At 40.3% G+C, this 144179-nt stretch overlaps 1 protein-coding gene across 2 annotated transcripts; it reads right to left on the bottom strand.

Annotated features, from left to right (window-relative positions):
• Window positions 1-40490: 40490 nt before the first annotated feature.
• RERG (RAS like estrogen regulated growth inhibitor) lies at window positions 40491-143785 on the bottom strand. 2 transcript variants are annotated; one of them, XM_065742539.1, is made up of 5 exons: window positions 143710-143785; window positions 142531-142704; window positions 61247-61303; window positions 44539-44612; window positions 40491-42770 (listed from the first exon to the last, which is right to left on the bottom strand). In XM_065742539.1, the coding sequence occupies exons 2-5, from the start codon at window positions 142589-142591 to the stop codon at window positions 42363-42365; spliced, it is 600 nt and encodes a 199-aa protein (XP_065598611.1). In that variant the 5' UTR covers window positions 142592-142704; window positions 143710-143785; the 3' UTR covers window positions 40491-42362. The 2 variants fall into 2 exon arrangements, with proteins under 2 accessions (XP_065598611.1, XP_065598610.1); XM_065742538.1 differs by lacking the exon at window positions 143710-143785 and adding an exon at window positions 143279-143368.
• Between the last annotated feature and the right edge of the window lie 394 nt (window positions 143786-144179).

Raw genomic sequence — 144179 nt, 5'->3', positions numbered from 1 at the left:
TCTAGCACATTTTACCTTTAGTCAGAAGCAATCTTCTCTGACTTTCAAACTAAAACTAAAGCAATTTCCTCGGGAAAAAGGCACCAGACATTCAGGTTGCTGATCACACACTTCCAGCAGCTGACACTTAGTATGCAAAGTAATTCTCACAGTAACTACTCATGAGAAACTCCTTCCTGTCACAAAACTCCTTAGCAGAATATTAGCACCATGCTGACCTGCTGCAAAATGAGTGCTCACTAATAACTAACTAACTTTTTCAGGCACAGCAGCAAGAAGCTATGTATAAAATAATGGCCTACACAAATTATTGCAAGACCAAATTTAAATGACTGAAAAAAATTTCCTCTTCAAAGACAATTTGAATTAAATCAAGAAAAAGAGGAGGAAAAAAGGAGGGAAACATCATATCTAGGTGTACTTTAGTTTTCTCCTCTTAATAGCTTTAGAAGACTTGTTATCACTTTGACATTACTGACTACTTGAGAGAGAGAACAATAAGAACAAGCATCAGCCTCACTAGCTCTTTATTTTGATAGTTTTGAAACAGGCTATTTCTGACGATCTCACTGGAAAATGATAAACAATTCTAAAGAATGCTTACACAAAAACAAGTCTTGTTCATATATTCTACTTGTTTAGACTGTCAAGATGTAGAAGCTTATTTTTAAACCTCTCCAAAAGGTTGTTTGTAGGATCTACTAAATATCACAGCCATTTTCTGATTTAAGTAGTTTGCAATATTGAGGAGGAGGAAAGAATACCTGAGATTCGTAATTAAAAAAACACACCTGTTTTATTTGAATTATTCATAACAAATGATGATAGATGTGTGAGACATTTCTTATAACATAAGCCTTAGATGAGTTTGTATAAGTGAAGGATGAACTAGCTTAATATTCCTACGTAGGTGCATGATCACCTGCCAAAGTACCATCCTTACTTGATTCCTTAGTTGGGCTCCACGTGGGAGTTTGGGTTCCAGGTTGGTTGGTAATAGAAGAGTCAGCAAGCTTGCTCCTTCTTGGACTTAAGAGTTTGTAAGATACTTTATTATTCATCTTTAGGAATCTTGATTCTTTTCCAAGTACATAAGGGAAGGGAAATTCCACAGAGCTGAAAAGTGAGGTGAAGCTGTGGTGGAGGGCTGCAGGAATCTCTAATTGGCTCTTTTGTATGTACCATGCTGGGTTCTTTGAGTCAAATCTGAGGTAGTTTATGGCTCTGTTTGCTCGTGCATCCAGATTTTATATTGTTTGCACAGCTTAAAATGTGAAATGAGTGTTCTTTTCTTGTAAAATAGTAAGAATTCAAATAAGTTTTGCATAACTTCATATTTGCCCTTTTGTTACGTGTAAAGAGAAGATGAGAATTATATTTTACTGTTTGGCAGGCTGATTTTGGCCACCTTCAATAGCTCTGACATATGCATAGTAAAATATCACAAATCATAGTTACTATATCCAACTCTACTTATTATGTGATGTTTTGCTTATTTAAGATATCACAGTTGTGTGATGAGTTGAACTTAAGACTCCAGAAGTGTCTGGGTCTTCACAGAGGAATATACATTTACAGACTGAGTAACGTTTTATGTTTGAGTCAACTAAATGGAGAACTGCCAGAGAAAGCCATGCAAATTTTTGCGTCTTCACCTGTTTAAAAAGAAATGTTTCTGCTTAGAGAAACACTTCTCTTTAAATGAATTGAGTGCTGTTCTTTCTTGCATACAAAAATAAATAAATCAAAAGCTGAGCAGTTTGAGTAATTTCTCTTGAGATTTTGTGGGAATTAAGGAAATTGAGAAAAAAATAAGAAAAAAGGCCTTCTTTTATTCTGGCAATGGTAACCAAAGCAGTTGGCATTTAGTTCTGTGGGAAGCTAGTGCACGTGCTGAAGGATGGCTTGTGCATAAGGAACAATGTAACCCCCAATGCACTCTGAGTAATACATCTGAATTGTGAACTCTGTTATGCATATTTGTAGAGCTGAGTAATAAGGCAATGCTAAGCAATCCCTTGAAAACTATGTGCACTCGGTCTGAAGGGTTTTATCTGGAAGGAATTATACTTCTGGTTTCAGGCTCCCCTTGAGATAGAACAGGTAGCTGGCTACTTGTTTGTCAGACTTGACCAGAAACAATATGCACTGATGAGTTGCAGTAGGGTTCCTTGATGTGGACTCAGGTTTCTAGTAGAGCAACAGTAGAGAGTTATCTCTCTAGTAGAGAGTTCTTCTTCCAACAACTGTAGTGTCAGGTCTGCAGCTCCTATTTTATTTAATTTTAAGGGTGTTGGCATCATCACCATCACTAATTCTCTCTCTCTCTTCAGAGCGCAGATGGCTGGTTATATTTCTTCAGAAAATTATGACAAAGGAGGAGCTTGATGGTTTTTGCTCTTGAAAAGAGAAGCTGTTATACTATTTCAGTCTGCTTAATCACTAGTAGTTTTATTTTCTGTAACTATAATAATGTGGAAATTAGTGTTAATGTTTATCCTAGAGTGGATTTAATATTAATAATAGACCTCATTCTTGTAGTTTGATTCCACTGAGGAAGGCATTCCAAAGGCCAAACCTTAGATGTTTTCCTGTCATTTTATTTGAGGCAATCAATAAAGTGTTTCAAATATTTTCCCTCAACATCGTTCCCAATAAAATCTAATTTTGATTTCCGATGCTGCAGAATGACTTGCATTTAAACAGTGTTTTTCACTGAAGTCTTAAGAGCCTGTTTATAGATAGAGTGAGGTCATGACTTTCATTATACTCCTATGTGGTTAGAAAATATTGCTTGTTCTTTTCTATAGATGGAGAAAGTTGGCAAAGGTCAGAAAAGTGGTAAAGAGCTGAGACGGTCCCTGCTTAGTCATCTGGCTGTCTAGCAGAATGTGCTGTCCAGAATTAAGTATGAAGAATTCCCACAGATCAGAATTAAATGTTTTAGATTCTTTGAAACAATAGCACACTAGTTATTTATTAAAAGAAACTACGTAGGGTTGGTTTTAGTGTGTGTGTTTTCTTACTAGATTTTTGAGAAGGTTAGGGTTATTTGTTGGTTTTTGTGGGTTTTTTTTTTTCATGTTCCTTTTCCCTTCCCTTCCCTTTCCTGTGCTGTCTTGGATTTTGAAAATGAAGAAAAATTAGTTCTACATAAGAACTAGAGAGATGATTTCTCTTTTGTGTTCTTGGTAGTAGACATGAGAAAAATAATTGAATTTCTGTTTTGCCTGAGTGATTCTCTTGGAGTTCTGATGCTGTTATTTTGTGTTAATTATACAGTGAAACAAGAAACTACAGTGCAGCCCTCCTGTGTACCAAGTGAGTTTTCTAACCACAGGGTGAAAGCCATTCTCATTCTCTCCTTTATGTCAACAAATATTGAAAAAAAAAAATGTATTGAAGTGAAAAGCCTTAACAGAAAGTAATGAATCCTCCTTTTTTTGAGGGGTGAAAAGAACAATTTTAATTTTTCACTATTCCTGAAACTAGTTGGAGCAGAGCTCACTTTCTTTTTGTATGCTCTGCAAAGATCAATGGGGTACCAGGCATGTGGGTGGAAGAAAGCTTGTTCTACATCAGCTGATGTGCCTTTGACTTGTGGATACGTACTAAGCAGTCAAAGTGCTTTTGGAAGGGCACAGAGCTCTCAGGTTAGACAACTTGATGCTGAGGAAATGGTCTGTAGAGATGTAAGTTACAGTAGTTACTTTTTGTGGGAATGGGTAGACACAGTTATAAAGTGGCTTTCCTGAGGTTCAGTTAGTAAACTGACCGCAATTAATAGCAATATCAGAAAGAGGAGCCAAGAGAACATTAGCATCTTTCAAAGACTGTACTACACTGAAAAATGAAGCCTTTCCTTGCAGTGTCTAAATGCATTTATAGTCAAAACACGCAAATAAATGCTCAGTTTGAGGTTTTCACAGTGGATATCCATCTCTTTCGCTTCCCACTACTGCTGCCCCTATGGATCTGTGCACGAAGCTTCCTGCTGTACGCCCCGCTGTGTCACAAGGTGGCAGTGCGCAGCAGCTTTGCGTGGGGCAGGTGCAAATCCAACCCCCGGTGGTGGCTGAAGGACATTTTTGTGTGCGACTTCTGAGTGCCTTTTCAGGTGCTAAGCTTCCTTCAGAGTTGGTCTGAATTGAAAAGATTCACAACTGCTTGAAGATATGTTTTCTTGAAAGTATTCTTATGCAAGTCTATTAAAAAAATGCAGTAGGCAATATTTTTCAGATATATTGAGAATAGAAAACAAACCCCAAAATTCAGCAGTAATTGTATTGAAAAATAGGGCCAATAACACCTAGGAGTAGGCAAAGAAGTCCCTGGATCAATTTACTGCATCAGATTTAGCAACTCAACGCCACTTCTCTGGGACTGCATCATGGGCTGACATTAAAATGAGGAGATTTAACATCAGTGGATTCAGGCAGCTGAAAACTAAAAGAGAAAAGGAGAACTTTAAGGAAGTCTTGTACATGAATTGCTCCAAGAGAATGGAGATCTCTAGATGATGAGACAAAAGAATCTCTGGAGCAAACAACAGAAATAGCAGTTATTTGGATTTCTGTGTGCAAGGTAACAGAATGTTGGAAAATCCCTGCCCTTGCTTAGAAGCAGGAGAGACAGAAGCAGCTTTGCCCTTTGCTGCATACCTTGCTCTGTCACAAGCATTCAAAACAACAGAATGAAAAAAAAAAATGATTCAAGCTCACTAAAATTAAGATTGATGGCTTTGGTTAGGTACTATTATGTGAGCCCCTTGATGACTGGCAATATCACCAACTGATTTCCTTAAAGCTCAAAGGTGACATCCTCTAACAGCATGTTTGCATTCAAACTTTTGACTCCTTTTTGACTCCTTTTTCTGTTTGCCACAGCTGGCAACACAAATGACTGACAGCGAATAGCAGGGGAGGAAAGAGCAGATGCAGCATACTGCAGGAGCAGGCTCCCAGAGATGCTTTCTCTCCATTGAAACCAGTGCCAACAGGTCCCACCAGTTACCCTAACTACCTGCTCTGTTTCCTCTCTGTCACAGAAGATGCACGGCAGAGTCTGACTGTAGTCTGGCCAGTATTGTTGTAAATGATACTGCCATTTTGCTAATTTGTGACATTTATGATGATGAAGAGTTACACTCTTGGGCACATATTGACATTTAATTAGCAAAATTAATGTGTTGGCAAGATCTAAATACCAATTTATTAGGGTAGTATATAGATAGTTTGTCATGTAATGCGTGTTCCACTGTGGATTAATAATAATGCTTCAAAAATGGGGGAGCTGCCATATGGCCAGCAACCGTAGCGTAGAAGAATAACGATGGTTAATGTTTTCAGTCAAGAATGTGTTAGAGTATCCTTAAATGGGTAACACACAGATCACTGCTATCTTTGTATGGATTTCCCTTCACACATTCCTCTACTTAATGTTATTTTGGATGGTGGATCCAAAATCCAAAGGCTTTAGAATGGCTCAGCTCTAGCAAAATAAACCTATTTAGGAGTGTTACAAAAAGTTTGGCAAATCACTGTGTCTATTTGCTTTACACACAGTTGAGCTCATCAGTTCAACATCTGTCCAAGCTATTTTCACTAAATAAGGGCAAAATTCTCCACTCTGTTCAGCACTGTGTTTAGTGCATGTCCTGACATCAGTGGAAGCCCTCTGCGTGTTGCAGCCATAGACTGTGAAACTAGTATTTCTCTGACTGAACTTGAGACTTCCTCAGTAAGGAAAAAGTGTCATCTACTAGGGACAGCCTAGATGTTGACTTGTGTTGCACAACATAGCCATGCAGTGAGGTACTCAAGCTGGCATTATTAAGAGGGACAGGGAAGCAGAAAACTGTGACAGAGCGAAAGTGGGATGGTTTATAGGCTAAATGTCTACTACAGATTCTACTAGTCTCCACCAAAAACCCTATTTTGTGGATGCTTCAACTAGTGTTGTAGAGCAGAAAATAATTCCTTTCAAGTAAGCACCCAGAAATCTTGCTTGTCTAAACTACAGTTGCATCTGCAGAATTGGTATGAAGATCTTCAGAGGATGTACTTTTCATTAGATTTCAGATATTTCCCTTTTCTAGTCAAGCTGGAAAGATGAGGAAGTCCTTCTCTTGTTCCTGGTCCACAGCCAAGAAATAGAAGATGCACATGAAAACTGCAGGTATGCATGGAAGGATAATGAAGTTCCTGTTAACAAATTCAAAGGTATCGTAGTGGAGTTAATGAAAGGGATGAGACAATCAACTGATCAGTTGTGAATTTATCTTCTTAGGTTCACCCATTCTTAAGACCTCGCTAAATCTTAAAGTTTATAATCGTTTTGGTAGTAGATGGCTGCTGCTTCTAGTTGCAGTGTCAGCTGCACCAGTAAGCAAAATACAGACTACAAACAGGCACTAGGGCTTAGGACAGTCTGAGTATATTAATACTATCTGGAAGGAATCTAGCCAACCTAAAATTATTGACATATTTTATAGAAGCCATTCAGTCTATGAAAGAGATCTGTAACCAACGATCTTAACACAGAAAGTTAATTTTATGTCTATATGTTATGTGAAGCTACCTAGGGAGCTTCAGATGAAAGAGGGTTTTGGCACACAACTAATCCTATGTGTGAGAATTGAGCAAGTGAGCTCAACTTGATGTAAGTTGGCAGCTCGAATTTCTGAATTATTTGTAGACATTGAAGGACACTGTATTTATTTGCATCTGGGCAACTAATGCTAAGAATGGTAATAACATTTTCTGGTTTTGATAATATTTTGTCAGTATATAGGACTTACCTGTTGTCCACTTAATTTCCCTGTGTCTGGTGATTTTGCTTGGGAAAGGCTTTCCCCAAAAGAAAGGGAAGAGCCTTCCTCTTTCTCACTACAACTGAAAGAACAGCATCTTTGTTCTTCCTAAGGTTGTGTGATCTTCTGTGGTTTCATCAGGCACAACATCCACTAGCATCTTTGACATAAAAGGCATTCTTATATTCTCTTAGTCTTTAGTAAATATTGTTTGACTTGAGAAATCTGTTTAACAGGCAATAGCTGGCATAGAAAACAGTAAAGAGCAGCAAGAGTATTTCCTTTATAAATGTTTGTAAAGTAAATCCATTCTCCTGACAGCTCATGAAAAGCTTATTTTTTCTCTCAGAGTCAGGGACTCAGCTGAACGAAGAGTTGTTTGTGTTCATCAGTCAAATGATTCTGTTGGATCCAAAGGTGTTACAAATAGTAACATGTCCACTCCTAACCTTTCCCCATGCCTCCTTTAATCAGCAGCTCTGTTTGAAGAAGGAAATGTGCCGAATGGTATAAATTTTAGTAATAAATTTTCTCCTGCTAGTTGTCATCAGAAGATTTAGCAAAACTGAAATCAGATGCAAGATAATGAAAACATACTGCTGTACGCTTTTACTTTGGGCAAGAAATGTTTTATTATATACTTGGCAAAACAAATTAAAATAAGTGGCTGTCTGTATCTTTTTGCCGTTATAAATTTCAGAATCTGAAGCCACTGTATGAGTGCAAAAGATTTGCAAAGAGAGTCTTTTGCAACCGAAACCATGAAGATTAACTGGATATTAGTTTAAAGTCAAGTGACATTGATTAGTAACTCCAGCTTCTGGAGTGAATTGAAATGGGAGCAAGAACGTTTGATTGCTATTCTTCCAGCATTACAGGTGCAGGGATGCATTTTTCAGTCCTGTCAAGAAACAAGTCCCTTAATAAGGTCAGGGAGTTTGTTTTAAAGATTTTTTGGGCCAGGAAGCTGAATTCAATTGATTCATACCCAATCAGAATCTGGTTATTTAAAGAAAAAAATTCAGCTGAACTATGCCAAGACTAAGTTTTCCTTTGCTCTGTATAACTTAGTTTACTGCTTTGAGCAGCATTTTACAACGCTTGGTTTTGCCTCTAAAGGTTCTCACCCTTCTTCTGGATGGAAGAGAATGTGTGTACTGTGTCCATTAAGGCTCCAAAATCTAATTCCTCAGTAGTACAATTGCCATGCAAACAATGCTGTTGATGCTACATAATGCTAGCCAGAGTGACTCCCAGGTGGCCCCTTCCAAAGTTTTTGACACTGTATTTGCAACAACTCCTAAAATTCTTTGCTATATCATGCTTGTCAGAAGAGTGCAACTACTAACAGTAAAATTTACTGTTAATTATTACAAGTTAGACTTTGAATCTGGGATGTGTCTGGTTTCTGTCAGTTTTTCTGAGATACTGAGCATCCTGCAAAAGCTCCTACTGCCTTCCAAAATCTGGTTATTCATGAAGAGTTAAAAACTGAAAGCCATCTCTAGGGTTGGAGTTAGACCTGAGAGCTGCCCTGAATTGGCTCAGTTCCTCCCAAGGAAGGGAAAGTGCAGGTATAACTTGCAAACCAGTCTGCAGGCACCACGTTCTCCATGCTGTTAGCAATGCATGTTGCATAGAGATTAATGCAGCAGTAAGAATAACATTTGTGGGTCTTGAGTTGTGAGCCAAGAGCTCTGCTTCCCAGAAATGCTATGTAATCACTACAGGGATGAAACAAATCAGATTATTTCACTGGCATGGATTGGCATACCCACAGCATATACTGTTGTTGTATTCCTTTCTGTAGAAGAAAGTCAGCCCCAGCTATTTGTGGTCTTTGGAAGGGGCAAGGGGAATTAGATATTATATGTTGTTTTGTATTGTTTTTCTTTTAAGGCCAAAAGTGGCCATTATAATAATTTAATCAGATTGTCTGCATAGCTCAAGCCAGAGAATCCAGCCACTAATCACAACATCAAACTCAGCTTCTGGTTGAGTTATGTTACAGAAAGACATCCAGAAAGAATGCTCTGCTTTTGGGAATGGTATATGGGAATCTGGAGTCGTGAGGACAGCATGTGTTAGAGAGGAATAGACTCAAGGAGTAGTTTAAACTACTTTAAAAAATAATAATAAAAAATCTGAACTTTGAAATGCAATTAGATGTGGATAGCCAAGTGATTGTTTTGAAGATGAGCTGAAGTGCTGCATTTATAAATGAAATATGATTTCTGAGAGCTGTGGATCTAGGGAAATTTGTGTTACGAAGGTAAAGGGAATGTGTGCCTATGTGACTCATTGAATGAGCATGTGCTGCATGCCATGGTGGGAACAGCAATAGTTCTACTATTCTACCTATTTTTTTTAATCTATTTGTCTATTTCTATTTATACGTAAACATGTAGCTAGGTAACTCCTACCTGCTTTGCTCTCTCCCCAAAATTGACTCGTATTGCTGTAGCTTTAGGAACAATACTATAGTAATTCAAGAGGATGAAATGTGAGAAAGAATTTAGTGTTCAACATGTTACATATAGATGCTTCTAAGACTGCTATTTTCACCTTTGGAAAAAGACAGAGGCTTTCATGTTTTGTGAAGTACTGAAAAAATCAGATGAGAGAGACAACAGAGTATTAGTGACACAGTTTGGGCAAATCAGTATATTTGTTGATGTCTTGTGTAGAAATTTTGCTGTTTTCTCTATGTTTGTAGCATCTGCATCTATTTTCGCTTAATGGTCTTAGGGCTGGTTGTGGTTGAGCATCCTTGCATTTCTGAGAGAGTTTTGATTTGCGACAACCTCCAGGGAACTCCACCTAGTAGGAACATAGTATTTACATCAGCATGCACTTTTTTAGGGGTGCTATTGTTCTCTGGAAAGTCAGTGACATTCTTGCCCTGGTCTGTTTTTGAAGCATGAGTGAACACTTATGTTTGTAGCTGCTTAGTTAAAGAAATCACTGCTGATAGCAGTGGTAAAGGTCTGCACCCGGAAAGAATACTTTTCTCACCCTAGCTGTGCAAATCTAGCAGCTCTGAAATGACTACTTTGCAGAAGTCCTTCCTTCCTTCCTTCTGCTCTCTATAAAAGAGTATGAGTAAGTGTGCACCATAAAATTGAATTATTCACAGGGTTACTACTGTGTCATGCTTTGGATACTGGAAAGGAAAAATCCAACTTTTTTTTTTGTCGTTGTTTGTTTAATATATTGCTTTGGTTTTTACTCTCCAAATGGAGTTTTTAATATATTCTTGTAAAACGACTTACATATGGTTTTATAACATTTAACTCCAAGTATGAGAGATTCTTATTTCATTGGGATGGCTGCTGCAGCTGCACTCACCTTTCCTGCTCTGGCATGGAGATTAATTTTTTAGTGCCAGTTCAGCTTGTTACTTGAAGCCATTCTACAAAATTGATTATTCTGCTAATATACTAAGCATATAAGATTTAAATATCCTGGGTGGTTTAGTACATTGATTCGTCTTTTTTCCCTGCAGCAGTTATTGTCTCCTGGAAATTGTTGATAGTATAACTTGGGCTGTATTGAAAGAAAATCAAATTGAATTTATTTATATGATTTCTGGTACACAAATAGGCAGTGAAATATCGGCACACAATCGATTTGAAATTCAACAAAGGCCACTGTGGCGGTCCTGGTGGACAACAGGATAACCATGAGCCAGCAATTTGCTCCTGTGGCCAGTAAGGCCTATGATATCTTGAGGTGAATTAAAAAGAACGTGGCAAGCAGATTGAGGGAGAGGTTTGGAGATGAGTTGATGTAGTCAGAAAAGAACAATGTCATCCTGGCTTGTTCAAAAAATAATGTAGCCAGTAGGAATGTAGCAGAGAGGTGATCATCCTGCTGTACTCAGCACCAGTGAGGCTGCACCTTGAGTACTGTGTTCAGTTTTAGGCCTCTCACTACTGGAAAGATTCTGAGGCCCTGGAGCATGTCCAGGGAAAGGCAATGAAGGGATCTGGAGCACATGTCTTATGGAGAGTGGCTGAGGGAACTGGGATTGTTCAGTTTGGTGAAGAGGAGGTTCGGGGAAGACCTTATTGCCCTCTAAAACTACCTGAAAGTTTGTAGCAAGGTGGGGGGTCAATCTCTTCTTCCACAGAACTAGCTGCAGGATGACAGGGAATGGCCTGTCACCAGGGGAGGTTCAGTTTGGAAAGATTTCTTCTCCAAAAGAGTGTTCAGCTGTTAAGAAGGGGCTACGCAGGTAGGTGTTTGAGTCACCATCCCCAGAAATGTTCAAGAAACATTTAGATGTGGATATGGTTTGGTGGGGAAATGGTGGTGGCAGGTGTGCAGTTTAGCTGGATGACCTTGGAGGTCTTTTCTAAACTTGATGATTCTATGATTCTTTTCAGCACTGGTGAGGCTTCACCTGGACTGCTGGGTCCACTGCAGCACTCCCCAGTACAAGAGAGACCTGGAGTGAGTGCAAGTGAAGGGCTGCCAAAATGATTAAGCAATTGGAGCATCTTTAATATGAGGAGAGGCAGAGGGAAGCTGGGCGTGTTCAGACTGGAGAAGAAAAGACTGTAGGGGTCTGGGATCTAATCAATGTGTTCAAGTATCTGAAGGGTGAGTGTTGAAAAGATGTGGCCAGATTCTTCTCAGCAGTGCCCAGCAACAGGACAAGAGGCTACAGGCACAAACTGCAACACAGGAAGTTCTATCTGAATGTGAAGAGAATTTTTTCTTTTATGTTGAGAGTGACTGAGCCCTGGAACAGGTTCCCCAGGATCTGGAGTCTCCTTCCCTGGAGATATTCAGAAGCTGTCTAGATGCAATCCTGGATAATGTCCTCTAGGGTACCTGCTTGAGCGGGGAGGTTAGACTAGATCTTGAGAGGTCCCTTCCAACCTCAGTGATTCTGTGATACGGGTATGTGCATACAATGAGTGTAGACAGGATTATTGTCCTGGCCCTACAGTACTCCTTGCTTACTCACTCTCTTCATGGTCTTCTTTTGGAGATTGTCCCACTTAGCTCTGCTGTGGATAACTCTGTGGTACAGTGGATTCACCCTACACAGGGTTGAGTGCAAGTCAGAAAGTGCCTGTTTGTCTTCACTCAGTCCATGATCGTACCATATTTAGCAATTTATTTATAGCCACTCTCCTAAGAATTGACCCTGGACAAGTATTAAGATGGAGCTAAATTCCCTGCTGATTGCTACAGCTTCCCTAAAGAAACTAACACACAAAGCAACAGTGATACAATTGCATTAAAAAAATAAAAATAGCAGTTCTTTCTCCATAAAAACAAAAAAGGTAAAAATGCCTATAAAAATCTGGCTTGTGACGTCTCCTGTAAAAGTAAGAAGTATTTGGTCTTGTGGCATACTATAAAAAATGTCTTGAACTATTAAGAAATTGAACTGACCCAGTTACTTTTTCCCTGTTTTTGGTTGATGGGTTAAGTAACAAGTTATAACAAAATTCAGTTTACGAGTGAATAGTCCTGTAGAACAGTGTTAAATTTAAAATGTAATCCTACTGCAAGACTTTGATATTAATATGCTTCTTGTAATCCTAAAGTCATGTTAATTTATACTTTTTCAATTTTCAGGTGCTGTTTTCTCTAAAGGGACCTATGGAAAGTGAATACCTGACAGTCACAAAGACCTTTGCTTAGAATTGGGTTTCTTACTGATTTGATTCTCAGCAAGAACCATTTCTTACTTTTCAACTTTACTGTTGTCACCATGTGAACAACTTAAGAAAAGTGTATGCTTAGCTTCTAAGCTTCATTAGAAGGGCAGGCAATGGAGTATACTTAAATATTTGGCATAAATATTTTTGTCAGGTTGGAAAGCAAGCTTAGGTAGGATACTAGCTAAATTGTGGTTGATTAGCCCCAGGTTCTAGCCAAAATGTAGGTTGTGAACTATGTCTGGGGCCAATATAGGGTATGTGAACACTGCTTAGAGATCGAGGCACCGAGATTGAGACAGTGATCTGTAATTCTTGGATCCAGCAAATGGGACCTTCTAGCTCACTATCTAATGCAGCCCCTCATGGAGTGAGGGATTTGGGAATCTCTGTTGGTGGGCTTTAGGGTTTTCATGAGTTCTTTGTATTTGTGGACTGGATTTGGGTATGCCCTGCTTTGTAATCTTTTTGCACACATACAGGCAGCCTGGCTTGTGCATTCAAATCGGTAAACTGAGGCAAAAGCCCTACAAGCTTTCTCCCTGAAGTGTTTATGTGGGAGGTTTGCTTGTTTAAAGTGTGCTGGTTTGGAACATCAGAGAGCAAAAAGGAGTTCGTGAATACCATGCAAATGATGTCATACAATAGTGACTAGTAACCTGATGATTCACTGCAAATGGATTGGTAGTTCTAGTGTTTGTCTATTTTCTCTTCCAGCAGAGCCGAGAAAAGGTTTATTGTAGGAGTCTGAGAATTGCTCACATCTAACTTAGTTTTGGGATCGTGTCTGCTTTTCCAAGAATGTGGTGTAGCACTGGAGGAGGAAATCAGGCATTCCACCCCCCAAAAGCTGTTCAGATTTCTGTTACTGCCTTCTTGTACTTACGGCCCATTCATTCAGCATGTTATTTTTCCCCGTGATAACAGACAGAATGATTGTTTTTGGCTACAGATTCACTAGGGAAAGAAAAGGTGGGTAATCATCCTGTTTACTGTTCCTTGGCCATATTGCTAACAAAGTATATAAGCTGAGCTAAAGATTTTTTTCTGCTCCTCATATCGGAGAAGATGGGGTTATGCATAGACTTCTGAAGTTTCTCCCAGTGGCAAACTCCCCATGTAGTTCCACTTCTCCCTAGTCCTGCACTTTCCTGGTTACCAGAAAGTACCAGAGATGAAGCAGTGATTCCAACGCAGTGGCAGTTTCCCGCCCTCACTTTTCTCCCTGTTCACATCCCATTACTTTAGATGGTGATATCTGCCTTAATCAGCAGACATGGGGGGGAAGCTTTTGGAAACCAGAAATTCCTTGAGAGTAGCAGAGCAGGATGAGGGAATTAAAATGAGGTTAAGCTCTCTCCAGTGCTACACGTACTGATGACATTACCTCTGGCAGCCCTGTAGTACAGCCTGTGCATCCAGTATGAGCTGTTGTGATGGATGAATCTCTTCTGTATTCCAGTGAGCACTGAACATTACTGACACAAGTGAAGCTGGATACTAGGGCTTTAAGAAAAATAGTTATCAGGGCTTGATTTTTTCCCTCTCATGCCTTGCTTCACTGTTATGTTCACAAGGCCTTAAGTTTCCCTCCGTGTAGGGAGGTTGCTGTTCTGGGAAGACTGAGCAGAAAGTCATGTTGCCTCATGTGTTGCTGTTGCTTTCAGGTACCAATCTTAGCTGCAACTGGTCAGCACCTTTGGGCCTTCACATTCTTCTTTCCAGGCCCTTTTCTTCTTTCTCTTTTCTTCTTTCCAGGCCTTTTTCTTCTTGATTTTGCCAATCTAAATAGCATATGTGGAGAATCATGAGCTGTGATCATCTTTCCAATTGGTGGTTCTATCTCATGTCTCTTCCTTAATTGATGGACGTGCCATGTTTGTTCATTCTGGGTGTTATCAAAATTTACAACCGGTCAGTGTCCATTGCAACAAGCAAGTAGCAGTCTTCTGATGGAGAGTTCAATAGTTCAGTGTTGAACATTCACCCATCTACCCACTCACATAAACCTACCTATCTACTGCCTCTTAGCATTCACAATTTAAACTTAAAAAAAACCAAACAAACATATAACAGTTATTCTCTTTGTCTTGTATCCAGCATTATCACCTCACAAATGCAGTAAGAGTAGGTGAAAAGTTAGTGAAGATGAGCAGGGAGAAGGATGAGGAAATAACAGATTCTTCATTAACATTGCTGTATTTGGTGAATGAGTACTGAATCAAGTTGTGCAAGAACTGCAGAGAGATATCTTCGTTCCGTACCATGACTGATAAGTCCTACCTAACATCTGTGTATTTTAGAGAGATGCTAGTAAGTGTAAAGAATTCAAATAGGCAACAGTTTTCATGTAGTATCTGTTCCCTGGAGCTGATTTTCTCTTGTCAGCTTTCTGCCCTTTGGATTTCACCCATTGCCTCTGCGCTGATTGAATGCTCTAACATTAAATCCAGTTTCCTCTGTGAGTTGAATTTGTTGACTGCAGCCTGTTTTAGGAACACGTATGGTCAGATTGCTTAGGTGTTTTATTTCTGCTGTGGAAAATATAGTGGCATGAGTGAGAATTTGAATCAGAAAATTAACTTAGTTTTCCTTTATTCTTGGTGGGTTGGTGGTTGGTTATTCTGTTTGCAGGAAAAGAACATGCTCCTGAAGTGATATTGATATTTCCATGGTTTAGGTGGGTTCTGGCAGCAACCACTGTTGAAGTAGAAATGCTTCTGAAGGAAGAGGAGAAACCCACAGAATGAACCATATATAGAACCTTAGTAATTGCTGTCGCAAGCCACTGACGTATTTAGTCCCTGAATCTGAAATTATGTAAGTGGTATATTACATGAGGAACAAAGTGTACCCTTATCTCTTAACCATAGTGATGATTTACAGACAAATTGTAGGCTTTCATGTGGTGAAACACAACTTCATTTTTGGCTTTGCCTGGGGACTTAAGTGACTGACTTAAAAGTCACCAAGGTGGCTCAGCAATGTTCACTCTGTCTTAATATCAACTAAATTCTTTATTGCCAGACGTTGTTTGCATAGAGAGGTATTTTATAGTTTTTCTGTCTCTGTTTACTTTGTCAGTCTTTGTAAGACTGGCAGTAATCTTTCAATCTCATTTTAAAGTAAGTTTTTCTGTTCCCTCAGCAAGGGCTTTATCCAGACTATTACTTTGGATGCTCATTCTGGCCTTTGTGTTATTGCAATTAGGCAAGTGATGAAAATGTATGTCTTATTTCTAGCAATTCTGTATGAATTGCATTAAAATCCTTTTTGTGACTTCAGTGTCACTGCAGTAGTAGAGATTCTATGGGGAAATTTATGGAAATGTTCCAGTGTTCTCTGGGCAGATGGGATGGATATATGCATGCAAAAAAATTCCTGTCCCTGTTTAGCACCTGCTGCACCCAAAGGATAAAGCTTTCTTTGCTAGCAATTGGAAGGAATTACTTTATCAACCAGCTTTTTAAATTGCATTTTTCTCCTCATAAACTCTCTTCAGAGAGCATGCAGAGTAAATAATTAGAATTGCTTCTTCATTGCAGGTTCCTTGGAGATCCACTTATAATTAAGATGACACATGGTGAGTTGTGGCATTTAGTGATAAAAGAGGCCATTGATTTTCTACTGACCTGATCGAAACACAGTTCTGGCATGAGCAGAAAACAAAGTCTGAAATTATGTGAGATCAGGCAGAGTTGGAACCAACCATTAGAACTGCAGGAAGCACTGTCTTTAACGCCGAGTGACAGCAATCCCCTGCTCTTTAATGACAGTGAGTGCCCTTGAGATTTTGTGTTTCTAACCCATGTTGAATGCTACAGGTGCTTAAGAATATTGGGAATTCAGAACATAAGGTCCCTCAACATTGAGTGGGAACAAACTGTAATTCCCATGTTTCTTAAACTGTCTGCATCAGTTTCACTGAGCTTTGGATCCGTCTTTCCGAGGCCATTTTGACTCCACTGTTATTCTATCTGATAGCATTACACAACCTGGTCTACCTAGATGTGAATTCTCCTGTGACAAACATTATGTATAGGTCACATAGAAAATAATCAGATTCCCTGACGCTAGCCCACTACCTGGTGCTCCAGAGGTCGTCAAACTGCAAAAATATTAAAGCAGTTTTGGACTGGGAGCTTTATTCCAGAGGTGCAATTATTACCAGATTTTTTTTCCTTATTCCTTTCCTACCTGGAGGAGCAGAGGAGGAGGAGGTGGCGTACTGAAAGCTGTTGTGACAATATAGTTGATGTGATCTTGTATTTCTAACATTGCAACATGCTTGAGATAGACTGAAACAATAGTCTTGTCTATACGGTACATTTAATTTGAGAACATAGATGAAACATTTGGTTTGAAATTTTAAGGAAGAATGGTAGATCTTAAACTTGTTTTAAATGAAGTAGCAGTATTTCCTATCCAAAGAAAAATTTGACATTTTTTCTGATAGATATGCTGATAGTACTGAAAATTGTGATGAGTCTCAGAATAAAATCTGGAAGCCCCTAGCCACCAAGAGACTTATTTTTCTGCTCAAGGCAAGACCCAGGCTCTTTCAGCCTGATGTCACTAATAGCAATCGTTGAGTGCGAGAAGACTTGTGTTATGTATTTTGCAGAAAATGCTGATGACAGTAAAATGATGTGGCAGGTTTGGCTGTGGTGTAAATCTGAATTAAATGCTAATAAATAGGATAGTGCAAGATTTTCATTTTAGTATATTCTTCATTTATTGCATAGTTCGGGTAAGTGAGCAGTGTAAACCCCTCAGTGAAATAACGAGACTTCATCCCAATAGCTGCTGTATTTGAACAGATTCCCAGGATGCACAGGAGTCAGCTTATTTCTGTCCAGGTTTCAGGGGATATCTTCTGGTAGCAGCAAGTTTTATGGGATTAACTCTGCACTTTCAAGCCCATTTTAGGCTAAATAGCTGCTTATCTGAGGCAACTAGTGCTTCATCAAGGACTCTGCAAAGCTGCTCTGGACATTTCTTACTGTCAGTTCAGTCTTCTTGCTGCTAAGTGCCAACAGGCAGTAGCAAAGGCAGCATGAAAGTGTTTTAATTTCTTAAGTGGTCTATTTACTCTTCAGGGACAGAAGTCACCAACCACCAAGCTCTATTGAGATTCTTTAGAATTCATCCTTTGTTCTAGCACAAATTTTCAGATTAGAGAAGACATTCCTTTCTCTCCATTCACTACACCAAGGAGCTATGAATATAGCAGTTTGGGATACTTGGGTCTGAAGCTGTAGTTCAGACTTGATATGAAATGAGTTCTAAACCCCTTACACAGACCTTTTTTTTCCCCTGAAAGTGGTGTTTCTCAGAGCCAGAAGTTAAAGGCAGTTGTTACTTAGGATGCCTTCAGGGTTGTCAGTTTATATCCTTAGCAGCTACTTTTCTCTAATGTTTACTTCTGTTGAATATATCACTGGATGCTACTGCATATATATATCTATATATAGATATATATATATGTATATAAAGTATTCTCAAATAGCTCATATTTAATTTTGCTTGGATGGTTTCCACTTGACTGTGTCACAGAGCTCATTCAGTCAAGGAGGGTTATCTAGGATTCACTTGGAATGCTTTATGGAAATTACTCTTAGGAAGCTTTTCCCCTGGTGAGATAAACATACCAGCTACACTACTTTTGCAAAAACAACCCCTGGTCTAACAGACCTCTTTCTGTCTGCTGGATGAAAACAGTCCTGGGGCTGCAGCTCAAGAGGAAGTGATAAACTGAGGTAGTCATAAAAACACAGGTGGTCCTGATTGGTGCTATGATGTCTGGGAGGGATGTCAGGGTGTGGGGAGGACAGGAGACAGAAAGAAGTTAGGATGGAGAGGAGATGCAGGAGAAAAAGGTTGTGAAGAGGAAGACAACAGCTTTTATAAGTACAGACTGAGGCATGATCTTGCTAAAATTGGCAGTTCATTGTGCAGGAAGCCTGTGTGTGACTGCATTCCCTGCTGAGTGAGGAGACCAGTTTGCACCTGAGCAGTTTCAGAGCACTGAAAGCCTGATATCTGCAGTCAGCTATGAAGCATTAGCTTCACTTGCTTACATCCAAGTTAGTATACGGTTGTGTAATTGTGAAACTGCTGCTGGGTCAGACTGCTATGAATTATGACCAATAATAGCTATTTATTAGCCTTATCTTCTCTGCCAGGATCATTTGTCCCTGCTGCCAGTTCTGCAAAAGCTGAGTGTCCTCAGCAACTTTGTTCAGATTCACAGCCATTTTGTAGAAGAAATATGGTTTTACTTTAACTTCACAGTTCTTTCATTTTAAATGAGGATGTAACCTGAAAACGCAACCACTAGTTTTCCAGTCATGACATCTATGAACACCAGAGTGGTATTGGGTTGATTTAATGTTCCTCGTACCAGTGCCCAGCTCAAATTCTTAAAATCAAGGGTTATATTAAGAAATGAAAAGTTATTTTAGAATATCTGGGAAGATGTAACATTTTAGGACTGATTAAATGGAAAATGCATGGCAAAAGCAGAAAGAGTCGGAGATGGGAAAGCCTGAACAGCTGAGAATACAGGAAATATAGAGGTTCTCATACTTGTGTGCTTATTTACTTATCAATTTGCTTTTAGGAATTGCTTGTCACAGGTTTAGCCTTTATATTAAGATTTCATTTTGAGACCCTGTCCATAGACTGAACTGCTTCAAATCTCCGCTCAAAGAAGAATACAATATACACTCTCCCTTGTACACATGCATCCTTCTGTTCTGTTAATCATTTCAGGATGAGGGGAGAGGGAAGTGGCTAGTTTGTTTTGTGCTTTCATAGGCACTGCACTCCGTGGTTGAAACACTTAGACTCTAACTCCAGCTATACTTCATTAAGGGTAAAGAGGTCAACATTTGGTTTCATGGAAAGATCTCATTCTGTGTTTTGGCTGTTCATTTTTAAATAGTTCCAATCTCACTGAGAAGCACCAAAGTAGTGTACAGTGGTTTAAGGCACCCAGGTGGCTCAAGCCAAAAGTACAACAGAAGTGCCATTGACCCTAGGCTAGGGTTAATATTGAGAGCAGTCATTGTTTTCTTTCTCTTTTGGCTCTGACCCCATTCTCTGTGTTTATTGGAATATGATGTATCGTGCTGCACCCAACCTAATCCATTTCTGGGACAAAAATAACTGTGAAGATGCTGCAGAACATGTCTGAACTGCATATAATTACAGGCTGTCTTGGAAAGAAAATGTTGGATTTCTCCTTAGAGGGAGTCCTCGGTTGTAGGAGTGGAGAAATAAATCTGCTCATGTTCAGGCTGAAATTATAGATGTTATAGGTGTTAGAAAGGAACCTGACTTTTTCATGGTGTGGTGATTAAGACAAAATCTAAGAACAGATGAGAGAACTGAGGTGGCCTTGAAAGGTGTGCCTTCACATGGTGATGTGAAGCAGAGGAAGAGAATGATGTCAAGAAATAGCTTCTAAACAGAAATGGTGGAATAGCTTCCTTGCTTGAGTGATTTAATGACAGAGCTCGCTGCTGCCTGCTTTGTGGAGGCAGAAAATCGGTGTCTGTCTATGGAAGTGAGTCAGGCAGGGATGGCTGATTTGCTCAATATTTCATTAGAATTTGTCCAAAACTAAATAATTGTAGGTTTTATACAGCTTCTACTTCTTCCTATTAACGATGTTATTTCAGAAATGCACAATGTTCAAGGTGCTTGTGGAATAAAGATGACTTTGTCTGTTTTATAGTAATATTGGCAAGAGATGAAGGTTGTGGAAGCTTTATGTTGTGTGGGGCAGGAGCTCTAGCTGGGCACTTTCCCAGCCCTCCACCCCCATGTCCCTTAACATGGTTTACATTCACAGTGCAGCAGACAAGAGGGGTGGAGTGGAGAATGATGTTGCTTTTTCTGGCCTGGGGTGAATGCTGCCTGTGTAGTGAGTTGTTCTGCACAGATAGAGTAACAACTCCAATCCTTGCTCAGCCAGGATATTTCAGCATCACCCATGGGGTGGTGTGACTGTACTTACCAAACAACCATAGCACTTCAGAGAAATTTTTCTCTTTAGCTTGGCTTGAGCTGCTGTGGCATGAGAAAACTGCTAGAGATCATTTGGCTCTGTGTTTCCCACACAGAATTTCTTTAACAACTTGAGAATGACCCAGTGTCAGGACACACAGGGACAGAAGTTACTCTATATCCTTTGGGCAGCAAGGTTAGTGTTCAACTAACAAAGTTTGACTTAGTGCGTATCTACATACAGCAGTTACATGCTTCTAGCTCAGTGTGATTCCTCCATCTGCTGTAACATCCACGGGTTACAAATAAATAAATGAAGAGCTTTTATTGCTTTGCAACTTTTCTTTAATACAGTTGGAGACGCAGGACAGGAAATCTTGTGTAAAAAGCTGCTGATTTTTCTTTCAGACAAAGTTAAGCTGACTCTCCAGTGATTCCTTTTCTCAGAACAAATCAAGCATACTGCTATTACAGTGGTACTTTAATCTTCATGAATATAATATACATGAAAAAATTCTGTAATTGGACTTGCCTGTTTTTGTTTGGGAGGACTGGATTTTTTTCCTGATATTCCCTCTCTAATTGCATATCTCTGTGTTTTTGTGTATAAATTCATATTTGCATATGTGTATTTATCTATAAATAAAAATTTTAAAAAAGTATATGTATATAAAAGCACTCTGTGAAGTGGTTGCATGTCAGAATTGCTTAGCAATACTCCCTTGTTCTTCTGTCTTCCAGTTGTTCATTTCTACAACATTTTCTCCTACGGTCTGTCTTCTGAGTGGGAATTCATTGGGATCCACTTCATTGACTTACCTGTAATCCCCATATATTGGAGTAGCACAATTAAACTGGAGAACTGCAGAACATTACTGGCCACAAGTCAGACTGTACTTCAGGAGAATTCATCACACCTTATAAGGTAGCAGAGGGCTGGTCCTATCCTCAGCTGGATGGCAAAACCTCTGATGTGGTGAAGAAAGTGGATTTGATGATTTAACATGTCTTTCTATGCTCAGAGTTGAGTCTGCTTGGTGTGCTAGAGATGCTGTTTCTTATTAAAAATTAAACTGAGTTTCTTCTAGCATCAATAGCTAACTATGTGCTTTCCAGATGAAACAGATTTGGTTCACTGATGACAAGCCACAGCCGAAGCCTCTGAAGCAAAACAAGTAGAAAATGCTTTTTGTAAGAGGCTGTACTGTAGAGCCTAAAAAATGGTAAGGCATTCAGTTTCTTCCTTGACATCAAAGGCACAGAATGAGGATGAGCTGCATCCACAATATCAGTCTCTCAGGGTAGTTGTCTGCAGACAATATTACAGCCGGATTCTGATCAGATAGTTCCACTGGGTCTCTCTGCTTTATGTATGTGCTTTGCACCATCTGAATTCACTGATTCTCTTCCTGCTATCCTCATTTACTTTCTAGCATTTATCATGCTTCATTGAAACAGCTTCACAAAAGCAAGCAGAGAGATTTGTATGTATGAAAGAGTGTTTTGATCACAAAAGATTGATGAGCCTGACTTCTTATTTTGTAGATGTGTGACAACCCTTCATTTAACCAGTTTTGTCACTGTTCCTCAGCTCTCCAGAGAACTTAGAGTGTTTCATTAGACTGTCTTCTCAGCAGAACTACTTTGTGAGCTCTTCATACAGTACAAATTGTGGAGTAAAATGTGTCTACTGAGACACAGACTGCAGATGTGCAGAATAAACTGTAGATGTGAAAGGGAAAAAGCCTGGCAAAGCAGCTGCCTTTCTTTAAGCTGCTATTTGACCCCTCATCCCAATCACTAGCCCTCTTGAGATCAGCAGAATATAGTCTCTACTGTAATTTCCCATCAAAAGATAATTTACAGAAGCTTCATCCCTTTTCTTCACTAGCTTATTTTATTCACAGGCTGACTAGACATGACCTCACTTACCATTTGGAAACTTGTGAAGTCACAGAATCACCAAGGCTGGAGAAGTTCTCCAAGGTCGTCTAGTCCAACTGTACACCTACCACCAATATTTCCCCACTAAACCATGTCTATCAGTACCACATTCAGTGTTTCTTGAATATCTTTAGGGATGGTGACTACCTGGGCAGCCCATTCCAGTGCCCAGCACTCTTTTGGAGAATAAATTTTTCCTGATACTCAACCTGAACTACCCCTAGTGCAACTTTTGGTCATTTCCTCTCATTTTATTGCTTCTTACATGGGAGAAGAGGCCAATCCTCACTTCTCCACAACCTGCTTTCAGGGAGCTGTAGAGAGCAATAGTCTCCTCTGAGCACCTCTTCTCCAGACTGAATAATCACAGCTCCCTCACCTGCTTTCCATAAGGCCTGTGCTCCAGACCCTTCACTGCTTCACTACCCTTCTCTGGACACTCTTCAGGGCCTCAATGTCTTTCTTCTAGTGAGGGTTCCAAAACTGAACACAATACTCAAGGTGCACCAGAGCCAGGTACAGAGACTATCACTTCCCTGCTCCTGCTGACTGTGCTATTTCAAGCCAGAATGCCACTGGCCCTCTTGGCCTCCTGGATACTCTGCTGGCTCACGTTCAGCCAAGCATTGACCAATACTCCCAAGTCCGTTTCTTCTTCACAGTCTTCCAGCCACTCTGCCCCAAACCTGTAGCATTCCCTGGTGGTGTTGTGGCCAAAACATAGGATCCTGTACTTGGTCTTGTTGAATTTAATCCCATTGACTTCAGCCCAGCTATCCAGATCCCTCTGAAGGTCATTCCTAACCTCATGCAGATCAATACTTCACCCCAGATAGGAGTCATCTGCAGACTTACTGAGGGCACACTCAGTGCCCTCATCCAGGTCATCAATAAAGATACTGAAGAGGACAGGCCCCAGTACTGACCCCAGGGGAACACTACTTGTAACTGACTGCCAGGTGAATTTAACTTCACTCATCACCACTCCCAGGGCCAGACTATCCAGCCAGTTGTTTACCCAGCAAAGAATGTACCTGTCCAAGCCATGGTCTACCAGCTTCTCCAGGAGAATACTGAGGGAGACAGTACTGAAGGCTTTGCTGAAGTCTAGGTAGACTACGTCAACAGCCTTTCCCTCATCTATCAGATGGATCACTTGATCATAGAAGGAGATCAAGTTGGTCAAGTAGAACCAGCCTTTTGTGAGCCCATGCTGGCTGGGCCTGATCTCCCAGTTGTTCCACACATACTGTGTGGTCTCCCTCAAGGTGATCAGCTCCGTAACCTTTCCTTGCACTGAGGTCAGGCTGACAGGCCTGTAGTTCCTCAGATCCTCCTTAGGACCTTTCTTGTAGATGGGAATTGCGCTAGCAAACTTCCAATCCTCTGGGACCTCTCCAGTTAATTATCAGTGAATGATACTAATCAGCAAGTCAGACCAGATCAGGTAGGCTTTTTTTTTTTTTTTCCCTGATCTGAGCCCTGGGAAGGCAGCATATTTCCCTATGGATAGGGTCTGACTGACATGTGGGGTCCTCTGTTCCACTCAGAAGGGAGTTGCCTGTGAATTTGCCCTTCTTGGCAGAGGTATTCTTAAGGCCAAGTCAACTGCCCTGCCTTGACACCCTCCTGGGTGAACTTTTCACTTCATCTTCACTTACCTCTCCCTTGAGTTCTGGAGATGACAACTCACAGTGCCTCTTACTATTGCTAAAACCTTGCTATTCCTCTTACAAAGTCAGTCTGATGTGGACTCTCTTCTCATTTCTTTATTTATGTCTCTGTGGCCAGAGTGAATGTTTCTCCTACGGCTGCCCTGTAAGTAAAGTACAGTGCTATTTTCCATGCAGTTGTGTGGAGATGTATTTTGTACCTTAATTTGATTTGCTTAATCTTCTTTTTGCATATTCTTGTTTTAAGTAGCAAGAGACCGTGACAAGTTTGGTTATGTCCTGCACCTCAGTTTATTTCAGTTATATCAGTTTGTTTTTATTACTGCCCTTGCTTAGTATGATTTGTTACCCTTGTTGGTTGCAACTTGACATAACTGGCCCTTGTTCCCAGCAGTGGAACAAATTATCTCTGTAACTCCCATATCTTCTTGACTGCTCTCTGAAATGCACATAGGACTATTTATCTTGTCTATCTTCATTATACAGTGACCAGTTCTACTATATTTGACATACACGTGGCAAAATGTGAGCCTTAGTCTTATTATTTATGTGTGTTATAATGCAGACTATCAATCTTATGAGTTGATTAAATCCAGCAACGACAAAAAAAAAAAAAAAAAAAAAAAAAAAAGTGTTTAATTTGTCTGTAGTACTCTTGAAAAGAAGAAAACTAATGTGGTGTGCCACCATGCCCTGAAACTAATTCAGTCTGATGACCTGTAGTCTCATAGAGAGCCTCCATTTTGCAGAACTTCTCCACTTCCAGATGTGTGGGGAGCTGCGTTACAAAAGAGAAAACCTGTCTTGGGAAGAGAAATACAGTCATTAAGTTGGTTCTTAGGAAAGATAGTAGAAATGGCAACAGAGAGTAAACAAAATGGAATTCAATTGTACGCCTTACTTTACTCCATATATAATACTTCAATTAGTAGATTATCCGATTTCTTTCCCATTCCATGACAAGGTTATCTCACTGGTACCAGTCCTGTATAAAGGACTGTACACTGGGGATATGGTTAGAGGACATTGTAAGGGTGGGTTGGGGTTGGACTTGAGGATCTTAATGAATCTATGAGTGAGCATGGTGTGATGGATTTATGGTTGGATTAATTGATCTTAGAGATCTTTTCTAACCTTAATGATTCTATGACTCTATGAGTCTATAGCCACCTTATTCCTATCAAAAGATGTGTGAAACTGCTGTAATGCTCCACCCCTTGGGGTATCAGACTCAAAAATTAATGCCACTTCAGTTTTCGACCACATCGTAAGAGATCAGTATCTTCTGGGTACCCCAAAATATGTCAACATAGTGAGAGGAGCATTTGTTCTGTAGGATTTTGGTGGCTGGCCACCCCTAGGGAAGGCTGTGCCACTAGGTGGTAGTGCTGCTCAGCCCTGTTGGCCGGTGCTGGCAGCCATTGGCAAGGAGGTGGCAAAGAGAAAGTTTTACATTCATTAGCTTTTTGCAGACAGAAACTGATCTGAAAAAGTCAAGTAATGTAACCCTGTCTTCTTGTTCCGTGAAACGAGTAGAAGCAAGTCTGAGGAAAACCCAGTCATAGGTGTGCTTGGTGAACTTTATGTCACAATTGTACATTTTTATTTTATGCTTTTTTAAACAAAATATATTCTTTTCAGTACAGCACAAATGTACTTGCCTCAGAAGGCTGTGGATATGTTTCATGGTTTTACATCTTGGAAGCCCAATGAAATATGTTCAAAAAATATGTCAACCATGCAGTGATATTTTGAACTTTCAAAATGTGTATCTAGTGATATGTAAGTGGTTATACAAGTTTTCTCAGGTACCACAACGTAAGAAACAAATGATACAAAACATTATTTTGTCCCCCAACTTTATTTTATGACTTGCGCTAAGTTATTTATATGTCCAGGAGCTACACTGGCAAGAATTCAAATATTTGTTGAGAGAATCTACATCTAAGCTGAAGGGTGATCTTTCCTCTCTTTCCATTTTCTCTAATAAAAACCATTTCACATATTTCAGATTACATAAAATGGAAAATTTTTCCTCTTTTAGGTTGTTTTATTGACTTCTTTGGGTGCATACCAGAGGAAGATTGTTCCAATTGATTCTTTGCTGAGAACCAGCTCTGAAGGCAGTCAGCTATAGGACGTGTACATGGGTTTTCTACATATTTTCTAAATAATCTTGCAGGGGGAAAGGAACAATTTTTTTTTTCAAAAAAAAAAAAAAAGAAAAGAAAAGGCATGTTATGGCTTGAGATCATTTATCAAAAAACATCACATTTCTTTTTCTTTTCTAGACACTGTCAAGAAGGCTTTGACTGTTCTCCATTCTCCCTGCATTCAGTGCATTGCTTCATTATCTCTTATTTCTAATCATCATCTACAGTGATATTTTCAGAAGTAGCAGGATTTGAATTAATATGGTCTGCTGACCACGGTTGTGATTTCCTACGTAAGATGACCTCCTCTATTGCAAGCAAGCCACCTTCCTTCTCCCTGTTGTTCACTCTCCCCTAGTTCCAGTAGTTTTCCTCCCAGAAGGCAGCTGTGGAGCTTCATGATCCAAAGACAGTAAGAGAGTCTCTGGGGCAGCCGGTAAAGCCTCTGCAACTGAGGTCCCAGAGGGAAAATCATTTCAGGTTGTTCCCACAATCCAGTATAAATGTTTTGCTTGATGCCTTCTCTGCACTCCTTCTAAAGCCTTTTTCTTAAAATCAGGAATAGGCCTGTTGGAGTTGCTTAAGTTGGGACTGTGGAAATTTTCTGGCCTGGACTTCAAACTTAGTTTAGTTTACATGTTTACTGTCATGTGAGTCTAGACATCAGTATACCTCAATCTGGGTTTTACTACAGAATTTAAGTCTGAATAACATCTGAACTAGAGGAATATTCAAACCTAGTGTTTCAGATCAGCTCATGGGGGATATATGTTCCAGCTGTGAAGTTTGGAACTTGTATTCCACTTTCTTTCCACAATTTTGAACCCTTTTCTAACAATAATAAAGTTAAAGCACAGGGGTTTTATAACAAACATAATCTCTAGATTCCTTTATTTCTTTAGGCACCTTGCTTCCAGATAGACACAAAAATACTCTAAGTGCAATCCTTGCACTGATGGAAAACTGAAAGTTTCATTAAGTCACTAACCCCAGCATTGTTCAGTAACATGTTTATGGCCGAATTCTGAATGTTCAGCACATTGGACCTCAGTGCATTAGGAAATGCAAGGAGAATGATGTCCCCCAAGATTCTGTTCATTGTTATTTTGAGATTTGAGAGCAATAGCCGATTATGTTAGGGTATTCTTCAAGCCATAGTTCTTCCTACTGCTTCCTTTAAAAAGTATTCAACATATAAATTCTTGTAAATTCTGTTTCATCATATATCAAAACATTTGCCATGTTACTCCATTATCTTAAAAATGCAATCAGAGTGAAACTAGCTATGAGAAAAGTTCTGCAACAGAAGGTGCCAAAGTCACAGGGATTCTTTTGGATGAGTATCTTAAATTCAGATTATTCAATTTATTATGGCATTATAAAATGAAAATTTTCTGGAAAAACATCTGACAAACAATATCTTATGTGGAAAAGCAAATTTTTGAAGTTGTCACTCTCCTAGTTATCACCCACCATTTATCTTTGGCCTAGTTCTTCTCTTTGCTGAGTTGCTCTGATCAATGCTTCTAACCTGTCATTAAATGCATTTCACATTTGAATCTCAAGAAGTAAATATGTCATTTCTCCCATTTACAAATAAAAAACAGGTTCAGAGAAACCTAAAGTGACTTTCCTGAAGTCAAATGGTAGGAAAAACACTTCAGAATTAATCTGTGGAGTGTCCAGAATTTATACACAGCAATATATTGGGTTTCATCTTTTCTAGAACTAACTTAGCTAGTTATCTCCTATTCGTGATCTAAAAATATCACTGCATTTTCACATTTATAATAGGATGGCTGCGCAGGGAGGAAAAGTGAGAGTGGAAACAAGTTTATGATAAAGTTTTCTGTGGGATTTAATGAGTTAAGAAAGCCCAACTTTGAAGAGTAAGAGGAAGGAACTATGTTTATCTTTCTTTTATTGTCTAGTAAAATTTTCAAGGCCGTGTGTACTGCAAAGAGCTGCCAGAGTAACTACAACACAGACACATTTACCTTCACCTCTGGTGACCTAGCTCTGTGGTTGAGAAGCAGAACAGCAGACCATACCGTCTCCTATTATGGTTTCTTCATCCTAACAGTCTGGATCAGCTTGAGTAGTCTCTTTTCAATGTGTAATGACCATGTAGTCTTTGCCGTGTAGGGTAAAAATCCCTAGATGGAAAGAGTCCATTTCCAATAAATAGCAGAAATTGTCAGAGGATGTGATTGAGGTGTACATGAAACAAGCAAGTCAGCTCCATTAATAAATTAAGACTCAGGAATCCTGATGGGGTCAAGAAGCATTGCAGTCTTTTCTCTTCAAGTGTGCAATCAGAACCTGATGCCAGGAGTTTTCTAACAGAGCCCAGAGCAGAATTTCAGTTCCTAGATTCAGCATTTAATGTTTCTGTGTGGGTTTAGATGAACTTGAAGAGAGGTCCATTCCCTTCTGCTGAGATATTGTCCCTGTAAACCATCACTGGAATAGTTCCTGTACTAGTACTACAGATACATACTGTATCTATAATTTGAAAAAAGAAACATCAGTCACTGGGTAGGAAAAATAAGCCACCACTGTACTCACTCATTTGATTTCACAAATTGATGAATTTGTGGACCCATTTCAAGATGAATTCTAGTACTCCCAATTAGTACAAAGAAATGACAGCAGATCTTGTGTGTATTTTGTGTTCTCTATGTGCAGCAATGTGTCTGGGAGAAGATTTTTAGGGTAAACATCCAGGACAGGAAAAAAACCAAACAAACATTGGAACAACTGTGATCTCAGTGGGAAAGCTACAAAGCTTACATTCAGTATACTATATTTAAAAATGGAATTGTCCTGCCCTTATCCCATCACTAATTAAGTATTTTTTCTCACCAAAAGTATGAAATAATGCAATTTCATACTCATACAAACTTAAGCATGATAGAAAGTGATCCCTAAAGGTTGGGTACGTGACTTCCTATTGACAAGAAACAATTGCAAGAGAAGAAACAAAGTTAATGACTTCATACAATAAGGTTTGCATGCTTTTACCTTTCCCATTTACCAGAAACAGCTGACATTATAAATAAAAATATAATTTGCTTTTTCTCTCTACTCAAATCTTTTCCTTTCAATTTATATTGCTAAGAAAACACTAATTACAGTGCTATCATTTTCTGCAGTCCTTTCTATGATAAATGCTCCTTGTTGCGAGTGAGAATCAGGAAAGTCCTAATGCAATGATACAAATTCATACATGCCACCATCATAGGAAAATTCTCCAGATGAGAAGTAAAGTAACTAGTAACAGGGAGATTTTATACTAGAATTTTGACTGCGTAAAAGCCAAAATGTGAAGTGTGCCAAGTATCACTTCTCTAATCCTATCTGGTGTTAACAAATTGCTTGGCACTGGGCAGAACATATGGAAGAGAAAGTAAATTTCTCATCTCCAAAGATTAAGTAACTCACTTTGAACTCTTCTGGTAAGTATCTTGGAAATAAGTGCTGTCAACTTGGCGGAGAAGGTGGGTTTTTTTACTCAACTGGAAAGAAGTAACCTATACAGAGAAAGTAAGTAAACAGGCTTCAAATGGTGTCATTAGTTGAACTAAAAGAGTACATGATGGGTTGATGGACCCAAGGTGGAGGCAGACTTTGGGGAAAAGTGGCTCAGCATGAGTTATCAAAGCCTTTGAAATCAGTGCTGGTAACTTTTGTTGTTATACTTAATGAGAAGGTCATAAATGAGTTTTAAAAAAAGAATGTGATTGGTCTGAAAGAATGACTGAGCACGTCATTTTCAGTTCCTAGTCTGCTGTGTCTGAGAGCTGGAAGCATCTATGTGGATCTGTCTCCAGGGTATTTGAACAAGGAGGAAGAAATGCAATAAGTTTTTTGTTCTTTCTTTTTTATTAACAAAATTGGAGGAAATTTGTGGTTTCATTTGAACAAGCATCTTCGCATAGGTTAATCGCTCTTTTAGAGAGAGTATGCTTATCTCTTTCAGTATATTTAGTCCAGAGGAAGCAAACATTTTTTTTTATGATGGGAGCTGCTTCTTGATTTCTATTTAAAATTTTTAATTCCAGGGATCATTGCAAGGTCTTCAGATTATTACTACTCTCTTTTCCACGTCAAGATCTCTGTGTGAGAAGAGTGACACAAAAAAGTATTTGAAATTCCTTGTAGAATTAGAAGATAACCTATGCTGAAAAGGACCTGTGTATGTTATCTATCCTCTTCAAAGGAGGGTGAGCTTAGATAATGTTCCTGAAAAGGAGGTTCTTAGTGCTATAAGCCAAAGAATAGATTAGTTATGTAAACTAAAGAAACCAGTTTTAACTGCTTTATCAACTAATACCTGTGTTTAAATTATGCAATACCATCATTTTGTGTGGTGAGTGGTGGTCGTGTACAAAATTTAAGATTTAGTCTCAAGTTGTGAAACTTGAGTCTCAAGTTGTGAAACCATCTCTTCCTGAAATTAATTGCTGAATTTTAGTGTGTCCTGCAAATATTAGTCGCTGTGTTATATCCATATAGCAGTCTAAAATGTACTTTAAAAAATCCTGAGAGAGTCTCAACAATTCAGTATTCTTTTGGCGAAGCTGGCAGCCCATGGCTTGGATGGGTACACTCTTTGCTGGATAGAGAACTAGCTGGAGGGCTGGGCCTAGAGAGTGGTGGTGAATGGAGTTAAATCAAGCTGGTTGGCCACAACAGCTTGGCTTGGAGCAGAGTGTCTGGAAGACTTTGTAGAAGAAACAGACCCGGGGCTGTTGCTCAACACTCAGCTGAACATGTGACAGCAGTGTGCCCAGGTGGCATAGAAGGCCAATGGCATCCTAGCTTGTGTCAGAAATAGTGTTGCCAGTAGAAGCAGGGAAGTGACTATCCCTCTGTACACAGCACCTTGAGAACTGAGTTCAATTTTGGGTCTCTCGCTATAAGAAGGACATTGAGGCCCTTGTTCACGTTCAGAGAAGGGCACTGAAGGTGGTGAGGGGTCTGGAGCACAGGTGTTATGGGAAGTGTTTCACTGCATATCCACTAATAATATAAAGCCAGCAACTTTTTTAATGCAGTTGAGCGATTAGATAGCTTTTGTCATGACTAGCCTGGAATGGATGGACAGTGACTTTTCTATGTGATGATCAATATTCACTTTTAATCTTACTGTCTACTGTATCTCAGATGTGGAGTTTGCGTTCCCACTATGCCAGGAGCTAAGTGCATATTCACCATGGTATATCATAGAAATATGGAAAGGGATATTATGAATCAGCTTATTTATCTCTTGCACCCAGTTAAGGGACCAGAATTGTGATGATAAAGATTCAGATCCCAAAGTTCCTGAAAGTGTGCAGAGAATGGCTTTTGTTCACTTAAATGAACTCTGAAACAGTTCTTACTGAGTTTGCTCAGCACCATAAAGGGGAAGTCTGAAAACTGTACTTTGTCTTGGTGCTGGTCCTTACGAGCTTCTGTGTGTTCTAGTCCTGCCCAGATGTATTTCTTTGAAAGAAAAAATTAATCAGACGAAAATGCTTCTCGACAGTCTTAATGATACATTTACCGTTCTCTGGGAGTTTCTGCAAACTCCCTGAGTATTACTGAAGTTCACCATCGATACACATTCCGTTCACGTAATTAGAAGCAGCTTATTTCATTCTTGTAGCTTCACAGACACAGTAATTGCATGTTGAAAACACCACACTTTGGGGTTTTTGTGTTCAAAGTTTGGATTGGGTCACGGAAGCAACTGGATCAATTCCACGAAGAGCCATGTGTGAAAAGTGCAGAGCCTTTCTGCCTCCAAGCTGAAACACATGCTGTGGCTGTAAATCAAGTCCAGATGATAGATGAAGAGTCATCATCTGCAGCTGGAGTTGTTGGTCAGCTGAATGGTGCGGCCAAGAACACGTCTCATCAAGCTACATGAAAGTCCTGGGCTGCTGTGAATCTGAAGCTTGCAGACACCTCCTAGGTGGTGTGCTGCTTCTCAGAAAGTGTTAGCATCAGGGGCTTTTCCTTGGAAATGTCTTTCAGGAGCCTGAAGGTGCTGTACCACTTTTCTTTTGGTGACAAAGTGATGTGAGGAGCCCAGCCTTGGAACAGGAACAAGAAAACATTGGGTAAGCTGAGAAGGGTGATGGAGAGGTCAGCAGTCAACTTTCCCTGCTGGATCCCCAAGTAAGCAGAGAGTGAGACAGAGCCCTGAGGATCTCTGTGCCACCTAAATGGGAAACAGGAATTAGAATGTGTGAATGGATGTAAATGAGCTTTGGACAATATAGACATTATTTTCTGACTTCGGACCTGGGCTAGACAGGCAGAAGGAACAATCAAGAGAACCTAAAGCATGTGGCACTTTTCCATATGAAATATACTGACTGTTAAGGAAATGTGTGTTCTGAACTACGCGCTCTTTTTAATTCCCAGTCACAGTGAGAATGGTGGGAGCTGTCAGAGCATTGCTGGATTTGACCTCTGCAATTCAAATAGTCTTCCTGCAAGTTAAGTTAAATCACATACATTCTACAAGTCTTCATAGCCTCCTTTACCTTAAAGGAATTGTTTCAGGATAAGGGAAAAAAAATGTTAATCCTCGGACTCTTAAACAAAAAATAATATTAAACACATTTGGAATTGTTTTTTCCTTGATGTGAGAATTGTTGTTCCCGTTACTCATCCTTAAATGTAGAAAATTGAGAAACCCAGTGGTTACTAACCTCCAAGTACTCACATGATCTGTGAGACTGTGATGTGCTCTTTGAAGCTGTGAGACTGTGATGTGCTCTTTGCAGCTATTTTAATAATAATAATAATAAATTATTTGAGTTCATGAGATTTTTTGAGAAAAAGAGCTCTACAGAACAAAATTTTTGGATAAGCTGGGTTAAATCCCAACGTTTTCCCTCCGTATGCTTATTTTTTCTGGCAGTAACCTAGCACTACAGTGTGAAAACCTAGACTGATACACTTAATTGTTAAAAGAAAAAACACACCACATATTAAGTCTTGAAGAGGATTTGGGACAGAGTAGCAAGTAATCTTAATTAGCGTAGCTTGGTGGACCCATGCTAGCTTACAGTGCTAAAGATTTGCTCTCAGTTTTCATTTCCTATTTCTAAGCCACCTGGCAGTGTCCTAGTTTCTGCAGCTTTGGAGCATGAGAGGCAGCAGTGCTTGAGGAAGGCTTTGTTTGCAGAAAGCAAATGTGGAGTATACAACAAGGGTGTGAGGACATGTCCAACTCATGGAGTTGAGCAGGGTCTCACTGACCTTTCTGAATAATACGTTGGAATAATGGGATAATAATTTAGTCACTGAAGGAAGGCACAGACCAGGGCAGGTATTGACAGAAATGAGTTCTGAAGAACAATTTTACATAGACATGAGGTTAAGGGAGGAAGCAAGAACAGATGCCTGACAGGAGAATAGGAGGTCTAGTAATGAGACTGAAAAAGAGATTTCAGGAGGGAGGAGTTGTGCATACCAGTGCAAAGCAGGGGCCTGGCAGGGCCTAGACACTGCAGTATTAATGTTTCTCAGCAAAGTATAGAGAGTACCTCCCACAGACCTTGTGGCTTGTGGCTGCTGAGCAAGAGAACAGAGGGCGTACTGAACTCTGGGTGAGCTCACGGGAGGGGTTAGAATGGCTGTCCCTTACATATTTTCCTTTTAATACGTGTGTGAGAAATAGTTGTCTTAAACAGCTTTTTAAGTATTTTCCCTGCGCTCATGACAGTAATGCCTGAAGTTAAATGTGGCGGGGGTTGCTCTTTCTAAATGTTTTCTAAATGTTTCAGTTAAAAATTGCAAAACACCCAGCAGTCATAAACTTTTTGCCTCAGATATTTGTAGGAAGGTTTTTGCTAAGAAGGACAAAGACCTGGAGTTTGCTGGTGAAAATCTGGGCCAACATGTTGACAAAGCACGATCTCCTATCATGTTACTGATGTGTTTGGTGACTTCTGGTTTTCTGTCCAGATTTATCCATAAAAGTCCATAAAATGCTAAAGAACTATAAAGGTAAATTTATATTTGTGGAATTATATAATATCCTGATTTGGAAGGGATCCATAGGGATCATTGCACCCGACTGTGATCTTTCAGTTGCCAGCTCTGTTTTCTACTAATAGCAGTTTGAAAAAGTTGGAATGGCACTAGTTTTTAGTGGGAAAATTCTGATGCCAGGCTGATAACTGACCTTTTGCTTTGGAACAATAACATAGTCAGCCTGGAAGTGAAGACCTAATGGCTTGCTACCCAAAACATCCTATCTCATTCATCTCTTCTCCCCGCAGTAATAACTGTTTCAAAAGAATCTGAGATTAAATAGCATCTCGTCACTATGAGTAAACGTCAAAGTCCCTCAGGGAGTTTTAATTAGTTTCTTTTCTAGGAAACCTGAAGATCTTACTCTTACCTTTGTCATTTTCTAAAATTACTTTTTGTACTTCTGATACCGTTCCTAAAATGCTTCTCATTATGTTTATTAACAATGTTTTAGCTGCACACCAAAGAAGTGATGTCCTTTGGAGAAAGTTCCAAAGGATGTTGCAGGCTTTTCACATTTATTATGGTTATTTCAGATAACAAAAAACAGAGTAAAGAGGAAAAGGCAACTCATGTGGCTACAAAAAGATATAATATTTGTAGAACTTATCCAAAATCTGTTTGCTTTTAGAAGATCACACAGGCATATCATTCTTTTGTTTACAGATTTGTGCTGGATATATTTTGGCACAACAAAACAATATGTATTTAATACTGATAATAGCACTCACTTCTGTGGATTGAATAGTACTCTGAAAAGGGGAAATATACACCAAGTTTGGAGTGTGAAAATGAACTAATTTGGAGTAGATATAAACTTCTGTCCTAGATTTGCACTAAATTGAGTGAAATCCTTACATAAGTCTGGTTGATATTATGTATATCCTTATGAGATACAAGATTTTTTGATACCATGTGTATCCTCAGTGTTCTTTCAAAGGCTTTTCTGTGGAACTGCAGACCTCTGACTGCCTTTCCCTACCAGGCAAAGAGATCTCTATAACTTCAAGTCAGAAGGAGAAATTTGGATTTATCTGTGGGACAACAGAAAATAGATAAAGCTCTGCACAGAGAAGAAAGAAATGTTGGCTTTATTTTTAGAGCTGCTTTTGTTTCTCTCTAAGCAGAAACTGAATGGAAATGAAATCTTTAAATGAATTTTCTGGGGTTTTGAAAGCAAAAATGGGAAACTGAGCTGCTGTGTTCTATTGCTGGTATTTTACAAGCCACCATGATGACTTCAGACAGTTGATTCACTTTCCCTATGGCCAATTTCCTTCTTCATTGGGAAGACAAAGGAGCTTAGAGGATATAATTTTGATGTTTTCTCTGTTTGTTACATGACCTTGCTTACTGCTCTACTGCTGCTCTTGGTAATTGAGGAATGGGTACTGTGAGAGATTTTTGGGTTAACAATTAATTTTCTTGGACTTCAGATTAAGCTCATAATTATGCAGTTTTCACCTGTAAAAGTGATGAGTGGCATGAAACCAAGTGAGTAAAATGAAATGTTGGTAGAGCATGCCAGATCTGTGTGTGAGAGACATCTTGTCTTCCTGCAGCAGTGAACTCTCTCAGTGACTGAAATTCTCACTGACATCAGAAGATGTTACTTGTTTCATTATTGCTTTAAAGGTACATTCTCTTTGTTCTGACAATCCTGATATCTTATACTCATGTAATTTTTGGGGAAGTACTGCAGTGGTGGTAGAGTTGTTCTTTGATGGCTTACCCTGAATTTGAGAGCTTCCTGGTTCACTTTTTATCTTGCACAACTTGGTATATTTTCTTATCATGCTTCAGTTGTTAAGATTTCAGGAAAGACTGTGCTTCCAAATTTCTCAAAAAAAAAAAAAAATTTTTTTTTAAATATATTTGTAGCTAATTGTGTTGAAAATGAATCATGAATAGGACAGCTACAGTAATACTGAGTAAAGTTATTTGGAGATGTTTTATTTTCAGTAGCTTAAAAACTAACTGAAATACTGAACAACCTAGAAACTTTATTAAAATAAAGCAGGATATTGGAAAACTAACATCAGTGGCAAAGTCCAGACTTAATAATGTCTGTTACATCATAATAATAGTTTCACTTCTTTCTAGTTAGACTTGCAAAAATAAACTAAAACTCAAAATCTCCTTTTTATTAGTGTTAATGTACTAAATCCATATACGTAAGTAATTTATATAGCATTATTTTTATATATAAAAAAATATGTATAATTGAAAAAATGAATAGATTGGATCTGAGGTATATAATTAGAGATCTTCTATTACTATGCAGCTTAGTATGTCATGGTGGAAGGTAGAAGACCCTCTTGATGTAGAATGTTTCTGTCAGGTTTAGGACCGTGGTAGTTGACAAACAAGTTTGTTTTATCTATGAGACAATCCCTTATCAACAAAAATAGCTTTCCAGCTTTTCAGAACAGCTGTGTTCAGCTTCAAGAATTCACATCTAGAGGTATATGTAAATATTGCATTCCTGTGAGAGAAACCTCTGAGCTGTAACACAGCCTCTTTGTCCACACAGCATCCCTGAATAAATGGATACCTACCATATGCAAAAGCTTATGTTAGAACGCTGACATTGGAAAAAAACAAAGCAAAACCAAAAAACCTCTACTGCTTTGGGAAAATGTAGCAAAGGTGAAAGAGAACAGTCCAAAAATGTCAGAAGATCAACTTCTATCCTATTCTCTGATTTATTAGAGGTCTGTCAGCAATGTGAACTCGCCTCTGAATTTCTTACTACTGTACTGTGGACTAGAAATGGAGGAGACATTTTTCAAGTGCAGGAGTCAGGCAGGCTGTGTTTTTTCCATATGTTGGCCACCAAGGCTGTGAACCAGGGCCCTGACCCATCCGTGGTTTCAGTCCCTAGAGTCACCGGAGTCCTGCTTTGGGAACCTGGACTGTCTCTGGTGTAAGCTGTGTTAATAGCTTTTCTCCTATGCGAATGTGTTTACAAAAACCAGGCTGAACCGGCCTCACACAGACCATCATTATCGCCTTCTGGTAACCTAGCAAAGTAAGGGGTGGCAAGCTGCTGCTCTGTATTGTCATAACCCTGCAGTAATTAGTGCCTTGCATCTGTAATACAACCAAAATGAATAACATCGGGGTTTCTAAGATGACACTGTTTTCATCATATATTTCATTTTTCAAAGAACATAAGGGCAGCTACAACAAACTGCCAAGGAACTCTTTTTAATTAAAACCTCTATTTTTTTATTTTTATTTTATTTTCTTGTCAAGATGTGCAAATGGTTTGAGACATTAAAACTAAGATAAAAGGATTCCCAAGCACTGTTTATATATAGCCACTGTGACTGCATCTACTTTGCATTACTTTAACTTAAGTAAGTTATAGTGCAGCTTGACATAACTCAAAGATGCTCTGCAGTGGTATTGAGGCTAAGAGTGGAAAAATGCCTTACGTAGCTTGGGGAGAATTCACCTCATATCAGAGATCCTGCATCTGGATATCACAGACTGCTCTGGATCAAGCTCTGGATTATTTCATTGGCCCAGATTTGGAGGAAAACAAGAAAAGTGATTAATTGCTAGTTCTCCTTAGCTGTGATGAGGCTTCCTTCACTTTAGCTTAATACCCAAACTGTGTGTGATTGGTTACTGTACCTTACATAAGGTACTTATAATGTACCTTCTCTTCAGAATCACAAGAGATTGTGTTTGTTCCTGGAAAATGAGCACAGCTGTTGGCATGTGAAGAGTTGGCTGCATCCAAATCTGTGGCATAAATCTCCCAGAGCTCTTACCCCAGAAATTTACCTGAGAAACCTAGATAAAGACCCACATTATTTAGTCAACATGCATTTGAAAGAAGGGTTTCCAATATGCATCACTGAGGTCATTTAATAATCTTGGCATTGCACTGTTTTTGATCAACCCTGAATCGGTTACCATAGAATCATAGAATGGCTTGGGTTAGAATGGCCCTTTAAAGTCATCTATTTCCAACCCCCTGCCATGGGCAGGGCTGCCACCCAGCAGCTCAGGCTGCCCAGGGTCCCATCCAACGTGGCCTTGAGTGCCTCCAGGGATGGGCACCCACAGCTTCTCTGGGTTCTGTTTCACTGCAGATTCTGTTTGACCTCTACTGATCCAAATGCTGAAGTGCTTATTCAGGCAAAATTCATGGTTTGTTTTCCTAAGATAAAGGATAAAAACTCTGAATCCGGAATTCTGGAACTGGTCACTTAAAAGCTGTAAGACAGCGTTTTGGAGATAACTAACAGAAAACCAGTGCATAACAGTTCAGTACAGAGAGCACAATTTTTTTATTTATTTTTTCTTATATATTATCTACAAGCACAAGCTTTCATATTTTTAATGTAAAAATGCATACAGATCGTTATATATATATATATAAAAATCAACTAGCCTTGTAGCAAACTGCCAGATGCAACCATCCCCAGGTTTGGGGACAACACGTCTGGATCCAGGTGCAAACTCAATGGCTGACCCTCACTTCCATCCTTAGTTGTACCAAACCCCAGATATGAAGATTCTCAAAGTTCTAGGGAAGTCTTGGTTCCTGATCCAGGTCTTGCAGCATGGGCATGACTAACTCTTCATCAATTGAAGATAAATATTTAAAAACTTCATAAATGGCAATCAACTTGTTGCAGGTAACAAGTGTCCATTTCACCTTTCCTCCCCCTTTTTGTTTTTCTTCCTTCCTGTCCTCCCTCTGGAGAAATGGAAAGGACAGAGGAGAGGAATCGATTGTTAGCATTGTACATTTAAATAGCAGCATTAGAAACAGGCTTTACGCTGTTGAAACTGCTGCAAAATGGCTACTGAATGCAAATTCTTGTTGCATTTGGTCTTTCCAGTGCTTGGGCACTCTGGGGCTCAATTTGCACGCTGTAGAAATATGACACATTTATAGCATAGCCAATAATATGTTGCTACATTGTGAGGAACAGGAGATCAAATTGCATTTAATACTATGTAGTGTGTATCAATAGATTATAATATACTGTATTATAATTGGCTTGTCAAGCAGCTTATTACGCCGAGAAAAAGAAAAAAAAAGAGCAATTAAGTAAAGAAATTTGTATTTGAGTGGGAGGAAAGGTCATAAAATAGCAGCCTCCTTTCTGACTGAATGTTTATCATGTTTGGCAGTTTCCAAATTCAGCCTTCGCAAAGGAATGTTTCTATTTTTGCTAGAGGTTCTTTACGTAACAAGTAATGTTTGCACGGTAGAATATTTTCTTTCATGAAGATTTTATAACTTCCCCATAACGCTATAAAGAAGATATAATTTGTTGGGATTCTTTTGGAAAGTATTATGGCCATACCTTAGGCTTTCCTTCCTTTCAAATCTCTTAATACAAATATGATTTACTTTCTCTTGCAATTCACGCATTTCTTCTTTTTGTATTTTAAATGCTGCTCTACTCTGAAATCTAAGACTGGATTTCAGAGAAAAGAACTGTTGACGTTGTCTTACAGAGGGATAAATCAGTTGCTCAGAATACCAACATGATGACTTCCCTCATCAGCTGCGTTCCTATGGGATTGCAGGTAAGGATTCTGTTTGCTTCAGATTCATGCAACAGCACTGATTTGGAAGATAACAGACTGATTTAGTATCCAAACTTGCAAATGCTTACTCATTCTCCTAACGTGCAAGTTCAGACCTTCAGCTAATGACTGTCAGTGCATTAATCTCTCTTACACTAGTTTTGACTCTGTATTACTAACAGGACTAAAAATATAAAATATATAAAAATACTAAAGATATGGGTGGGTTTTTTTATTTTTTTTTAATTACTTTGGTATCTTTAAGCCAATCCTGACTTGGGATATTTCTCTGTGCATGGGGATATACAGACTTGGTTCTCCAGCCTGTTCCATCATTTTACAGCTACCTACAGCCATATAAAGTGCTGTCCTAGCAGATATCCTCACTCTTGTACTTCTATAGCAAATAGATTTGATAGCCTTGTATAGCGCCGCCTTGAACAGCGCTGTTATTTCCTCATGAAGGCGAATAACCATATGAAGTGCAAAGCAGCAGTAAATAAAGTTGAAAGCAGTTGCTGTAAGAGGGCTATTCTTCAAAAGAAAGCACTGCTAAGAATCTCATGTATCACCCTACCCTTTGGCTGTGGTTCTGCATGATGTTTGAGCTGTGCACAGAGATGCAACACAACCAGTGGGACAAGCAATATCTGAAAGTCTTCCAGTGTTAGTTCCTGTCTCTCTTACTTCTTCTAGAAGACTTCACTACTACAGTTAATGAGACAAATACACACGGGCAAAACTTGATAGCTGGCTTAAATGTGAGACATGAGGGAGGAGCAGGAGAAAAAAAAATCTGGAGGCCTTTTATCCCAGGAATCAAAAATATGATAAAATGTACTTTCACTTGAAAATGCCAGACAGAACCACAAAAGGCTGTGCTGGTTTAAACCACAGAGTACTTCAAGCAACATCTGGAAGTTAAACAAATGGAAATTACGGCCTTCTGTTATGGTGAAAGCCATTTGCAACTGATTTATGAGGGCTGCTCCAAAAGTAATGCTGCTTACTCTATTATGCAGGCCACAATGTCAGAGGCAGATGTTGGTGGTATGGCAGAAGAGGCTGAACCTTCCCACCAATATTCTGTTACATTTTGTTGCTGTGTGACAGATGGGAGCAGACAGGCAGTCTGACAGAATGGCATCTGACATGGAAGTGTGTATGAGGCAAAGATGTGGCATTTAATTCCTCCACATGGAAAAAATGGCACCAGTTAACATTCATGGACACATGCTGAAAGTTTCTGGAGACCAAACAGTGGATGTCATTGCAATGAGGCAGCAGGTGATGCATTTCTGCAGTGGTGACAGTGGTGTGAAAGACAAGCCATGTTCCAGACGGCCATGCACAGCTGTCAATACTATGAAATGAAGAGTGTCTCTATCAACTCATTTGCATAAATCTGCCAATGGTGGTAACTGTGTTGAAAAGTAGTGTTTTGTAGCTGAGAATTTTCTCTATCTAGTGCTATTGTGCTCTTTGTAGTTTTTGTAACTTTACATGGAAAATAAAAAAGGAGGCAATACTTTCAGAGCAGTCTACATACATTTGGGCTCAGAATTTAAACGTTTGCCCTCCTAAGGTTTAAGTTTTTCTTCAGTAGGAGATAGAGTAAGAGAAACTACTTGAATTGAAATAAATCCAAAACAAAATTGTAAACAAAAGCTAAAAACTCTCTGTAACGAAATGAGCAGAAATGTGGTTATTTTTTATGTTTAATTTCCCGATGCATACGCTCCCATTTCCTTAAGTACAGCACTGTACTTCAAGGAGGAAATACTGAAATACCACTGGGCTAGCTGATTATTTCTTGATGAATTCTGTAGTTTTAGAGGATCTCAAAAAGCAGCTGAACTTCAGCTCTGCTGAAATGTTTGTCTTGCTAGCTAAACATTCCATGAAAAAGACCTTTACTGTATTTTTTGCATAACTTGCTAAGAACATCAGCACTCATAGATCTGACAAAATAACAGGGAAGGACTGTTTGGGGTAAAAGCACACAATGCGCCAATTTAGAGCTGGTGAAAGGTGTCAGATGAACCTTCTGGTACAACACAGCAGCCTCAGTCCTTGAGATTACCAGTTGTGATGGTTGTTGCTGCACTGAAGACTGAGTCTTACTCTCCAAGTAAGTGGCTACTGAGCAGTTGGCTGGCTGGGAATGATGTTTAGGCACTACTGACTTGCAGGGGACTGGAGCCAGCCTTGCAGAAGCAGAAAATACTCTGTAAGTGCCAACCCCCACAATCATTTAGTCCTTTGGAGTTTTTGTTTGTTCATTTTTTTCCACGTTAGCCAGAAGCAGTGTGGCTATGATACATTTTGAAACAGGAAAAAGTCTGATTCTGTGCTACTCAAAAAGTGGTGTGGTTTCAGTTTACTCTTTTTTTAATAGCAAAGCTTTGACCGTTTTTTATTAAATGTGCTCTGCCTGCCTTGTCCCTACCACAAGCTAATATGCTCTATAATGCTTTTCTGGCTTTTTCTCTTTTTAGCTGCTGATTTTGGTAAGCATCTTATTAATAGCCTGCTTGACGTGCGTAGTGGAGCTTCGTCTCCGAGTCTTGCCCTGGACCATCTTTCGACGCCGTACCTCACGACAGAGCTCATAGAAGGCCTCCATAATGTTGCCCTCTCCTGTGCAAGCAGAGCACTCATAAAAAGCACATGCTAGTTCTGTGGCCAGCTTTTCACCTTCCTCTGTGCTGACCTGCCTGGAGTGATCCAAGTCTGCTTTGTTCCCCACCAGGATCAGAGTGACATTTTTGGGTTTTTTAACTTCATCCAACAAGTTCTTGAGTGGTAGAACTTCCTCGAAGCTGCCTCTGTCCGTGATGTCATAGACCAGGACGAAGCCTTCACCCCATCGCACGTGTCCTTCTTTCTGAATAGCATCCTCCTGTTTTGAAAAGACAGACAGCAGCTTTAGGAACACGATTTTTGAAAAAGACAACAGGCTTTCATTCAGACAGACATTGTTCAGAGCTGGAACAGGCTCCCCAGGGAGGTGGTTGAGTCACCATCCCTGGATGTGTTTAAAAATTGTTTGGATGTGGTGCTCAGGGACACGATTTAGCGGAGGGTTGTTAGAGTTAGGGTAGTATGGTTAGGTTGTGGTTGGATTCAATGACCTTTAAGGTCTTTTCCAACCTGAGTGATTCTATGGTTGCTCCCCCGAAGCCTGGAAAGCCATGTACATCTGCCTGACTCGGTACTCTAAACACACTGCTCTATTGTGTGGCACAGGAGACTGTGGTGGTTTCACCCTGATGGACAGCTAACTGCACCACAACTGCTCTTCCTCTTCCAGTCCTCAACGGAATATGTGGAGAGAATATGATGAAAAAGGGCTCAAGGATTGACATAGATAAAGACAAGGAGATTGCTCACCCATTTCTGTCACGAACTAAAAATATTCAATATAGGGAGATTAATATAACTTATTGCCTAATACTAACAGACTAAAGCAGTGTGAACTCACAGCAAATTAAAATCACCTTCCCCCAATCCACCCTCTTCTACCTCCTTCCCATGTGCAGCACCAGAGAATGGGGGCTGCAGTCAGACCATCTCTGGCACTCCTTCATAGTCACTCTGACTCTGCTCCATGTGGGATGCCTCCCACGGGATGCCATCCTTCCTGAACTGATCCTGCTTGGGCTTCCTATAGACTGCAGCTCTCTGAGCACTGTTCCAACACAGCTCTGTACCATGCGGCCCATCCTTTAGCAGCACACTGCTCTAGTGTGGGGCCCCACAGCTCCACAGACCTCCTGCTCCACCACTGACTCCTCACCACGGGCTGCAGTGAACTTCTGCTCCATGCTCGGAGCACTGACCTTGGTGGCTGCAGGGCTGCTTCTCCCTCATTTCTCACTCTTCTTTCCCAGTTGCTGTATTTCAGTGTTTTAACCCTTTCTTAAATCTGCTCTCCCAGAGCACACCCAGCATCACTCATAGCTCAGCTTTGGCAGCAGAGGATCCCTTTTGGAACACTGGGGCTGGCTCTGCTGTGGCATGGGGCTCTGCTCACAAAGGTCACCCTGCAGCCCCACTGCTAACAAAACCTTGTCAAGTAAGCCTAATACAGAGCCCTACTCTGACAAGCTGTCATGGGCTGCCAGTTCTGGGCAGGCTGGTAGCAGGCAACCAGAAAAGTCTCTGTTGAATGATACCCAGCACACAAAATGTATAGGAATGTGCAGCTTGAATGCCTGCCATGTTTTGAAAGGAAGGGGGTCCTTGCAATGACAAAACTGTTCTACAGTTTGTTGAGAATCATTGGTAGAAGCTGTTGAGCCTCATCACTTGGCTGGAGAAATATACTATGGCTTTCTGAATAGCAATAACACATTATACAGTTGGCCCTGAGTCAAGGAATGCAGCAGAAATAATTTTAATCCCAGTATAAACCCTGACTTTGTTCTTCTAGTGCTTGAAAGCTGTAAGCAGGGTCCCTCGCAGAAAGGTCTGGATCTAGCATGCTGGGTCTGGCAGCAAGCTTGTGATGGGGGAGGAGGGAGAGCTCTGCTCAGAAGGAAATCTCAGTCCCCAGGAGCGGAGCACATCTGCCACCCACCACACTGCCACCACCGCACTCCCCTTCTCCCCTTCCCTTCTCCCTGTCTGAGCCAAGTCATTGGATGTTGGAACATGCACTCACGCACCTGACCAGCTGTATCTAGTATCTCCATGGAAACCACTTCATCATCAATGGTAGCTTGGTGACGATATGTAGACTCTAAAATAAGAACACATTTTGTTGAAATGTATTAAAAAAGAGTAATTTTTTCTATCTTCCTTACAGCTACCTCAGGCATACGTGACACATGACTTCACTAGATTTTGTTTGCTGGTGGTGTTCCAGCTGGTCTGGAGCACACTTGAATCTTCCTTTCTACTTCTGTGACTCTTTTCTCTCTCTCCATATCTTTCTTTCCAATGTCTTATGCTTATAGAAGGCTGTACCTGTGAACGCTATGGTCTGCTCCCAACAAAAGCACTGAGTCTCCTGCAGCAAAGAGCTCTGCAAGACTGCAGACCGTTTTTCATGTTTGCTCAAATGAAGGCTGCCACTTCTAAAACACAAATTCTGCTACTCTCCAGCTCAGAAGCCTGTCATTGTGGAGCCTGAAGTCTGACAAGATCAAAACCAGCACGCTTGTAGATTAGGGACATAACTGCCATGCTCAGGCCTTACGTGATGTTAAAATGACGGAAGAGCTAGGTATTTCAGGAATGTGTCTTTGAAACATGCTGAAATCATCACATTCCCCTCTTATAGCAAGGGCTCAAGGAATGATTTCCCTTTATGTGATTTATAAGGATAGCCAGTGGCATTAAGCATTCACACTACGCTACGGAAGTAAAGGAACCTATTTACTGTGTCCCAGGTTCTGGAACCAAATAACAAATCAGAAACCTCATGACCAAAGGAGCTTGTTTTATCTTAATGAGCTGATAAGTTACATTTGATAGTGTTTGACCTAAAATTTGGAAACTCATCTATGCTAACGCTGAGATTTATTACTGTTGCTAGCTCACAGATGTCCTGTATCAAAAGGCTAACGCATATGTTGTAAAACTGTGGCCCATTACTATGAATGCTTTGCGCTGTCAGGGACACAGTGCTTTTATTTGGTGCAAATCTCCCCAAAAGGAATGCAGGATATGTTAAAGGAAGGACATTTCTTGAGTTAAAGCTTCTGAAAGGGCTCATGTTTGGTGCATGTATTTTTTCTCGGGGGGTTACATACTTTAATGTATCACCTCTTCATAGCTGAGAATGTTTCAATGATGTCAGCACTTCAAACACTCTCTTCCCACACCAAAAACTGTCACTTCCCCACCCATACCCCCTGCCCTGGGCCACCTTAATTGCTTTACATAGCACAGCTGCCTCTAATAGGGACAAATGGTCAGTTTAATTAGGCAGATGGCAACCAATCTTGCAAAGAGCTTCAGGCAATGAAGGCTGTGGTGGGTTATTTTTTTGTTTTTTTTTTTCAAAGCAGAACCCACCCACTGCTCTTCATTATTGTAAGGCTGTTAAAGATGTTGATGGGGTTCCACCTTTTGATCTTGAAACTATTCCTACAGAACAGAGTAAGATATATCTCAGAATCTGAGCATGCCTTACCTATAGCACTTCCTGCAAGGGAATGCAGCTGAGCAAAAGCTCTGCTTTAGTACATAAGATAGAGTGATGCTCATTTAGTAAGCTAGTTTGGTGGAGAAAATGCTCACTGTAAGACAAGGACTCCCTGTGCAGTACTCCCTATTCGAGGCACATTTATAATACTGTGTCCAGTTCTGGGCTCCCCAGTTTAAAAAAACAAAAACAATACAACAAACAAACAAACAAACAAACAGGGAAAGGAGTCCATCAGAGAGTCACAAAGATAATAAAAGGCCAGGAGCATCTCTTATATGAGCAAAGGCTGAGTAACCTGGGTCTGTTCAGCCTGGGGAAAAGAAGACTGAGAGGGAATCTGATAAATGTTTAGAAATATCTGACAAACATGTGAAAGAACTTCCTTATAGTAAGGGTAATGGAGCACTGGAAAAGGTTAGAGGGGTTGAGAAGTCTCCTAATGTAGAGATATTCAAGACCCGTACGGATGCCAGCCTGTGCAACCCACTGTAGGGAACCTGCTTTGGCAGGGGGGTTGGACTCAATGATCTCTTGAGAACCCTTCCAACACACGCAGTTCTGTACTTCTGTGATTTAGCATTTTATATTTCATTTCCTTGGCGGAGAGTGGTATGAAAAGGAGGTTTTCCAAGTGAGTAATGCAATATTAGCTCTTCACTCATTTAGATCTTTCAGTGCTTAAATACCTTCAACCAGCTGGCCCTGCCTGACCAATAGCTGCTAAGAATTGGTTCACCCAACTCCAGAAAGTTTGTCTGCCCACATTTCCAACCTATCTGTGAAATGCTCTTCTTAGGAAGCAGGATGTGGTAGCTCATAGGGCTCTCCTCCATGAGTGAATCTTGAGGAGTAGACTTCTGCCTGCTGCAGAAAGGAAGCACGATTCTTAAGAGAGATTTGAACTCTTGAAACAGGACTTTGCCAGTGCTTCATGTTGCACATTTAGCTCATTTTATCTGTTTTCTTTAGGGAGGAATTTGATTCTGGCTAAGTAGAATTGATGGAGATCAGATTAGTGTAAATACAGCTTAGTAGAAGTGAGTCTGTTCCCTGCTTTGGAATGTGTGGTAAGCGGTGATTTTTAGTGAGAAGTGTAAAACAGCTGGCTCTTTGAAGCAGTTTTGGTGCAATAGCAGACATGGCTTTTCCTTCAAGGGAACAGAAACATCTGAAGAATCCGGTCAGATGTTATAATTCCCAAAGTTGTGATTTCCAATCTGTTCACATTGAGCACCCTAAAGCCTTAAGATCCCATGATGCTTTACGAATAAGTGGCCTTGCTTCAGTTTTTATTAATGTTATTTTGCTCTGTGCTACTCTTTATTTTGAGACACACAGGTAAGGAGAAAGCTGACTTGAGATTCTCAAACTGGAATCATCCACAGTACAGGTGTCTGTGTCTCACCTAACTACTGTGACTCCTACTGAAATGGATGAAGTAAAATACATGCTGGACATAGTTTGTATAGTCTTTTTCCTGGGACGAATCATACCTCAGAAGCACTTATATCTAAATTGGTCTAAAATTGGTCAGATGAATACAGGCTGTAAATGTCTTATCCTTGTGTTATTGTGGTCAAGTAGAAAGAGTAAAGTGTATAGCATTGTCCCAGCACCTTTGTGATAAAGGCTCCCAAGATAATACCAGCCAATTTTCTGAGCTCCAAACTATCATTTACTCCAGGTGATATGTCACATTTATAGTTATCTAACATCCCACTGACAGAAAATAAACCTCAGAGCTGTATTTTGCCATTTGTAGACTGCATCAGAACTGCTACTCTCAAAGCAGAAGTAGGCAGCTGATGCTGACGGAGTAATGGTGCACCTGATAATAGCACTGTGAGAATAACAGTAGTCATATTCAATTCTGCTTTGTTGTAAGCAAGCCTGACCTGTTCTTGTTGGTTTGAGGATGTCCTATGTTTCTGTTCATGTTCTCAGTGATTAAAGAGGCTGCTATTGTGTGGCTCTGGAAGCTGATGTCAACTTTCAAGGTCTTCTCTTGCTTACAAAATTGCAATCTCCCTGCACTTTTGCTGTATAAATTTGTTTGAAAATTAAAGCTCATTTCCAGGAATGTCTATGTCTATTGAAAGGCCTGAAAAACACCATTATCGTAGTAGCAACTAGTTTGTTTTTCAGTACATAATATATTGCCACATTAATTTATTAATATGGACTGGATATTTTTTTTTTAAATTCTGCTGCTGTGGAAATAGCTTTAGAAACCTGATCTAGCTGCAAGTGTCCCTGTTCATTGCAGGGGAGTGGAACTAGATAAACTTTAAAGGCCCTTCCAACTCAAACAGCTCTATGATTATATGAAATGATAAATCTTTGGAAAAGGCAAAAAAAAAAAAAAAAAAAAAGCCAACCCAACAATAGCAAAAAAAGCCTTCGTTCTCCATGTCGGTGTGTCACAAATCTCCTTATTCTTCTCAGCAATCTTATTGTGCAAATACAGAAAATAGTTCTAAGATTGCACAAAGGCAACTTTTAAGCCTATACTGCGCAGACTGTCTGTGGATATGACATTCAGTCACAGCTTGAGCACAACCTTGTGTGCTGCTTATTATGACATTTAATAAGGCCTGTAAGTACTAAATAGTCATTTATCAAACATGTTTGTCCAGGGCAACCTGGATCTACAGAAGACATTTGTTTCAAAAGATTATATTTTCTAGAGGATCAAATCTAAGAAATAATTACTAGGTCTTAGTCTGTAGGTCTAAGGTCCTGGGAACTGGCTGTTGTAGCAGCCAAGTCACTCTCAATGATATTTGGAAAGCCATGGTGGTCAGGTGGTCCCTGGTGATTGCAAAAAGGGCAACATCCATTTTTAAGAAGGGTAAAAAAGACGATCTGGGGAACTGCTGACCTGTCAGCCTCACGTCCATGCTGGGTAAGGTGCTCCTGGAAGCTATGCTAAGCAACGTGGAAGAGAGGGAGGTGATACGGGATAACTAGCACAGCTTCACCAAGTGCAGGTCCTGCCTGACCAACCTCGTGGCCTCCTGTGGTGTAACTGTGTCAGTGAAAAAGGGAAGAGCCACTAATGTCATCTGTCTACTGTACGACCTTTGATACGGACCCCGTAACACCCTTCTCTCCAAATTTGAAAAACAGAGATTTGATGGGTGGAATGTTTGAAGGATGAGGAACTGGTTGCATGACTGTATCCAGAGAGTAGTGGTCAAAAGCTCAATGAATGGATGGAGATCAGTGATGGGTGGTGTCCCTCAGAGTTCAGTACTGGGACAAATGCTCTTCAACATCTTCATCAATGATGTTGACAGTGGGAACCAGTGCACGCTTTGCAAGTTTGCAAATGACACCAAGCTGTGTGGTGCGGTCAATACACCCAAAGGATAGGATGATGTTCAGAGAGACCTGGACAGGCTTCAGAACTGGGCCCAGATTAAGCACGTGTGTTGTGTCAACCTCCACAATCAAAAGAAGTTAGGTGACTCAAGGATAGAGCACAATTCTTCTGTAAAGGACTTGGAGGTACTGATGGATGGCAAGCTGACATGAGCCAGCAATGTTCCCTCACAGCCCAGAAAGCCAACCACATCCTGGGCTGCATCAAAAGAAGTGTGGCCAGCAGGGTGAGGGAGGTCCCGCTACTCTGCACCGGTGAGATACCTCACCTGGAATACTGTGTCCAGATATGGAATCAGTACAGGAGAGATATGGACATGTCTGAGTGTGTCCAGAGGAGGGCCACAGAAATGATGCAAGGAATGGAACAACTCTCCTACGAGGACAGGTTGAGAGAGCTGGAGCTGTTCAACCTGGAGGGAAGGTTGTGGAGGGACCTGAGAGTGGCTTTTCAATATCTAAACGGGGCTATAAGAAAGGACAGACTCTTCAGCAGAGTCTATTGTGGTAGGACAAGGGTAAATATTTTCAAACTAAAAGAGGAGAGATTTAGATTGAATAGAAAAAGAAGTATTTTACAGTAGGGTCGGTAGCCTTATTGTAAAAATAAGGAACAGGTTGCTCAGAGTCCCGTCCAGCCTGACCTTGAATGTCTCCAGGGATGGGTCATCCACCACCTCTTTGGGTGTGGGTGCCCTTGTTCAGGGAGCCTTGCAGGGGAGTTAGATTAGATGACCTCTAAAGGTCACATCCAACTCAATTCTAAATATGTAGTAATTTAAAGATTTCCTTTCAATGCTTGCTTTGAACAGGCAATATGTAACAGGAGCATGCTACTGCTCTGGAAACAAATATTTGCATTGCAAGGTTTTATAGCTTTTAGTAAAAAAAACAACTTGCAGTAGGAGTAGGTTCAGTTAAGATGGAACAGTGACATATGCTATTTTACATGTAAATTTAAAGAACAGCTTGTTGGTTATCTTTTGTTTTGTTTGCTTGCTTCTAAGTACAGAGAGACACAGGCTTTATTTCCATTCAGAATTCTAGTTCACTTTTGTCAAGAAAGGTTAATAAAACAAGTACATACAAAAAATACTGTTAAAAAAAATTGGTCTCCCTCCTGGTGGCTTTCAGCCAGTTGGATCTGAGAACTGCGAGAGAATCAGAAAAAGCTTTTGTGTAATAATTATAGCTGAGTTTCTAGACCAAAAAGCAGTAGCTAATAGGTATGATATTCTAAGTTATGGTAAAAATGCTGATTGATAGTGATGCAGAAGTATGTTCAAAAGACTAAATTTTCCCATAATTATTTCTAATTACATGACACGAGTTCCTGTTTAGTTTTTTTTTGTTGTTTTTTGTTTTTTTTTTTAATAAATTCCCTGGTGATTTAGACATTTGTGATCCTCGATATCCATCTGTATGGGAACTGTTGAATCACGGCCTGAACCACTGATTGATCACCTGAGGTGAGCACTGAGTCAGCTGCAGGAGCACAGGTGAAGGCAATGCACCTGTGTGATCAGAAGACCCCATTTAAGGGCTGACCAGCACTGGGGAAGGATCTCATGTTGGAGATCCTCCCCTGTGGAGTTATTGGTGAGCCTTAACCATCTGCAAAAGGTGAGCTCTCTTTAGTTACCAGTTGTCTGTTTACCATCCAGATAAGCCAAGCAAAATATACCATCCTCTTCATTATTTTATGTGAATACTGTTCTTTTGGGTTATTCACCCTACACCATCAGTATGGCATCTGCCTCTGTTGTATTAAAAAAAAAAAAAAAAAAAAAAAAAAAAGGGACCTGATAGCCATTGGAGAAAGCACTTTACTTCCATTACTAATTGCGCTGTTTGAGGATTATCTCCAAAGCCTTGCCTTGGTCTGCCTTTATGAAACTTGTCTTCCTCTGCCTTCCCTTGATGCTTCAAGAACTTAGTGCCTTTTAGAAAGCCCTTGTAACTTGAATGTGCCCACCTGACTGGTCCAGTCTCTCCTGCCTTCTTCCTCCATCCTAGCTCTTCCTGAAACTCAGCTGAATGTGTTTTTCTTGCTTGCATCTGTTACTTACTCCATGTGTTATTTAACTTGTGGGAGGGCTTTCATTCTGCAGCCACCAGTGATTTTGCAGCAACCAGAGCTCTGACCTTGTGTACTAAGAATGTGTCTATTGCTGTGTACCCCATATGTCTCACTATTAACAGATACTACAAAACTCTTAATAAGCACAGTTGGGTTATTTACTATTTACCAAGAAAATAATCAAGTTATATGCAACCTGTTGTTTTACTATCATTATCACACATAAAAGCAGTAGAAAGTTTCATAAAGAAAGCCAGTTCATGGCTCTGTTAGCACTAATAGTTGGACTTGCACTTGTCAGTGTTTTATGCATTTAAGCACATGTAGCTCCTGGACTTGACAGATACAGAAGCAGAAGTTCTAGGAGGGAGAACAGTCCCTGTGGTGTACTTTATATGTATGACTACTGTACGACATGAATACACTGAAGACAAACCATAATTTTAAACCAGAATGGGTATACGAAAGAAGGCTCTTCTTGCAGGGATGTTTAATTTGATTCTAGGGCCTTTACCCTGTGTCACACGCATTCTATCACTGAATGCTGCTTCTGTAATTGATATGTTGATGTGCAAAGGAGTTTCTTTTTTGATTCCACTTTGGTGTTTTTTGCCTCTTTCCTATGAAGCTGCATTTGCTGTTGTCAGAACTGTGACTGCAATACAGCAGTGTTTCCCAAACTAGTCAGATTAAAGCTGAGCACAGAAAGTCACGTGGTAGTCACTGCATCCACTGGAAGTCCTTGCTTGTCAAGCTGCTTTTACTTGCTGCTTTCAGTTCCAAGACAAAACTCTCCATCTTGTAGGTTTTGCTAAAATAAGAATTGGGCTTGGGGTAAATACTCTATCAAGCCCCTGCAGACAGGAAGATCCAGAATCTTCTCTGGGTGCTCAGCAGGCACGTGTCTCTTGTACAAGCTGGAATGTGGCTACCCACACTCCATGCAGATGTTTAAAGACATCAGGGCACACTGAATGAATAAAGAGGACACAACACAACGCTCTGTAAAGCAAGAGCATGTGCTAAGACAGAAGCTACTGCAGTGTGAAACCTGGAGAAGAAATTTGGAACAAATGAGCCTCTGTTAGATCTGCTGCTCAGTAAAAACTTCAGATTTACCACGTTTAATTTTTTGGGAAGCAAAATAAATCAGTAATGTATACACAGCCACACTAAACTATGAAGTTCTCATCTTGCTGTGGAAGGATCTATATTGCATTATCAAAATTTGCCATCCACGTAGAGTAGAAGGGATATATAACAAACAGCCCACAGAGAAGTCTTATTTCTTGATTTAATACTATTTTCAATAAATAACATTTTTTTGCCTCAAAAAGCAAAGCCTAGAATAGTTTTCTTGAACAAAAATATGTCTGCTTGTTGGATTGTGCTGCATTTAATCTTCTCCTGGGTTCTAAGACTGGGTTTCTTTTGAGAAGAATGGTGTTACCATTCCTTTCCCATAGGTCCTGTCCTTCCTCAGTTTTTGCTGAGCTAGGTAGACAAAATGTGCACAACTACTTGGGAACTCGATTCATTAAGGCAAGTTAAAGCAAAACCAACAAAACTGGGACAGCACTAACTAGTAGGGAGCAAACTTCAAGGCTTCAACTGTTTTTCTAATCGTCAACTTTCCCACCAACACGTGGGAATTATGCCTGTCTAAGTCTAAATAAACCATTTCTGGCTGTATTCTTTTGACCGTGGCAAAAAGTCTTTTAGCAAAGCTCTATGCATTTCATGTTATTTCTGCCAATATAAATGAAAACTAACCAGTGAGACTCTCCTCACACCTAAAACAAGCAAAATAAATCCTGTGCTCCTGAAGGTCCAGGAGTGAGCATGGAAACTTCTCATCTGGAGAACGTTACGGAATGTGATGAGCAAAAAAAATTGGGGCAAAACATTTTGTGGATGCAACAAGAAGAACCATTTCCATTCCTGATTTTACTGTGTGTGCAGCAACAGTGAAAATGCAGTATTTTCTTTTTTTTTTTTTTTTTTTTTTACTAGCATCAGGAATATCTTCATCTTGAGACCCATATGAAAGAAAACAAAAAGCTCTTTTTGATAACTACTTCCCATGTTATTTTAAACATCTTTCTCTGCTGCTTTTGATTACAATTTCATCATTTCAAGCCTCTGAGCATTTCATAAGCCCGTGTCAGGGGTTTAAGGTGCTCTAGGTCATACCAATCCATTTCCTTACAGACACCTTAGAGTAACTGGAAGTATTTTCATGTTTCATTTCCATAATACACTCAGTATAAATTCCTACTATAGAGAAGTATAGTAAAAATGATATAACATGCATTGAATTTTTATCAAGTTAAGTAATATTTCTAGTGTACTGAACTGGGGGAAAGAGCAAAACTCAGGGAAGACAGATAGCAAGGCATAATCTGGATTATTAATGGACGGAACCTAAGTACGGAGCACAAGGAACAAGTAATTTGTTAATAGATGTTAAAGATGTTATTGGCTAGTCTTGCTTGAAAAAAAGGCTGTTTTCCAGTAAAGTATTAAGCGTATACTTTCAGGACGTTTCCTGAAACACAGGCTGGCAGCCATTCCCTCCCAACCTCCAATTGTTGGTTACCATTATGTTTCGTTTTGGCTGAAAGCCAGTAATGAACTACATACATTATTTCTGTCTAGGCACTTGGATAAGCTGTAGTTGTCAACATGGGTGTTCAGATGAAATATGTAAAAGGCAAAGTTTTGCAAGATGATGGCTTCCATCTCTCCCCGCTCTTTAGCTTGCTACGAAACATGGGTACTTTCATGAGAATATAGGTGATCTGGTCTGTGGTACTCTGTAGACTGCTGAATAACAGAAGGAGGAAGGGAATGAGAGGGGTGACCTCCCCAGGCTGCTCCCTCCCTCCAGGGCTCCTGTTCTGTTAGGCTCTACACCCCATAGCTGAATGGACCATCAGTTAATGATTTATTAACACTGACGTTAGCACAGGCCTGTTTGTTAAAAGTTCAGTTTGCTGTCTAGGCAATTTCTCTCACTGCTGTGCTGCTGAGAATTACTGTTTTTATGATAGAAGCAGGCAGTAAGCCTTCAGGAGTGTTAAGACAAACTTGCTGAGTGAGCCAAAAGTCAAGAAACCTAGAAATCTACAGTATACAAAGACATGCAGTTCTTCAGCTTGCAATCTGCAGCCATGAAAGCAATCCTGGGGACAAAGACTCTGTATTCAGACTGTATTCCAACTGCCCAAGAGAATGTGTTAGCTGAACAAGCTAGAGAGCAAAGACATCCCTTGAGAAGCATCTATGGATTGGAGGATCTGTCTTGAGGACCTCATCTCTTTTTCATGGCTGGATTGGTACAAAGTTAGTCCAGAAAGACAGTTCTTGCATTTTTATCTTGATAATCTATTTTTACTGAGGTCTTGGCTGCCGCAGCTAAGCTCCTTTCTGGTTCTCAACAATTTTGATGGAAACTAGCTGAGATATGTTCACAGCCTGCTCTGTTTATGCTGTTTGTATAAATCTATCCTTCTTAGGGTACAGAAAATAAATTCAGAGGCCTGGTCCAGGCTAGAAATACTTGCTGGGGTTATAATGCTAATTACTTTATCATATCTGCAGACTGCCCCTGTGATGTCTAAACATTCCGTTCTGTCACCAGAACCCCCCAGCTACAGATGTTATTTAGGCAAAACTGTCCTTTTAAGGTGTTTGATTTGATTTTTCTTTTTCATAAATAAAAAAAAATCTTTCTTACAACAAGTTTTCCATTGGGAAAAACCTCTTGCCAAGGTAAACAATATCTGCACAAAGTGATTTCTGCTGTTACTGCCATGGTTTTTAAAGTACTAGCTGGTCAGTTCTATGGTCTTGGATAACTCAAGGCACTAACAGAAGCAAGCATCTCTGTCCCTCCATCAAGAACTTGCAACTGTGTGCAATCCTTTAGCTTTGTTCAGCTGAAGAACAACAAGGTTATCATGGGCCTTTCATAATCAAGCTAATAGGAGATAAAGTGATAGAAATTGCTGTTCCATCTTTTCTGCTTTACTGATTCTTACATAATTTATGTATATTTAATGGTGTCTTCTTGGTTGAACACCAACTCTGTTTTTTTTTTGTTGTTTGTTTCTCCCAATTGAAAGAGTGAACAAAAACCTGAGGAAATTAAAAAAATCCTGAAATAGTTAAAAGGGAGCTAGTACTCTTAAAAATGTCACCCTTAATCTAGTTATCCAAGAAAAATTTTCTTAAGACGTATTTCTATATAGTTACCTTCGCTCTTTCAAAGTAATGAATAGTCTTTTCTCTATCACATTCAAATAAAATAAGTTCTTATATTTTCTGTCTTTTTAGCTTCATAGATGGGCCAGTCTGTCATGCTCTGTATGGCTGGTTATCTGCTCAGAGATAGCTTTCCTTTCAGAGGATTAGCAAAGTTATATGAAATATGTGAAATGCTAGAAAAAGACATCTAGGGATAGTGTGAGAAAGCCAACCAAGATTTAAAAAGGTTTACAAGAATATTAACTCCTTATTTGCTGTTTTTTGTTTAAAATTCATTCTTTGGAGAAATGCTTGGTGGTTTTGCGTACCTTTAATGTGAAAGTCTTTAAGTGACAAGTACTTGCAGAGTTAAAGAATTTACAATCCTTCCATGACACAAAGGATTTTATAGGTGAGAAGCAGAGGCAGAGAGACTGCAGGGAACAGATCAGTGACAGAATCAAGGAAATAACTGAGGAATATGTCTCCTGCACTTCCTTGGGGTTTTATTTGTGTGGTTTTCCTCCTTATATGGCAAAAAATGGATGTTGCATGTATTTGCACCTCATAACACCTCATTTTCTTATCTGTATGTAAGTTCTAATGTAGAACAAGTGACACAGCTGAGTTCATAATATCCTCTTCCTCCTTTTTTCTTCTTCTAATAATTTCTCCTTAGACTTGACTATCCTAGCTCTGCTTCTAGCTCATTGAATTGTCCTGATATGTTAGAAGAGCAGATGGATTTTCAGTGAAATACTGCAAAACTGGATTTTAAAAGCACTCATAACTGTGATGAATTTTCTTTTTTCATCATTTGTCCAAGGAGATTCTCCCTGTCTGTCATGGCTGATGTGGGCAGGTCATTTGTGGCTGACCATTAGTACTTTTCAAGCATCAGTGCTATCCATACGCTGATGTATGACTTCTTGAGATTCTTCCTCCTTTTCTTGCCTCCAGGAAAAAATCAATTGGCCTGTTCCCCTTCTGATTTTAAAACTGGGGTTGCTGAAGCAATTAAATATCACCAGTTCAAACCACAGTACTTCTCCATCTTTGGGGGGGTAGATAAATCATAGAATGGTTTGGGTTGGAAGGTAACATTAAGATCATCTACTTCCAACACCCCTGCTATAGGCAGGGACACCTCCCACCTGACCAGGTGGCTCAAAGCCCTATCCGGCCTGGCCTTGAATGTTTCCAGGAAGGAGGCATCCACAGCCTCTCTGGGTGACCTCTTCCAACGTTTCACCACCCTCACAGTAAAGAATTTCTTCCTAATGTCCAGTCTAAATCTGCCCTCTTCCAGATTAAAACCATGTCCCCTTGACCTGTCACTACATTCCTGTAGGCCCCCTTCAGCTACTGGAAGGCTGCTATAAGGTCTCCTCAGAGCCTTCTTCTCCAGGCTGAAGAGCCCCAGCTCTCAGCCTATCCTTGTAGATGAGGTGCTCCCACCCTTTGATCATCTTTGTGGCCCTCCTCTGGACTCACTCCAATAGCTCAAGGTCCTTGTGCTGTGAGCCCCAGAACTGGATGCAGTACCCCAGGTGAGGTCTTATGAGAGAAGAGAAGAGGGGCAGAATCACCTCCCTTGACCTGCTGCTCACACTTTGTCTTGATGCAGCCCAGGATATGGTTGGCCTTCTGGGCTGGAAGCGCACGTTACCAGCTCATGCTGAGTCACTCATTAACTGATACCACCAAATCCTTCTCCACAGGGCTCCTCTCAAGCTATTCTCTGCCCAACCTGCATTTGCGCTCGGGATTGCCTCCGGAAGGCACACTAAATTCTGGGCTGTGTCAGTAACTCATGGAGGAAACTGCTGAGATCTGGACTCCTACTCCTAATTACTGATGCTGAGAACAGCTATTCACAACATGCTTTACCACCCTAACATGAAATTCTGGATGACAGATCCATGGGAGTCCTGAAGTCAGCCATTACCCACAGAAGGTGGGTAGTGATATGAAGGCCTTCATACCTCCACCTTGAAACACGCCCCCATAGAATACATCTATCCCTGAGAAGATGCTGTCTGGCACATGCTATGCATTTATGAACATCTGTTTTTGTGGCAACTGGCAGAGATGCTTGAACCCTAAGAGGGCTGTGAGAGTGGCTGCTTTGCTGTTTGTGGGTTGCTTCTAGCAGCCAAGCCGCCATGTTGGCAGGCCAACTGTCAGCCTGCTGCCACCTGCTGCCTGGCAGGCCCTGCTGAAGTGGCACATAGCAATGCTTGTTTTCATACTTCCTTTTTATGAATCTGTCAATAGAGACGAACTGAAATGTAGCACAGATTTCCAGTTCTGTACTCAATCCACCACAGAGATGTCGCTTATGTTTGTGAAGTGCTCTTAGGGTGTGGGTTAAATGGTGCCGTAAGTAGGCCAAGGTGGTTTTCAGGCTTTCTGACACCACAATGAATCTGCCTGTTAACTGGCAAGCTGCGTTCTATTTAAAGACACTCGGTGAGTTTTTGACTAAATTCATGTGGTGACCCAATCCCCTTTCTCAGTCCATATTTAACTAACTAAAAATGACAAAGTTTAATGCTGAATTCATATACTTAATATTTTAGAAAACAGCTGCACAAGTATTTTTAAAAACGTGCAATTCCAGCCTATTTCTGCACAGAGCTCTTTCTTTGGAACTTCTAATTCTGTTGAATGCAAGGGATGCTACCATGATTTATAACAAAAAAATACTTGAAAGAGGAAACTCATTCACCTTGACAATGCCAAGTAACCACTTAGTTTGAGTGAGTAGGCACCTTTTCAAAAAACAACCAAATTAATAATAATAATAATGCTGTGATGGTGACAGTGACTTTCCGGTTAAGCAGAAATGATAGAGAAGCCAGGGCTGGCAGTTAATGCTCCCCACAAAGCGGCCTTTGCTGCAGCTCTTACCCCTTGGCTGAGAATGATAAAATAAAAAGAATGGTGGTATGTACTTTTCTGAAGATGCCGCTGTCATATCAGTGCCTCCACAGATCCAGTACCACAAACAGAAGTGGCAGAACTGCAAAGTCCTGACTTCCTTGGCAGGTCCATGTGCCAAGACTTGCAAGATTCAGTGATGTCACTCTTGCCAGAAAATGATATTTTGTGTTTTTTCATTTGGCTCCTGGAGATACAGCAGCATGTCCAGACACTGCTAAAAATATTGTCCTTCATTTTCTTCTGGCAGGTTAGAGTAGTAAAAAATATCTATAATGTATGTTTTTCTTTCCAGTTAAAATGGGCCACCCTTGAATCAAGAGCACAAGAGTTTATTTATTTAACCTTGATACTTAGAAATTCAACAGTGTCCTAAGCTATCAGGCCTTGTACAGCTTGGTGAAAGCTTTCCTAAAAATAGGAATTATCTGTTCTAATGGGAGATTGAGAATTTGACATAAGAAATAAACAATAAAAATGACACTTTTGTCACAGACCCAGTGTTTTTTGGCAAAACGTCCTGTTGCTGGATGGTTTGCATCTGTTTAAGCTTCCTAAATTGGTGGAATATATAGGTGTGAGTCTTTCCATCCAACTGCCAGTCTATTACTGCTAAGAAGAAACAAATCTGATAAAATTTCTCAGTAAATTCAGTTCAGAAATGTTTACAGGTAACTGGACACGAAGTCACTCCAGGATGACCATTATAAAGCCAGGAATGCATTCTTCAAAGTATTGTTTCTCAAAGCTTTTGAAAGTACAGTGCTTTTGACTGATCTCTGAAAGCCTGAGTAATGGTTAGAATTTCCTGAGATGTGTTTTCTAATGCTTCAGAACCTCCTCAGAATCCTGTTGTGATACATGGTTTGAAAAACAATACTTCAAAAGTTTCTAGTGTGCATCTTCCACCAGAGATTTCTATGATTAAGAAACAGCTTACTGACAATAGTTTATTGATTTATGCATTTCTGAAACCTTTTCCTCTGAGCAGGCTAAAGCACTTAGCCTACAACATCCTCTAAACTGGGTGAGAATGTAGAATTCAGTAAGTCAGGAGAGATTTAATTTTTGTTTTACTCAGGAGTACTGTCTGTATTAGAGCTTTTGATGTTACTAATGGAAGGAAATCATGAGGTGTGTGGCTGAATTGCGGTTGTATTAATTTGTAAAAACAGAAACAAATGTCAAGGCTTGTTCACTGAAAAGGAGAAAAAAATAAAATCTTGCAGCATGCAAACGTCTTAGGTTGTTTGCTTAAACAACAGAGCTAGGATGTTCTTGTATGGAGTGTCCCTACAAGAAATTAATGAATTTATAAAAATATATAAAGTCTTCTTTTAATCAATATATTCTTCTACTGTCAAATTCTGAAGACGATATATTGATAATAGAACTGTGAAGTTTAATTAAACATTATACTGAACATCCCAGTATACTGGACAGGTGACATATATCAATACATTCATCAGTGAATTTTACTATCAGATAAAATAATGCATTTGCATTCAGGTTGTACTGAGAATTACTTTCCTATGATGAGAGTTCTAATATCCGTCAATCCTTCATCATCCTTCCTTGTAGCAGTCAAAAATGTCAAATGATGCTGGAAACTTCTTTGTTTAAAGTGCTGCTGGGTTTTGTGTTAGTGTATTAAATTTTCATCTTGTTTGTAAGCTTGCACAGCAGAAACAATGTTCTCTATTTCTTTAGTGTGATCTCTTAAAAGAAGATCCCTAAGAAAATAAATAGTTTTTAACTGGACAGTGTTTATTCAAGTCTCCAAAGGGAGGTTAAGAAGGAGATGGCAACAGACTGTAAAAGAAAAGGAAATTTCCTGGCTCATTATTTCACACCTCATCTCAGACTTCTTGGCCTGGATTTTTCTGGCGCTGAGACTTCAAACATTCACTAACTTCAGAAATAGTAACAAATCTAATGTTGGCTTAAATTTCAAGAGGCTTTTAATTCAGAAAAGTGATTGAAATCTTTTTGAGTTATCTGTCCTAGCTTCTCAACAGTGCCAGACCCAACTCAGCTGAGCAGGAGCTGTGGAGGGGACATGCTAGTGCTCTTCTGATGACTGTTGTCCCTGCCTGGTCATCCTAAAAGTGAAATGAAATGTGTGCTCGACAGGTGAGCACTACAAACATAGTGATGTGAATACCTATGTTTCATTTTTCCTTGAAATTTTGAGATGCATATCCCAGCCACCCTATTTTCCAACAATTGCTGGTTTTGTTATCCCAAAGCAGAAAACAGATCCCATGAACAATATTTTAATTTTCAGAGTGAATGAATAATGCAGTCACTTTCAGTGGCAGAATTCCCACTGCCTGTGGGCAGAGTTGTGCCTTGTTTTTCATTCTGCTTTCCTTTGTGTGCATTACTAGATTTATGATCTGCCATCTTAGGTAATATTTGTTTGAGCTTTTAGTGACTATAGAGGATTTTTCTACGAGCTTATGAGATTAACCAAGGCTCGAAATTTTAGCACTGTGGTTCTCCATTACTTCAGACATGCTAGTATATACAACGTACTATGTAGATGGAAGAACATGTAACCTACCTAGAGTCGGGTCATACTCCCAGATAAACCGTTTGGTCAGGAAGCGTACAACGAGAGCTGGAGGGACAAAAAGATGCACAAACCATCAGCTTGCCCAGTTTATAAAATTTTAACAACAAATTGTTTTTCTGCATGAATGCTTGTGTAGCGGCTCTCCTGAACAGGGGGTGGAATTTAGCTTTGCTTATGGGGGCAGTCGAGACCTTTTCACTGTTTGTGGCCCATTTCTAACATTTGGAGAAGGGAAACAAAATAGGAAATAAGTTTAGCATTAATCATTTACTCATGTAACAATGCTGGGAAAAGAATGCCGAGAGGCTTTCAATGGCCTCTAACTTTCTTTCATTGTGCTTTCTTCTCGCAATAGCTTTGCTGTTAAAAAGACAAATCAGAACCTTATTTGGAGTGCTTTCGGTTGGACAAGGAGATGACTTTTCAGGGGAAAAAAGACAACAAAATATTGCTTTTGCTGCTTTAGATTTCCCATAACCAATGGGATAAGGGCTGGCAGGTTTTGAATTGGAATGCTTTGTAGTTTCAAAGACAGCGGTATTCATAATCATTTATGTAGGTTGCTCCAAAAGTAATGCCTCCTATTTATTTCTACTGAACTGCAACAGATATAAAGAGCACAATAACACTACTTGATAGAGGAAATTCTCAGCTACAGAGCACTATTTTTCAACGCAGTCACTCCCATTGTCTGTGCTTTTTGCTAGCGAAGAACAAGAGTCTGCCTGCCATGCTTATCAAAATCTACATGGCAATCCAAAATACTGCATGTCCTTCACACCACCACTGCTGAAATGCACCACCTTTCTCCTCACTGTGCTCACATCCCCGGTTTGGTCTCCATAAGCATTCAGCAAGTATCGATGAATGTCAATGAGTGACATTTTTTTCTGCATGGAGGAATTCAATTCCTCACCTTTGCTTCATCTGCACTTCCATGTCAGATGACATTTTGTCAGGCTGCCTCTCCACTGCCACTTGGCACACAACAACAAAATGTAATGAAATATTGTCCAGAAGGTTCAGTCTCTACTGTCATACCACCAACATCTGTCTCTGACATCATGGAGGCATTATTTTCAGAGCAGCCCTCATAATTTCTGGAAAACTTCTTCAGATGTGAAACCTCAAAAAGTAAATATAATTGGCTAAATTACTTCCTCTGTATCTTGACATGCTTTCCTTACAATAACTTGCCTTCAGTATTTTGCCTACTTGCAACTGGAAGCAATCAGCCATATTTCAAACTCAGGACCAAAAAGAGCAATTAATGAATTTGCAGAAATAGAAATAATGTTTTGGATTTTGGAGAACAGGAAAATTACTTCTCAATTTCAGTTTATGGGCTAGGATTTGGTTACTTATATTCTTATATTTTTTTTTCTCTCTTCTCATCCCATTTAAAGACATCCTACAAATGCTTTACCAGGATTTTTATGTTCTAGCTATCAATCTTAAAAGTAAGCACTGCCTTCTAGTGCTTTAATTCTATGATTCTGTAAAGAAAGCATTCACTGCTGTCAAATATTCAAAATCATCCCTGCTTTTTCAGACTAGAGAAAGAAGTATTCAGTGACTTCAGCTATAGGAGAATTTTTTTCTTGTCAGCCCTACAGCTTTGTTCTATTCTTCCTCCTGCTGCAGACATGAAGCAAAGGGTGACGTCTAAGGTGAATTCTGTTTATTCTTTTTCCAAAATCAAAGCAATTGGAAACTCTCACACTCCAGAATTCTGTGCCCAAGAGCAGAATCGCAGAATTAAAAGGTTGGAAGGGACCTCAAGAGATCAAGTCCAGTTCCCCTACCAAAGCAGATTCTCTACAATAGGTCACACAGGCGTCCAGATGAGTCCACAACCTCTTAGGGCAATCTGTTCCAGTGCTCTATCACTTTTACCATAAGGAAGCTCTTCCACACATTACTACGGAACTTCCTATGTTCAAGTTAGAGGCCATTACTCTTTGTTCTATTGCTATATACCACCAAGAAGAACCTGGCCTCAATCATTTGCTTCCCACCTCCCTTTGGATATTTATAAACATTTATCTGATCTCCCCTCTGTTTTTTTTTCCTCAGGCTGAGCAGATCCAGGTTACTCAGCCTTTCCTCACACGGGAGATGCTTCAGGCCCAACACTATAGAACAAACTTAATTCAGCTTTGGTCACTTGGAACCTATTTTATTAAATAGAGTCAGAACCTTACTTTTCAGGAAGACTTAACTATGCTTCACACTTGGAGAGTACTACGAATCTGATCCAAAGGAAATGAGATCACTAGACAAGATGCAATTTTAAATTGCTGTTAAGATTCCTTTTTTCCTTAGGAATTTTTTTAAGCCTTTGCAGCAATGCTCTCCTTGTCCCTCAGAGTGAATGTGGCAATACTTAAAGTACTTTTCAAGTCATAGTCCTAATGTGGATGTCATCATGGTGCAAGCAGATCTCTGTGTAGCTTATTTTCCATCCATAATGCACCAGTGCTTTTTTTTTTTCCCTGTGTTTTACCTCAGCTGGTTTAGTTTAAACATCTTGATATTTTAAGTTTGGTCATGACTCTTCTCTAATTGCTAGTAATTGGTTCGCTAATAGCTAGTAAAATAGATGGCATGTTCTATTTTGACTGTGGAAGTGATGCAGGGTAGAAATTCTCCTGTCATGCTTTTTGAAGATCCTTACATGTTACTTTTCAAGAATGGATTTTAAAAATGCTTCCCGGAGCTCTGCGGCCCATCAAAGTGAAAAGCCTGTATAGGTGGAGCACTCAGAAGAAATAGCATTTGTTCTGTCTTGCCTCATGCCTACTGCACACTTCTTTTCAGATGCTGAGAACTGCAAGGTGTTCCTCTACCCTTTCAGAGAAGGCGGTTTGGTGCACGTTGTTTCATAGCAGCAGAGTGGGTTCTCAAATGGACTCTAAAGGTGGAAAACTATAATTTATTTTAGTGTCAGAATAAGAATTCACAGAATTCACATGAGTATAATCATGGTTTTTCTCACTTTTCAGCTTATCACTATGACACTGTTCTTAATGAGCACCACCCACACATACATAGATGCTGTAAAATGCTGGCAAAGAGGAGAAAACCCCATGGGCTGGCTTTTATGGCAGCACATTGCACTTTTCTATCTTATGACTGAAGAGGGCTTTTGGGATGCTGGCTCACAAGTGTCCAGCAACAGCACTCTGCTTGCTGGGACTGCAGCTTGGACGCTTGAGCACAAAAGGGTGACAAAAGGGAGATAGAACTGGACCATGACTGATGGCGTTACCCTAAGAGAACAGGGTTACAGGTGTGTACTCTAAATTAAACGGTACTGGCTTCTACACTACAAGGCTGAGGTTTAGTAGCTGCATTTTACAGATGGGAAACATGAGATGCTCTTGGTCCAGTCTCTGTTCTGTTTCTAAATGATCACAAGATGTTTTGGATAGGAAGCATCTCCACCTCCATCTCATAAGAGGTGCACAGCAAATGGGCCTCTGATATATAGTTGGGCATTACAGCAGTGTATGTGACTTTATGAAGTTTGACTGAAGAGAGTGAATGAGAGGAGAGTTGGGAAGGGAATGCAAGTGCTCAGCCTAGACCAATTGCTGGCTCGTGTTGCCTGCCCTAGAAATGATCCCTCTAGAACAAGAATATTACTGTGGAGCCATCTTGTTTATGTTGAGCTCAGTTACTGCCAGATTACATCAGTTTTGTTTTAATAAAATAACTTCTGCCAGCAGAAGAATCAGAAACAAAGACATTAGAAATTCATTACACTTAAGGTTGTGGTGCTCAGATTTTTGCTGCTGGCAAAAAGGACACTTCAGGCAAAGCAATAAATCTTCCCCATACCCTTAGCAATGCTACAAATAAAAAGCTCAGGTTGGAGTTACACATACCTTTGCTAAGGTAAGAAAGAAGCACTTGACTTGTAAGCCATATTTGCTCTAATGCTAAAATAAGCCAAAAGTAGCCTGATACTTTAAAATAATAGTAAGCTGCAACCTGGACTTTTATTTTAAATAATGCAGAGACCAAAAATGTATGAAACATTATTTTCTCATTAAACTATCTGACTAATTCCATAGTTCATATTATAATCAACATTCCTAGTGTTCATCGTAGGAAAAGATGAAATGCGTTTTGAAGCAGACAACATTCTAACTGATGCAGTACTGAACAGAAGTGAATTTCAACATTCTCTGCTGAGAGGAGCCCAGGCCTTCCCCAAACACTTACTGCTTGTGAAATGCATGAATTTTCAGTCTTTGAAGGAATGAATCTCCAACAAACTGCAATTTGGTTTCCTGCTGTGTTTTGGAGACATGGCCATTGCCTAAGGAAACTGATGTAATGTCCCAGCAAAGGAAGAATAGGCTCATGTCTCTCTGCCTTTTCTTACACCCTCATTTCCAAGTCAGCTGTTTAGTACAGGGTTTAAATTAGGGCAGAACTTGGCCCGCAACTTTCGTTCACTCATGTTTAAATCTTCTGCCTTAGAAGTTATTCTTGGAGAAGAAACATGACTATCTGTCAAATACATTTCCACTGCAACTCCACCGAAGACAATGAACTTATACCAGGAGTTAACTTGGTTTATAAACTGTGATTGTCAACCGCATAATGAATCAGTTTCTTTGGGACTTATGTGGCTAAGGTCCTCACCCAGCTTTAAAAACTTCAGCCTGTATCTTCCTGGATCGTTTACATACATATACACCATTTGAGTTTTGGTTTATATCTTTGTTTGGATTTAGTAACATTAATGGCTCTGGTAAAATTTACAGTCTGTCTGAACACATATCTTCATGATTTTGTTACTGTTCCAGCTAATACAGGCTGAGTTTTTGGGGCAGGAAGAACGGATGCTGGGTTTTGTTTGAAAAATGCCTCCTTATCCCCAAAAGAGACAAAGTTCAAAGTTTTTCTAAGAAAAGTAACATCTCTCTACAGTTAAATAACTGTATGATGACTCTTTTATGCCATGAGAATTTTGAGCTATAAAACTTATCTGAAAGAAGTCCCATTATTTAACATATCAACAAGTCCATTCCTGGTGCTGTGACGACATCTCATCAATAAATTATATTTGGCTGGAGAAACAGGAGCGGCTGAAACCAGTTGTTACGATGATCAAAAGGCCCTTTCACAGGACAATTATTTCATTTTTAAAAAATGTGTATTTTTGTTAGGGCAAATGGGGTATGAACTCCCTCCTGGAGGCCCCTCGTGTGTCTGAGTTACAGTGGGCTTGGAGGGCAGCAATGCAGCACGCTGGTGAGGGAGTTCTGTGACCAGCTTTGGGAGGTAATGGTTTGTTTTAAAACTGTTACCACGAGACTTCTAATTTTCTTCTGAATGTGCAGGTCTTCCAGGGAGGGGGAAAAATGTGAACTTGCAATGTGGCACTGCCTTCTGATCCTGGCTGCATCCTAAGTGTAGACATGCAGTCGTGGCTTCTGGCTCTGTGCTTGTGGGCTTGGATTAGATTTAGTTTTGACAATGTCTCCACTAATTTAGCAAGGCTGGGTGAGTGGTGAGCTGGACATCAACAGGATTTCTCTGAAGTCCCTACTCTTCTGGTTTGTTCAGTGTGCTCACTGTTGACTCTAAGACCTAATGTGCTTGCATTAAACTAGAGAGAAAATTTAATGGATAAAATTAGATCAACAGGGGACAAGGAAGGGAGAACTGTACCCAGTATAAAACTCATAGAATCGTAACAGTTGGAGAAGACTAAGATCACCCAGTCCAAGTTGGTCTCTTGTTGACTACTTTGCTGTCTCATACTCTGCACGTTTTATCGGTATTTTAATCAATGTCTTAAGCACTAAACTCATCAGAAAAATTATTGTGTGCTTGTATTTTATTTTATTTTTTGTGACAGTATAACAAGGTCCTCCACTGACTAAGCTCAAGTACAGAACAGAAGCTTATATTATTTGGAACAGTAACTACAAACTAGGATTGAACACGGGTGAAAAAAAAGTGTTACTCTTTCATTTCAAGAGATTATTTTGCTTAGTGTAATTTAAGGTAATTTCCTCAGTCGAAATACTGTAGGCTTTGGTGCTGTGGACCCTAATTGGAACAATCCCTGTTTGAAATGCTAATTCAGTAGGTTGTTCATTTCAGAGTCAGTAGCTGGCCTTTTTTTGGCAAGTAGCTTGGAAGGACAGTGCCATTTTCCTACTCATAGTCTGTAATCTGCTATGTCTTTTAGCTGTCTTCCAAAGGTTTTTTATCCTTTGAATCTGACCAAATAACCAAGTAATTGCTGTTATATTTTAAAATCTCTGTCACTTTTCAGTTTCTACTTTAAAGTCTTGGGTAGCATTTCTTTTGTCAGTAGCAATTTCAATTTCTGTCATATGTAACTGCATTTCATTGTTGTAAAAAGTACCTGCTTTTAGGAACTTCTGTGTGGGAAGCATCTGGAGAAAAATAACTTGTTTCAAAGAGTTCATCTGAAACTCTTATCAGTCCATAAGCACTATTTATTTAATAATCTTCTCTCTGCTGTCTGAATAAGGGACATGAAGGAAGCACTGTGTCAGATTTTACAAGCACTTAATTGCAGGGAATGAAGCAAGGAAAAAGCAAGCTGTTCCTTTATCACAGCATACACAGTAGTTTACTTTTGCCTGCACTGAAATTGAATGTACAAGTCATTGACATCAGTGTAATGAAACTAATGCTCACAAGTCTCACCAAACAGAAAGGTGAGTGATACATTTTCTGGCTTGTACAAGCGTGACTGCTGTACCCATGACCACATTTGTCTCCAAGGTTGACTGCTTACACAGTGCTCCACTTCCCTTGCTTCAGCTTTCTTGGCCAGATGGCATGGGCTCTACAAACTTCCAGGTGCTTAGTGGCTCCACACACTCAGGCATGGGCTCTTGAGGGTTCTCTAGCTCTTGTGCATTTTCTAGCTGTGCCCAAAACTGTTTTTGTAGGCTGGCACCTTGCACGCTTCCTAGATCTGACGTTGCGGAGCAGTTAGTATATCCCTTCATGGAGGCAGATGCACTTTTGAGACTAAGTTTTCAGATGAGTGGCAAAATTTACCACTGCTGCAACACTGAGCAGAAAGCAACCTAAGCACTGACATGTTAGCAAACTGAAAGCCTTCCTTATTCTGTACTGAATATGGAAAATGCAAGAGTTGTATGTCAAAATGTTCATTATTAACCATGTCCAAATATCATCAGCAGGAAGTGGCTTTTGCCTTGCTCCTGGTGTGGTAATTTCATGATAAAAAGAAGCCTATATATTCTGAAGTACCTTACCACTAATTTTGCATAGTATGCAGCGTGACAGTCATTCATCCCATCACCACTTACTCAGGATGTTTTCATACTAAGGTTCTGCCCACTGTTTTAGGCTGGAAGTTTTTTCTTTCCAACAGTTACCATGTGGCATATAAGCAGGAGGCTTAATTTATCTTGTTATCCCATTCCATAATAAACTGTTCCAATATAGGGTAGTTTATTTTACAGGACGCCCCTCATATAAAAGACAAATGGTGAAACTGGACCGTCTAATGGTTTTGATCATTGTAGAAACACACTGTGCAATTTCCATACCTCTGCCATTTCTCCTCTCTTGACTTTATTGTATAGCTTGGTATGTCGCTGCGTCGTGAAGACTAAACTTTCTGGTGTGGTATTACTAGCACATATGGCTTTCCAAAACACAGCTAACGATAACACCTCCAGATGTTTGTGTGTGCAAGATGGAATATTTGTGATCGGGCTGTAAAGCAAGTCCTACAAGTGAAATCATACAAATAACCTTGGCTTTCCTAGGTAACTGACATGGGTGAGCTTTGAATTTGTGTGCTCTTTTGAAAGACTGGACAAAGAAGAATAAGATTTGGTTTTCCATAATAGAATTGCAAGACAGCAGTATTTACAGGGGCTTGCATTTTATTTCCCCTAAAATTTCTCCTTGTGCTGATTTCAGGAAACATCTCACTCTGTTCTTTGGTTAGGTGTTGCCTCTCATCTTTAAAAGGGGAAAAAAAAAAAGGAAAGAAAGAAGAGGGAATTTAGTAATATTCTAGATGGCAGAATGGACTTCTGGTTATTGTCAAAGCATTTTTGTGAATTAATTTTTAATTTTTAATAGAAACTGCACTGTGAGTAGTAGAAAGGACTTTTTTTTTTTTTTGAAGGGAGTACTTTAGATTTCTTTCTCAAAGGGAATGCCTAAATGCCTCACTTCTTTTTATCATTATTCCTGAAAAACCTGTAATTAAGGAAATGCAGACTTTTTTTAAAAAGCAAAGCCAATTTAAACATCCCAAAGCTCACCAGCTACATTTGCTCTTATATTTCCTGCAGTATTTTGTAACACACCAAAGGAATGTGTTGAACTATATTATACTACGTTATTACATAGGTAGTTTTTATGAAAATAAAGAGGAGGCATCACTTTTGGAGGGACCTGTGTATCTGTAACCTTCAGGACAGCATGAAAGCAGCATTCTGATTCTTTCTCTGTGCTTATCAGGACAAACAGCATCTAGAAATGGCACAAATTGCACTTTTTCTCCTTTGCCCCAGAAACACAGTGATGTAAAGGGACACAGAGCTCGCTGTGTCATTTTGTTAGATGTCACTGTCTCCTTCTGCATGGCCACAGTATGAGCAGAATACCCATCACCCCTCTCTTCAGTCTGACTGTATTAATTTTCCTGATGCAAGTTAACTGCATGCATAGTTTATCAGATGTGACTGCAACTCATACCCTCAAAGATCATCTGTCCTGTGCAATACCCACCTCTGTCTGACAAAGGAGCTTAGGCAAACACGGGAATACTACAGGTTTGTCAGGGCTAGTCAGTAGGCTCAGCAGTCAGCAGATGCATGCCTGTAAGGTGCCTCAGTCGCAGGGGAATGCACATTTCCATATGCAAACAAATGCACTGAAAACCAGCTCATGTAATTTTCATTTTCTTTTTTTTTAATTAAGGATAACGATGTAAACACTGATAAATGTTACTTATGTCTTCTTAATACGGTTCACAGTACTACTTTTCTGTGAGCCCATCGTTTTCAAATTGCACAAGTAGTCGGCTTCGCATTGCAGCTCCCTGGCTACCTGGTGCTTTAAAGGCAGAAGATATGGAACTGCTTGCTTTCTGTTGAGCTCACTGCCAAATACCTGAACCAGACACATGGTTCCCAGAAGAAAGAAAAGAAAGAGAGGCATGTGAGAGCAGAGGCATCAGAGAGGGACAGTAAACTACAGTGGTTCTGAGGCTTCTGTAACTAGTTACTGTCACCACAGTGTATAATATTCAAAATGCCTCAGGCATCTGAAAGTGGTGGCAAACGTCTTAATGGCTGCTCTCACATTTTATGTTCGGGTTCTTTTTTCCCCAGTCCTTTTTCTCTGCATTGTTAAGACATCTTCTCCTGTTACTTGCTTGCCACCTGGAATCTTGCAGTTCTGTTTGTGCCAGCATTTTTTATGATAAACAACTTCTCCATTACATGTGGGAGATTAAGAGGCACAGCAGCAGGAGCACAGAATCTCCACGAGAAAAGGTATCATTTCCACAGTAGGGTTCACAATACTAAAGAACAAAAACAGTTAAGTCATAGGCTGTGTTTAACAGTTAAAATAAAACACAATGTAAATACCATGGACTGTAAGTTTCTTTGTCACCGTACAAAGAAGAATGCTCCAAAGTGAAGAAATGATGAGCTGAGGAAGAAAACTCAGACTAAAGCTTTTCTAACAGGCTGTAGATAAAGGATCCCAAGAGAGATGGGACTGATAGGCACTGAGTGGTTTCTAATAGCATCACTGGCAGCATCACCTCTTTTCTTTTGTGGAGAAGGCTGGAAGAGCAGGTGTGGGTGGACAGCAACTTTTCATAAATCACTGGCGACCAAAGCCTGCTTCAGTCTGAAACCTTAAGGGTAATCTGAGTGACATCACATTCTGTTCCTCCCATACAGCCACTGCCAGCAGGAAGATTGACGTCTGACTCTGAAGTAACAAGTTCCCATCAGAGCTACATCATGTTAGGCTGGGTGACAATAAACACTGCTGAGTGCTCCAGCCAACATGCTACAGCACGGTGTGCTTGGTTCCCAGTACTAATAACAGCATTAAATGAGTTTAAACTTATCCATTGCTTTGATAAATAACTCTAATCTCCTATCTCTGTCTGTAACTGCAATTTTGTAAGTACTCATTTGGTGCCTACAATAATGTAGGGGCTATTATTAGCCTTCTGCTTGGAATTTGGACACGCAATCCTGGGAACTGTTGGGATTAAACTTCAAACTCCTAAATTTAAACGGTAAATTTCTGCTTTCATTTTCAATACTTAAGGGCAGAGAGCTAATAAACATCATACGACTTCAAACAAAATAAATACACAGTAGTAGATAACAGATGTTGTGAAAGCTCTGACTTATCTCAAGCCTCAACCTTGGAGGTTTAACATAACTTAGTTTATGGTGGTCATCACAGCTGCCAGGAGATCTGGCCCTGTCCCTCCAGAGTGCAACAGATACAGAGAGCGTTCTGGTCTCAGCTAGATAATTAGCTATGCTTAGTTAAAGTTATATATTAAGAGGAAGATCTACATTTAACTCACAATAAACAACGAGCTACCCCCCCCAAAAGCTATGGTCCAATTTGCACGAGATTCTTTTGCACATTTTTGATCCATAGAAATTACACAGATGCAAAGATAACAAGTTGTATACTCAGGACTCCTCCAGTCATTATCTCATTCAGTGGTTTACCCAGTTTAAAGTGACCTTAGCAATGGGATTTTATTCATTCCTTTTACATGAGGCTGAAAACACCGAGTTCCTGTTTGTTCTAAGGGGATGTTAAATATCCCACAGCAGTTTTGCAAGAGTGTTATATCATCTTTTCCTGCTAGCATCTTATCCTCAATCCTGAGGGTTGGAAGGTATGCATCACCCTGTGGATTGCAGTGTCAGATGCTCACAGACCTTTCAGGACTAAGGAAGTTTGCAATATTGACTTCCATTATTTTCTCAGGCTAATCTGATAAGCTGCTCATTGTTAAGTTTTGCTTCTAATGCTTTTCTTAAGAACGCTTTCTCAGTTTCACCCCATTGTCATTTTAGAGTGAGCAGAGCAAATATAAATGATTCCACTTTCTCTGCCAGCAGCTGAATAAAGCAATTTAAGTTCATTTTTCCTGTTACTGCCCTATAGAGTGCTGTAACCTGACTGCAGCAATCTGCATTTGCTTAGCTCTTGGTGATGACATCATACAAATCGTGAGAAAACGCAGCCTTGGGAATCTACAATTTGACAAGCAAGAAAACCTCCATTTACATGTAATGGAAGCTGATTCGAAGCTTTGGAACTGGACTTTGATGAGGCTTACATTCCTTGCTCCACCATGCTTTTCTTTGGTTTAAAATGGATTATTGGGTGATTACATATTCAAAGCTGTTAATATGCCTAGCAGGGCAGAGAGGCAGCCAGAGTTCAATAGTGGTTAGATGCTGGTCTCTTAAGGATGCCATTGCATACTGCTGCCCTGTCAGTCCATCCCCAGTGAGCCTCTCGTCACACTCCAATCCACAGTCACCCAAGTGCAGCCACCCAGTCCTGTTCATCCATGCAGTTGTGGGGACGAATGCCATGTGAAATCAGTTCAATCACCCTCAATAAGGAGATGCTCTTTCCCTAAGAAGTTTTTCTCTTAGCTCTGATCATTCTAGTGATCCTGGAAGAAACACAGTAACTCCAGAACCAAGGTGTCCAAACTGAGAGCAGAAGGTGATCTGGTGGAAAAGATGGGAAACACTTGGGCTGGCTGTGCTGCTGGAGAAAATGCGCCCTACACCTGGTGATTTCACTTATGCTAGGGCATTCCTAGAAATTCCTTTTAATATGTCTTCTGCTTTCAGCAGCTGAGCAGCTTCAGAAAAATTTGGTCCTTAGTTTTCTGCACATTCCTCAGTTTCATTGGGAACCTAGACGGAATGGGGGGATAAAAAGATTTTCACTGCAGATAGGCTGACACTGACAAACTGCAAGGGTTTAGGAAATATAAATATTGCTTTTTAGCTGGATGCTGAAACGATGCTTGCAGGGATGGAACTTCTAGGAAAGCATTCATTTTATTTCTTTGCTAGAAGATGCATTTTCCATTAGCTGTTTATAGACAGCAAAAATAATTCTGTGACACTTGGTTCCCTACTGCTTCAAGGATGCACATTTAGTTGGCATTTCTTATTTTCCTCATTCTCCTTGTCGTACCACTGAATCATTAAGGTTGGAAAAGAATAGGTAGGTTATCTAGTTCAAATATCAACCCACCACCACCATGACCACTAAACCACCTCCTTGGGCAGCCTGGCCCAGTGCATCACCACCCTTTCTGAGAAGAAATTTTTCCTAATACCCAACCTGAACCTCTCCTGACACAACTTCAGCTCCTCTCCTCTTTATAACTGTTACCTGGGAGAAGAAGAGGCCAGCCTCCAGCTATGCACAACGTTTATGGAGAGTGATAAGGTCTCCCTTGAGCCTCCTCTTCTCCAGAATGAACAAGCTCAGTTCCCACAGCCACTCCCCATACGACCTATGCTCCAGACCCATCACAGCTTCATTGCCCTTCTCTGCACACACACCTGGGCCTCAATGTCTTTTTTGTAGTGAGGGGCCCGCTATCCTCCCCAGGAGCTAAAGATGAGATCTGCAGTTTGACCAATGAGTCCGCTGCAGGGGCAGATGAACTCTGCGATTCCAACATACTCATCCGAAGCTCAGCTTTTTACTCACTTTCCCTGTGGGAGCAAGGGTTGTTTTTCAAGCAGTTGAATCTCCTCTTTATTATGTTTTCACATAGAAGAAAAGATAGGTCTTTCAGCTCTGAGGCGTGCCCTGTGGGCTCACTGTTAGATGGTAGAGCACTTAGGAGGGCTGTGTCACCTCCTACCAATCCAGCTGGGGCTGAGTGGCCAAGCCCCAGTGACATGCAGCCTTCAGGGGACAATAATACTCACAGTGATCCTGTTCCTATCCCACAACACCTTCTGCCCCAGGTAGGCCTACCTGCTCTATCTGCTCTACCTGTTGTCCCAGAGGAGGTACAGTCAAAGCAGCAATTGCTGCTCTCCACACTGCTACCTGGCACATAGCTGCAGAAGGAATGTTATTGTTCCTCCTCATTCTCTCAGTTCCTTATACTCTCATTTTTCAGAGTTTAGTCCAGAGAAAGCACTGTAGTGGCAAGAAGAGGTAAATAAGTCATGGCTCTAAACGAATGAGGACAGGCTGGTTAGAAAACAGACAAGTTATGCATTCATTTTAATAAGACGAAGTACAACATTTAAAGATATGTCATGCATTGATGTAGGACATAAGGCCATGACTGTGTTTAGGAAAGCAGAGAAGCAGTGGTAATCATTGTAACTTATTGTCAGATAAGCCACTTTTGCAGAAAGCATTGGCTGGAAAAAGGGAAAAGCATTGTTGGAAAGAAGCTGACAATGAAAGGGCAGAAAACTCACATGCCACAGAATATATTCCTAGAGGATAAGAATAAGGAGGCTGCTTTTGATTAGGCTGTTAAATTGTTCAACAGCTGGGAAGTACTCTGCCATTGCTCAATGTAACTATATATTTCTGCAATGACTTTTGAACTGAATTCTTCCTTCTTAGAATGGAGCCCGAGGCGCAACCCATTGAAGTCATCGGCAGCTTTGCTTCTCTCTTTGTAGGCTGAAGCCTGTGCCCCCGGGGAGCTGTTTAGGTGTGATAAGTAATGTTCTCAAATTGATAACAGCAGCAGCCTCACCCCTACAAGCAGGAGAAACCACAGCACATGCGATGGAAGCAAGGAGGCTTAGGCTAAATTCCTGCATTGTAGAGAGGTCTCTTAAAGAGATCTTCTGATTTCTCCAGTATCTTCTGTGTGGGAGTTAATGCAAACATTTCACTAGATACTGATCTTAAAACTGGAGTGCTTGCTTTGCTATTCAGTGCTTTGAGAAGCTTGTCTGCATGGGAAAATCATTTCACATGCGGAATGAAATACAACTACAATTCTTCAACAGCTCTTATGTGGATAGGCTTACTCCTGGTCTACCTCTGGTGAAAGCTGGTTAAACTAAACTGATTGTAGGAAAATAATTGTTAAGCCAGATTCTTTCTTGATCAGACAGGGAACTCCATCAAAACTAGCTGGGTGCCTTTTTCTCCCTGGTATTTGTCTGTGGCTTTGGGCCTTGCACAGCAGTCTAGATGGACCCAGAGAGAAGCACTGCATCCATGCAACAGCTACTCCCAGAGAGGTTAGGAAATGACTGTGGAATATGTTAGCAGCAACTCCCTGAGCAGGGAAATGCAGACGGAGATGCTGGTCTCCTCTCCCTGGGATCCAATAGCAGGATGTGTGGGACCAACACAAAGCTGTGCCAGGGGAGGTTCAGAGTGAATGTTAAGAAAAGTTTATGTACTGTGAGGTTGGTCAAACAGTGGAACAGGCTTGCTATAGCAGTGGCTGATGTCCCATGCCTGTCAGTGCTCAAATGATGTTTGAACAGTGGCCTCAATAACATGCATAAAATTCTGGTTGGCCCTGAAGAGTCCCTTCCAAGGGAACTATCACTAAAGTAAGCATGTAGCTTAATAGAAGAGGAAAAAAACATCCCATAGACGTCTGTAAACATACTGCTAATGAAATATGTACAATAACCACTGGCTTGGATTAGGTTCAGCTGTTGCTTTGTTATGATCATACTCCATCGAACTTGAGCTATCTTCCCATTAGCTGTCAGGAGAGTGCCTAATAAATGGCAGATGGATGGGCTATAAACTAATGAATTCAAAGGGGTATGGCATGGTTGTGTCCCAAAGGGGTTGTGGTAAAAACATTGGTTCATTGTGATCATATGCCTGAGAGAGGGCCTAGATAGTTCAAATTTTACATCGGAAATATTACAAATTTTACATAGGAAGTACATATAGAAAAAACAGTATCATTGCGACTATCACACATTGCCCTCATCAGAAGAGATTTTACTGGTACTTTTTGATGAAAATGTTGCTATTTTAGGCTACTGCCCATCTGATCTCCAACTCCTGTCCTCTGGAAGGAAACTTGGAAATTTCAAATTTTGGTTAAATTTCAAGGTAGGTTTTCCTATCCTTCTGCTTGATCCTCCCTTTTTCTTTTCCTGACCTTTTCAGAAGTAAAAATATTTATTTATTTTTTTCAGTAAAAAGACTGTAAAAGAAAAATGTGACTTCTCAGCTATGTTTTGAAGTACTTCTAAGAAGTAACTCCAAAGATGCAAATAGTCATAATACTTAGTTAATTCTTAGGATTACTATTGTCAATGTAATACATTTTTACAGATCTTCTTTTCTTTAGTTTGAAAAATAAAAAATAATTCATAAGATACCTATTTTGAATCTGAGGAGATCATAAATCTATGAACTGATGGATTAGCATCTGGTATGATGGTATTGCTTGACAATACTGGCAATTTTATGTAAATCATGTAGCAATGCATTTACGTTCTTTTTGCAAACACTTGCCAATCAGTTAAATCCATTTTCCTTTTTCAGACGTTTCATTTGAGGACCTTTACAGAAAGAAAAAAATCCTCACGTTCCTTGCTCTGTAGTACAAGAAAACTCAGTCTGGTTTTATGCAACTGATGAGAACATCAGAAAACCAAACATTCCCAAGAGGGTTAATGAGTAACTGATCCCTTCATAAGCTTGGTGCATGGCTGCACAGCTGATGGCCCACGGGTCTTTTCCACTAGGTTCTGACAAAATGTTTTTTCCAGTATCATATAAGATCATAAAGTGCATTTGCTTCCAAAAGACCAATCTGAGCAATTTCCTATAATATCATTTGGTCTCTAGTTGTCAAAATTTTGGATGACTCCAATTTAAAAGATTGTGAAATCTTTAAAATGCCTTTTAAAGATTTCCCAATAACTTCAGTGAGATTTGACTGTTTTTTTTTCTAAAGGCCCAGCTCCAATATCAGTCTCTGCAGAAATTCTAATTTACCATAGTTGTAAGTTTATTTAAGCTCTTAAAATAATAGTGATTTGCATCTGATTATGATTTTCCAGAAGCACCATTTCATGCCACTTATCTGCAGCTTTAGAGACACGTAAATAAATGTTGGCCCTCAGTCTGTGTTTATAACTTACACTTTCTGTCGTTTTCGTTTATTCCAAGAAGCAGTACAGTCTCTACAAGCTTTCTAAGTATTAATGCACCTCTGTCAGTTGAGAATTTGCTGTATAGGTTATTTTAGCAATATATATAATTAGTCTTATAGCTGTACTTCAAAGTAATTGAAAATTTTCTGCATTAATATGAAAACAGGTGAACAGTACTACAATATATAAAACAGCAAAGTAGATGTGGAAAACCATGGACATAAATCAGGCGGAAGTATAAAAGCATTAGGTTGTTCTGTTGTTCAGAGGTATGGTCACACTAACAACGGTTCTCTAAAAGTCCAAGTATTTTTTTTTGATGGGAAATTCTACCAACACTACTCAAATAGTACTCAATTCAAAGGATTAGTAGAGAAATCATTAGGAAACTTCAAATGATTTTGGTTTAGGTTCTTTTTGGTTTAGGTTCTAAACGAAGCAGTATCCAAGCTCTTGCACCCAGCTTCCTTAGAAGAAATGAAATGTTCAGCTGCTCTCTTGAACCATCAGCTAAACGTAAGAAAAACTGGATGCTTAGACTAAGAGCTAAACTGCACTATGAACATCTACTACAGCTGGCTTTACCCTTCCAGGACTAATTTCTTCAAGGTCTCTTTCTAGCTGATAGAGGAGAGATTACTCCGTAACACAATGCAAAAATGTAAAATTATACTCTGTTCTAGCCATTCTTTTTACCTACCAGTTTTGATAAAGTGAATTAGTATGGGGGACTCTGGAGCAGTGCCAGCAGCAGCAGATCCCATATCTCTGGACACCTTCCCATACTTTTGCCAGCTCAGTGACTGGCTACTGACAGCAAATCAACAGAGAAATGGCTAAGCCCCATAATTAGATGAGGCCCTGTGTTTCTAGCATGCTTTGCATGGTATCTCTGCTCTGCACTCAATCATAACAGCCTGCTGAGAAGACCTGCTACAGTTTAATTAAAGTGTCTGTGTCTACCCCCTGCTCCTCTTTCATAACAGTCAGAAGTGAGCTGTTCTGGCACCTGCATCTTCCCCGTTAGCGTGAGCTGCTGATGCAGAGCTGGCCAGATTGGTTAATTGCACCCCTGACTTTTAAAGGTCAAGTTTTATGGAGTCTAATAATGCTCCAAAGTTTTCCAAAACAAGGTAGGTTGGAAAGAAGAGTCTGGATTCCTCTGCTGTGATGTTGCCTGTCGGGGTATGGGACAGCTCAACATCAGCAGCTCCCCAGCAGGGCAGCTGGGAGAATGGGAGCTCCCAAGGGCAGTTAGCTGCAGCTCTGAGCATGAACAGCTGGCACAGTGCAGGATGTACTCACTTCTGGGTACAGGCACTAAAGGAAAGAGGACAGAGCACTGGAAAAGGTTATCTGAAAGAAAGCTGTAAAACAAGTTGCTACTCAGCTGATTTGCCTTTATGTAAGGGATTACATCACATCCTAGAAGTTCTTCATCTTCAGCTTATCCTGATGAGAAAGGTGAATGCTTGCTCAAACACTATCAGCTGGGGCAGAAAAACTGAGATACTTGAAAACCATCTTGAGAAGAGTATGATATTTCAGTACAGTATGCACAAACTCAGCTTCATGCCTGATCCACCTGTCCCTGACAGGCAGGGAGTGATCTGGTGAAAAGGATGCCTAACTAGGATCTAGTTAGGACTAGATCTAGGACTTGTATGGTTTATTCAAAACTAATAACTACTATATTTGAAAAACAAATTATCACCTGTTTAAACCTCCTTTATAGGAGAGCAGATAGCAGTCTGAACTACAAGGGCCCCACTCCTGGCAGAGGGGAAGGACCTGAGAGAGGTGCTGCTCTTCCCCTTTCTGCAGGATACCTGGAGGCTGGAAACACCTGGGAAGGAAGGGTAATCCTCAGCTGGCCTACTCCTTCTTTCCCCCCATACAGTTCCTTTATCTCCTTATGCAAGCACCTGGAAAGTGGTTGGGCTGTAAGTCCTAGAAATCCCTGGTTCTCCCACTGTTCCTAATTCATCCTGCCTTGAGCCAGGTTGTCTTCACCATAGCAGCCACAGCACAGGGGAAGTCTCAGGGGGCATCAGAGAGCTCCTGCTCTGCTTCTTGAAAAGGAAGATGACTCAGCCTGTTTAATAACAGCTGGGACTTCCTCTTTTCCTCTTGGCAGACTGCCTTGTTTAAAATCTTCCATTTGCCACTCCACAACTGAGTTTATTCAAGATGAGTGGGGTAGATATGGGGGGCGGTCTTTTTGTGGTTGACAATTTTCTAACATTTATCAAATAACACGCTGCAAAATGCTTGAATGATTCCTTGTATTTTTTCCATATTTTTCTTCATTCTTTGCTAGTGGTTCTCATTGTTCTTCTAAGGGCTTTTTTTTTTCTCTCCTGTGACTTTTTGGTTGATTTATTTATTTATTGAATGTGTTTATTTTTGACTGATTTGCATGTAGATGATATTCAGTGGAAGTTTGGGTAAGGATATTGTTTACAAACTGGTATTAAAACTGCTTGTTTATACAAAACAGTAATTAGTTTTCTTGCATGTTTGCTTTATTTTTACTTGTTTTTTTGCAAACAGGGTGTTTGTTCTATAATTAACAGCATTTAGAATACTCTCCAAGTAGCTCTATACTTTTCTAGAGAAAACAAACCAATGTTTCTGCAAGAAAAGAGACTCAGAAAGTAGTTTATGATTTCACAATATTGCTGCCTTCCTGACTATTAATCTCATATTTACTCATTTATTAGCTGAGTAGTACTCATGCACTGAGTCATTGCCTTTTCTTGTTACTTATTCTCCATCCCCATCTACTACTCTTATTTTGTCTAATAGTATGACCTAACAATGATAAAAGGAAGCTAAACATAGGGATATTCACGTTGCAGGTACTGAAACAGCTTTTGTACTCCAGCATGAACACCTCCTCACACCAAACTTGAGCATGTGCAGCTATTTGTTTCAACCATACCATGTTACAACTTATATCTGATATGCATCTTGGGTTGGATATTAGGAAACATTTATTCTCAGAAAGAGTGATGAGGTAGTGGCACAGGTTGCCCAGGGAGGTGGTGGAGTCAACCATTCCTGGGAGATGTTCAAGAACTGTGTGGACGTGGCACTGAGGGACATGGTTAAAGGGCATGGTGGGGATGGGCTGATGGTTGGGCTGGATGATCTCAGTGGTCTTTTCCAACCTTCATGATTTTACAATTCTGTTAACTTGTGCTTCCTTTGTGATGTAGTGCAGCTTCCAGATCACTTTTAGCGTTAATGCCTACACGTTACATTCCTTTAGCTACAGCCTTGATTTTATACAAACGAGATTCTGAGTTTTTATTTCCTGTGTATGTATCTAACAGTTTTCAAAACACTTCTGTCGGTCCTGCTAATTTATCACTGATAAATAACTGGTAACATCTCCTGTTTTCAAATTGCTGTTTCACAAATACCCAGCTGTATGCATGTTCTATCCATGTTATGTTTTCAGCTAATATGAGCAAATTAATATATAAATATTTGATATTTGCTCTTACACACCTGTTTTCACCTCTGTTTTACAGGGTGATTTCTTCACTAGAAGAACACGTTACACCATTTTATGATAAACAGAGGTATACAGATATAGCATAACATTCTGGGAGCCACTCTGCAGTACTGACATGTAAAGAAATCTCCAGTTCTGGATTCCATCAGGTAATGCTATTTGTGATGTTTTCTGTAAAGGTTGAAGTTATTCAGTGAAGCCTTTTATTGCCTGTATTTTTTTCATAAAACTTAAAGAATACTGCATTCATGTAGTATAATGCTATGAAAAAAAAACTGCACTCAGATTTGCATTGAATACCATCTCTTTTTCATCCCAATTAATGTTTATTTGTTTCAGCCACTGGCTCTTCTCTAGTAAACTGAAATTGCTCAGCATTTCTTTTGAAGTTTGAAACAGTTAACTTACTTTTTTCATTAGATCATTGTGTGCTTCAGCTCTTGTTTGTTTTGAATGGGACCAGAAAAATCCTACATTTCCCTGGCAGACAGTGTTCTTAAGATTCTGTTCTCGTCTGTGTGATAAAATGTGGGTAACAAAGCATCGAGATATTTTTGCACATGCAACCTGCAATGTGCTGGTTCATGAATGGCACCTTCACTATATAAGCACAGTGGTTTGAGAAGCTTTCCTGTTACTACAGAAGTTCAAAACAGGAATTGGTTAGATTAAATATTCCTCCAACCTGTCATCAAATTATTCTCTTAGCATTAGCATTCACTTAAACAACAAACTGCAAGGTTACACCAAAAATTCAGAGGACAGATCAGTAAAAAGTAGTAGGTGCCTGCAATGATACAGCTGGAAGTTGCAAATATATCATTCTGTATTTTCCCTTTACTTAAAACTCACTTTGTTATATCTTTAAGTTACATTTGCATATGATTTTTTTTCTTATTAAATTTGAAGTCACGCACATATTTGTGTATTTGGATAGTGACAGTAGAAACTATAATGAATGGGGTAAACTCTGCACAGATCAGATGTGCAACTGAAGCTATGTCATGAGTTTGAGCATCACCTGTGGTTTCACTGTGGTCCAGTGAGATCAACTGTATCCTGCTGCCTTACACCAGCTGAATGTTTGGCCAGTAACATGCTGCCAGAAATGAAGAACTCATACTGCTAACGTTCTTTAGATAGAACAAGAATTTGGAGGGGGAGGGTGGTGGAAGAAATGATGAGGTTTAAGGTGGCTGATATCTCAATTCAGAGAAAGACAGTTACTGTTCTATAGAAAGTGCGTTACCAGATGTCCGGTGTACATTCTAGATGAGGTGTGTTCAAAGATCTCTCCAGATTTGGATGCTTATGGTATCTAATCATTTTAGGAGTCAGGTTAAGAGTAAACATATATTTGATCTTGTAAATTCTGGCTTGTTTGGTTTACTTGTCTTCTAGCACCGAAAATTCCTAGTGACTCACCAGTGTAGTCTTCTGTGTTATTTCTTAGGCTGTAGACTCTCATCTCTCTTATTAGACATGGATTAGATATTACTGACAGCCTAAGCCCAGCATGTCTATTCATGATAAAGCAGACCTCAGGCTTGACAGTACTCCTCCAACAGTATAAATCAGGAGTCTTTCATAAAGCCCTCCAACATCCTATCACCTGTAATTATGGATGTTTACTGAATACAGTAAGCCACCTTGAGAAAAAAAAGGATGCTGTGGATGTGCAATAAGGAGGTTAGCCAGCTGCTGTTTGGAGTATTATTTCGTTTTATTTTCCTCTAAATTATATGTACCAGCTATTAATCTTTCCAGAACGATGTTGTAACACTGAAATATGAAATTGGAAGCGCTGACTAGATGTTACCTTTCCCTTCATAATTATATGTTCTCTCTTCCTCCTCAACTGCACTTAATTTTTATTCCACGCTCTGGGGATTCTGGTGTGAACTCTGCTTTTCTGTAGTGCAATAAAAACTGTGCAGTGAAAAAAATACATTTTTTTTTTTAAGTAAAGCTCAATTATTAGTTATGGTACAGCTGAAGCAGTCCAGCATTCAGCCTTTAGAAACCATTCAGAAGTGGTTTCAAACTAAAAGAGGAGAGATTTAGATTGGATATAAAAATGAAACATTTTAAAGTAATGGTGGTGAGGCACAGGTTGCCTGGAGAGGTGGTGGATGCCCCATTCCTGGAGACACTGAAGGTCAGGCTGGACAGGGCTCCGAGCAACCTGATCTAGCTGTGGGTGCTCCTGTTCATTGCAGGGGAGCTGGACCAGATGGCCTTTAAGTGTCTCTTCCTGCTCAAATGATTCCATGATTCTATGATTTAGGAGTGATGATGAGAATGAGCAGTTTAATTTTATTATGGTAGTTTTTATGTCACATTTGTCTAACGTACTCATTTAAAAACATTTTTTATCAAACCTAATGCACAAGTACATATTTCGCTTCAAATTTAGGTAGATTTGAAGAGGTTGAAATCTCTGTTCATCTTCAATTACCTGATGGTTGTCCTGCTATGAGTTCCAGCTGTCTTTAAAGCGCATATTCCAGCTAGAAACTGGAGCTCAAAAAGCTGCTGTGCTGAAGGGGACTGACTACAAGGAGAAGCTGCCCTGATGGCACTAATGGGAGGTGATAACTTTATTTCTAAGCAGGTGAGCTTTAGGATTTATTGGAAAGTTACTCCTATTTCTGCTGCACCCTCTGGACGTCAGAGATCATGTGTAAGTCGTTCAGGCTGAGAGCTTCTGCTTCTGTAGGCTGGTCCTGAGAGTTGAGCAGTGCAAGGAAGGAGACTGTAGAGAGACACCCCAGTCAAAGCTGGAGCCGAGCATAAGGCAGCTCTGCAAAACTGAAGGAATTGATGGAGCTTGACATTTTAATTGTCTTTGTTTGTAGGGCTAAATTAGGTTATGAAGAACAATGATCAGTGGCTGTGATTAAAAGTTTGAAAAGTGCCATGAATCCTGAGACTACCAGATTGTGACTGCATGCTCTGAGAGCTAGGGTTGAAGTAGCTTTTAGCAACTAGGCGCCAAGAAAACAAGCAAAATTGCCAAAGCCAAATGAAAATGCTTTTCCTCCCGCGCATTGCCCCCTGAAGCATTACTGTGTTAGAATTTGGTTTCCAAAGTTACCAGTAATTTGTGAACTTGCAGGATTTTAATTTTGCTCTAAGTGAAACTGTCAGTGTACCTTTAATGCTGGAGTTCCTAGTGCCACTTGTGTAATAACTCCATGCTGAATTTGACTTGCACTACAGCAGCAAGTAATTTCAGTGGAAATTACATGAGTGTAAAGGCACACGCATGTGTTCTTGAACTCTTTCTAGCTCTGCTAGGGCTAAGACAGCAAAACAAATTTGTTCAAAAATCTCCAGCATGATGCAGTCACCTACCTGAAGCATGCTTGATATTTTTCTTCTTAAATTCATCTTCCTACACTAGGAAAGAATACATAATGCCCAAGTAACCTTGAACTCAGATAAACAGCCTGGTGTTATTATAGTGCAGTCCTCCGAAGGATTTTATAGCCCTCTTGAAATACAATTGCTATAGAAGCATCTGTGGGAAACCGTACTAAAAATGTCCCCTTGAATGTATTAATTAGAATCTGTCAAGCATATTTTGACTGGAAACAGTTCATGACACAATGAATATATTTTTTGGCCTCAGAAGGATTCTAAGACAAGAACAGCAACAAAAAAAAAGTTAATTTGGTATATATTTTTGTTTCTGAAGTTACATAGCATAAATCTCAGCAGGCACTACTCTTGATACTGATTAGAAGGCCTACTTTTTCACCTGAAATTCTCAAAAAATCCTTTATAGTGAGTTGAAGGCTTGGGTTGTTTGGGCCTGAGTGTTTAATATCTAGAGACTTGCATTCATCAACCACTCATGAATGTGGCTTTCTGTTGAGCAATTAAACTTCTGATATTTATGGTTCCATGCTGCTGTAGGATGAATGAGTCACGTATTTACTCAGAAGACAAGACACAAGGGACTTGTTGCACAGCAAACAACAATCCCTGTAGGTTCTGGAGCACTTATGAGCTATAAAGCACTAGCTTAATGATGTTCCTTTTGGGTAATGTCAAAAATGTATTTGTTACTTAAATACAACCTCTGATGATATCCATGTAATACCTGAGAAAGAAGAGACCTGTGGATAGGAATTAAGTGGGGATAATAAGTTGGGTAGTTGTTACAACTCAGTATCCCAGGATACTGGCATGTATTCTAGACCTTGAACTGGACTTGAACACTGACTTGTCTGTGTCAGAAATAGTCTAAAAGTGTAGAAAACAGGAAAAGCAGAAGGCACAGAGATGCACTGTTTCTGCTTTACTTTGTGGCAACTGAAGGGAGGCAATTAATCTGTCAGGAAAACTGCTGCCTTGGAAAATGTTTAGATTACAAGAAGCAGTCCTGCTTGATCTGTTTTTTGATGACCAGTGCCACTTACTTTCTAGGCTGTGCTCACTGCTTTGCTGTCTGCGTAAGGAGTGGTAGAGAACCCTAGGGCTCCATTCTGTTGGCTGGGTGTGAAGTGGTGCAAGAAATTCACTGTTGTATCTCAGGTGGCTCTGGTTGCCCTTTAGAAAAGCATGGATATTTAATGGGTCCTGTCTCATATCTAACAGTCTCTTAGTGCATTCTCAGGTGGCACCTGGGGGGACTCTGTATTAGTAGCTTCACAGTGCTGTGGCTGGGTGTGAAGAACATACAGGCCTCACATGTAAGTTTGAAAAAACAAGTATGTTAAATCTGTCCTTCTGCTTGAGCTCTGTCTTTAGTCTCTCTCAACATCTCTCCCAAAGGAAACCTAACATGGAACTTCACAATGAAATTCACACCCAAAGGAAGCTGAACAGCTTGGGAATAACTTGGGAAATGATCCTGCGTGGGAGATGATGTAATAGAGGCCACTGGGGTTTTTACATTTTTTCTGCTTTCCATAAGAAGAGTATGAGTGTCTTCCACAAACATCTCTGATTTGCATTCCTAAGGGTTCCTCCTTGCAGAAATGCAAATGACAAGCAAGTTAGAGCCCACATAAGAGAATACCCACCTTTGAGAGTAATAGTGTTATGGATTTAGAATTCTACTGCAGAAGCCAAACCTGAACCATTTCTTTGGATGCTGCTATGGGAAAGTTTCTATACCACCAGATATCACAGACTGTCCCAAGCTGATGTTATAACCTTGTTCATTTTCTGAGAGGCGAACACCTACCGTTTGTCTAAGCTTAAATTGCTCAGAGACAAAACACTTCTCATTAATACTGCTCTTTAAGCAACTAGTTGAATAGCAACACTGCTGTGAAAAATGAAGAAGTATTGGTGTGTTGAGGCCATTTGTTATCTCTGACTGAGACACAAGGGCATGTACCCTCAGAACAAGGTTATCCTGTCAGAATCTGTGGAAAAGTCGAGGAGACAGTAAAAGATAAGCCCAGTTATTAAAGATTTGACAAATGGTGGATGACAAAATTGCATGTCGTTGCTCTCTGCTTTGTTTAGTAGGAAAGATATAGTTTTCCCTTTGGTAAAAGAAAGCCAAGCATAACAAGCCAACCTCCATCTAGCCGCTGTGTTACAGGAAATAAAGGAATTGTTAACTCTTATTCTGCACATGCAATTTTTCCCTTCTCTCTGCTCAGTTACAATCCTGCTTTGTGCAAAACTAATGAATCTAGTGCCTGGAAAGGCCCTGATGAAAATAACATACACACTCCTTTACTTGTGAGATCAAACAGAAACCTTTGCTGCAAGAGATCAGTATCAACATTTGTGACACTACATAAACCATGGCACAGTAAGACAATTCCTACCCCTTAAAATAGACATTGACATAAAGCAGAGCAGGTCAGATGGGGAACAGGAATAACTGTACAAATACTTCGGGGTTGTCCCTACTGTTAGTTGATTCCAGTACTGTTCATTCATACTTGCTCACTAATAGTTCAGTGAGAGAGAGGAAAAGCTACATAGTACAAAAGCTTCAGTATTCTGTAATTGCTTTAGAATTGAATTATGTTTTGGATTATGTTTTGTGCAAGAAGTAGAGAACTTCACGTCTATTTCTATACAGATCTGGAAATTAGAATAGTAAGTAAAACTGTTCTTACCTGTGCTACAGATTTTTATCTTGGGAAACCAGATTTAAAACTTTCTGCTTTAATGTGGTTAATGTAAGACCAAAAAAATCCCCCACAAAAACAACAACAGTTAACAAAAGCAAAAAGAGACTGAAATTCTGATAAATTTCTGAGCATTAATAATAAAGTACCATTTTCAGTTTCTATAATTCTCATAAATTTTCCTTCTGAACCCTGTGTATAAGCTTGTTTTCATTGCTCAAGGTAGGAGTCATTGAGGAAGTAAAGTATTTGGTCATTTTGTGCTTCATGTTTACATTTCTTTTTGCCTAAATTTTCTTTGGCGCTTCCTGCCAAGGATTAGTTCTGAATTAATTAAGGCTTCATGCTTCTGGTCAATATATGCCCAAACAGTAGGCATGTGCAGCATCATTGACTCCATCAGTAATCACTGAGATAGTGTTTGCAGCTTCTTGTAGCTCCAATGGCTCTGCCTTTACTTACACCCTTATTCTGTATCCTCTTTTGTTTGGGTCAGTGTCTCTGGTTTGAAGCATCTATCACATTTTTGGTTTCCTCTTGCAACAGTAGTCCTTAGGCCTGTCTGTCTTTCCAGTGAATACTCAGGTTTGATGGCTGAAAGGAAAGGCAATTTTTCACCAGGCTTTCCAAACGCAGACCTTAAATTGCACAAAATATATGCTACCTTCGTTCTGAGAGAAAAGACCTTTGAGAAGGTTAGGAAAATACAATCAAAGAGAGCGCCGAATGAAGCTCGGAGGAGGTGAAACATTTCATGCTTTTATTCCTTTCAGTCACTTGTGACCTTTTTATTTACAAATGGTATTTTGCCACCAGTCTATCAGTGACGATGGCCTTCCTTGCAGAAATATGCCAAAATCTTTGTCACTGTTGTTTGTGATTGCATAATGGCCTGGAGCAAGTATCCAGCTTCTGTAGTTTGACGTAACTGCATGGAAATCACTGAATGCTTCTCTGAGGAGAGGATAAAATCTGAAGTATATGTGTATCTGTTTTCATAGGAGTGTATTTTCAGTTTTACAGATTTCAAAACTACAGTTGTGATTCAGAAGAAGATTTTGCCTTCCCTGTCCCCTCAGGTGCTGTACAGGCACTTTGCCATTTGATTGGAATTTCTGAGGAGTTTCTTCAATCTCAAAATTTTTATTTTAAAGTTATGAAGAACTAGAAATAGCCATGTAGGTAGAACAGAATGGCTCTTTCATGCAGGTTGTGTGTTTGATAGTTGTGATTTCATGAGCTGCAGCCAAAACCAGGAAACAGGTAGATCAAATTTCTTATGCCGTTAGGGCAGCTGATATTACCTTGGGGAAAAAATTATTGCCTTCAAATTTGTTATATAATACAGTGAGCACAAACGATGTAAAGTGCCTTCTACTGCACTCCCTTCTGAATATCCCAAACCAGCAAGGGATCTTTCTGGACCTGAGGGAACTGGTGGACTGTTCTCTAATTGTTCTCTAATAGATCTGGCACAGCAGTGCCACACTTGCCCTTACTCACGGTGTGCTGTTGCATAGCACAGCCAAGACCGTGGTCTTACCATCAAAAATGGCTCAAGCTAAATCACAGTGGTGGCCTGATTGCCATCCATGTAGCCATTTCAAGAATTAAATGAGGCTTAAGGTTGGAAGAAAATAGTTTGCAACTGGTCTGAAGCTTTGTTCTGCAGCTGAAGGACCTAGGGACGGAGGCACTGAGATGGTTCTGCTGAGATGTCTCTTATCCTACTGCTCTTTGAGGCTTCTCTCCCTTGAGGTACGTTTGCTCAAATGAACTGACTGTGCCAGGCAACCTGGAGAAGGCACATCAATCTTTACATTCAAATCAACATCACAAATTCCACTTGGATCAAGTTAGTATGTAATATAGGCGGCAGACCCATCTCTACAAGCTGTAATGAGTCTCAAGTATCCTGGCTTACCTCCAGATGCATTTGGATGGGAAAAAAACTTTTGACCAGCGGCCATGTGGAATAGATCTGAACCAAGGATGAAAATGGACATAATCTTGTTACTGCTTTCCCACATACCGGTCGTTAGCTCCTAGCACAAACTTTTCAGCTCACTTTTAGCTAAAAGTCAGACGAGAGAAAATAGAGCTAATCATGCTTGCTGTCACTTGAAATGCTTCCTCCAGGGAATCAGAAGTGCATTTAGTAGCTCCTCTAAGATGTTCTTTACAAACATTTTGTTGATTTCCCAGTTAGCAGAAAAATACATCAAATATGAAATCCATTCTATTCTATGCAGATGATATACATAAGCAACCCCCAGAGGCATAATGAGATACACAATGGAGATGCATTTCTTTGAAAAAGTACTTTCTGTATTTTCAAATATCGTCAAGCTTTTTTATCATTAAATTCTTACAATTTTATGTTAGCGTATCCTCACTTTGATAATGTTCCCTCATCTAATTTTCCCTTTTAAGTACTGATTTTATCCAATGGGTTTCCTTTTATACACCCTAGCAAGCATGAAGATATGTTACAGTTCTACTCTGCCTCTATTACCAACCATTTATCGTACAGAATATGAACAGAATCTAGTCTACAGTGTTTTGTGCTCAGAAAACACCCATTTTTAATTCACTTCCACCAAGTCAATTCATTTTTCAGTTCTATCTCATGTCAGATTGCATCGTTTGTTTTTGAGGAGAACTGTGCTTCGAAGGCTGCAGTTACCATTCTTTCTATTCAGTTTTAAAAACAAATGAACGAGCAAACAAAAAACTGCACAGAACCAAAAAAAAAAGCAGGTTTATTCAGGTGTTAATGGGAAGTAGAACCTGAGTTGACTGTGGTGGACAATGACAACTGTGTGATTGTTTCTTTAAGAAGCGAGCACCTGGACAGCATGTACTACTTGAAACGTGCTCTGCCTTCATGTGATACACAGGTGATCACCCTTATATGTGTTTTCTCCATGTCAGGGAGTTTCTTGTTATTCTTGAAAATGCTTCCACAGTTCATAAATATACTTAGTCTAAACGAATGACTTCACTTTGGACTTTGTATAGGACAGGAGAGGTAATCCACCTAACAGAAGACCTAACAGAAGAGCATTTCCATCATTTCCCTGTTTTGCCATCACTAGTGTGCAGTAAAATGCAAATGAAAAAAATATATTAACATTACCACTGCCTTCACTATCTCACTTTTTTAATATAAAATGAATAAATATTTATAACAGTAGTAGCACAGTCTGAAGGTGGGACAGTGATCTCTGACCTTAGATGCCTTTTATCTTTTCATCTGCAAATGCAAATTTGTGGGAGAGGACAACAGCATCTCTGACTTCAGTTCCCAGTTTCCTAAGAGCAAAATGTTGTGTGATGTTTATTATTTAGTGGTAAAGCACGTGCAGGGCTTCAGACCTTCTAAGACACATGCAGGCATCCATGTGGCCTTTCAACAGCTACTGGAAATGTTTCAAGCAGCAGAATTTGGCTAAATGAGGTTTCCCAGATAACTGAGTTGCAGCGGGTTCTCTGCCCCAGTTAAATGTCAGGGCAGGGGTGATACATCATTACACCTCTGAAATGTTCAGCAAAAAAAAAAAGGTAATTTTCTGTCCTGTACAATATTTATTATTATACAATAATTCTTCCACTACTAACTCATCTGTCTTCCCTGATTTCACTTAAGGAAAATTCAAGGAAGATGAGCTTCGTGGTTTTCCTCCTGTCTTTTAATACCATATATTATTACAAGACTTTCATCTAGGATTAATAATGGACTCAAAAGTTGTGTAGACCATTTACAAGAGTGAGCGCTAATTTAGAAAGAAATGAGACATGCTACTTTCACTACCAACATAGTGCAATGAGGATGAGCTTCTCATCTAGTCCAAAGCTCCATTTAAGCTAAAAACTGATTTATGCTTGCTCTGGACTTGGCCTTGATTTCTTATGTATCCTGCATGGGCTATAAATCAGGCATGCTGTACAACTATGCATATTCTTGAGAATAACTTTTCTATTAAAAAAAAAAGGGTTCTAAAAAAATTTCAACGGACTACATCTTGCACAGTATTCTTCTGCCTTTTTGTTTTGTTTTGTTTTCAAATAGTTGGAGAACATTTTTGTGTTGTTTCTGCAACAGAACAGATGAAAAATGCAGATCTGTTGCTCCTTGGTTATTTTTCTTTGCTAATTTTCATGACTTTGCAGAACAGTTGAAAGTTTTAGCTAATAGAAGTATATTCATTTTCCATTATGAAGTAAAATATTTTCATTTTCAAACTGCCATAGAAGAAAAACAAACCAGCAGGAGAATTACAAATATGAACCGTCATGTTATGTCCTGAGACTTCCCTTAAGGCTCAATTATTACTTTCTTAAATACACTAGATTAATAATACCTTCTAAGATGTCTTGGAAGCTTCCTACTTTCAACAGGATTAACTACTGCTTTTGGCAATGTAGCTCTCAATTCTTGCCATACTCTTGCTCGCTTAAAACTTATCAATCCATCCTAAAATCTCATTGATTTATTCTTTTCAGCCAAATTAGGATAAAATTGCAGTGAGGAGCCTTTTCTTTCCCTGATGTGAGATCACAGCTCATTTTACAGCTGTTAATAAACGCTGTCATTGCAGATTAATTGTCTCATCTTTGAGACCACTGTGTGGTCTCTGTTCCATGCACAGACACGAGGCGCAGTTGTTTCTCTAACATCTTTACCAGCCACTGAGACAGAAAGCTTCTGAAATGGCACCTGGCAAGCTGTAACCCTAAATCAATTGTTTATCATTGGATATGAATGCTTTCACGCCTGATCTCCCACAAGATTCATTTTATTATATTTGGCACGGTGCTGGTAAGAGACACAGAAATAAATGAGCAGCAAAATATAGTTAGTCTGTTTAAAGAAAAACTGCAGAGATTCACACTACAGATACCCTAAAAGCTGATTAGCATAAATTCATGCATGGAGAGAACTAGCTTATTAAAAAAAATAAGCATCATTACTTTATCTCTAATCTAGACTGGTACAACTCCATGTCCAAAGGCCACCGTGTCATCTCCACATTAAAATATCTGTAGCTATAAACTTTTTCTAGTCTGCTCAACCAGAGTTTTACTGTGCAGATGCCCACATATTTCCTGCAGTTTATCAAAAAAAGTGTTTGATTCAAAGAATTCTGTTGTTTTGACTACTTTCTGGACTTCTCAGTTTCTAAAGTACAGATGGATATTGCCTAAGTAACAGCAGAATAGAGCTTAAGGGTCTTTGAGAGTGCAGGGTTAATGAAGAGATGTTGGAAAACAAGGTATTGCTCTTCATCCCTAATATTGTAGGAACAATCAATTGGGCAAATTCTCCCCAGAATCATGCCTGGAGGGGAGCAGAAGAAGCCTTTGCATGACCAAAGGACCAGATGTTGGAGCAGGGCATGCAAATAAGTTATTTGACAGCACTGATGTACTCTGAATAGATTTCTCACTTGAGTCTGACTTTATGCATTCAAATATGAGGAAGCATTGTGCATTCTCATCTGGCTTTCTTTTCCATTTACATGAGGTAAATACTTAAGTATCTTAGTTTCCATAATTTTCCATAATTCAACAGCTTTGTAGCTTCAGAACCAAACATATATAATTTAAGAGATCTTTTTACTGACTTTTTATTTACCCCAACACCTACTGTTTATTTTATAGCCCCTAAGGCATCGCTAATCAATTTTTTTTTTTCAGTGCTTCAGTTCAGTACTTTTTCAGTTCTCCATGTTTACATCCTTCATTGAAAGATGACTCAGATACTACAGCGAGAGTTATACATTCCTTTCAGGGATATTTAGAAAGATGTTTCGGCTATAAAGATTGTAACAAGATCTCAGACTGTCTGAGAGCCTTGCTATGTTTGGATCCAACTGCTCGTTTATATGTATCTCTAGAAATGTTTAGTTATCCTTTAACTGTAAATGATATTCATATGCATATTTGCTGTAATTTCTTCCATTATAAGTGATAAAGTTTTGCTTTCAAGGAATTAGGGTAACAATCTCTGAAACACTTAAATCACTTAAGCATATAGGAAGACCTCATCTACTAAAGTGGTTAATGTTCGCCTTTGCTATCAGGCTAACAAAGCTATGTAGAAAAGCCCGCTGACAAATACCCAATCCCACCACCATTTTTAAAAATCAAGTCCCAAAAAAGCACGAAACAACCTCTGCAGCCTACAAACTTAGATCTCAGGGCAGGAACTGCAAGTCCACTAACTGATTTCCTTGAAAAATGCTCTTTTTAATATTTTACCCTCCTTTTGTGTGTACATATGATCCAAGTTCTGTTCCTCTCACCGAGTAATGGAAAACTTACTACAGAGGACTCAATTCTGGACAGGATTCCTAGGGCTGCACTGAGTTTAATACAATCAAGTCTTGATGTGGGCACCCTGTGCATGCTGTGCAATCCCTGCCTGCTTGTTCTGTATCCCACCTTTCACTTTTCTGGCCACTGCTCTAAGCTGAGGTTAGTGGAGTGCTGCAGTCCTAGCCCCATTACAGCACTGGGATTCCAGCAGTGATCTCTTGCTTTGCTCCTCACACAAGCAAGTACCTTCAAATGGCATCAGACAGATTCAGTGCAACTGTAAATGTGGAGATCCCCCTATGGAAATGTGCTGATCTCTTTATGCTCGCTTACTACTGGTTAATTTGAGTTTACTGTAAATGTTCTATCATGATGCTGCTTCCACTGAATGGGAGCCAAGAATGTTCCGACTACAGGGCCTGGTTCCTATAGAAGGCTCCAGCATGAAAGGATCTGTTAAGCAGGACAGAGTAAATCTTTTCAACTGCTTCTTAGATTGAAGGATACCTAATTAACCTACTGTTTTTTGCAAAGTTTAACCCAGTAGTTTTATTACGCTGAAAAAATGATGCGTTCAAAAATGATGAGTTATAGGTGAGCCTCAACCATCTGCAAAGGGTGAGCCTTTCTTCATTTACTGGTTGTCTGTTTACCATCTGTATAAGGCAAGAAGAATATCCCATCCTCTTCATTATTTTCAGTGAATACTTTTCTTTTGGGTTATCCACCCTACGTCCATGCAGTCTGTCTTTAACTACCAGGGAAAAACTCACTTTTACATTTGTTCTACTTTTTAAGTCTATACTTTCCATAAAAAATGTAGGATACTGGACTGGAAACTGGAAGACAGAAACAAAATTAGAGCAGTCCTGAGCTTGTAGAAGTTTGGTATGTCAAGGTTAAGGATGGTCATGTTAACTGAAACAACATTAACAACAGAAAAAGGTGCAGTTGTGAAATCTCCCCTCCCATCCTCTGAACCAAGTAGTGTGTTTTGACTCTAGAGTGCTTTGAAACTATAACTGAAGTGTCCTGCCTGAATCTGTGCAGAGCTAATAGCACACATAAAGACCTAGCTGCATCAAGGACTGTGTACATAATGTGATATCTGGATAATTACTGTGGTGGACAATTAACCTCCAAAAGAATGCTTTAGAGCTATTTACTGTACAGCTGCAAAAGCTCCATGACTAAGTGGTAGTCTAGGAATGGAACTGTCTGCTTCCTCAGACAGCATTAATTGCATTTCACATCAGCCAGCAACACCATGAAATAGCAGGTTCACGACTTTGCTTCAGAGGTCATCAGAACAACAGCGTAGAAACTGAAAATCAGGTGCATGGGGATTGCCCTTCTGGTTTTCAGTTGTCATTCCTGAAAGCAGAGCCATTTTCTTGAATTATAGACAGCAGAGCCAATCAATTAGAGCAAATTGAGGTTAGAGTGTTTTAGTCATTTTAGTCATTCAGTTATAGATGTATGTCACAGCACATTTAGATGATCTGAATGTCAAACTCATGAAGGTAAATGTAATACTAACATAATTCTGTGAATATCTGACATATGCTTAATGGCCAATCCTCGTATCCTTTCCTCAATTTTTTTTCAAGCAAAGCTCCCCTTAAAATCCACAACCACGTTGTTAAAGATATAGGAAATAACTCTGGATTGAGCCAAAGAAAGAATGTTTGTTAGGGAATACAAGTGAGGAATATAAAGGCAGCTTGATTGAGTGTTCCTCAGACAACACACAGGTAATGTCATCAGCGGATGACGATACTCCTAAAAAGTCTTATTACTGATTTAATTAACAGTACAGTACTGCACCTTCAAAACGCTATGACAAACACGTGGTAATAGTTGAGACAATATTTATCTCCTTTTTAATGAAGCATCTTTTTAATTTCCTGAGATTTTTCATAATCCTAATATCTTTCGTAATTAAAATATCAAAGCAACTTACTGTTGATTTCTGCAGTGTAATGTCTCCTGCAAGTGCTGTATTTACTTATGCCTATGTAAAATTTGGAAACAACCTATAAATGAGGCAATTTTTAATGCATAATTCATGTAGAAAGTAAATACCTTAGGGGATTCATGACATGAAGAATTAGACTCAGTGATCAGACTGTCTTTCTCGTGTCTTCACTACACCATTTACATACTAAAGCTTTATTTACATTGAAGATGATCTAAATATTTAGGTATTTTATGAACATAAAAGTACCAGGACATCCATTTTTTTTTAATACCGAGAATCAAAGACACCTATGCTAATACTATCCTTGTTTGTTTGTAAAATCAAGTTTCAAGTATTCAGCATTTAGATTGCCCACAATACCTTGATTTAATCACTTCCTGTCTGCTATACAACCTCCAGTTACATGACTGTGTAATATTTTTTCAGGACCTCTGCCATAGTTGACTTGACAGAAGGTGGAAGGCAGAGCTGTGGTTCTGAAGTTTCTGTATTACTGGAGATCTAACTCGTTGATTAGAGAAGGTGGAAAAAGCACAGTTAAGATTTGGATCTAACTGTAAAGCTGTATCTGGGAAAAAATAGTCTTAACACACATTTGATGTTACAGTAGTGAATATGTTTAGTAAAAGTAAGGTCTTAGCAAAGAAAGGTCTACTTCCCTCCTAAGGACTCACTATGGTTACCATCAACAGTTGGTCATAAATTTGCCATGAAAATTATTCAACACTACTAAATTGACTTTTGATTAAAATAATTTTATGAAGTATTTCTCCCTATAGCCAAGTTCTTTTAGTGAGGGAAAAAACTTCAGTTTTTCAGCATGCTTTGCTTCAGTGAAGAGAATTAGCTTTTAGCTCCTGCTTTAGTCAAGACTCAGACTAACTTATTTGTCATTTTTAAAAATTTTGACTCTATTCTACATAATCTAATCTGCATCCAAATGAAACACTTCAGTACACAGATCTAAGTTTTCTTGTTTCTTTCTTTTTTTAAATAGAAGTTAAATAAAATACAGTCCCCAAGAACCTAACAGAATTATAAAACTCATCCAAGGATCCCATTCTTTGCATCATCATGGTCTAGTGCAGCTATTATTACAGTGCCCTTTGGTGACTGTTAATAATGTAGCAGCTTTGTTGAGCTGATTAACATTGTGATCTGAGATTTCAGCTATACTGGAAAAATTGTGCTAATAGATGCTTCACTCTGTCTGATCTTTCAGACTCAAGAGCAGAGAATTTCCAACACTACTGGAATAGCCAAATGTCTATTTATCCCTTTTAAACTGCAAAAGATGACATATTCAAAAGTCCTACAAAATTAAATAAACATCCCAGCTATTGTTTGTGTGTTTATTTATTGTGGTTTACCTTTAACAAATAAATATTACAGTTTAAATGTAGTTTATTGAAAAAAAGATATTTTTGTCATGAGCTTTTTAGGATCAGGACTTTAGATTCTTTCATATTTTTATACTGCAAAGAACCAGTTCTGAGACTTATATTGAATAACAAAAGAATGATAACAGTGCATAATGATTAGAAAGGCAGATTTAATAGAAATGATCATTTTAGATTTTACAGAATGATGCATGCAAATGCTCAAAGCAAACTGAAGAAGGAATTTGCATTAAAAACCTACAAACTTTATGACTGATGAACAAAAGAAAGTACATAGCAAAGACAATATAAATGGTGAAAGAGTCTGTACTCCTCACTGCCTGCACAATTCCTTTCCATGCCTGTTTTTTGCATTGTGCTGGGATGCTTCAAGAAGTAAAACTGAATTTGAACTGATGATGTATGTGTCTAGAATCCGTTACTTCCTATTTTAAGAGGGCTCATTTAACAATTATTGGATCAAGTTCTCCTTCAAGTTGCACAGATAGTTGCAGATGAATTTTATTGATTTCTTTGAAATTACTTTGACCTTGACTCAAACATAAATATGCTCATCATCATTCTAAATATAGTGAACGAGGGACAAGAATGTATGATTTTTTTCTAAGACTAGGATGGTTTATTTCATGGCATTTCAGTTTTGATGTTTGGGTAGAAGGGGTGGAATGGATTCATAAGTTAAACACTAAATTGACTTCTTTATTAAAAAACATACTGAAGTTTTGATACTATTAAGGCAGATACAGTTTTGGGTTCAGCTTTTATTTTTCCCCTGGTGATACAAGCAGGGTCATATTTGCGTGTGAACCTTTGAAAAGTAGAAAAAATAGCTGTCCTCCTTCAAGTTGTAGAACCACTCTGAACTTGATTTCCCCCTGATGAGGTATTTCAAGTCAAGGGAAAGACACCAATTATTTGCCAAAAATTTGTACAATTACTGCTTAGAATGTGAATACAAGCTTCCCCTACAGATGAGTGATTATTATCTTACTATCACAGGGCTTCACAACTTAAAATTGGAAGTCTGTCTTTTTATGCTTAGACCCACACTTCTGAGTTCAGTTTTCAAAGGAGGATTTGAATAACCCTATTTATATCAAAAGAATCTAGTCTTAGTAAAAATCATTCAGATCAAGCAATTATATTCTATTTTGAGCAATTAGTCATTACCCTGTCAATATCAGTGGAGTTCAGTGGGAGTTTCATGTGTGCTCAAAACTGGTCTTTGTCTTATTTAAGCATTAAGGATTGCCAACAGTAGCATGAACTGCAGGTCTTCTGTAATATTTTATTTTCAAACTTGCCCACACTTTTCTAAATCCTCAGTAAATTCTCTGCTCTACTGCATCAGATTTGAGATAAGCTAGTAAAATCTCAGTGGCATAAAACTGTTGTGGCAGAGAATCTGGTCAAAGACCACTTCTTTCTGTCTCATCATTATCTGCTGTTTTACAACAATATGAAAAGCCTGTTTCCATACCCTGAAAGTTATGAGATTATACACGTGAAGGGTTGCAGGATGGCTCTGTCAACTTTCAAAGTCTTCTGGACAGATATTTAACCAGGACCCAAGAACACAGTGCTACTTCAAACCCAGCTATTCCCCACACCAATCCAGATCTTTAAGGTTTGTGGTGCAGTAAAGATATAAATCTCCCTAGAATTCTATTTCAGTGGAAAGCCTTGAGGCTGGAAAATTGGAGGGATCAGACTTTCTCACAGGATTTCATATGCTCTTCGGATCCTGTCAACTCAACACTGCCATCGGAACAGCCTGGCCCCCAGAATTCTGCTGCCTGTTTCTGGCTGACACCAGGAAGTACTGAGGCATGTGTAAAAAAAGGTAACATTTTTTTCCCGTGAATCTCAAATAACTTGCAAAGTTCAAATGCAGTCATAATTATGTGTTGGTTGTAAGTTCTCAGTGTCCTCACTACAGATACTGCACTTCCAAAAGCAGCCTGTTAATGTCAAACATTTCCATTATAACATTTGGAGATTATGAGTTTATTGTAGCAGCTGTAATCTTCGTGTATTTCAAGGGAAATATATTAGGAGACATTTTAAATGTATTTTCCTCTATTAACATAAATCTTGGCATCTTGCGTAATAAAGTCAAATAACTGGGCATAAATTAGCCTGTAAGTCTTGAAACAATAAAAAGTCCTAATGGAAAAATAAAATTAAGTTTTCAGGTTTAAGTGAGTTGGAAATGCAGGTCCTAGACATGAGGTAGCCTTCTGTCTGTTCTTCACCATCAGGTTAAATCACTACCTCTCCATGGTGTGTGGAGAACTGCTGTCTGGCTGCCTCATGGTGGCTTATGCATTCCAAGCTTTTTCCCCTTTTATGCTAGCTACAGATTAGGCTGCTCATGCCTGAGCTCAGTCATAAGACTGAGTGTGTCCAAAGAAGGGCAATGGAGCTGTGAGGGGTCTGGAGCACAGGTATTAAGGGGAGCGGTGGAGAGAATTGGGATTGTTCAGACTGCAGAAGAGGAGCTCAGGGGAGACCTCATTACTCTACAACTGCCTGAAAGAAGCTTGTGGTGATGTGGGGGTTGGCCTCTTCTCCCAGGCAGCAGTGATAGGATGAGGAGTTGCCTCCAGTTGTGCCAGGGGATGTTCACACTGGATATTAAGAAAAAATTATTCCCTGAAAGAGTGGTTGAGCTTCCCAAGGAGATGGTGGAGTCACTGTTTCTGAAGGTATCCAAGAAGCATTCAGATGTTGTACTAAGGGACATGGTTTAGCTGGCAATATTGGTGGTAGGTGGACAGTTGGGATGTTCTAGATGATCTTAGAGGTCTTTTCCAACCTTAATGATTCTATGATTCTGCAATTCTACAAACAGCTCCACAAATCTCCCCAGCTTGTGGGCCCTGGTGCACAAGGCAGAGAGCATGGACAACTCAGCTTTACACGTGACGGGTTCATAGGTGCTAAAACAACAGCTTACACGCTCAGCCAGTGTGAGCTGGCCACAAAAGCAGCAGAGATCAGTGCACACACTGGAATCTCACAGCCCTCCCCTGAAGCTCAGCATCACTGCTCTCCCTGTAGCAACCCCCTGCAGGCCTCACTCAGCCTGCCACTATTCCTTCCACCAGGCCACTGACAAACCCCAGAGCTGGGAAGGAGGCCAGGATTTCCAGGGCAGGGAAATAAGCCATGAAGAAGAGCCACTGTGCACTGACACATTAGCGTGGCTGCACATGGCAGCTGGCTGCAAAAGCTCTCTGGACAGACGTTCAGCAGCTGTCACCAGTGCTGAACACATCTTGGAGAAAAAAAATCTGGTGAAGTTTTTTTGTCTGAGACAAGAAAGCTGATGTTGTTGGTGGCGTCTAAAGGTGCTGGATGCTCACTCTGGACTGTGGCTCCAAGTTAGCAAAGTCTTTCTGCCCAGACACAGCTTAGCTAGAAGTGCTGGAGCTACTGGGGGGCTAGAAGGTAAGCATGTGTATACCCTTAATGGCATATTGTTTAAACTCTTGCACAAATGACAGTGCAGATGTTAGGAGAAAACAGAGATGGTAATAGATGATGATTCAGATAAACGTTTCGGTTAATCTCTTCAATTAAAGTCCCCAGACTTGCACTTAATTTATATTTAGTTAGATTATCATGCCTTAATAAATAATGCAGACTTGTTAAGGACTTATTTATGGAAACTATTTCACTGCAGTGAGATTACATATAACCTGTTGTGCGCTCAATTATTTCAGATATTCTGGTTTACGTGAGTCTTTTTTTTTTTGCTGGAGCAGATGTTTAGCTAAACAGAATGGGGGCTGGGGGTGGAGCTGCAACAGAGAGGACATATGATGGAAACGCGACTGTTACACAGGGTGACAAGCACAATTATCCTTAGCCTGGTTAGGAGTCTGTCCTCATACCAGCCTCAGGAAAGGGGAAAACCTGGCTCTGGCTCACAAGTGAGTTTTGCCTTCCCATCCCAACTGCACTGCCCTTTCCTGAACATCCCTTTGCAGATTTGACACTTGGCTGTCCAGAAGCAGCTTGATGCTTAGATTACAGTGACTTCAGAGAGACTGCTCACATAAGACTCTCTGTCTCTGCTTAGTAAGTGCCCTGTATTTCTTTTTGTTCTGTTTGCTAGACCTGTGTCCCTGCTAGCTGAATAAACAAGAGCTTATCCCAGGAAAGTCAGACCATAGGAAGGTAATAAAAACAGAAGAGGCTGCACAGGAGTCCAACCAATCTGTCTGTCCTGAGATTCCTGCCTGCATGCTGACAAAATGCTACAGGCTTTTCAAGTGTAAGAAGTTTCTATGTAATCCCAGTCTACCATTATTTGCCACTGCTTTCTTTGCCCATTCCTCTTCCTTGATTTGGTGCCTATTTACTGTTTTCTTTATTGACTACATGGTTTCAGAATGGAAATAAGAGATGGGGAGATTTCAGAAGAAAGGCATTACTTTGGGAAACACTGCATATGTGCTGAAGTCAGTGTAGTAAAGCTTTTGATACAGAGGCAAATTCAGCGATATTTCTTCTGACAGTGAACAAGTCTTGATGTACACGTCAAAGCACTCAGTCTCCCACTCCTGCAGAACTTTCTCACACTCTTAGACAGAAAGCTGAACACTTTCAAGGGTTGTACTCTTGCAGTGTTTCAAAGTGATTTATTTTTTACTCTTATTATCTCTTTCTCTTGACTTGCTCAAGTGTGTTTTTAAAGTATTTTCTTCTAAACTTTTTGTAAGCACCTGAGTTAGAACCAGATCTGCAGTACGTGAGGACTGAAGGTATAGGAAGCCATTTTGGTTTCTACAGTGGACTCCAGAGAGAACTGGAGCAGGAAAAGCTTTACACCTCTCTCACAAATATCAAATATGAATCTTGCCAGAAGCCCAAACACAGTATTTCTCTGTATCCTTCCAGGGATAAATGAAGGGAAGGTGAGGCACGAAGGAGCTTTCATAAATGTTTTTGGCCACAGTTCTTCATCCTCACCTGTGCTACAAAGCCTGAAGGGGCTGAGCTGTTTATGTGGCCTTACATGGCCAAAGCCGCACTGCTGCCAGCTCTGAAGTGACTCAGTGATGAGCAGTGATGTTACCATATCCTTTTACTGAGCATCCTGTGGCAGACAGCAAGTGGCTGTCAAGTGTCGATGCATTATACAGCCTGGGTTAGCACACCATCTTGGTTCTCCACTTGCCCTTGTGCTACTCCGCTGCAAGCTGCTCTGTGCATTGAACAGCAGCCTTTCAGTCAGAACCTGTAAGTACCAACAGGGAGGCACTGCCTCTGGTTGCCCAATTTTACTTAGAGTGTTGAAGAAATAGTGAAATCATTTTATTGAGCTCTGGCTCTTTTGCATAGGCTTTATCAACACATTGCTGAAAATAAGGAGCTAGAGGTCGTCAAATCTATCCCTGTGAAAGCTGAGCTATATCATTCATTAATGGGTAAAAGTTTTCTGTGATTGCACAGCCTCCCTCTCCAAAGCAATCTGCTGTAGGGGTCCACCATCCATGCAGTTTAATGTTTGCCTTTAAACCTCCTTACTGCACATTTAAAGACACTGCTTTTGTTGTACCCAGAACAACATTTTAAATGTTGGAGAATGCCACTTGCTGCTACTCTCTTGGGCATAAGCAGTCCTAAGCAGAGTGGAAGAATTATTTCACTACTCTTACAAATGGTACTCTAGTTTAAGCATACTGTTTAATATTTTTCTCATTTGCCTAAGGCTGATTGATTCATGCTCATCGCTTCTGATTCATTGTAATCCTTCATTCCCTGCTGGATGAAGCAAGACAGACAACCCCTAGGCTATGATCTTGTCATTAATTTCTTCAGCCTATGTATCACATTTTCCACTATTCTATGTTGTACCACAATATCTTTCTAAAAGGAGATTTTTTTCCCCCTAAAAATAATAATTTTTTCAGACAAGTTCTCCAGCTCATCAGGGCCGTTTTGAATTACTGTTCTGCTTCTAGCACAGGTGTTGTCCATGACAGCTTGGTATCTATATTTTCTCTCACATCACCAAAATTATCAATTAGTAAGCTGTACGGTGTGCATCAGAGGTCAGGAGCTATCAAAAAAAATCATTGCATTCCCTGTACAACGCTTGTTCATATGAATTGCTAGGAAAAGATCAAGAAAGTAACTAGAAATTATCAAAACCTCCACTTTTATGAATTCTTGATACATCCCAGCTTATACTTCATGCATCTTTTCCTATAAATGGATCCTCATTGAGACCTCCCTGGCTCTGTAGTCTTATAACTGATTCCTGGCTTAGCAGGAAAGGACTATTGCTTTGTGAACTGACCAAGGCAAACTGACTCAATTGTTGTAAACAGTCCTTGATCTCGCAACAAAGTACCACACTACTGAAATACCCTTCCTTCAAAGTAAAATGGCAGGCTGTTAAAATTTTCTTTGCTGCTTCAGATTAATTGTCAACTGTGACTTGAAGTTTAAAGGTGAAGTAACTTTTGCCTTTTTGTTCTTGTGAGCACTGTGGGGAGTGATGCATTCAGTTTTGTCCAGCACCTAGCTTAGTCATATTTTTATTTCTCACTGCTTCTTTTTAACATAGACATAAGCCAGGCCAACACAAGAGAAAGCACTACCACTAGCAGAGTCTCAGTCAAGAAGAATTACAGTAAGCAAACTTAGTGAAGTTAATGCAAATAAGACTTGGAGAGACTGATAAACATGAGTATATAGTGACTGAATTAGGCTGAGATGTCAAAACAAAACCCTCCTGGAATTTGCACTGGGTTGTCCTTGGAAACCTCTTGCACCTGAGATGCTTTAACATTTTTTAACTTCTGCATCTGTCATTTCTAGTAAAAATCTGTTTTGCCTCTTAGAGCCTTGCTATAGTCCCTGCATTTATTGCAAAGTAAGAAAACTGGGACTCTTGCTTATACTGGTTAAACAGAAATGTAGCTAAACACATTACAAAGACTAAAACATATTAATAAAATGTAAGCAATCTTTTTAATTATTTTTTTTTAATTTAAAAACTCAGTTCCACCAACTTGTGAAGAAATGTCATTATTTGGGGTGAAATCTTGCTTGTGGTTTTTGAATCCTTGGGCTAGGCAGCATCACTTTGGCTTGTAGCTAGAGATGTAGCTAGCTACCTATGCTCTGAGAATCCATTATCTTTGTCAGAAGAAGTCTGTGTAATATAGCAGTCACCCGAAGCATAACAGAACCAACCCAAAATAATTCAAGATACTACAGTCATTATATCCATCTGTCTTGCTATTTATCATCCAGTTAGCTGAAATACTCCACACATTCCTGTTTATTTTTGCAGGTGCCCTTGAACCAAGTAAAAAAACCAAAGTGGTGCAGGGTTAAGAAGGGGAGAATTTGTTCGCTGCACAAAATGAAACCAGTTGGTCCTTTTTTCCAAAGCCTCAGAAATGATGCATGAACTGCAGTGGAGAATTTCTGGAGTTGGTTCAATTCATTTTGACACTTTAGGGAATACTAATTGAGTGTTCAATAGCTTCAACACTGTAGGAGTGGGGTAAGCCAATCCAGGGAAAACCATTAGACATGGGGAAACCAATTTCCTCTCTCAAACTTATTGTTTGAGCAATCCCATGAGATTCTACTTGTTGCTGACACATTCCAGAAATCATTTCATTTTCCCACTACTACTTTTTTTTTTTAGATCAGCAGAAGCAGGCATAAAAGTATGACTCAAAAAAGTAAGCTTATTAAAGAAATGTTTGAGAAAAGAAGCAAGTTAGGTAAGAACAGGCAAAAATGTCAAGCTTGCCGACTGCTACTCTGTTTATGTACTTATGTGTGTAGAAATAACTGTTCTATCTGCGAAAACACTATTTTCTTGATCAGTCCCTTTGCTAAAGTGAAATAAAGTAGCTCTGCTGAAATCAGCAGAATTACTTATTTGTTAGACCAAAGCTGATAAGGTCACTACAAACCAGAGAGATAGATGGTCCTTGGAACTTGAAGCTATGAGGTAAATATTGCTACCCCTAAGCTACAGCACTCTCAGCTTCTGCTGAAGATGTGATTACACCACACAGGCAGGATGTGCCAGAGCAATCCTCATTCTGCAGCAGAGTTTGAGAAACCACAGGAAATGAAAGAACTACATGAGAAATAAGACTCTTTCTATTTCGTTAGAAAAAGCTCCCTCCAGAAATGAACTGTGTGGCTGTCTCTGAAATAAGTGAAGACCTGGGAAGCTACAGGCTCTATTCACTGAGCAGCACTAAACCAGTGAACATGCAGAATGAGCAGCAGGCTCCTCCTATGTGCACTGCTTTGCCTTCTATTTGGATGAACTGTTCAGAAAAACAACACGAGATTGCCTAATTCTTCTATAAAACTAGTCTCTCAGCAGTTTCAAAGACATGGCTTCACCTCAAAATCTCCATCTCCTTTCCGGTAGGGAAATTAGTTTCATCTGACAATAAATATTTTGGTGAAACTCATGGCAACAGAGCTTTTAAATAATCTTTGCACTTCTTGATTAAGAAGTCACCATTAAAGATTTATTATGTGTTTCTCCACTTCATCAGAAGTCTATACTTTAATATTTTAAAACTTGCAAAGTTGCATGCCGATGGTGTCACATCTGTCATTGGCAGAATTCAGCTATGCAAAAACCAACTGTAGGTCAGTGCTTCTTGTCTGCTGGGTATTTTCCCTTAAATTTCAACACTTGAAGCTGATCCTGACTTATTTACAATGTGTACTAGTACTGCCATCACTGTCTCACCAGGATCTCACACATTCATTAAAGGTTCTTAAAGGACTCCTTCATTAGATGCCAGATTTTCCAGAGAAAATTTTTCAGTGCTCAACACCTGAATTATAAAGAGAATTTTAGAAGAGTTTTTGTTCTGAAATGAGAAAGTTTTCCAGAGTCCCCAGCAACCCTCTCAGCAGTGCCTGTTGCCCAGACTGTGTAAGAAGCTGATGATCCAAGGCATTAAACTTCTTTTTCTACATATGAATATTACATTTTGTTGCCTAAATGGGAAGTAATTTCCTTGTAAAGTCTGGCTGTCAGAGTGGGAGGCTGAGATCTTTCGAAAATCTGGATTGCTACTCTAAGGTTATCACTACTTAGCATAAGAAAAACTGACAGAGTGGGACCCCACTGCAACAGAACATTTGCATAACAGGTGGGTATGAAATCAGGATTCAGGCTTTCAAGCCATCCATTCCTGTCCACGTACGTTCTTACGAATTGGCATGTGATATGGTTGGCTCCTTACAGCCTCTGTGTTCAGCTGCAGTGTGAACCACGTGTAAGCAGTGTGAGAGGTGGGCAGTGGCTAAATGCAAGTGGAGACGCCCTCTGCACGATGACAGAGCTGCTGTGTGTGACGTAGGTGATGAGGCAGAACTGAGTAAGTTCCTGGAAAGCAGCAATGTAGCACTTCTTCTGCCCTCCTCCTACTCAAGGGAGCTGGTGGAAATAAAGATGTACTGGGTTTCTGTGTCTGCATCTCAGAATCAAAGCAATCCTAAATGACATAGGGACAGAAAGCAAGATGTGGTAATAGCCCTTGGTCATCCACACTGTTCACTCACTAGACTGTCCCAGCTTTGTTTTGGACTGCACTAACTAGGTCCCTCCACAACAAATCTGCTGCAAATGGATCTGGTCCTGACCTTCTGATGTATCTCAGTGCTAAGAACTGAGGTCTGTTTTGTGTAGCAGAATAGGCATAGCCATAGACCTCCAGAAAACCAGCCCTGCTTGCAGGCAAAGTTAATTACTTCTGAGAATGATGTTGCGGGGGCAGGAGTTCAGTTCAAACGAAAGACTTTATAATTGGTTAAGTGCTATGAACACTTGGTAAGACATAGGAGACAAAGCTTATTCTTAAAATATCTTATAATCTATCTCCATTAAAGAGTATGCAGAGATTAAGGACTCCCATCTGAGCTCTGAAGATTGAGAGGCACTGGAATTTTTTTGCTTCTATGATTTATAAGTGACCAGAGCAGTATGTCAGAGGCCAAACTTGCAGTTGTGCTATGGACCTACAGTGCAGGCAGGGAGTGGTGGCTGCTCATCGTCTGTAACACAGGGCTGCTGTTTCAAGGTGGGTGCAGAATCTCAAAACCCAAAGCAGCAGCACTTTATAGCCTCCCATTAACTCTGTCTCTTCCAGCCATATAAGCAGTTCCTTATTCCCTCCCTCCGTATGATATCTTACGTTTTTAAAAAGACATCCAATCTGTCCATGGTAATGTGACAGATGGGAATGCTCTGGCATCACCCTTCTGATGAAACATTTATAAGGTGTATGGCTTCAGAAAGCAACACATTAGGAAACGGGATGGGGGAAGAGAGGAGCTTTCCTATTTTAATTTCAAGCAGCAAGAGCCTGAGTAGAGTGAGTCATAGCTCACACAAATCCCAAAGCAAAGAAAAAAAATGAAAGCAGTGAGATTTAGATTAGGCAGCTCTAGCTAACAATGCTTTTAATCACTGTGGACTTAGATGGTGAGTTGTTTGCAAAATGCCCAGAGAATGGGATGGGATGCCATACACAGGTGTTTTAGGCAGAGAGGGAGATAAATCACAGCTATACATCACCACTGGAGCCTAATCCAGCAGGTGATGTAGGTTGTGCTGAATACCAAGGGTGTGAACAACTGTACTGATGGGCTCCCTAATGCTGGACAGACTGCAGTTTGTGTTAATGGCCCCACAGTGAGAGATGCTATGCATCTTCTTCAGAACTGGGAGGTTTACAAAGTTTTGAAAGTGGGAACAGTAATTAACCCTGCACTGAAGGGTGGGTGGAGAAGATATTTCTGGTTTTCCTCACACCCCCTCCTAGCAATATCACCAACATGAGTACTCCCATAATGCGCAGTATAATGGTATCCCAGCAACCATGTTGAAATAACACTATTTTGTACTTCATGTAAAGAACAGTACCTGCGCAAAACTCAAAGCCCTTTACAAAGACAACAGTCATAATTACCCTAAGGGATAATTTTGTATGGAGGGAGGCAATGGAATACCCGTGATGTTTGTGCCAATGAAACAGAAAGCATAGATGTGTGCATTTCCAGAAGTCATTATTTATTTATTTAGGCCAAGGGCAGGTTCTAGTATGCTCTTCTGTATTGCTGTCATGAAATTAGCCTTTATCTCCTGCATGGCAAAATAGGACAGAAGAGGCAAAATTAAGAGTGCCTCATAAAGAGACGCCATCTTTCATACATTCAACCTCATTGGAAATGATGTGCATTGTTTCATGTTATTGAGAGATCCAGGACTCACTTGGCTGATGTGGTCCACAGTACCTTTAATCTTTATTTTGCTACTGCCAGATTGCAGTTTGACAGCTGAATAAGCTTTCCTGTTTGCTTAGCTGGAGTCACTGCACTTTAATGTTTCTCAGCACTGCTGAGAAAAAAACAATAGCAGTTTGTTGTTGTTTCTGTAGCAGCATTTGTTTATTTGTTAAATGAAATGATCAAAAAGGTGCTTTGCTTTTGATATATATCCTTCATGACTCAGGAAGATTTAGCATCAGTCAGCATGAGGGCTGAGTTTCTTGGGCTCTTGGCATGGCACTGCCTCTGGGGAGGAGAGCCAAGGTGTATGCCCCATGTCCTAGTCCCAAGGCTCTTTCTTTTAGAGACATTTAAAATATAGACCTTCTCAGATTAATTCTAGATTTTGAACCACTGGAGTTCTCTATTAAGCAACATTTCTGCACAGGGAACCATCACCAGAGGCACCTAAACACAAAGAATTCCTGTTTGGAGTGTTCTCCAGCCCACACTAATATTACACATGATGAAGCAGTGTGTTTCTAGAGCACCTGTGAAACAGAAGGTCCTCTTTCACTGACTCACTGCTACCCAGGAGACCAAGTCTAACTGGAAATGAATGCACCTTGTTAGATGTTGTATATAAACCAGATCCTTCTCACTGGCTTTTCCAATCCAAAATGCACTCCAAGTTTTAACAGCCCTGATATTTTTAGATAATCTCCATCTTAAAGCTTTGTAACAGTCCTTGGATGTGGAGGAAATATTACAAGTCCCCATTTTGCAATGGAGGAGGGAGGCTGCCAAAGATCACAGCATGGTTCCAAGGCAGCGTGGGGAGAGCAGGACAGATGGCCACCCTCACAGGAGAGGAGTATTATTTCTGGCACGCTCTGGCACCTCCATGCTGCCAGCCTCCACTCTGGAAGCTGAAACGAATGTAGGAGCCCTTCATTTTCTCTCCACAAATGTCATGCAACGTTGCTTTGTGCTATTAAACAGAATCTATGCTTTCCTCCAAGAAGGCTGTGTTTCAGGTGTAAGCGAAAACACCTGCACACATTTTACAGGGCAAGCACAATACACAGTACAGTTAGAAAAACTTTAACATCCCTAACTGTGCGACCTGAACAATCTCCTGCCCCTCTCCCCCCAGCTTCAACATTCTTCACAGAGGGAGCACGTGAAAAACATGGGTGCACAAAGAAATTTCTGACAGATCACTTGGCCCCTGGGGATGTGAACAACACCATATGTCCCATAGGCATTTAGAGACTGAATACTTCATTCATCCTGCAGAAGGCACTACAGTGTTTTTCTCAGGAGCTGATATTGCTCAGTGGCATTCATCTTGCTGGGTACAGAGAACTTCAGCATCTTAGGCTGTTACCATTTATAGCGTTTTGGGAACTAGTAAAACATGCTGTCTATATATCATCTGTTACCATGGCCTGGAAGCAGTTGTTTCCAGATAGATGAACAGCTGTAGTAATGTAAAAGTTGTAGTAAACACACGGCATATAGCTATACACTACATCAATATAAATATATAAAAATATATATACAATACAAAGTGTATCAGAAACATCAATTTCTTCCAAAATTCCCTGCCATCTGCACTCTACATAATGATCTAATTCTGACAGATCTGGCCTGGCACAACTTCTTTCTCTCAAACTCCGTGCCAAGCACCAACTAACTCAGTGCTGGTGAATTTGACCTACAAGCACAAACTCACTCCTGCATCTCTGTCTTTACTGCAGCACAGGGACTGTGAATAATAAACCACAGTCACCTGCAGCAAAGACATCTGATCTGACAGATTATTTCAGTCTTTTGAACTGCAGCTAAATTCAGCACCTGAACATCATTTCCAATGAGGTTTTCTAATTCTCATATTGATTTTCTTTTAGGTGTATAAGAAATGATGAAGAACTCCACTACAGTTCTGCTGGTATGGAGGACTGTGTTACTTTTACTCCCAAAATGAATCAACATGGGAGCAACAAGCAACATCTCCTCCACCCCCACTGATTATTGTGAATGGTAAGTCTCAGAAATATTCTCAGAAAAATTGCCTTCTATCTTCCCATTCAATAGGTTTTTAGCTCACTCAGACCTTAATGGCCACTGAATGGCATCACTGATAAGGAGAAAATGGCTGGGTGTGAGTACACATGCATGCCAGAGAAAAGTGGAATTCTGCTTTTCCATCTGCAGCTATAGCTGAGCCACACTGCAAGAAACGACAGTAATGAGACATCAGAACCCTAGTGTGGCTGGAATGCTAGGAAGGCCTATGCCAAAATGGTGGGGGATCTGGAAGAGTGGCAGTCATGTATGGGTCAGGACTTATCCATGAGGCTGTGGGCAAAGACCTTAAATGTGTCATCTCTCCTACAGTCAGGACACTGAGCTGTATGGAATAGGGGTTCAGGTAACTTTGACTAACAAAACATTAGCCGTATGTGGACCCAATTAATATTATGGGACTCAAATACACTTGTGGGCATCCACCCTGGGAGCTCCTGTTCTAAGCCAATGCTCTGTTTTCCTGTCTCTAAATGCATGTATTTTACTTTGGAAGTATTTCCAGATAGTCTTCTGCTCTGGGAGTCCTCTCATGATGATTTTTGTTCTTGTGCTCTTCTTGCTCAGTGTCTCTATGGCACCTAACAGAATCCAGCCAGGTGTCCCAAGAACTTAAATGCCACACCTGTGGGAACAGCCAACCAGGAGCAGGGACACCAGTGGGATCCAGAGTGTTTTCAGATGTAGGTCCCAAGATTAAGCTGAGATGTCTAAAGAGGTGAGTTTACAATGCAAACATTTCTTCAGATGAGGCTTCACATGTATTATTGGAACATAATATGCTTCAGATAACTATCTTTTTGTCAAATTTGGCTGGAGCTTGGTTAATAAATTATTAAAAAGAAGAGACAAATGGCAAGATAGAGTAAGACAGCACATTGGAAAAAAATGTGGTTTCCTTAGAAAAGCAAGATCACAAAGACAACAGTAAAAAGAGACATTCAGATTCACGTGGTATTTTTTCATGGTGTGGATCTTTTCTTCTGACAGCTTACACACTATTTTCCAGAAGTACCTCCCCTTACTGTTTTTTCCATCCCAATTAGACTTGTGTTTCTTGAGCTATTAAAGTCACACCTCCCAAATTCTCATGAGATAGAATTTCTACAGTGTATGCAAAAATGGACCACAGCAAATTAATTTGAGGTTAGAGGAGTAAACACAAAGCACACTTAAGATAAACTTTATATTGTAATGCCCTTGTCTGTCAAGAAAAACATTCTACCCTGTGATTCTACTAGTAAGCTTTGTGCTTTTTAAATTGTGCACCATTCCCTTCCACGTTTTTATTAAGCTAAACCAAATCCAAATTCTGTATGCTTCTATAAGAATTACCATTCCAAGCAATCCAAGTTCAGTTGTATAACACTATCTCTGGTATTAGCACACCTTCGCTTAGGAAAGGTTCATTCAACAACCTGTGGAATTTAAATAATTATATAAAATTATGAATTTCTCTGGTCCCCTCCTACTCCGCAAATGTAACTAATTTGGGTAGGATCAGTAACTTCTACCCAATCTTCATCCCTAGAGGAACACACTTTGCCCAGGACTATTCTGTTACTGTTATTTTCTATTCTTTCAGTAGCTTCAGCTTGGTTTGTCCAGGTACAGAACTGGTGAAATGGGTTGTTGTTATGTATACGAATCAAAGTTTCCATAGCAGTGTCAGTCATTATTATTTATTTTCCAACTTCAGAAGAGAATTATGAAGAGATATTTGAAGTTTTCTCAAACACAATATATTCTGCTTTGACATTTCCAAAGTTTTAAATCAAATTTACACTTATAAACTTGCTATTTGGTTTCAGTCCCCAGCATTGTTGAAACAAGCTTTAAAGGATAACAAGGTTTGTTTAAACAGATATTCAATAAATCATGTGTAAGCAATGACCTCTTCATACTAAGATATGACATTTATGTAAAAAAAACATCTCCAGCTAGGTTATTCTGAGGGGATGAAAAGTTTCTAGGCTCTTATCCTAGGTCACTTCTGAATACTGGTAGCAGGAAATGCATTGTGGTACACTGTGATTTATTCTTAAATAAATACACACCTGGGCTGCACCATCTGCTTTGCTAAACATTGTTCATTTCTTCCTCCGTAATGAAGGAATCATGTAAATCTAGGCTGAATGTGCTAACCTTTACAAAATACTGCCCAATAAAATACAATAATAAAAACACTGTGAAATGTACCCATGCTACACCTTGTTGATACTCTAAGCAATAGAGATACAGCAGAGACAAATGTTGCTAATAAAATGTGGAAATGATACAGCTATACACCAATCTCAGTCCAAACCTACTTCAGGCTCAGAAAACTCTGCTCAACTGCATTGTGCATTTTCTTTTCTTGAGAATTTCTGTATTTTTATGCTGCAGTTTAAGCAGAAACAAGGAGCCCCACAAATCAAATTAGAAAATGTATTCTTGCAAGACTTCCAAACTACTTTAGGATGTTCTGATACTTTGATAAATAGAGTTGGAAGAGAGATTTTTGTTCTATTTTGATCAAGCTATGTGAAACCATTTGAAATATTCTTGTACCAGTAAAATCTCTTACACAACAGAGTAGTTTTGTATTAAATTTTGATACAAACCAGCTCTGTTTCATTTCTTTAGTTTCCAAGAAAGGGTTTTTTGCTGATAAACATAAGCCATCTCCTTCCTAGATGCTGCAAAAGGTGAAATGTATTAAAGTGCAATGGAGCATTTTAAGGCCTTAGCTCTTACAGTTCCTAGTGTAACAGTGCAGGGCATAAACACTGTAGACGCCGTAGGCTGATGTTCTGTACAAGGCTTTATGCTCAAATATCAAGTCTAACAAAAACAAAGGCAATGTAGAAACAGGAGGACTACTTAATCTCCATTTTGGAAACGCTAAACTCATTCAAGTCTTTCTCTCTTTTTCTCTCCCCCTTTCCTTTCTATTTTTATTATTCTTTTTTCTTCATATTTTTTTTTTAAACATATGGCCCATACAGTATATTATATCTTTGCAACAGTTTCTCCCAAGTGGATCTGTTTTCATACACTGGAGCAAGACACCTAACCATACATACTACAAGACAGCTACATCTGTCTGGAAAAATGAAAAACAAGACAGATGAAATCATGAAGCTCTATGAGAAAATGAAGCAAAACAATGTCAAGTCTTCAATATGTAATATACTTCTCAAATCTGCTGCCCTTTGGAAACAATGCTTACTAGGAACAAGCGCTCATAATGCCCATGTCCTAAGACAAAGTGTCCCAGGGTTTCTGCACAAGCAGAAAGGATGCCCCTTCACTCAGTTCTACTGAAAGGACATAGATAAACTCTCCCTTTATCAGCACATAAACGCAATTCTCTGAGCTGCTGAAAGACTGTGTTTTCACTAGATAATTCATTGGTTACACACACAAAAATATGATATCATTAGCAATGCCAGTACAAAAAGTAGCCATAAATCATCACCATTCAGCTTTTACTCGCAGATCATTCCTTGCATTTTTGAAAATATATGTTTAGATAAATCATTTTCTTCATCAAGTGTGATAAATTAAATCTCAGCTTTAAAACTGTACCAGCACCACAGTGACTGCTTTTTAGACTCTTTTTCTTTTTTTTTTTTTAGACTCTTTTTTTGGAGCACAGGTTGTCCATCCATGTGTTTTATTTTCAGTTTCAATAGCTGGAACTACAACATCTGCTGCACATGTCAAAACTAACTGCTCTGCTAACAGCCTTGTCAGATTATTCCATGCCCAGATATGGTGGTGTTCCTATCTATTTCATAGCATCATAGCATCATAGAATATTCCAAGTTGGAAGGGACACATAAGTATCGAGTCCAACTCTTGGCTCCACACAGCACCACCCAAAAGTCAGACCATATGTCTGCAAGCATTTTTCAGGTGCCTTCTGTACTCAGCTGCTTGGTGCCATAAGCACTGCCTTCGGAAGCCTTTTCCAGTGCCCAACCACTCACCAGTGAAAGACCTTTTCATGATGTCCAACCTGAACCTCCTGTTTTACAGCTACATGGTGATCCCTCAGGTTCTATCACTGGTCACCAGAAAGAGGAGATCAGCTTTCAATTTCAGTGGGCATAGATAGTAAAGTATGATGCAGGGAGCTTCTAGAGCTGAAAATTTTGCCTTTGTATCTGCCCTGCTGCTTGCACTAGCTGGTCTTTGGGTTAGCAGCTAATAACATTAGCAGGGAATGTTGGAAGCAGTCAGGACAAAGCCCTGATAGGAAACAGACCGTGGCTGAAGAGGAACAGGGGAGCAGGTGAAAGAGATCAGCTGACTGCAGCACTCTCTTTAAATTGCAAGGCCTGGGATGATTAGGTCAGAATAACTTTGGAGGATTTGTTTGTTTGGTTAGTAGAAAACTGCTTGGAAATTAATGTGATGCAGGTCCTCAATAGCAATTTTAACTAATTTATGGTCTGGTAGGAAGCATAACACCTTACATGCTATAAAATTACAGAGGATTTCTGTCCCATGTCTGGTATTTCTACTTCTCCAACTGCTCCTGGAAAGCTGGATAAATCCTGCTGCTACTTTGATCCTTAGATAAGAAGTGAAGTTTTAGGTTTGTAAGAATAAGCATCTGGTTGCATACCTGAAGAGGAAACAGCTATGTCTCTGAAGCAGGTAAGGACTTGGGAGTACTGCTGAAGGTCATAAATGATTGTCTTGTAGTCTGGAGCTTTATTTCCATCCCAAATAATGGTTTTCTGCTTTGTCTGGAAATTAATATATACACTGCAGCTAACACCACAGGTATGCAGGGTCTGAAAAGTGTGAGGGAATGGCCCCTTGCACCAAACAATGATTTGGTGCCTGGGTGTGCAAGAGGAGTTTTCACGTTTTCCCTTTCTTTACAACAACTTTTTTGTAATGATGTGAACATACAGGGCAGCTTTTTTGCTCTACATTTTTTGGGCACAGAGCTGCTTGAAAAATTCCCATCTGACTGTTATTATTATTTTTTTTAGTCTGCTGGGAAATATCATTTTACAGAAATCCACAAGTTCCATGGCAATGCGGTAGGTTATTTATTTATTTATCTAAATATGTATTTTTATTACACAAAAAAAGGAAAAAGCAAACAGGTACTGACAAGGTCAGAGAATGTTCTGACACTTCATTTTCAACTTGCTGGTTTTAAGGCTGCCTCTGTTTCAGGGTCCTTTATATCATTAAGAAATGAACTGTGATTTTATTTTTTTTTTAAGGAAAGAGAATCATTTTATGGGCAACTTTAGGAACTACATAGAATTAGAAACAAGGTACATTAAAAATACCAGATCTTGTGTGCAGTTACAGCCTCTGCTGTTGTTGGTGCATATTTAAGAAGTCACCCTGTAGGTGAAATAGCTTGAATAGGGTGTGGGCAGGGCTGTGGCAGTATTCAAGGAACCACTGTGCTGCTATTAATTGTGGGTTTAGAAGAGCATTGTATCACTTCTCTGTTTCTGAGTCTGCAACTACAATTTCTTCTTAATGTTTTTCATAAAGGTGTAGTATAAAAGCTGTGGGAGAAGCTGCAGTTCTACGTTAAAGCTTCAGTTCGTTGCTGTCCATTTTAAGTATTAATACTGGATTACTCTCACTTGCTGTCTTGCAGAAGTGTAGCTTTAATAAATCTTGAACTATAGTCTGTGATGCTCCAAGTTAACTCGTATGCACAGCTGTTATTGCTGAAATGTGCATTTATCCTTTTGATATAATACAGAAGCACCATATCTGTTTTGATTTCAATCTTTAAGTCTCTTCTTGAGAGTACTGACTGAGCAAATTTAAATACTTCAGCTGCTGATTGTATTTATTTATTTTCCTTTGTATTAATGCAAGTGGTTTGTTTTGTTGGTGCTTTTTGGAAGGGGAGTGAGGAGGGGAATTTGATGATGATGAGTGTTGTTGCAGAGGAGTGTCTGTTTTGGTTTTTACCTTGTAAAAAATGTTAAGAGATCTGTTTGTCCTTGAATATGGAGTGTGCATGAACGTAAAATGTTCCTATGGAATGGAGTGCTTTTTCATAATTTAGATGCTTATGATTATCTCCTGGGCTACAATTGTTTCTCCTTCTGAACTTAATGTAACTGAGGGAAAGGAATCAATTTTTCAAAAGTAGTGTATTGTTAATTTGAATTGAAATGCCTGATATGAAGGAAATATCATTATTGTAGTAAGACTATACATGGTCTCAATTTCCCATAAGAAAAATGTACCTAAATTCAGGCCAGAAAGGTTGGGTCCAGTAGGTGCCTTTTGTCTGGTGATGGAAGAAAAGCTCAGTGGAGTTTTGCATTGAGGCCTACAGCCAGACTTTACTGTCTGAGTCCTGCAGGGAAGCACTTTTGCCCATCCTAAACTGAGGCAGATATCTGATGGGAACATCTGTATAAACAGCAGGGGGAATTTCACTTTCAAGGCCTCAATCATCATCAAACTGCTGAAATCTCAAAAGCGCAAGAGAAAGTGAATTCAGTCACTATATTTCCTAGTTTAGAGATCAAGTGTGCATCTGTGTGCTTTAGGCCTGTTCTGTAGCCCAAAGTACTTTGTGATAGTGCTTTGATAGTATTCCTTCACCTAAGGAAGCAGTTGTCCAAAAATTGTCATGTGGCCAAAGATGCATAGCAAAACACAGGTAAATAAATAATTTATCCTAGGGCTCACAATGCAGAGAACTGGGTTTTGGGCCTCCAGTTCACCGTGCATCAGACCTGCAGCACTAGAAGACCAAGGCACTGCTTTTTATTATTATTTTTGGTTTTGTTTTCCCCGTTTCTAGGGCTGACTGGGCTGTGACACCTGTTCTCTGTGTGCTAGGCATAACACTACCGTGATCCGCTTGCTGTTAGAGGTGATGATGGAAGAGTGGGATTTCCAACAAAGGCAGAGAAGAGGGAGGGCAGGAAATGAGTAGAAAATGAGTGCCTACCCGCCTCTGTATAGTTTGTTTCCTACCTGTATTTTCAGTGCTTGTGACTAGCATGATTACAGTGTCAGAGTAATTCTAATATAGGTAGCTGAAGAAAAGACAGAAGGTAAGAGGCTGAAAGCCTCTGCAATAGTGAGGTGAAAGTTTGCGAGTGATGCCGCTCTTCCTGCCACAGGCTTTGTCTGTCCAATGCAGGTAACATGTAGATCTAACTGAAAAGGTTGCAAATGACACAGCACCATGAAAACAGAGGCAGGGGCTGGCTGCATTCAATGGAAAGCAGTGAGAAACCTTCCTAAGGAGAAAATGTTCTGTACTGGAGGTTTGGGCCTGAACTAGTCAGAAGGGTTTTTTGCTGTTTTTCTAGACTATTGGCTTGACTCATTTGGAGTGGCCCTTCTCCAAGAAAAATGTTATGCTGTTTCTGTGGGATACATAACAAATTTTTTACTTTTTTCAGGATCTGATAATCCTATTTCCTTGTATGCTAGGACATCTTACTTTGTGTTCCTACTATATTTTTGATCCATCAGACACGAGAAAACCCATGCATGTAAACACCCTGTGTCTAAAAAAAATATGAACGACCTTTTGAGTTTAGTAGCACAAGAATTCCCTGAAGACATAAAGCCTGTCTCAAAGACACTTTGTTTGCTGAATATATAGGGTTCAGTCAGACATATGCTAGAGAAAAGTACCTAAGGTACAGAACAAAACGCAAGGTGGTATGAGAACATCTGAAGGACTAATGACACACTTGCCTTGCTTCAGATACAGTACTCTTTCTCATCACCTTGAGCTAAGAAACTGGATGCCTTGATGTTCACTGTCTGCACCAATTTCAGTACCAATCCTGGTGGCCTTGGTGACATTATAGGAAGCAATGATGAAGTGTAATTCATCAGGAGTATATCCTGATCTCTAGCTAAAGAAAATGGACTCATCTCAAACTACCTTGGCAAATCCTGATGTAGAATCATAGAACAGTAGGGGTTGGAAGGGACCTCTAGAGATTGCCTAGTCAACCCCCTACCAAAGCAAGAAAAGTTGTGTAATGGACTGAGGCTCCCTTCAAGGAGGAAATAGGATCATACAGCATATAAACCAAGCTGCAAGATTTCACTTTTACTGTTCCTACATGTAGAAAAGCATTTGATATTATGCAAGCAATACTGTAAGCCAATGCTTTATTTCTGGACACTGATGTGAGAAGTGAAGGATATACGACTTAGGCTCTTGGAGCTGTACTTTTGAGCAAAGACAAATACCTGGAAGGGAATTCAACTAAATCATAAAAGATTCAGTTTGAATTCAGAACAAAGGAAATACTCTAGAATAGCCCCTGTGCTTGAAGTCAACACTGTCCCTTTTTATATCAGAATGATTTCCTTGTCTTCTGGGAGTGTGAACACAACCCTTTGCAGACATACCTGTCTGCCACTGCAATGAGCAGAAGCAGAATTAGGTTTAATAAACTTAAAATTCTGCACATCTTCCCTGCCATACCTGTAGCTGAAAATCTAGCACATATGTGGATAGTAATGCTGGTGGAAAGTCTTTTTTTGCCTGCACAACAGATTTTTGTTCCACCATCTGGCTTAAGCCTTTCTGAGAAAATAACTATGTAGAGCAGGGTATCAATATAGCATTTGTTACTAGCAGATCTTCATGCTTATCATGAAAATAGAGAAGCTTTTGGACTTATTCCTTGCTTTGTAGTGACCTGACTGGTTCTGTCCACAGCTGTGGTTCTTGGATACAAGCATTCCTAATTCTCAGTGACTGATGCTCACAGGAAGGCTTTAGCTGACAACCTCCCTCATTTTCATAGGGAAGAGGGAACATGTATACATGTAAGGGCTAAGAATTATCATTGGAATAGTTACGTCAGGATACTCTCTCAACCACAGTGTACTCTGGGACAGGAGGTACATGGGAGAGCTATTTCAGATAACTGCTTATGTGCCAATGGGAAAAAACATAGGGACAGAGTTTAAAATGGACTAAGAGGGAAAACATTGTCTTTTAAATCAACTTACTGAGTCTCCCGCATTCCATTATGAAACATTTTCTAGCCTTCAATATTTTTAAAGCAAGCATGTGAGCCTGCCCCTTGCCATGTAAAGAGCAGGATGTTCTTCTATTGGAAGCCAACGTGCTCAGCTCTTCGCAGAAGGCTCCTGGACTATTCCTGGGTGAGGAACCAAATGTGCCAACTCTGAACACCATTAATTCAACCCTCTTATCCAAGGCAGCTCCAATGGGCATTACTACCACTACTGGTGTTTTGGCTTACTAAATTTCAATGCATGTCGCTGCTTTTGCAGCAACAAAAGTTTGTTGTGTGGTGTAGAATCACAGAATCATAGAATGGCCTGGGTTGAAAAGGACCTGAAGGATCATCTAGTTTCAATCCCTCTGCCATGGGCAGGGTCACCAACCACTAGAGCAGGCTGCTCAGGGCCACATCCAGCCTTGCATTGAATGACCCAGGGATAGGGCACCCACAACCTCTCTGGTCAACCTGTTCCAGTGCATCATCACCCTCTGTGTGAAAAGCTTCCTCCTAACATCTAACCTAAATCTCCCGTCTTAGTTTAACACCATTCCTATCACTATCCACCCATGTAAATAGTCACTCCCCCTGCCATTTATACATTGCCTTCAAGTATTGGAGGGCAACAGTGAGGTCTCCCTGGAGCCTTCTCCAAGCTAAACAAGCCCAGTTCCCTCAGCCTTTCCTCACAGGAGAGGTGCTCTAGCCCTCTCACCATCTTAGTAGCCTTTCTCTGGACCTGGATCTGGACTGTTTATTAGGGATCCATGGATGCCAATCTGTTAGGCACAAATATGCTCAAATGGGGAACATGAGCAAGCTGTATCTAAGACTATGGAAATCTTCTTGTGTACAAAACATTCAGCATTTTTCTCTCCTAGAAAAGTAATGTCCGAGAGCACCAAGCAAGGTCCATCCTCTGAACTGCACAGAGTTCCTAGCTTAATAAGTTCCAATTACTTTCTCTGCTTGTGGTGCTTGACTAGATTAACATTAACTTTGCAATGAAATTACCTCAGGTCAGCATATCCCAGCTATGGGTGGACTGCTGCATATGCAGATTTTGGGAAAGTGTCACAAATAAGATGGGAGGGACTGCAGGAACACTGTGGTATGTTCTGTAGGGGATACTAAAGGCATCTATATAGTAGCCTCTGGTTGCCCTTGGCAGGAAGGAGAACCCAGAACTGAAGGCTCCTCGTATCCTGGTGTCTTCAAGATTCTTCCCACAGAACATAATCTTTAGGGTGCCCTGTGAACAGACAGGAAATCTGACTTTGAGAGTACTGCCATAGATGTTCCATCAAGATGGGAAATGTATTTAAAGGATCATTTCAAGTTAAGCTTAGCGTTATGGATAGCAGTGCAAATAGATCAGCTTTTGGATTAAAAAAAAAAAAAGATTTTGATATGTTAAAATATATTAAGACAAACTAGAGGCGAAGGAGGTAGAGGGTAGTAAAAGTAATCTTGTTTCCTCACACTGAGTTTCCTCAGCAGTACTAAATATACAGTGTTCTATACACTATATGCTGATGCATCTTTTATCTCATCCAAAACATTTTTACATAATTATAACCCAAGATGAAATGCTCATGTGTGGAGCCTTCTACTGCTGTGATATCCAAACATCTTACAAGCAGGAAAGCATTTACCCTCCCTGGGCTTTGTTGAAGTAAAGATATATTGTAATAATCACATTAGAGGTGTGAAGTGATTGACCAAATGTTGCACAACTAATCTGTTACAGATGGGAGACCGAGGTCACTAGCTTTCAGAATGAGGTATCTATCTATTCCTGAATGGGAATGGTGTCGTTGGCCCAATTTGCCTGTGTTTGTCAGCCAAATTAGGATAGGCAGTACCTAATCCCATTTTCTCTGCACTAGCTGCTTTGTGTATGTGTGCAGTGTTTCCCAGCGGAAGAAGCAACTCTAAGTAAAGCATAATTTAACTTGGAGACTGCACTGATGCAACCTCTGAATGCCCATATAACATCCTGGCTACCTGTGTTCCTTATGGCACTTGCAGACCTATCATCCATTCTACATCTAAACTCCTCTCATGGCTTCCGTGCATCTTCCATGGGCTAACATCTAAGCACATAGCTATTGCCACAGAGCAGCTAAAAGGATAAAATGTGAACTCAGCCTTCCCCACAAATGGGTATTGTGTAACCTTCACTGAGTGTTGTACCACCTCGAAGCAAAGATATTTGTAGATGTGAAGAGGGAGGAAAAAACAACCCTTCAGTTAGAGTTCAAATCCTTGATTTGGTCATTTGGTCTTCTACTCAACTAAGATGTCCACTGATTTTGGAGATATGTTTGCCCATGTTACAGGAAAGTGTGTGTCTGTTTAAGTCCATGCAAACGCTACAAACTATAAAAATGCTTTGCAAGAAAAGTGACAAAGAAAACTCCTCACAGGATATGTGCTCAGGGAAAACTCTTTACAGTTAAAGGCAAACATTCTACTGAGTCATAACTACATTGATTTCCATATGTTAGAAAAGAAGGAGAAAGAGGAGGAGGTTATGGCATAAATGAAATGGGAGGATCCTCTAGTAAAAATACATATATATGTATCAGACGAGCTGTTGCTCCTTTAGGCATCTGCCTGAAGGACTATGCCAGACAAAAACCTTGCTTCCATATGGTGCTCTACAAACAAGGCACTCGTTAGTATACAAATATCAGCTGATTTCTTGCATATCTTTTTTTGTTTGGCTCAAAGTAAACATTAGATACCATCCTTTTAATCTCTGCTGGAACTTCTGGTTCTAAGCAATGAAAGAGGAAGTAGAAAATAAAGAGGTATATTCTTTAGGGGCTGGGTAATGTAAAGGTAGCAAACAAGACCACACAAGGACTGAACTAGTATCTATAACCCTCAGCCTCCCATTTCTTAGTATCCAGCTCTCATTAGATGCAAGACTTTTCACACTGGAACCAGGCTTGCTTTAAGCAAAGTGCCATTTAGATGGGAAACTGCATTGATGTACTCACTGAACATCCAGGTAACCTCCTGTTACCTGTGCTTCTTAGAGTACTTAGGGCATTAGGCAAATTGTTCAACTTGTAGTTGAGCTCCTCAAAGTAAGTCCCTCATGCTTGGGTGCCAGCTGGCTGCACAACTTATTGCTTGAGTGACTTCATGTCTGTCTTTAATTGGGATGAATGAAACCCTCTTAACAGAGGGATCTAGGCTACAAAGGATGTGTATACAGGTTGGTAAAGCCCTGACTGATGGCAGCAGACACTGAGAATCCCAGCTTTGTTTGAAAGCCCTTGTAGCTGTACATTCAACCAGTCCAATTATGAAGAAGTTCGAAGAGATATTAAATGTTCTCTGAAATCTCATACCAGAAAGAAATATAAAGAATCTTAATAGCAGTTAGTTTCTAAAATTCATTTTTTTCAATTGAAGCCTCCCTTTTTTGGGCAGTAGTAATAGCATATATTCAGAGTAGAGGTTAGCTCTGACCTGATGATATTTGGAAGTTTGGAGCTAATAAGTAAAAGAATATCTTACATTAAAAAACAGACATAGAATTACTGCATAACCCATGTGAATTGCTCTCTTGTAGCACAGTAGAATAGGAAGTGCCCTTCTGGGTCAGACCAGCAGTCCATCTTAGCTAAGTTCTGACTCTGATGGAGGAAACAGGAGATCCTGCTTAGAGAGAGCACCGAAGCCTTTTGTGATCTGCTTCCCTCCTTGAGAACTGTGGTATTAAGAAAGCTACAGGGCACATTTCCACCCACTGCTCTTAAAATCCATTTGTGGATCTCTTATTCATGAACTTGGGTGAATTCTTTCTGAACTTGTTGATGTTGCCTATGTTTTACAACTCCAGCAGCTAGTTCTGGGTTATCACCTCACATTCTGTCAAAAATACTTGCCTGTATCTGAAGCCAGATTTACATTACTTTATCAAGTGGTCTCTAGCACTCATACTATAAGATTTGATGAACTCTGTGTTCATTTTACCCACCACTGCAATAGTTGCTGTAATTTGTAAACCTCGCTCATAGCTTCCCTTTACCTTTTCCTTCTCAATTAGGGAATTCCATTTTTTTCCAATCTCTGTAAAGCTACTGTTACTTCCCCTTGATTTCTATGCATCTCCTATCTCCCTTGACTGCAAAGCCTAATTCAGTCATAAATGAACACCTCTGACTCTGGACTGCTGAGAGAGATCTCTCCTGCAGAAGAAGCACTTGTAGAACTATGCTTTACAGGGTGCAAAATATTCCTCTCTACACTCCCTTTCTCTTGTTCCCTGATTTCTCACGGAGTTTTCCCTAGATCATGTGTGTTTTGTAGTTATACAGCTTTTTCTATTCAAGGACTACAATGTTTTGCTGAGACTGATTGAACTCATTTCTTCATATTCCTTGTATCTCAGCACAGGATGATAAGCCAAGAATATGAGAAAGATGGAGATTTTCTCAAGGTTATATGGTAAATATCAGTAGAACTAAGAACAACAGACACCAGAAAACTAGGACCAAAGAAAGTCTCCTGTCACCCATCGCTCACTGTGGTTCATTTCATAACTGAACTTCATAGCATTTTAATTTAACGTTACTTCAGAGCTTTGTCATCCTGACTTCAAGCTTGGATATGTAAATGTATGCATTAGTTCTGGCTGCTAATTAGCTACTGGTGTAGACAGATACATGTATATGCAAACTTGCCTGGATGAAAGTCAGATTATGATTCTCTAAGTCAAAACAAGGCAAGGATATGCTCTCTCCTCAGATCATAGGAAGAAAATGACTAAATACTCTGTATCAGATCAGTAAAGCAATTACCTTTTTTCATTTCTAAAAAAAAAATTGAGCACACTGCTCAAAAACTTTAAAGCTCTTCTCAAAACCACCAAAATTCTTAGTTTTTCAGTACTAAATACAGAAATGCATTAAGAAAAATATTCTGAAAGTATTTTTTTTCAATGCTGTCTTGCTTAATAGCTGACAATTCAGCAATCAAGCTTTCATGTGCTTAGTTACACAGACCCAGAAACTATTTTCCACATGTTAGTAGAGCATAAAATAATGTGACACTGTGAATCTGCAGACAGCTCCTGTATCTTTGCTGAAGATCAGATTGTTATCACTCATTATAGGTGCAAAATTAAAAGTGCCTTGGGTGAATATAAACATTGGTTTCATGCCCCTGCAAGCCACAGGGGAAACACAAGCTTTAAGCAAGGCAAAGCTCTGAGCAGGTAAAGGCTGACATAGGGGGGTCCTGTTTGGATGGACATGCTCCTAGGAAAAGCAGCAGAGCTCTAAGGCTCTTCAGGGAGGGATGTCTTGGAGGAGAGTGAAAAGGAAATAGGTGAGAGGGAAGCACACGGTAAGTACAGCACAAACTTCCTTTGTAACAACTTGTAGAAAGCAGGAGACAGGGTATTTCAGACCCTCAAACTGAAACATACAGGGACAAATGTTGGAGGGGAGTTCTGCTTTGCATACCAGACACGCTAGGCAACAGCCAGAATGATTAACTTAACACTTGGATAGACCACTGATGCTGCCCTATAAATAGGTCTTAGCTAAGTTTTCAGTTCCACATACTTCAGGGCTTAAATAAACAAAGGTACAGTTTAATTAAGATATCGTGGTACGTGAGATCAAGAACTACATACCAGCCCATGCCTTTTTTTTTTCTGACTTTTCCCTGAGTATTGCACAAACAAAAGCCTCCATCTGAATTAACTCCTAGATGTTAAGATTTTTGTCCAAAAATTACATGATTCTCAAGGGCTTGCAAAAGTTGGCTTTATTCTCATTAGGACAACAGTTTTTCCTCAGTGATTTTAAGCAAGGTGGAAGAACTTTGTCAAAGTGGAAATGAGAAAGGTGAGACTGAGGAAAGAGGAAATCATGGCTTTAAGAAGAAACTGAGCTAAACTCGCTGAGTGGCTATGATGCTGAAGGCACTGTAAAATGAACCGCCTTTCCCACAGCTTCTTTCAGCTGCAGATGAACAGCAGAATGTCCATTTCATTCACTGGTTGTATTCAGGTTAAAACATGCACACAGCAGAAGAGACACTCTGTCTGGTTGTCATGCAGCAAGGCTCTGTCTTGATCTAGTTCATGTTGAATATAACCCCTTTTCAGTGTTGAGTTGTTCACCCATCTGTGTTGCATCCCTACACAGTATGTGTATTTCTATATAAATTCCCTAGTCAAAACTGTGCTAATGGTGTTAAATAGCGCCTGTGTCAGTGGTAAACGTGTTGAGCTTTGGGGGTAGGATGCTTTTCACCCCTAGTCTAAACAAAGCCACTGAAAATCCATCAGATGAGCTTTATTTATAAGATTCATTGCATCGCTGCTCTTGCTGCTGTGAAGCTGGCTACAAAATTGTCCCAAAGCTAAATAACAGCGTGCTGCCAAGCTGATGTGATTGCCAATGCACTAAATGCCCGATCCTCATCTACTGAGATAGCACAAACTGGAGTCTGAAGTTCAACAAAAGTGTCTTTGCTGCTGTGAGTGCTAAATCTTGGGGGAAGCAGTTATCTGGTAGCTTAAAGAGTCATGAGCACCTAGTTTGGGTCAACACCTAGAATTAATTTAATGCCCTGATAATGGCAGCTGGGCATGCACTGTGTTTCTGTTTTCAGAGTCTTCCAGGCTGCTCATAGGCCTCCTCAGGGTGTTCCATTCCAGCCCTGCACTCTTTCATATAAATAAATAGGAAAAAAAAATCACTGAAGCCACAAGAAACTGATCTCTCAAACGGGTGGAAAAAATATGGTTCCACGTGACATCCTTGTTTCTAAGTTGGACATAGATGAGTTTGAAGGTTGGACTACTGAGTTGAAAAGAAACTGGTGAATGGTCGCAGAGGGTTGTGGTGAATGACTCTACGTCCAGGTGGTTTCTGACATGGGACCAATGTTCTTCAGCATCTTTATCAGTGACCTAGACAGCGAGACTGAGTTTCAGCAAGTTTGCTGATGACACCAAGCTGAGTTGTACAGTTAACACAACAGAAGGGAGGGATGCCATTCAAAGGGATCTGGACAGGCTGGAAAAGTGGGCCCATGAGAACTTAGTGAGATTTACCAAGGCCAAGCGCAAGGTGTTGCACTCAGGTTTCAGCTGTCTCAGATACGTGTGCAGACTGGGAGAAGAACCCATTGAGAGCAGCTCTGCAGAGGAAAACTTGGGAGTTCTGGTAGATGAAAAGCCAGATGTGAGCCAGCAGTGTGCACTTGCAGCCTAGAAGGCCAATTATAATCTGGGCTGCATCAAAAGAACGGTGCCCAGCAGAATGAGGGAGGTAATTATTCCCCTCTACTCTGCCTATTTGCAGTACAGTGTGCAGGCTAAGGGCCCCAAGCACAAGAAAGAGCAGATTCAGAGAGGGCCCATGAGAATGCCTGGAGTGCCTCTCCTATGAAGAAAGGTTGAGGGAGCTGCACTTCTAGGGGAAAACTCGCTGTAGCCTTCCAGTACTTAAATGGAGCTTATAAGCAGGAAGGAGGCTGACTTTTTACATGGGTCTGATGTTGCTAGGACATTCTAGCATTCCAGTTATGCTGGACGTAAAGAAGATAAGATCATAGAGGTACAGGCCTGCACTAATGTACGAAGTGAAAGATGAGATGAAGTGACTGAAATTTTGCTGCCGATCTTTGATGCTGGGATGGTAGCTGTCAGTAGTTTCCAGAACTATTTCCTGAGACAAATCTGTTTTAAATCAACTAATGGAGAGGCAATTTTAATCCCAAATTGCTGTTTGCATTTCATTTCTTCGGACTTTTGCATCCCATACTCTTCACAACGTCACTGGACCAGCACAAAGGGAAAGGCAATAATGCCATAAATGCCTACTTTTTCTCTTACATGGGCCCCTCAAGAAGAAAGATGCTCTTGTAACATGAGCTGGAATGTTTCTCAAGTAGAAACTTTAATTCCCAGCTCCAACTCCTGAAACACCACTGAGGACTTGAAGGTACTGGTTTGCTACCAAACAGAAGTAAACCAAACAGAAGGACAAAAGCATGCCACTGTTGATACGCTGACCCTCTTTGCCATGTGTTGAGTTTCTGCTCTGAGGAATAGTGGTACTGCAATTCCTTATGTGAAGTGGCTGCAAGAATATTTTTCCATATAGACACAATCCACTTTTCTCTAACACTACTCTTGGAAATGGCAGAATTACTTCTGCAAGCATTTAAAAAATAAAAACTGCATCAAGAACAAAAGCAGTTTTGCTTCCAGCTCCACCTGTCAGAATGAAACCTGAGTCTCAGCCTGACAGATGACACTCCTTCACAGAAGGAAGTGCAGCAGCTGCCCTGCTTTCACTTGCTGACCTCAGCATTTTGAGGCAGCACTACTAATTTTATTCTCTTACTGAAACTGTGACCCTGATATTTTGGGTGCTAATAATTAGTAGGGTCTTCTTGTTATGGTAAGTGCTGAACCTCTCAATGAACCACCCTCTTTCATCCACTCGTATCTGAGACAAGCTCATCCAGAAGTATGATATCGCTGCTGCTCACACTTAGTGTTTTACTGATCATCTCCTTTCTGTCCCAAGATAAGAAGCGCTCCACTAGAGTCTTATTTATCTAGGAGGTGAAGGCCAGTGGGTTATGGTAAGGCTGCATTTCTGCAACAGAAATCTCTTCTAACATGCTGATAGCAGTAGTTTAAACCAAATTAATGGCAGGAAGAGTCCTTGGTCAGAGGAGTCAGGCTGTAGATAGAGCAGGAGATGCCTGGGTTGGACTCCAGGCATAGTTATCAGCTTTGTATCAGTTTCTGTGTCTCTGTGTGCTCATTCCCAGTTTGTGAACTATGTGCTACTACACAGGACTACTGCAAAGGAACATCACTGCTGTGCTATCTGCAGTGTCTTGCTGTTGCAAGGTAGGAGTACAAAAGAGGTCTGAACTACAACTTCGTACCATATTTACAGCTGATTTATAGATTTATTCTGTGTGTCCTAAATTCTGACTGTGAAACAACAGCACATTTGGTTGAGGAGGAAATAGCATGCCACATTTTTCATGGGGTCTACAAATTTGCCCTTACAATGCTTGCTTATAGATGGCACTCTGCTTCTGAATTTGTTGCACAACTCTCTGAGGAAGAGTCTGCTAGCACTGGGTGGTCTCCCCAGGCTGCTGCTGCTGTTTCCCTACTTGGGAAGTGCCATGGTGAGGCAGTGGGATGCAGTCTGTGGAACAACTGACCCAGATTTCCAAGGACTTGCTCCAAAGAAATAAAAATGTGCTTTTCCAGTAACTTCCACAGAATTTGGATTGATCCCCAGATGTCCGTCAGTCACTTCTTAATTGTGGAAATGCTGCTATGGAAACTAAGTAAAGGTGGCAATTCAGGTGACCAACAATTTTCTGGAGGGGGAAAAAATTAGTTTCACTGCAAACTGCTGCAAGTTATCCTTGCTAAGAAGTCTAGTACGAGTCTGTGGTGTGGCTGAGGCTCAGGTAACCTGATCTTAATCAAGAGTTGAAAAACGAACAAACAAAAAATTTACAAAGGACCTACTTTCCCACCTTTCCCTCCATGAATTGTTTGAAATCTCAGTTTTTCAATTCTCCCAGAGCTGCCTCTGGCTCTGGAGAACCTTCTCTAAGCAGGGATCCAGCAGATTATCAGCTGAAGGGAGAAGAAAACAGTGCAGAAGTAGAACCAACAAACAGCAGATTGTTTGAAACAAAGCGTTACCTGCTTATCAACCTCCCCGTGTGAGGGACACAGCAGTTGTTCAGATCACTGTGCAAGGGTTAGTCTACCGTTTTGTGGCATCTTGAATTAATTTAAGTCTTTAATTTCCTATAAATAGTTTTCTTCAGCTTTGCAAATGAAATTTCCACCTAGTTTTGGAGAACTTGTAAATGAAGTTCTCTTTTCTTTGTCATAGCTTTTTCATTTTCTAATAATTGTTAAATTTTTTTTCTCTCCTTCTAAAACTGTCTGAATTCAGGTTCTCATCCCCTTCCCATGTGCAGGATCTCCTCTGTGCAAGCTCTTAATTTCTTCTTCATTATGCTTTCAAATCTTCCACGCTAGCAAGAGGTGAAAATAGTCATGTTGGCATGAGTCAGCATAAAACTGTTATCTTCTTCATGAATCTAAATGTGAATTTACAAGTGATTGTATCTGTATTCTGCTATTCCACCTACTCCTGTTAATCCCTATATTTGCAAATAAGCCACTGCTGCACAAATTATGCTATTGATTTTAATGAGTTCAAATGCATGAAATTCGCTAGTTCTCATCAACACCCTGGTAGCACAACCTAAACACTGACTCAGCTAATGTATTCATCTCAGTGCCATAAAGTTATGCATATTTATTTTATTTAACATAAGTAATTTAAATTTGCTTTTCCTTATTACCATAAAGAGACTTCAGAACTGTACTAAGAAAACCATTTGCTTTGTAAAATTAAGATGGTGCTCCATGTGTCTAAATAGCACATAGGAATAATGAGATAAACAGAACTCCACTCAGAATAGTGGTAAAGAGGAGATGACTGTGACCTATAGAAGTGGGATTCACCTAAAGGGAAAAAGGGGGGGACAGGGACAGAATGTAACTAAGCACAAGGAAAAAAATCATAATTTAAAATAATTATGTTCAGCAAAATAATATTTTTCAATTCAAAAAAACTTTCTGCACTCATTCACTATGACACCCTTGCAGTGAAGGACATAAAATGCTTGCCACTGGGAAGATTATCCACAGGGGAACAGAATCCTGAGAGGTTCATGACTTACCTAAAACTGGACGAGCTGTGTTGCAACAGAGCACTGCAATGACTTTGTAAAAGAAGAGAGATTTCATACATGTATGTCACGTTTCTGCCACTCAGTTTCTCTGGGTCATTTAATGTTGAGCTGTGGTAGCAAGTGCATGCTACCTGTGTGATAATATTTAGGCAACAGAGTCCTTTCAAATGCGCAAGCTGAGGGAATGATATGACTTGGCTTCTGGAGATACAGTTGGCTTAAGTTCTTCTACAGTAAGGGGATAAATAACACAGACTGTTATTTTACTTCTTCTGCGTGCCAGAAATCTTCAGGATGATAGGGTTTATTTTTATTTTTTTTTAAATTGGCGGTTGTGACACTCTGCTGAGGTTATGAGATTATCTGAACATGTCCCAGTATTTCACCAAAACCCTTGAGTGATGTGATGAGTTAATTAAGTATATGTAGTCCCCTGTCCTGTATTAAAAGGTGCCCTAACTGATGAAGCTTAGTAGTAATGGTTATCCTTTATGTGAGAGGTTATAGGGATAAACTATAGTTACTGTACAAGAGGCAGTCCTCACTAGCATAGCGACCCAGGAATGCCATACACTTTTCTTCTTCCAGGCTCTTTAAAATAACAAAGCTGAAAGCCAGCACCCCAAGCAGTTTGACTGCAGGAGTTAAAGCTGGATCTCTTGGGTCAAGTACCACCACTGGCCTTGCTGCTCAGGGAGCTCACAGCTCAGTAGGAAACTAGACTTCAATTTGGCTGAAGGTGGAGAAAGACTTATGTATTAACCTTAAAATGAAGAAAACAAACAAACAAAAAACCACCACAACAAACGAGCAAAAAACCTACCAAACCCCACAGCATTATTTTGATCTCTAAATTCATGGAATACCTCTCCAAGATCATCCCAGAAGTGACTCAGAAACTGTGTAGGTCTCTCTTAGGGAAGAGACTCGTGTGCTAAACCCTCCTGCTGAGTTAGCACACTGTTAGGTACACTGAGCATCCGATGTTCATGATGGCCTTGGAAACTGCTCTTTTCTGAGCAGAGCAATTTGGGATTGAAAGTACTTTTGCAATCAGCGGGATCAGAGTATTCTGAAGTGCCACATGAAATACACCTTTAGAATGCCACAGAAATATAGAACCCTCACACTTTAAAGTCACTTATTAAAGCAAACAGAACAATTCTGGAGTTGCATAATGATTTATTACTTTTAACACGTGACTGTCAGTCTGCCCATGCTGGAAACTGTAAAGACTGTCTTCAGTGTGCTGTGTCTTCCCCATAAAACATAAAAGCATTTTAACCTTTGCCAAGAGCAATAGCATCAATGGGAATCAACAAAAAATGACAGTTCCCAATCAAGCTCACAAGTGTGAATGTATTTCCATAAGCCCTGTTCCAGCTCCTGCTGTTGGGCATTGCATCCTCCACGCCTTTTTGAACATGAATGTCAGTTACCCAATACAAAGCTGGAAGTAGGATCTAAAGGTGGCAATGTACTGTTTTGACTTGGATGTGAAGATCATTCTTTGCGACTTGTCCTCATCCATACTGCAGCATTTTGACACAAAAAGGAACACTTTCAGCACTACTATGTGCAGCCAAGTTTCTCAAACTTGACAGTAGTAAAATTTTCACAGGCAAAACAGTTTCAGGCGATTAAAAATCTCTTAGAAACAGTCCTAATATGAGGTGAGATGTAAGACATAGTGCCTGAAAATAGTTCTAATGATTCTAAAGCTTTGCTCACCTGGGTCTAGAGATTTCCTGAGAGTAAACTATAATGCTTCGTATCTGCAAGGTGCTAAAGGAATTTCTCTAGGTTCATTCTGTGTTTTCCATGGTCTGTCTCTTGCATCACATTTACTGACTGCTACATGAACTGGCTTCCACCATGGCGCTTCTGAGTCAAAGCTTAGAAGTCTCATGCTAGATCGTAAGTAGAAAGCTTGGAAAGAAAAGAGTCATACTAAGCATGTTTAAAATAGCTTGTTTTCGTGAGGAAAGCTTAGCAAAGTGATTCTCAAGAATGCGTAGCAGGGGACAGTGAGAGATAGACTGATTTAATTATGCTAAACGCTAATGAGAGAACCTTTTTGTGCAAGATGCATTATTGAGATTTCCATGGGGCACTGAGCATTCTTTACAGCCAAGATCTTGATTTTCGACTCAGTCAGCATTTGCTTTTATTTCAATGTGACAGTATCACTGGTAAATGGAAAAGGACAGGTGTGCTTGTCCCTCCCAATGAGTCTGAACCATTCAGTCAGGTTATCCCCTTCTTTTTAAGCCTGAATAGCTTTTTGCATCAGTACCTTTTGTCTTACCAGTACAGGTTATTAATCAATGCCTCCATTGGCACTTAATAGGGAAAATTTTGATTTACATTTATCTTACCTGCTCAGTGGCAGCCCTGCCTGCAGTAGTGGGGTTGGAACTGGGTGGTCCTCGAGGTCCTTTCTAACTCAAGCCATTTTGTGATATGTGAATATTTGTCGACTGAAATCCAGTAAGCTGTGTTCTGGGTAAAGCTGGCTCTTGTCCTCAACCTTTCTGCCTGCAGTTTTTTAGAATCAGGTCTCTCACTCTTTTGGTTATGCATCTATATAGGAAAATTGCTATTTTTCCGGTTCTTGTCATTTGATCAGGAAGGTAAGGCTAAATAACTGAACAGCACAAATATACAAATGTCAACATACAAATTGGAAGAGCTCTCAATCCATTTTCGTGAATTTGTTGACTAGAAACAGGAAACAAGGCAATTTCCTCTGCAAGCTGTTGTGGAAAGGGGAAAGGTGCTTGTGTGGGCACAGCAAAGCAAGGAAGTTGGCAGTCCCCTTCACATTGCTTTGTAAACAAATTTGTTGGGATCCTCAGCTCCGGTAAGCAAGCATCCACAGCCAGAACAAGTGGAAGACCATGAGGCCTCAAAGGACATCTCTCTAAGGAGGCACATACATAAACAAGAATGTTGATATTCTTCTCTATCCCTCTTTGATAAACCTTTTGTGACCCAACATGCTCCCTTCAGAAAAGGCTACGTTCTCTTAATTGATGATATATTTCCTGAAATTTTGCTTGATAATTGATCTAGGAGATAGGGACTTGTGGGACACACGCTGTGGATTGCTTTTAAATATTTCATGCTGGAATTTAGCTTGGAGCAGAACTAATTCGAGTGTACGTAACCTCAAGCATACAATTGGGTTAAGCAGTAGTGCTTGGCGTCACTGATTCTGCCACTGAGTTTGGTTAATACAAAGTGTTTGTTTTGGCAGGTGATATTTCATGCCCCCCTTTTTGCAGAGTGTGAAGGTTTTTTTTGTTTCTTTTTCCTGCTGCTGCTCCCCATGGGTCTAATACCACATTCTTCTGTGGTGACTCTCCAATACATTTTTATTTATTCTGCAGCTCTATTTCAGTGAAGAAATAAATAGTCTGCTCTAATTTTTTGGCTTCTATGTTCTTTCTTGCACTTTTCTGCTCTGAATGTAGGACTCAAGAGTTCTCACTTGTAAAGCTCCTCAGGGGCATGGCTTAATAGCTGTGTGGGTCAGGAAAACATCACAATCGACAGCTCTCTATAACTGGATTCCACTGTTGCGGGGAACGGGATTTTTGTTTCCCATGGCAGGCATGGAGATAAGCTGCTGACAAACCCTGTGGGCCTTGCTGTTCTAGCAGAGGAGAAGAAGGTCTCTTGAATAGGGTTCTCCACCTTTGACAGATTATATTCTAGTTTTGTATTTAGAAATGGATAGCAAATAAATAGTGTGAAGAGGAGAGAGAAGGTCTCTTATGCCTGTGCTCCTGTAGGTTGAAATGAAAGTAAGCCTTGCTGGATAAGTAGTGAAAAACAGGACTGTCTTCTGAAAAGAAATGTTCTCAATGCTTTATTTAGAGCTATCAATAATTAATGAATGAGCAAATGGTCACAAAGATGTAGTGGGGCTCATGCCCTGCAGAATGGCTGCCTGCCTGGGAGCTGCTATGTGCTGGGTAGGCCTGGCCCACAGGATGAACAATAGAAGGAAGCTCTGGCAATGCACACAGACAACATCTCAATCCCCTTGGTGACTGGAGGCTATCAGGCTTCTTCTTCCTTCACCTCAGTTTCTATATTGGTCACTTGAGGATAGTCATAGTGGCATGATTTGCAGGAGGGTCACAGTGCTGGCCCTTGTTCCCACAGCCTGCTGGAAAGCTGAAGTACTGTTCAAGTGCTAAAGGAATTCACTCCCTGGGAAAGCATATCCTGTGCACTCCCAGGTTGTATCCTCCCAGCCTGAAAACCTCTTAAGCTTTCTATCTAAACAGTTCCCATACAGAGATGCCTTGCTGCCCAGGCTTCTCCTTTTGCTCGTCTTCAGCTTCCCTTTTGCTGACCCCTGAGTGCCAGCAGCAAAACAACCTGTGAACATCCAGAGCTTCATGTGCTTTCAAAGCCAGGCTTGATGTTTTCAACATATTCTCTCATTTTCCTGCGTGCAGACTACTGTCTTAACATTCCTGGAAATTCAGCCCGTGACTCCAGCCAATTTCTATGGCATTTTAAAGCCACACATATGTTTAATATATCTACTACTTCCTTCCCCAGGGCTTCATGCTTCTCTTGCCATTCATCTTTTCATACTGTATGCATAGAATGAGTTATCTACAGCATCATTATTGTAATGTATGGCAGTTCCCCACATCTACGTGGCAAATCCATTAAAAACTCTAACAGCCTCTGACTGACCCCACCAGTGTGAATGTTCTACCTGGTGGGAAACAACCAGAAAAAAGTACTTTTCCCATTCAGAATTATGAAAAGGCCATAGAAGCAGATGTCCTTTCACGGTTATTTTCCTGACTCTGGGAAGGGGTATGAGTCAGTGTAACTAGGGGAGCTGGCTTAATCTGAAGCAAATGGACAGAAATGCTGTTTGAAACAGCCATCCCTTCAGACGTGGTGAGCGGCCGTGCAGCTCTATCACAGATTTGAAGCTGACCCTCCCACTGAGAGCTGGCTGCAAAGAGCACAGAAGTAGGTAACAGACCTCTTCTCACACTGACAGGGCTCCAGATAAAGCCACAGCTCACTTGCCCCCAGCAGCCTTGTGTTATTTCTCCTATGCTCCTGTTCACCACAGTGCTGGAGCCCCTGCCAGGGGTGTGCTAACAAGGTGTAAACCTTCAGTCAATAGCAGGTAGTGACAGTCCTGTAACCACAGCTCAGCTGAACCCTAAAGCACTTTGCTCAACCCTTAGACAGGGTTCATTTCTAGTATACTTACGCATTTATGTTTGAGTTCTGTAAACGTAAAAGGTGCAAGGCTGGCACAAAGACATGCAGAAAAATAGTCTGTTTGGGAAATACAGACTTAACACGTTTCTCCTGTTCTTCTATTAAGCCAAAATAGGTGAATGTACCCACTTGTATGACTGAGACTAGCTATGTAAAGTCACACACTTTACTCTTTTAAGCTGGATGAAGCTGGCTTTGTCAAACAAGTTTCTGAAGCAGTCAAAGCTGGGAACATTCAAAAAAATTCAGGCTAGAGTAAGGTTTCTAGGACAGCAGGAACCTCTTCAGAGTGACTGTCCTTTGCCACATCAGTGCTGCTGTGTCAGCTCATCTGGATCTCATGCCCTGAACCACTGCTGTTTACTGGCAACATCAGCAAACAGTAGCAAGGAGTTGGAAATAAAATAGAGATTGGAGGAAGCAGTACATGAGAAGGTTGAAAAGTCAACTGTAAGCACAAAAAGACAACTGTAAAGTACAAAGCAGAAGAGTTTGTTCACAGGACTTGAGGAACAGGCATTAGTACAGGCAAAAAGAGAGGAAAGAGTGACAGCTGAGAGGAGGTGAAGGAAAAAGTATATGCGAAGCAAGAGGTAAGCAGGGAATGCAGATACTGAGAAGTAAGGAAGCAAGTTGGGGAAGGGTGAACTTAGCCTTTCTGAAAAGAAGAATTAGAGGCAGCAGTCTGGGAGATGTCAGTGCATTTTGTGACTCTATAGGGATCAAAGCACTGCAATGCTTCATTCACAGTAAGCAGGCAAAGGATGCCTTGGACTCCTCTAGGAAGCTCTTCCATTGCCTTTGCCAGTGACTGCTGGAGACAGAAGTGGGCAAGCACTGCAGGAGTTGGTTGAGCACAGCCTTAAGAGAAAGATGTGCTGCACATATAAATCTTGAATCCTGGCATTCCTTCCCCAGCAATCAAACTGCAGGCTATATTTAGCCCAACCTAAGCAGAAACAAAGAACAGCAGGAGTAGGTTTAGCTCGAACAGCTGCCACCAGCTGCTCAGAGGGGATGCAGGTAGGGCCGATGTCAGATGTAGTTAAATGAGATGGAACAGGGAACATAGCTATGCTTGAATGAACAACGCTGGCTTTGGGTTAGAATTTCTAGGTTTTATTATTTCATGGTTAGCCAGAAAGGAGATCGAATGTCAAGCAAAGCAGAATATGAACACTTCTTACACCAATGGCAAGGCTACAGTGAAGTATAGAGAGAGAAGCAGAAGAAAGGGAGGAGGCAACAGGTACAAGCATCTTGCCGGTTAGTGCAAATGTGTATGCACCTAGCCCAGGTTGCTGGTGTTAGAACTAAAGAGAATGGACAAGAAGCAACAACTGCAGGTTTGAGAAAGTCCACGACAGACTGGCTGATGAACAGCTGCTGTCTAAATGTTCTTATCTGTGTGTGGTATCACTAGCGTGGCTTCTCCAAGAAACACATTAGAGGTGCTTGTGGGAACTGCTGATCCCAGTAGCTCCGTTTGGTTAATGTACCTCCAAACCAATCATGCTGGGGCCCTCGTAAAGCATCTCCTGTCTTTGTCAGCATGGCTAGGACCACACGTTCATGGGTGGCAGTGGTTTATTTGTTTAATCCACAAAGCCAGAGCTCATCTTCCAATATAGGCATCAGTGTCATCCACTGGATGGAAAGGTAGGCAGGGCATGTTACTGCAACTACTTGTTTGAAGTATTACCTGCTTCTAAAGATGTATTTTTCTACTAGTAGATACACATGGACACATGCAAACTACCTTCAGCAAATATGCCCTTGAATGAGCAAAGAGTAAAACCATAGGTGGTAAAAAAGTGGGATTGTTTAATGACTACTTATCAGTAAGAAGTACTAGGGGACAATTAATACAGTGGGCATTAAACTTGAGCACTGAACAATCACTTAGATGGTCTGGTTATCACTGCTATTCTTAAGAATAAACAAGAAAAAGGCAATTCACCTACTTTCTTAGTGTATAAAAAAATAAGTAAATCCATAAATTCTCTTTTCTGTATTTCAGATGCACCTTTATTACAGTAATCCTCCTGGGACACATCAGTTGGTATAGCATGAACTTCAAAGCTTTTATGGTACTTTTCCTTGCCTTATGAGCAGAGCTGTAAGCTCACTGACTAATCGCTCCTTAATAGCTTGTTTCCTCCTCAAAAGTCCCTGAAATGAAACTGGTGAGGGAAAACTTCTGCAGGGATTTGTGAAGAAGAATATTACTTTGAAATGGGCTTCTTTCCCAGTAACCCATACAGTGTTTTGAAAAAAGGCAGGGCTGAATTCAGTTCAGGCATTGGAGTTGGAAGTGATCCTCAGTGGATATACTCCCAGATAATGAAAACAAAACACTGATTTGTTTTAGGTGTCTCTTACTTGGCTGCTGCTCAGATTTGTTCTGTAGGAACTTCCAAATCTAGGTATCTTTCTCCAGGTACGTTCTGAATCCTGGGTTAGACAAGGAATGCAGGGTAAACCAACACAGAAATCTGTTCACAACATTTCTATCAGACGTTGGAAAGACCGAGGCTGGTGAAACCTTCATTTCTGTCATGGGACAGGCTCTTTGCAGAGTGCTATTTGCTGGTGCCACTTTAACAATCATCCTTCTGTACAAATGCAAAGAACTGAGCCATTATTGCATCTAAAGGTGACAGCAGCCCTGTGTCTTGGGCACATTGTTCCACAAGTAAAGGGTTTCAGTAGGTGCACAAAAGCAGGCACATATTTACCAGGGAGCTGGAGGAGATTTCAGTATTTTCCATCCTGCTCAAGCAGGAAGAAGCCACATGTATTTCCATGTCACATAGCAGAGCTGCAGCTGCAAAGACTGCCCAGACAGATGAGGAGTGCATCTGCCCATGGCTGAGCACACTGCACCATTCATGTGAACGCAAAAACTTGAGTGTTAAGCCTGGCACATACTGAGCAAAAAAGCAAGTTGGATAGCACATGCCACAGCTGGATGTTCTCTCTTTTGTTGGCCAAAATATAAGGGCTTCTAAGCAGAGGTATTTTGAGCATTCAGTCAACTGAGTTATGAGCTGGAAAAGCATCAGCCATGCTGCTATCCAGTACATGCCCTTCTTTTGTTTCCTAGTTAATACATTTTCACTCCTCTGCAGCTTTCTGGGCACATACTGTACCTTGTGATGACATGGGAGAACAAGGCCTTTAAGTCTTCATTAATTGTTACTTCTGTATTTTTAAAAGGAGCTATTTAGGAAATTCTAGCTGTTGTTACCATAGGAATGAAGCTGTAGGATTCAATAGAAGAACAATTTAAATAGCAATGTTAAAGTAATTCACATCAATTTTAATTCTCCACTACCTCCAATCTACTCTTGGACATAAAGAAAAGAACTTAAGCTCTTTCTCCCTCAGTGCCAGTTGACTCTAGTCCGAATGAAGAGGAGATACCCTGTTATCTATAGCAGGGCTTAGCAATGCCCCTTCCTACCCACACAGCTCTGCTCCTTTCTGAGTGAAGCAGCAGCAAAGTGCTCCTCGTCTCAGGCAGAGTTCCTCATCTGTTCTTTTCAGCTCGTTTAAAGCAATGTTTATGCTACATTTATACAGTAAAAACTGGGAGAATGAAGCATGCAGTCCTGTGGATAAGAGTGGGTTCAGATGGAATGCTTGTACCTGGTGAACTTGCCCAGGAGAAACACAAGCTGATGAGTGATTTACAGCTTAGTGTTAATTTTGATCTGACTGCCTTAATAGAGCACTCTTAGTTGCCCTTTTCTGAGTTGGTATACTGCTCTGTTTCTATTTGCAAAGTTTAGGTCTACATTAAATACAAACCCAGTGTGGCTGAGTTGATCAGTTAATTCTGCAGGCCTTCTGCTGACAGAGGGGAGGCAACAAAAAGGAGAAAAGTAAACGCTGACGCTCGGACTTGCTGTTCCCTGGTTTGTTTTCAAAACCTTTGAACTATGGAAACTTGATAAGAAACAAGAAAGTAGAGAAAAGGTTTATTTTCCTTGGCTTTAACTTTGGGATTCATTCTTTGGGATGCTCTCACTCCTCTGACTTGTGAACAGCGTTCCAGTTGGGAACATTGGGTTAGCGGTTCCCTCCCGGGTGAGAAAATCAGATTAATGGGAAGAGAGTACTTAGCAGAACAAGGAGTCTTGCACCTTACTAAACAGATGTGTAGCATTAATACCAAGATCAGGATGCTCACTGCCTCTCAGTATGGGTAACAACTAAATGGACTTTTGTGGTGCATGAGGGACAGTTACAATTCTCTGTATGTCCCATCCCACCACAATACTTTCGTCATAACTGCTTTGATTCACTGAACCAAAGTCCTACTCAGGAACTGGGAAAGGAATTACAGTACGTGTCTGTAACTTCACAGATGCTGTGAAGTGGTGAAGCCACTTACAGATTAAGGACCAAGTGCCTGGCTCTTCCTCTGCGAGTAAAGATGAGCCAAGAAAGCAGGCCAGCAACCACATTTTGGCATGACTATCTGGCAATTATAGTGACCTTATTTATCATCCAGTGTCTCCTTTTCATCAGCCTCCTTTTCATCACACATCTAGCCTGGTCCAGTGTCCCATCTTGCATTCTTGCTTCTAGAGTCTGGCTTATCTTTCAGCTGTCTTGCCAAGCCTACACTAGTAACCTATGGCCACAGGACACTGTCACTACAATGTATTACAAACTGCTGTCGTTGATAGGAAATTACATGGGGACTCTAAAAATAAAGACATTAATCTAGTAGGATACTTGTCTGCCAAACCCAGCTCTCTGGAGACTACTCAGTGACCAGCTCTGCTTTCAGCAAAAGTCTGACAGGTCTAAGAGCTTCCATGTTGCTACTGCTGACTACAACCAAATAGGCGCTTTCAGACACCATTACTGCCAGCCCCCCCAGTGATTGCTCTGGAACTGGCCGAGTTGAAATTGGATCCTTTTATGGGAACACACAAGAGAGCTCTTCATAAGCAAGATGGAAATTCTGGGATGCAGTTGCTGCTCTGTAGGGGTGGCTGATAACACTCCAAAGCTTCCCCACCTCCTTAAATTCACCTTTGTTGTGCTGCCCACGTATTTGTGCCTTCATTTCCACACAGCTTCACATGCGTGGTCACAGTCAAAAACAGGGAACCTTAGTCATATTTTATGTAATAAAATATGCCTGCATCTCAAAGGAGAAGAGGGAAAAAAGAGAGAGAGGAGTGACTCTGAAACTAGGATGTTTAATAGATTTGCATTAAAAACAATCTCCCACTCAGTTCCAGGACTACACACAAACATTTCTAACATAAAATCCTAGTTTAGTGAAATCTATTAAACAAACCAACAAACAAAAAAGGATACAACAGACAAAAATGAAAGGTTTTTGTTGATCTTTTGCTGGTGAGGCATTTGAACCTAATTGGTAGCTTTGCATTTTTAAACATAAGCTCTGAGATGGCTACAATTATCAGAGCAGAAGTCTTAGGAGGAGTGGCTGAGGGAACTGGGATTTAAGACTGGCGAAGAGGAGGCTCAGGGGAGACCTCACTGCTTTCTGTAACTCCCTGAAAGGAGGGTGTGGCAAAGTGGTGGTTGGCCTCTTCTCCCAGGTAACAGCAATTCGATATTGAGGGAATGGCCTTAAGCTGCACTAGAGGAGATTCAGGTTGGATATTGGAAAAAATTTCTCTGCAGAAAGAGTTATGTTGCGCCGGAACAGGCTGCCTAGGGATGTGGTGGAGCCCCTGAGACTGCAGGTATTCCAGAAATGTGTAGGTAGATGTTGTACTAGGGGATGATTTAGTGGACAACATTGGTGTTAGGTGGACAGTAGAACCAGATGACCTTAGTGGTCCTTTCCAACCTTAATGATTCCACAGTCGAGGTGTGGGGACATTTTTAGTCTTTCAGTTTTCCTGTAAATGTTTCAAGGTCCCTTTGCATTGTTTTGAATCCATCCAAAAGACTGGACAACCACTGAAACCATCAACCAAGTACAAGATGAACTAAAAGAGCCGCTAAAGTTACTTGCAAAACTTGGAGAGAGCAGCAAAATACAGCAGCAAATTTACTAAAGCGCTTCCAGTTCATAAGGTATGTGGGAACAAGGTGTGGCGGGGGGAAGGCAACTGGAGAGAAGGCACAGTTTAAACGTATCCAAGTGTATTAACAGCATTCCCTCAGGTATTTTATTCAAACATGTAGAATTTAATCTGTGCTGGCTTTGTGTAAGTGGTGTAATCTCTAATGACCTCTGCCTCATATACGCCTTTTTTCCTGAAGGCTGACAGAACTCCTTCACTGATAGCGTTCTGCTAGAATACCTCTGGGGTAAACATACTTTCATAAACTGCTTCCCAAATTAACTAAACCATAATAGCAGCTTGTGAGCCACAGCCACGACACTAAAACCAACATAAAAGTGACCTTGGGGAAATGGAGCTGGCTGACAGCATTTGGGAGTCAGCCTAACACTCTTAAAAGTAGGTTCTACTTCTGGCTTCTCTCATGCAGGTTTCTCTAATATAAGCAGCACCTTACACCAACTAACACAGGAGTATGAATGGCCTGAATCTGATTTCCTCTTCCTTGTGGTGCAAGGGCACATGAGAGTGGTCCTTGAGCTGCTAAGTTAATGCAACACCACTGAACTGCCTGAGGAAGCATGCAACCATCATGCTTGTTTGTCTAAAGAAAAGGATTTTTTAACATTTATGCCTCCCCCTTGTGTTTCTACCATGTGAAATCTCAAGGCTTTGCTTATTTCACAGAAGGTCTCTCTCAAAGCAGACTTAACACATCACATTTCTTGATTTCCTGGTAAATAGGTAAATCCAAGAGAACACTGAAAATAAAGATCCTTTCAGGTGCCAAACTGAAAATGCTTCAGTGAAATCTGTGCAAGTTACAGCAGTAAACACCTGTGAGAATTCATCCCACACTTAACAGGCAATCTGATCTTGGACAGACTGCAATGTAAATAAGAAATGTATACAAATATCTTAATCTAGCACAGGTTCTGAAGTGACAACTTGAACAATACTAATTCCCACTGCTCTAGTGGAAAAGAGGAATCTTGCCTTTCTGAGAAGCAGGATGGAGTTGGGGTGTGAAGTTTTCAGTTTTTGATATTAAAGTGATAAACGTACTTTTAATTTTGGAGAGCCTGGAGACAGTAGGGTGGAAAGCAAGGGAGAGAAACCCTGGCCTTACTTGCTCTAATAAGAGTAAGTTCACAGCTGTCCTATTGCACAAAGAGTTTGTACAGTGCTGCACAGGGGGAGCAGAAAGTTATCTGATGACAAGCAGAAGAAAAAACAGACAGCAGACATACCTGACTTGCCCACGCCAGCTCGACCAAAGATCGCCAGCTTCACTTCTGCGCTCTTAGCCATGCTGGAGGAATGGAGTGTCAACACATTCACTTGATTATCAAAACTGAAGCAGCAGCAGTGTTCCCAGATCCTGTGTTCGGCTTCACCGTGTCATCGTGACGTCAGTGCAGAGCCTGGGGATGAACACCACGAGGATGGAGCTACAAGGAGCCAGGCGCTTCCTCACCACTCCCCCGTGTGATTTATAAGTCGTGCTAACGGTGCTGTGCTCCAGCCCTAAGCACTGCAGTAACACCACTGACACATTTGGCACCGGGAACACAAAACCTACCGTAAGCTTTCCAGCTCTCTCGCTGTTTGCTTCACGTTGGCACTGTAATGCTGACAGATGTACTTATTCAACCCGAAGTACCTGCCTCAGGGCTCCAGGTAGGGCTCCTTATTCTTTTTGCCTCTGTGGGCTGCAATTGTTTCTATCTGCCTCCACTCTGATGACTTAGACTTTTATTTCAAAGCCATCGCCGCTCACCAGCAATGCCTGCAGACAGCTGATCTGTCCTCGAGCCCTCAGATTCCAGAAAGGTTTCCAATTGCTCAGCAGCAGTTGTTTAAAACCTCTAAGTACTTGTACCTTGCCCCTTCTAAGCAAACCTGCACCCGGGAGTTCTCCAGCACTGCTTTGAGCCGCCTCAGCTCATGCACACACATTCGGCAAAGCAATGGGGTTAGAGAGAGGATGCCAGATACCTGATAGCACGCTTCCAACAGGCCCCAGGGAATCGCTGGCTTAGCTGGATGACCTTGAGCACGTCACCTGCTCCGTCCTCGCCTTCTCGGAGCTGGGCAGGAATACACTTAACGCTGCCCGTCCTTGCAAAGCGCACTCGGACACTGCCTTCGCAACAGAGGAGAACTTTACCGTTGCGAATGTCTGTCGCTGCGCTATGCCCACGTTAGCTGTCCGTTCTCACAGCGGCGAAGCAAACTCTCGCTCCGAAGCAAGGCACGGCCAAGCGCTCATCACCCACCGGGCCGACGGAAGAGGGACGCGGTGCTCTCCCTCCCCCGAGCGCTCCGCCGCTTCAGCACCGCCCGCCCCGCGGCTCCGCTCCCCGCCGCGGTCCCGACAGGTGCTGCCCGGCCCGGCCGCACGCCGCGCCCGCCCACCCGGCGCTCACCTCCTCGCGGTGCCGGGCTGCGCCGTGGCTCTCAGCGACGGAGGCTCGGCCCGGCCCGGCCCCGGGCGCTCCCGCCGGAGGCAGCGGCGCGGCCGCACAATGCGGACACCCCTCCCGCCCAGCGGCGGCGGCGGCTCCCGCGGCGCCCTCCGCCCGCGGCTCTGCAGCGCCCCCTGGCGGCCTCCAGCGCTGCCCGTCCTTCCCTCTCGCTTCGTGCTGCGCCCCGGGTGACTCCGCAGATCGCCAGGCAATCTCTCCCTGTCCTTGCAACAAAACGGTAAAGTGTGAGGCCGTTCCCCCCAACAGCCTTCTGTCAGCTCCCGCTCTTCCATGCAACCTCCAGCCTGCGTTATGGCAAAAGGGAGCGTTGTTATTTCGATTTGCAAATGGGGAAAATGAAGCATGTAATTGCATCAGTCCACTCGAGAGGTCAGAGCCGGGAATAAAGCTCTGGAGCAAAAGGACAGCTC

This window comes from Cyrtonyx montezumae, unplaced genomic scaffold (assembly GCF_038088225.1).
Source record: "Cyrtonyx montezumae isolate F1298 unplaced genomic scaffold, pur_monq_1.0 scaffold_3, whole genome shotgun sequence".
NCBI classification, from domain to species: Eukaryota; Metazoa; Chordata; class Aves; order Galliformes; family Odontophoridae; genus Cyrtonyx; species Cyrtonyx montezumae.
This window is presented reverse-complemented; position numbering and strand designations above follow the sequence as displayed.

What these genes read in the sequence shown, in the direction of transcription:
- RERG (XM_065742539.1), bottom strand. Translation starts at nt 142,591, where the DNA reads ATGGCTAAGAGCGCAGAAGTGAAGCTGGCGATCTTTGGTCGAGCTGGC. An exon ending in AGCTGGCGTGGGCAAGTCAG is followed by an intron (nt 61,304 to 142,530) that starts GTATGTCTGCTG and finishes TTGTCCCTCCAG; the next exon opens with CTCTCGTTGTACGCTTCCTG. An exon ending in GGAGTATGACCCGACTCTAG is followed by an intron (nt 44,613 to 61,246) that starts GTAGGTTACATG and finishes TTCTTATTTTAG; the next exon opens with AGTCTACATATCGTCACCAA.